At 49.9% G+C, this 142,235-nt stretch overlaps 1 protein-coding gene across 3 annotated transcripts; it reads left to right on the forward strand.

Moving 5' to 3' along the window:
- The first annotated feature begins 21,375 nt into the window (after positions 1-21,375).
- Positions 21,376-101,822, forward strand: AACS (acetoacetyl-CoA synthetase). 3 transcript variants are annotated; one of them, XM_025402126.1, is made up of 18 exons: positions 21,376-21,698; positions 30,785-30,888; positions 33,681-33,801; positions 45,779-45,892; positions 49,711-49,808; positions 61,582-61,696; positions 61,905-61,986; positions 65,703-65,850; positions 72,965-73,045; positions 77,053-77,177; positions 83,078-83,142; positions 83,275-83,397; positions 86,686-86,799; positions 87,862-87,987; positions 92,613-92,682; positions 93,384-93,442; positions 95,257-95,459; positions 100,588-101,822. In XM_025402126.1, the coding sequence occupies exons 1-18, from the start codon at positions 21,566-21,568 to the stop codon at positions 100,723-100,725; spliced, it is 2,019 nt and encodes a 672-aa protein (XP_025257911.1). In that variant the 5' UTR covers positions 21,376-21,565; the 3' UTR covers positions 100,726-101,822. The 3 variants fall into 3 exon arrangements, with proteins under 3 accessions (XP_025257911.1, XP_025257913.1, XP_025257912.1); XM_025402128.1 differs by lacking the exon at positions 95,257-95,459; XM_025402127.1 differs by lacking the exon at positions 83,275-83,397.
- Positions 101,823-142,235: the final 40,413 nt, after the last annotated feature.

Raw genomic sequence — 142,235 nt, forward strand, 5'->3', positions numbered from 1 at the left:
TCCTCCTGCCTTAGTCTCCTAAGTGGGACTACAGGTGTGCACTGTCACACCTGGCTAATGTTCTAACTTTTTTGTAGAGACAGGGGTCTCACTATGTCGCCTAGGCTGGTCTTGAACTCCTGGGCTAAAGCAATCCTCCTGCCTCGACCTCGCAAAGAGATGGGATTGCAGGCGTGAGCATCCGGCCCTTGTGTGTATCGCTTTAAAAATGCAAATAGCTGACCTGGCGCGGTGGCTCCTGCCTGTAATCCCAGCACTTTGGGAGGCCAAGGCGGGTGGATCACGAGGTCAGGAGATTAAGACCATCCTGGCTAACATGGTGAAACCTTGTCTCTACTAAAAATACAAAAAATTAGCCAGGCGTGGTGGCAGAGCGAGACTCTGTCTAAAAAAAAAAAAAGAAAAGAAAGAGCAAGGTTCCATCTCAAAAAATAAAAAGATAAAAATTAGCCAGGCATGGTGGTGCACATCTGTGGTCCCAGCTACTTGGGAGGCTGAGGTGGGAGGAACCCTTGATCCCAGAAGGCAGAGGCTGCAGTGAGCTGTGATCACACCATTGCACTCCAGCCTGGGTGACACAGCAAGACACTGTCTCAAAAAAAAAAAAAAAAGGAAAAAAAGATTATTTTCTCACAACAGGCAAGTTTACAAGTCTTGAACACATATTGACGATTCTGGGATTAGAACTCTTTTGAGACAGGGTCTTTTTTGTTTTTATTTTTATTTTTATTTATTTATTTTTTTTTGAGATGGAGTCTCGCTTTATTGCCCAGGCTGGAGTGCAGTGGCGCAGTCTTGGCTCACTGCAACCCCTGCCTCCCGGGTTCAAGTGATTCTCCTGCCTCAGCCTCCTGAGTAGCTGGGATTACAGGCGCACACCACCATGCCAGCTAAGTTTTGCATTTTTAGTAGAGATGGTGTTTCACCATGTTGGTCAGGCTGGTCTCGAACTCCTGACTTCATGATCCGCCCCCACTTCAGCCTCCCAAAGTGCTGAGATTACAGGCGTGAGCCACTGTGCCCGGCCAATTTTTTTTTTTTTTTTTGAGGCAGGGTCTTGTTCCGCTGCCCGGACTGGAGTGCAGTGCTGTGATCTTGGTGCACGTAAACTCTGCCTCCTGGGTTCAAGCTATTCTTCCACCTCAGCCTCCCAAGTAGCTGGGATACAGGCGTGTGCCACCACGCCCAGTTAATTTTTTGTATTTTTAGTAGAGACGGGGTTTCACCATGTTGGCCAGGCTGGTCTTGAACTCCTGGCCTCAAGTGATCTGTCTGCCTCGGTCTCCCAAAGTGGTGGGATTACAGGTATGAGCCACCACACCTGGCCCAGGAAGATAATTTTAAAATATACTTTAAAATTTATTGCAGAGACAGAGTCTTGCTATGTCACTCAGGCTGATCTTGAACTCCTGGGATCAAGTGATCCTCCGACCTCAGCCTCCCAAAGCTCTGGGGATTACAGGTGTGAGCCACACTGCACCTGGCCAGACAAGATATTTTATAATAAAGTTTCAACTTATTGTATTTAATATTCAAAACAGTCATCCTTAGCCATTCATCCTTATAATTACTAAAGACATAATGCCAGTTACTTCCAATCACTGGTGAATTAAAAAATTTTCTCATTCTTATATCTGTACCTGACTTTAATATCAGAGGGTGGCTATGGATTGGATATTGATTAAATCATAAAACATAAGGTTTGGGAAAATGCAAAGTGCAGCCTGTGAAAATGAAAATTAGCAGAACTAGCTTAAAAAACCACTGCAAAGAACTTATCACATAAGAGTGTAAAATTGGCATCTAAGGGTCAACCACTTTGAGTAAGAAATGGAACCTTTAGAAGGGATGAAGTGATCAAACCTGTTCACGTCCAGATAAAAGTCAGAAAGGCCCCAATCAATGCTGAGATGATGTTTTCTCCCTCACTGCCTCCCTACCCTTGTGACCTATCAGACTTATGTGGAAAAATGCATCTGTCAATAACTAAATATTGAGTGCCTACAATTTGCCCTACATTATGACAATAAATTATCTCCTTTCTTTTTTTTTTTTTTTTTTTTTTTGAGACGGAGTCTTGCTCTGTCCCCCAGGCTGGAGTGCAGTGGCGCGATCTTGGCTCACTGCAAGCTCCGCCTCCTGGGTTTACGCCATTCTCCTGCCTCAGCCTCCCGAGTAGCTGGGACTACAGGCGCCCGCCACCACGCCCGGCTAGTTTTTTGTATTTTTAGTAGAGACGGGGTTTCACCATGTTAGCCAGGATGGTCTTGATCTCCTGACCTTGTGATCCGCCCGCCTCGGCCTCCCAAAGTGCTGGGATTACAGGCTTGAGCCACCGCGCCCGGCATTATCTCCTTTCTTACATTTATTTTTCTGCATCAAAAATTTTTCTCAAAGGGTTTTAGTTCAGTGGTTGCAGGTCTCTGTTTAAGGGTCGGTTGAAAAATAATACCATCATTAAAAAGATCTGATTTGGCCGAACTCGGTGGCTCACACCTGTAATCCTGGAACTTTGGGAGGCCGAGTTGGGCGGATCATGAGGTCAGGAAATCGAGACCAGCCTGGCCAACATGGTGAAACCCCGTCTCTACTAAAAATACAAAAATTAGCTGGGTGTTGTGGCAGGTGCCTATAATCCCAGCTACTCGGGAGGCTGAGGCAGGAGAATCACTTGATCCCAGAAGGTGGAGGTTGCAGTGAGCCAAGATTGCGCCATTGCACTCCAGCCTGGGCGGTAAGAGCAAGACTCCATCTCAAAAAAAAAAAAAAAAAAAACACAAAAAACTGATTTTAGAAAGCTGAGAATCTATATATAACTGACACATAAATATGCTATATATATCTGTATGTTTAGAAAAATGTTTAAAAGAGGCCGGATGCAGTGGCTCACGCCTGTAATCCTAGCACTTTGGGAGGCCTAGGTGGGCGGATCACGAGGTCAGGAGTTTGAGACCAGACTGGCCAACATAGTGAAACCCTGTCTGTATTCAAAATACAAAAATTAGCTGGGTCTCGTGCATGCCTGTAGTCCCATCTACTTGGGAAGCTGAGGCAAGAGAACAGCTTGAACTTGGGAAGCAGAGGTTGCAGTGAGCTGAGATCACACCACTGCTCTCCAGCCTGGGCAACAGTGTGAGACTCCATCTTGAAAAAAAAAAAAGAGAAAAGAAAATGTTTAAAAGAACAGAACTGGGGAAAATAATAGAAAAGGAAATGGATCTGTATGAAGCCCTACCAGAACTGGAAGCTGTGAGCTCAGGCTAAATTATCTTTTCATTTCTAGAGTTATATGATTATAGTATCCTTTTCCTCCGTCATTCGACTTTAGCATTATCAGTCACACATACGTGTTTTTACATTTATTTAATTTATTATTATTATTTTTTGAGACGAAGTCTCGCCCTGTTGCCCAGGCTGGAGTGCAGTGGCGCTATCTCGGCTCACTGCAAGCTCTGCCTCCCAGGTTCACACCAGTCTCCTGTCTCAGCCTCCCAAGTAGCTAGGACTACAGGCACCCACCACCATGCCCGGCTAATTTTTGTATTTTTGGTAGAGACGGGGTTTCACCGTGTCAGCCAGGATGGTCTCGATCTCCTGACTTCATGATCCGCCTGCCTCAGCCTCCCAAAGTGCTGGGATTACAGGCGAGAGCCACCGCACCCAGTCCTTTTTATACAACCTTGATATTTACTTTTTTTTTTTTTTTTTTGAGATGGAGTCTTGCTTTGTTGCCCAGGCTGCAGTGCAGTGGTGCACTCTTGACTCACTGCAACCTCCGCCTTCTGGGTTCAAGTGATTCTCCTGCTTCAGCCTCCCGAGTAGCTGGGATTATAGGCGCATGCCACCACATCCGGCTAATTTTTGTATTTTTAGCAAAGACGGCGTTTCACCATGTTGGCCAGGCTGATGTTGAACTCCTGACCTCAGGTGACCTGCACACCTCGGCCTCCCAAAGTGCTGGGATTATAGGCGTGATTATAGGCCTGGCCTACTTTTTTCTTATAGTTAAAAAACAACAACAAAAAAGAATTTTAGAGGCCCGGCCCTCTTTTTAATCTTCTGAGTTTGGGTGGATAGTTGAGTTGGGTTGGGTGCTTAGAGAAGAAGTGCTCTGGACAGATTGAAAGACTAAACTTCTACAAGGAAAAGTGGTCATTTTTCTGTGGTTTTATCCCAGGGGAGTTGGGGCACACTGTAGTGAAGGGATGTAAACGCTCCAAGATGCAATGCCGCCTCGAAATGCCTGCCTGGCTCATGGGTGTCATGAGATCTGACTAGTCACCATGTCTGTTCCTAAGGTTCCTCAGCTCATCAGATCTCACCCCAAGGTGGCCCAACCTAAATAACAGGCAAATCACAACGGATATATCCAGGCCCTGCCCTAAAGAGGCAAGCTGATAGTTACCCATATCCATTTTGTGTTTTGGAGGGGTAATAAGAAATTTGGTTTGGACCCATTGGAAAAGGGAGAGGGAGGAAGACATGGCATTTAGTCTTTGCCCTACAAAAATATCTCCCTTCTGGGTTTGTGGGATTCAGCCTGGCGTTCCCTGCCTCTGCTCACCCCATAGCCAAGTAGAGGGGACGGTGGGGAAATGCCACCTGCCACCGACCACAAGGTATATGCAAGAGAGCCCAATTTTATATTTATTTATTTATTTTTCGAGATGGAGTTTTGACTTTTGTTGCCTAGGCTGGAGTGCAATGGCACGATCTCAGCTCCTCCCGGGTTCAAGCGATTCTCCTCCTGCCTCAGCCTCTCGAGTAGCTGGGATTACAGGTGCCCCACACCACGCCCAGCTAATTTTTTGTATTTTCAGTAAAGACGGGTTTCACCATGTTGGCCAGGCTGGTCTCGAACTCCTGACCTCAGATGAGCCACCGCACCGGGCCAAGACAGCCCAAATTTAACTCAGACCATCCTATCTATCAAAAGCAGCCCCAGCCACTATTCTGTGGCCCTTTTATTATCTCAGGGCATTAATTACTAACTCAGCTTTCAACGTGCTCACTTTCTCCCACTGGGCTTAGTGCGGTTCCCTCCCATTCCCCAACGCACTCATCCTAGGAGCTCATCTGCGTATTTGAATACACACACGGAAGAATAAACATCCCCCGGGCACTTTAGGCACAACCCCCCTTCGGCAGCGCAGATGTCAAGCTAGAGGTCGTGACGTCCTGGAGTCTCTGTGGTTTCGGGTTGGGGAACAGAGCCAGTGAGGCAGGACCGACTTGCCAGGGCCGGTCAGGTTGTCAAGGTGACAGCGCCCGGCCTCTGCCTTGGTCGGAGGGTGACTCCGCCCCATTGCTCAGCTCCGATTGGGCACGCCCTTTTCCGGCTCTCCCTCAGGATTGGCTGAGAGGTGCGGCCTGTGAACCGGAACGCGTCGCGATTGGTTGGCGCTCAGGCCGATCTTGCGCGACGCGGTGGTCTGGGCCGATGTGGGCCCAGTCCTCTGCCAGCCAATCAGCGCGCGGGCTACGTGTGGCGCGTGAGTGTGTCCAGGATCCCTCCGCCGCCGGGGCGTTGGGTCGCCGGAAGGGAGGGTCCTGGGAGGGGATGGGGCGGGGACGCGCAGGAGGCCCGCGAGGTTGACTTGGGCAAGGCGTAGAGGACGCGTGTGCTGGTAGATGGAGGAGAACCGAGCGAGGCCGGGCAGCTTTGCCAGGAGTCTTCACCTACTACTAAGGACCCCTCCTGCAAATTCAGACTGTTGCGTGACACCCTAAAGAATAAATCAATAAATTTAAAAATTAAAAAGGAACACCACTAAACGAATCATGAAAACAAATAAAATAAAGGAAGGCTAATAAAATAAAGGCTTAAAGTGCCCAAAATGTCCAAAAGAAATGCGCAACATCGACTTACAGTATAGACAAAAGAGACCTGCAAATTCTGCAGCCTTAACACCTTCAGTCTTTTTGGAAATGTTTCTGGAGCTGGTGCTCTAGAGTGCCCCGCCTCGTGCTAGGCGCTGGGTAACCCCCAAGGGAACCACGGGGACCCGAGCCCGGCTGTTAGGGCGTTTGCTCTTGGAGGCACGTAAAGGGCTTCATTTCAGATGATGAAAGTGCAGTGGGGTGATGGAGTGGAGAATCTGGGCCCTCCTCTGAATTGTAACCACGTGCTATGACATGGGGACGGGGGAAAGACAGCTAATCTAGGAGCAGCCTTCTCGAGGCCTTTATCTGCATAAGAGGTGGTACAAAAAAGGAAAGGGACGTTTGTGTGTGCGCGCAAGTAAGATTTCTTTGCATCTTATTACAACATCTATCCCCCCTCCCTTCACCGTATGTGCCAGCTGAATACACTAGGGACTTTGTATTTTTCAGGATCCTTTTCCCCGGAAGCCTGGCTACTGAAGAGAGAACTTCACACTTACATAAGAGGAGAAAGAAGCCAGAGGATGGAGTGTCACCTCATCTGGTCACCTTTTCTTGCCCTATTAGAAGCAAGAGAGCAGAGCGTAGCAAGCTTCAGATGACTTGTTTGACTGGTCTGAGTCTCTTTGGGATTAAATGAGGTTTCTGTTTAGGGAGATCCTTTGTTTCACTATTAGCTTTAGGCTAATAAGTTTTAGTACTGCCTAAACCCCCTCTTAGGGTATATCGCCTGGTTGTTGGTGATGTTGAATTACAGGGTGTCATACAGAGAGTAACAGAAATATAGCTGTGTCTTCCTAGTATTTCCTATGAGCCCTCAGTGGCAGATATCTGTGAGCTGTAGCATAAGATGCATTCATGTAACAAGTATCTATTGCGTGCCTGCCACATGTGAATACAAGGAGAAAGGTCCCAGCTTTCATGGAATTTCATTGTATTAATTTCATTGAAATGAATAATCAGGATGATTTGGCCTTGCACTTGAAAGAAGCAAAACAAGATCATGTTTACAGTGCCTGGGGTTGGAGGGGGAGGAACATTTAATTATTGTTGACTGGCTGAGTCAGGGTCAGGTGATCCCAGCAGAAGTGGGCCGATTCATCGAAAATCAATTCATTGAAAGTCAATTTGCCAAATAATCAATTCAGTGATTTAGCAGAATTTTCAAGATTTACCGACTTACAGAAAATGGCATTTTATGACTTAATCTTCTTGATTTAGATGCAATGAATAAGAATACAATCATCTGAATTTTTTCTGACATAAAAGATAATATACTTTTTTTTTTTTTTTGAGATGGAGTCTCACTCTGTCGCCCAGGCTGCAATGCAGTGGTGTGATCTCAGCTCACTGCAACCTCCACCTCACAGGTAAAAGTGATTCTTCTGCCTCAGCCTCCTGAGTAGCTGGGAATACAGGTGTGTACTACCACATCCAGCTAATTTTTGTGTTTTTAGTAGAGACGGGGTTTTGCCATGTTGACCAGGCTGGTCTTGAACTCCTGACCTCCCACCTTGGCCTCCCAAAGTGCTGGGATTACAGACCTCAGCCACCATGCCCAGCCCTTTCCAGTTCTTTTTCTACACATATACATTAATGTATAGAAAAAAAATATATATGTTAGCCTGGGCGCGGTGGCTCACGCCTGTAATCCCAGCACTTTGGGAGGCTGAGGCTGTCGAATCACGAGGTCAGGAGATCGAGACCATCCTGGCTAACACAGTGAACCCCCGTCTCTACTAAAAATACAAAAATTAGCCAGACGTGGTGGTGGGCACCTGTAGTCCCAGCTACTCGGGAGACTGAAGCAGGAGAATGGCATGAACCTGGGAGATAGAGCTTGCAGTGAGCCGAGATCATGCCATTGCACTCCAGCCTGGGCGACAGAGCAAGACTGCATCTCTTAAAAAAAAGAAGAAAAAAAAAAAATATATATATATATATATGTCAACAGAGAAATTGTCAAACACAAATGTTTTCTTGTATGTATTTTTCTACAGCTGTACATGTCATTCTGCAATTTATTCTATCTTCTTCAACAGTCTTTTTGAGGCTGGGCACGGTGGCTCATACCTGTAATCCCAGCACTTTGGGAGGTTGAGGCAGGAGGATCACTTGAGCCCAGGAGTTTGAGACCATTCTGGACAACATAGGGAGACCCTGTCTCTATTTATGTATTTATATATTTTTCGAGACAAGGTCTTGCTGTGTCACCCAGGCTGGAGTGCATTGGCATAATCATAGCTCACTGCAGCCTCCACCTCCTGGGCTCAAGTGATCCTCCCACCTCAGCCTCCTGAGTAGCTAGGACCACAGGCACATGTCACTACACCTGGCTAATTTTTTATTTTTTTATTTTTTTATTGTTTGTTTTTTTTTTTTTTTTTTTTTGAGACGGAGTCTCGCTCTGTCGCCCAGGCTGGATTGCAGTGGCCGGATCTCGGCTCACTGCAAGCTCCGCCTCCCGGGTTCACGCCATTCTCCTGCCTCAGCCTCCGGAGTAGCTGGGACTACAGGTGCCCGCCACCATGCCCGGCTAGTTTTTTGTATCTTTTGGTAGAGACGGGGTTTCATCGTGTTAGCCAGGATGGTCTCGATCTCCTGACCTCGTGATCCGCCCGTCTCAGCCTCCCAAAGTGCTGGGATTACAGGCTTGAGCCACCGCACCCGGCCTAATTTTTTATTTTTTATTGAGACAAAGTCCCACTATGTTGCCCAGGCTTGTCTTGAACTCCTGGGCTCAAGCAATCCTCCTGCCTCAGCCTCCCAAAGTGCTGGGATTACAGGGGTGAGCCACTGCACCCAGCCCCCATCTCTATTAAAAAAAAAAAAATCTCAGGCCGGGCGCGGTGGCTCAAGCCTGTAATCCCAGCACTTTGGGAGGCCGAGACGGGCGGATCACGAGGTCAGGAGATCGAGACCATCCTGGCTAACACGGTGAAACCCCGTCTCTATTAAGAAATACAAAAAAAAAAAAACTAGCCGGGCGAGGTGGCGGGCGCCTGTAGTCCCAGCTACTCGGGAGGCTGAGGCCGGAGAATGGCGTGAACCCGGGAGGCGGAGCTTGCAGTGAGCTGAGATCCGGCCACTGCAGTCCAGCCTGGGTGACAGAGCGAGACTCCGTCTCAAAAAAAAAAAAAAAAAAATCTCTTTGAGAACTGTGATGTTTGTAAGTGAATGTTATTGTTTTTAGTGGATGTGCATAGTATTGTACAGTATGGATTATACTATACTTTGCCATTCCCATGTTGGAGGACTTTAGTTTACAATTTTTCACCCTAGGTTTAGTGAAGTAAGACTCACCCAGAGTCTTGGGTCCCTGCTTTTATTAATTGTTTTATTTTTATTTTTACTCTTTTTTTTTGAGATAGAGTCTCGCTTTGTTGCCCAGGATGGAGTGCAGTGGCATGCGATCTCGGCTCACTGCAGCCTCTGTGTCTTGGGTTCAAGCAATTCTCCTGCCTTAGCCTCCTGAGTAGCTGGGATTACAGGCATCTGCCACCACACTCCACTAATTTTTGCATTTTTAGTAGAGATGAGGTTTCACCATATTGGCCAGGCTGGTCTCGAACTCCTGACCTCAAGTGATCTGCCTGCCTCGGCCTTCCAAAGTGTTGGGATTACAGGCATGAGCCACTGCGCCTGGCCTATTGTTTTAAATTGTGAGATGAACAAAGCATACAAAAAGACTGAATATAACATACATGTGCAGTTTACAGAATAATAAATGTGGACCACGTACTCACCATACCGCTTAATAGGGCATGACCTATTAAGTATCTTGGAAATCCCTCCCTAAATTCAGCTCTTTTATTTGCCCTAGAAGAAACCATTTCCCTGAATATGGTTAAGCATTTATTTGTTTGTCTTTATGTTTTTCTAATACATATGGATCTTTTTTTTTTTTTTTTTTTTTGAGACAGAGTTTCAGTTTTGTTGCCCAGGCTAAGTGCAAGTGCACGATCTTGGCTCACTGCAACTGCTTCCTGGGTTCAAGCGATTATCCTGCCTCTGCTTCTTGAGTAGCTGGGATTACAGGCGCCCGCCACCACACCTGGCTGATTTTTGTATTTTTTAGTAGAGATGAGGTTTTGCCATGTTGCCCAGTCTGGTCTTGAACTCCTGGGCTCAAGTGATCTGCCAGGCTCGCCTCCCAAAGCACTGGGATTACAGGCGTGAGCCACCGCACGCAGCCGGTTCCATCATTTTCTTATCTTTATTCCTGTTGAGGATTTCAAGTTGTGTGGTCGTATTTTCTCCTCTGCGGGGCTGGAGAGGAGGTGGGGAAGCTCAACCTTGAGACATCAACTCTGGCACATCTTGTACTTAGTAACTGGCACCCACTCAATATCCACAGCCCCATGGGCATGTGGGGAGTGTTGATGCAACCACACTATGGAGGCCAGAAAAAAACCCTCAAGTAACCCTTTGGGCCTGATGGACTCAGGGGACCTGGCTGAGTCTGCAGTTGGAATCACCACTTTCCCTTTCTTCTGGCCTGACCTCAGGGGGCCACTGTGTCAGCAGCTGCTGTCCGTGCAGATGCTGTGGCTTCCTGTCCCTCTGTGCCTCCAGTCTTTCCCTCCGTCTCATTGCACCGTTGCTTTGGTTATGACTTGGGTAAAATCAGAGGCTTGAACTTGTTCTTATCTAGTCTGACTCCAAGTACTCATCGAATCCAGCAGCATATCCTGATGGTTCTCCCTTCCAAAATAGTTGTATGTATGTAGAGGTATTCACAGATTTATATTTATATAAAAATACATGTATATATTTACATTGTGGGATATAGAGCTATCTGAATATAACATGTATGTACAGTTTATGAAATAATAAATGCACACCAAGTAGTCACCGCCCAGCTTAATGGGGGATGACTAGTATCTTGGAAATCCCTCCCTAAATTCAGTCCCTTTATTTGCCCTATGAGAAACCAGTGCTATATCTATGGCTCTATATACCACTATGTAAATATATACATTCATTTATTAATGTTTTGAGATAGAGTTTCACTCTTGTTGCCCAGTGTGGAGTGCAATGGTGGGGTCTCGGCTCACTGATTTCAGGCATGTGCCACTGCACCTGGCCATACATTTTTTTTTTTTTTTTTGAGATGGAGTCTTGCTCTTATCGCCCAGGCTGGAGTGCAATGGCACGATCTCAGCTCACTGCAACCTCCGCCTCCCGGGTTCAAGTGATTCTCTTGCCTCAGCCTCCCAGTAGCTGGGATTACAGGCAACTGTCACCACGCCCGGCTAATTTTTGTATTTTTAGTAGAGACTGGGTTTTGCCATGTTGGCTAGGCTGGTCTTGAGCTCCAGACCTTGTGATCCGCCCGCCTCGGCCTCCCAACGTGCTGGGATTATAGGCATGAGCCACCATGCCCGGCCCATAAATTTATTTTTTATACTGTTCCATCCACCCCTCAAACCTAACCACACTCTATGGCCACACAACAGACGAATAATCCTTTCAAAATGTATGTCATGTCACTTCCCCACTCAAAAGCTTCCAAGTGGCTTCTAATCACACTTTGAATAAAACCCAAAGTATTTATCCCATGGCCTCCCAAGGCCCCATATGGCCACTGCCGTTAAGACTATGCCAAGCAGGCCTCAGGAACTTTACATTTGCTATGCCCTCTGGAAGGCTTTTCCTGAAGATCAGCACTGGGCTGGATGTGTCCCTTCATTTAGGTGTCAGTTTATGTTACTTCATTAGGGAGGTCCTTCCTTGACCACTTTTTTTTCCCTTTTTTTTTCTTTTTTTGGTGACACTGAGTTTTGCTCTTGTTGCGCAGACTGGAGTGCAAAGCTGCAATCTTGGCTCACTGCACCCTCTGCCTCCCGGGTCAAGAGATTCTCCTGCCTCAGCCTCCTGAATAGCTGGGATTACAGGTGCCCCCCACCAGGCCCAGCTAATTTTCCTATTTTTAGTAGAGACAGGGTTTCACTGTGTTGGCCAGGCTGATCTTTTTTTTTTTTTTTTTTCCATGTTTGGGGCTTGTTTTTGTCTCTCAAGTGTGAAATATAAATCATGTTTTTACTATTTTTGTGAATCTTGACTTTTCACACCTTGTTTTTGTAGGCAAAAGTTTCTTATTAAAATAATAAAATGACTGTCTTTGTGTGCAATATTTATCTCAAGTGTTTGTTAAAACAGCATTGTTATTTCTCAGGACAAGAGCAAGGATCAACCCCTGCAGAAGCTTAGGAACTATGTACAGAACTTTACAGAACAGAGGCAATACTTTAGCTTAAGCCTCTCTGCTGACCAGAGAATGGAATTCTGCGTGGACTCAAGGGACAAAAGGAAACTAGGCAGGGAAAGGGAAAAGGAAAGTGGCCATGTGAATCAAATTTCGGCTGCCATCAGGGCACATCTTGTGGTGGCCACAGATTGTAGGCCGCTTTTGGAAGATTCGGGCTCAGCACAGGATTCCATTTGTCTACCTGGCTACACCCCTGGCTGAGGTGCCAAGTGGTCAGTGTCACTCAAGTCCCTGGCCAGCCAAACTCCCGCAGCAAAGGGTCCCAAATCGAGGATCAAGTTCCTCCGGAAGTCATTTCTATCAGTGGCAAAGTGGTAGATGCCCCGAGACCAATCTCCCACGTTGTCTGGTATTTCCAGAGTTTCACTGGCCAAGCTGGCAGCGCTCACCCGGGTCTCCCTGGAAGCCATAGTAGGAAGCTTCGCACAGGCCTTTTTTTTTGAGATGGAATTTCGCTCTCGTTGCCCAGGCTGGAGAGCAATGGCATGATCTCGGCTCACCGCAACCTTCACCTCCCAGGTGCAAGCGATTCTCCTGTCTCTGCCTCCTGAGTAGCTGGAACTACAGACACGAGGCAACACACTTGGCTAATTTTTGTATTTTTAGTAGAGATGGGGTTTCATTATGTTTGTCAGGCCAGTCTCGAACTCCTGACCTCAAGTGATCTGCCCATCTCAAAAAAAAATATATATATGGCTTCTTTCTGATGTGGTGTGCATTCTTCAATACAGTACATACAAATTTTATTTTATTCAATCACATCACGACATATTTATTCCAATTACAGCCAATCCACCTCTTATTTTGATATAAAGTGTTCATTTTTCATGACCATTTAAGCCTGTGATGAAAATGTGTAGAATTCAACTTAAGTCAGGATACAGACCCTGAGGTTGCACACAGTCCTGTCAGGAGAGACTCCAAAGTTGGGATTCTTTGGCAAGGAAGACAGGGGGGGATGCTCACTGAGCAGGCAGCCATCAGTGTCTGCCATGTTGATTTTCTTTACTGACTCTCTCCCTAAGACAGAAATTTTGTATTTTTCCAGCTTCTTCTTAGCACTTTGGCTTTTGTTTTTATGTGTGCAAAGAGTTATCAAGCTTTGCGAAGGGAGGAGAAAAGTGAAATTACAATTTCCCAGAGCACATGGACTATCCTCGGGTACCTCTGGTTTCTGTCTCAACTGTGGGTGCCATTCCTCTTCCAGACCATCCATTTGGGCCTTTTTGGGAAATATCTTTGCTGTTTCCAAATACTCATGCCTTTTACATGAATCCCCTTTCAATATATTCCAGTATGCGGAGCTTGCAGTGAGCCGAGATTGCACCACTGTACGCCAGCCTGGGAGACAAAGCCAGACTCTGTCTCAAAAAAAAAAAAAAAAAAAAAAGGGACATGGGAGAGGAAGCAAGGTAGGGCTTGAAAAGACACCTCCAAAGGCCCGTGTGTGTCAGGAAGTGTGTCACAGGGGGTGAGGGCTAAGTCTGCAGTCATTCTGGCTGTGGCTTACCTCTGCCTTGTGCTGCCTCACAGGTGCTGTGTCTGGCTGGGTGGGCCAACCTGGAGGAATTAGGAGTGAATCAAGTGGCTGTCAGATATATAAATCCAGGCTTCTCCCTGCCCCATGAAAACTGGTCAACCCACTGGTCAAAGTGGATTTCCACGTGCATGAGGGCTGGGTCTGTGCTTCACACAGTTGGGTCCCCATTGCCCAACTCACAGCAGGCAACCGCTAGGCACGTGCTGAGGGAATGAATGTTTCTTGAAATCCTACTGTGGATCAGGCATTGGGGACTTCGTGGTGTGCTAGCGAGACAAGGATCCTGCCCCTGTGGAATTTGCATTCTGGTGTTACAGGAATGAACACAAATACGTAGATCTCTCAAAGATGAATCTCCCTCTGGGTGGAAATGGACTCATATCTGGCAAATGCAATAACATGGTGACAAACAGCCAGAGGTGGCCCCAAATTTGGAGGCCAGGGTGGGGCCTGGAAGTCATGTTTATATAGCAAGCACCCTGTTTTAAGTTCGAATCTCTGTTTATATGTGGTGATCAGGAGATGGAAGCGGTTTAAAATTAGGTGGTGGAAGTGGGAGGTTACTTCATAATATTCCAATACTGGTCAGGCATGGTGGCGCGATCCTGTAATCCCAGCCACTCCAAAGGCTGAGGCAGGAAGATGGCTTCAGCCCAGGAGTTCGAGGTTGTAGTGAGCTATGATTGCGCCACTGCACTCCAGCCTGGGCAATACGGCGAAACCTCGTCTGTCTCTAAAACATAAAAACAAATTAAGCTCCAACACTGCAAAAAACTATTTTTGGGGAAGTTGATTGGGTGGCTGAGATAAAAGAAGACAAACAATTTGGGATGGTCTCTAACACGGAGCCCACAGTAGGGGTATGATAAATAAACCTCCAAAATATACCTGAAGTCCATTTCTTCTCTCCATCTCCACCCTGGTCCAGCCACCATCATCTTTTACATAACTTCTCCTGCCTTTGCCCCTGAAGACTATTCTCAACTCAGCATCAGGGGGATTCCTATCACAGCCACAGTCACAGCAGGTCCCTCTCCGCTCAAAACCTGCCAGTGGTCTCACCTTAACCCAGGGTAAAAGCCAAAGTCTCCACTGGGCTCCAGGACCTAACTGAGCTGCCACCCCTTCCTCTGCTGACTTAATCTTCTACCCCAGGTCTCTCACATCAAAAACTGTGTCCTCCTTACAAAGTTCTCTAAGCACCCCCAGCACTCTCTGCCTCAAAGTCTGAGCCCTGGCTGTTCCCCCTGCCTGGAGACTGAATTGCTCACTCCTGTCACCTTCTTCAGGTCACTGGTAGAAGTCTTCTTTTCAAGGGGGCCTTCCCTGACAACCCTATTTAAAGAGAAACACCCCTCCTCCCACATTCTGTACGTCTCCCTTGCTTTCTCTCCATAGCACTTAATACCTTTCTGATTTTTTCTTTCTGTTTTTTTTTTTTTTTTTTTTTTTTTTGAGACAGAGTCTCGCTCTATTGCCCAGGCTGGAGTGCAGTGGCACGATCTTGGCTCACTGCAACCTCTGCCTCCTGGGTTCAGGCAATTCTCCTGCCTTAGCCTCCCAAGTAGCTGGGATTACAGGCATGTGCCACCACACCCAGCTAATTTTTTTGTATTTTTAATAGAGATGAAGTTTCACCATGTTGGCCAGGCTGGTTTTGAATTCCTGATCTCAAGTGATCTGCCTGCCTTGGCCTTCCAAAGGGCTAGGATTACAGGTGTGAGTCACTGTGCCCAGCGTAATATCTTTTATTATACACATATTATATACAGTATGTATTCCTCTATAATGTGCGAACCCAGAAAATCTTAGGTCTCAATTGATTTAGAAAGTTAATTTTGCGAAGGTTAAGTATGTGTGCCCATGACACAGACTCAGGAGGCCCTGACAACATGTGCCCAAGGTGGTCAGAGCACAGTTTGTTTTTTTTTTTTTTTTTTTTTTGAGACGCAGTCTCGCTCTGTCGCCCAGGCTGGAGTGCAGGGGCCGGATCTCAGCTCACTGCAACCTCCGCTTCCCGGGTTTACGCCATTCTCCTGCCTCAGCCTCCCGAGTAGCTGGGACCACAGGCACCCGCCACCTCGCCTGGCTAGTTTTTTGTATTTTTTAGTAGAGACGGGGTTTCACCGTGTTAGCCAGGATGGTCTCGATCTCCTGACCTCGTGATCCGCCCGTCTCGGCCTCCCAAAGTGCTGGGATTACAGGCTTGAGCCACCGCGCCCGGCCCACAGTTTGGTTTTATACATTCTAGGGAGACATGAGACATCAGTCAGCATATGCAAAAACACCAGTTCTGTCTGGAAAGGTGGGACAACTGGAAGCAAAGCTGGGAAGACTTGAAGCCCAGAGGGGGCCTTCCAGGTCACAGGTAGATAAGAGACAAATGCTTGCATTCTTTTGAGTTTCTGACTAGCCTCTCCAAAGGAGGCAATCAGATATGTATCTATCTCAGTGAACAGTGGGGTGACTTTGAATAGAATGAAAGGCAGGTTGGCCCTAAGCAGTTCCCAGCTTGACTTTTCCCTTTAGCTTAGTGATTTGGGGACCCCAAGATTTATTTTTCTATCACATTTTCCCTTTTCTTTTTAAAAATCTTTTGGAGAAAGCATTTTTAGAAGAAAAGGAGTCTCTGCTCTCAGGTTTCATCTGATCGTTCATGACTAGAATGGTTTATTCCTAGACAGGTAGGACCCAAGTTATTAAGAAGGCTCATTTTTAGCAGGTTGTGAATCTCATGTCCTTTGAAGAGAAAATAGGGGAAGGAAGGGAGAAAAGCAATAACAAACCAAAGAATAATCCTGGAAAATCGATATAGGCCACATTACCCTAAAGTCCGTATATCAGTAGGCAGGTATGAAAATGTCTTATGTATGTAAATAGGTTGCTGTTATTTTCTTCTGATGTTTAAGTTGTCTAGCTTCAGTTTGCAGGGCTTTATGAAAGCATAACTTAGTTTTTGGTGACTCCAAATTAGGAAAAGTGGGAAAAAAGAAGAAAAAAAGATTGAAAACGTTATTTTATAGGCTTGTAGTCAAGAAAAACTAGAATTTGGTCCAAACTGTAGACAATAATAAAAATTGAAAAACATTAGGCAAGACTAGAATCTAACAACAGATGTATTATAAGTTTTTGAAACATAATTTTTCTTTCTCCAGTTTCCCATTTTTACTAAGAACAAATAATGGTAGGACTGATTTGCTTTATTATACTTGGCCTGATTATTTGTATACAATGCTGCAAGAATAATTTTTTTTTAACATAGGCTTTTAAATTGGCTTTGATGGAACTTTGTTCCACAGAAGGAATCTCAGATAAGACCTTTTAAAGCTGAGTCCAGGAAGGGATTTGTACCACCAAATACCTATGAGTTGGTTGGATCCCTCTCCCCTTGAGGTTCCAAGATAAACTTGGGGCTCCTGGACCTGTCAGAAAGTGACATTCTTTACTTACCACAGGTCAGGAATCCTGTACAGGGACTGTGTAGGCAAAGGTATGAGGCTAGCTTTTCCCAAGGGGCTTTTATTGGCTCCATAAGTCAAGTTGATCCCTTAAAGGAAAGCACACCATTTCAGTCAAAGCCTTGTTTCTCCAATTGTGTCCCGTTACAAATGAAAACAGGTTCTTATTGCGCTTATGCGATTAACTGTGTTGTTGTAAGTTAAGAATACTCACAAATAGTTTCCAAAATTTTGTAGAAATCAGGTAGAAGAGAGAAACAAATTTGCTCCAAATTTTGTTCATAGGAGTATACTATACTCAATTGTTAAAAGCTGTAAATAGCTTAAAAGTTTTCTTCACTCAGAAAAACAAAAAGATCAGCAATGTTTTAAGAAAAAAGTTAAAAAGATTACAGATTACTTCAGACTTCTTCTTCTTTTTTTTTTTTTTTAGACAGAATTTCCCTCTTGTTGCCCAGGCTGGAGTGCAATGGTGCGATCTCGGCTCAACACAACCTCCGCCTCCTGTGTTCAAGTGATTCTTCTGCCTCAGCCTCCTGAGTAACTGGGATTACAGGCATGTGCTGCCACGCCCAGCTAATTTTGTATTTTTGGTAGAGATGGGGTTTCTCATTGTTGGTCAGGCTGGTCTCAAACTCCCGACCTCAGGTGATCTGCCCGCCTCGGCCTCCCAAAGTACTGGGATCACAGGCATGAGCCACTGCGCCTGACCAGGACTACCTACCTCTTAACTGGATCTCTGAGCTCTGGGCAGAGCCCACACTGAATCCTGGGTCTCCAAAAAGGGAGAATTATTTTGAAGTTAGACAATGTGATGCTTTTACAGTGCACTTAAATTTTTTTTTTTTTGAGATGGAGTCTCATTCTGTCACCCAGGCTGGAGTGCAGTAGTGCAATCTCGGCTCACTGCAAGCTCTGCCTCCTGGGTTCATGCCATTCTCCTGCCTCAGCCTCCTGAGTAGCTGGGACTGCAGGCGCCCACCACCATGCCTGGCTAATTTTTTGTATTTTTAGTAGAGATGGGGTTTCACTGTGTTAGCCAGGATAGTCTCAATCTCCTGACCTCGTGATCCAGCCGCCTCAGCCTCCCAAAGTGCTGGGATTACAGGTGTAAGCCACTGTGCCTGGATAACAAAGACATTTCTAAGTGTCTAAACTACACTCTTTCTTAAAAACCCCAGAGTAGCATCTATTGCAATAGCTGTTAATGAAGAAAACAGAATTCAGTCAACTGAGGAAAACAAAACAAAACAAGACAAAAACCTTTGCTCAAAAAAAAAAGCATCGGGTCCTAGGAGAGAAAAACAAAAACAAAAACATGACAGCCTTTTAAATACAAACACGTGCACATGTACACATACATCTTGGATGTTAACTTTTAATTAAGCTGACTTTTAACCATTGAGCTCCTTTAAAAAAATCTTTTAAAATCTCATTACTATATTTCTGTTAGGACAAGTTGCTGCTATTTCAGAAGTACCAAGAATCAAACCAGAAAGGGCTTGATTTAGGAACCAAATCTAGGCTGTCATGGTTGGAAAAAGCAGGCAGAGCCTTAGCTATGGAACTGCAGCTTGGGGCAACACTCATTGCTTTCACTTTGCCTGGCTAGCAAAAAGGTGGCCTTATTATGTAAATAAAGCCCCTTTAGTAGTTAAAATCAAACATCTTTCCTCTTTTAATTTTTTTCTTTTGCTAGTTGTTTTCCTCCCCTACAAGGCTGTGTGTGTGTGTGTGTGTGTGTGTGTGTGTGTGAATTTAGCCACTTTAGAGTCCTTGTTCCCCACAATTTGGAACTTTCCTTTTGATTTGATCAAGTCAGATAGTTGATCAAACCCAATGGGAAAAAGACCAAAACAACAACAAAAACAGACAAACAAACAACAAAAAAAGCATTTAAGGCAAACAAAAAATGGCACAACGTATATGATCACTGAGCGCACTCTAATGGTAAGGATAAATTAATGTTAGAGGAAAGGGGTCCCGATCCAGACCCCAAGAGAGGGTTTTTGGATCTCGTGCAAGAAAGAATTCAAGACGAGTCTGTAGACTAAAGCAAAAGCAAGTTTATTAGGAAAGTAGAGGAATAAAAGAATGCTCTGTCCATAGACAGAGCAGCCCTGAGGGCTGCTGGTTGCCCATTTTCATGGTGATTTATTGATGATATGCTAAACAAGGGGTGGGCTATTCATGCCTCCCCTTTTTAGACCATATAGAGTAACTTCCGGATGTTGCCATGGCATTTGTAAACTGTCAGGGCACTGATGGGAGTGTAGCAGCGAGGTCAGGCAGAGGTCACTTTCATCACCATCTTGGTTTTGGCGGGTTTTGGCTGGCTTTTCTACTGCAACCTGTTTTATCAGCAAGGTGTTTATGACTTGTATTTTGTGCCCACCTCCCATCTCATCATGTGGCTTAGAACACTTTAACTGTCTGGGAATGGAGTCCAGTAGATCTCAGTCTCGTTTTACCCAGTCCCTACTTAAGATGGAGCTGCTCTGGTTCAAATGCCTCTGACATTAAGACCAGCTGGTTGTTAACCATAACTTCAGCCAAGACAAACCGCAATTCAGTTACTTACCTGGGGATGGGTCTTAGGCTGTAGACTGCTCTCTACCATCCTAGAAGCAGGAAAAAAGGCCTCATCTTCCCTGTTGGAAGCGAGCTCAAACTCCATAAAGGAGTTACCTGCCTTCCACTGTCATGGAAACAGGAAATCTTGCCTTCCTTGTTGGAAGCAAGTAAAACTGCAAAGAAAAGAGAAGTTGTACAGCAAAATAAACTTTAGATCTCCACCAAATTTTGGGAGATCAGGGAGTCTCTGGAGGGGGTGCTCTCAGACCTAGGCTCACTTCTGTAATCCCAGCGCTTTGGGAGGCCAAGGCAGGCGGATCACCTGAGGTCAGGACTTCAAGACCAGCCTGGTCAACACGGTGAAATCCCATCTCTACAAAAATGCAAAAATTAGCCGGGTTCGGTAGCTCACGCCTGTAATTCCAGCACTTTGGGAGGCTAAGGCCGGGGGATCACCCGGGGGCCGGGAGTTGGAGATCTGCCTGACCAACATGGAGAAACCCCGTTTCTACTATAAATACAAAATTAGCCAGGCGTGGTGGCGCATGCCGGTAATCCCAGCTACTCGAGAGGCTGAGGCAGGAGAATTGCTTTAACCTGGGAGGCCGAGGTTGCGGTGTGCCGAGATCTCGCAATTGCACTCCAGCCTGGGTAACAAGAGCGAAACTCCGTCTCAAAAAAAACACAAAAAACCAAAAACCAAAAACCAAAAAACAAAAAGTAGCTGGGCATGATGGCGGGTGCCTGTAATCCCAGCTACTCAAGAGGCTGAGACAGGAGAATCGCTTGAACCCGGGAAGCAGAGGTTACAGTGAGCTGAGACTGGGCCATTGCACTCCAGCCTGGGCGACTGAGTGAGACTAAAAAAAAAAAAAAAAAAGTAAAAAACAAACAAAAAAAAAAACAAAGGCGGGAGGGGACCTTCCAGGTCCTAGGTAGGTAAGAGACAAAGGTTGCATTCTTTTGAGTTTTTAATTAGCCTCTCAAAGAAGGCAATCAGGTATGCATTTATCTCAGCCCGGGGGTGACTGATAGAATGGGAGGCGGGTTGGTCCTAGGCAGTTCCCAGGTAGACCTTTCCCTGTAGATTAGTGGGGCCCCAAGATTTATTTTCCTTTCACAAATGTATATTTTGATACCCACTGGCATACTATATTATTGTATTATACTATGACATTATCTGGTGTAAATACACGATGTATTTATTTGTTAATCGTCTCCCGTCCTCCTCACATCTGTACCCCTCCTCTCCTGTTGACAGAGGGCAAGAATTTTGCTTTGTTCGCTGCTGTATCCGCAAAGCTCCCAAAGTGCCCGGAATGCCGCAGGCGCTCAGTAAGGACCTGCAGGAAGAAATAGCGAATGAATGATGTACACGTGTAGGAACCAGCGGACTCGGACGCCTGGCTCCTGCGCTGCCCTAATGTCCTCCAGCTCCAGATGAGGTCGGGGAGCTGGGGCCATGGCAGCTCCCTTGGCCCCAGGTGAAGGCGGGGCTGCTAGCCCCTCACTCGCACGACCGTCTGCCGCGGACGCTGGAGTCGGCGGCTGCGAGCACTCCTTTGCGTGGCGCTGCACTCAGCGGAGGGTTACAGGCGGGGGGGCGGGGCCTGGAAGGGGGCGGGGATTCGGGGCGGGGCCTGCGAGGCGGGGCCTGCGAGGCGGGGCCTGGGCCAAGTGGCCCCCCGGAGGCGGCGGCTGCCGTTCAGTCCATTGCTTTCCGCCGCTGCCGTCTCCGTCTCAGCCCGCCAGGCGCTCCAGACCGTCGCCTCCCCCGGACCCAGGTCCCTGGACCCTGGTCCCCAGCCCTCATCGCAGCCCCGGCGGCCCGCCGCCGCCATGTCCAAGGAGGAGCGCGCCGGGCGGGAAGAGATTCTGGAGTGCCAGGTGATGTGGGAGCCTGACAGTAAGAAGAACACGCAGATGGACCGCTTCCGGGCGGCTGTGGGCGCCGCGTGCGGCCTGGCGCTGGGTGAGAGCCGGGCGGGCGGCCGGGCCTGCGGGGGATGGGCGGGGGCCGTGCAGGGTGGTTGGGTGGTCTCCCCATTGCTAGTTTCATGCTTCTGGGGCTGGAGGAGCCACTTGATGGCGGGGAGGCCTTCTGGCTGCGGGGTTCCCCCCTCTCTTGGGGAACATCACCCCTCCACAGCACCTCCTGGCACTTCCTGACTCTGCAGCGTCTCCTCTGCATGTGGGCGTCACCCTCTCCCCAGGAGTGTCACCCCTCGCGAGGGCCAGCTGCCTGTTGGCTGGGTGGTCCCCTGCTAGGCTTTCCTACCTATGAGGTGCTCGCTGGAGTCTTGACCTCCAGCCTGTGGGGGCTTCCCCCGGACATAGGGCCTTTTTGACTTGCAGCTCTTCCTCTGTTTGTGGGGGTCCCTTGCCAGTCCTCAGTGCCGTGCACTCTGCCCCCCTGACCTCCCCCATCTCCAGCTGCCCCTCCTAGAGGCCAGCACCTAGAAGGATGGCCAGGTAGGAGGCCCTGTCCACATGTCTACACTCCCAGCCCCCAAACAGAACCTAGTAAAAGACTCTCTTTCCACCCATCACCTTGAACTTCAGAAACCGCCTCTCTGGGTGTGGGTGGGGCAGAGGCCCCTTCTCCGTGGGGTGACCGTTCAGGGTGCTCTTCCTGAGCTCTAGCTGGCTTGCCCAACTACCAGCTCCACCCCTCCACACCTGTCTCAGCCGGGTGTTCCTAGGGGATTTTTTTTTTTTTTTTTTTTTTTTGAGGAGGAGTTTTGCTCTTATTGCCCAGGCTGGAATGCAGTGGCGTGATCTCGGCTCACTGCAACCTCCACCTCCCGGGTTCAAGCGATTCTCCTGCCTCAGCCTCCCGAGTAGCTGGGATTACAGGCATGCGCCACCACGCCTGGCTAATTTTGTATTTTTAGTAGAGATGGGGTTTCTCCGTGTTGGTCAGGCTGGTCTCGAACTCCTGACCTCAGGTGATCTGACCGCCTGGGCCTCCCAAAGTGCTGGGATTACAGGCATGAGCAACGGCCACCAGCCTCCCTAGGGGATTTTAAACTCATGGTCTCTCCTCACCCCCTCCGCCAGCGCAGGGCCTCCCTTGTTTCTGTCGGTGGCGTCCTGTTCTTGCTCAGGCTCACAGGAATGGACACCCAGTCACCTGGCCCACACCAGAAGTCCTCTGCCACGGCCCCATGTCTTTCTCACATCTCCTCCTTTGCAGCCCCGTGCCAGGGGTTCTGGGGCCTCCTTTCGTCCTCTCAGAACAGTGGTTGGTTTTCTTGCTTCTTGCTTTTCCACCCATTTGCATCCTGCTTGCTTTACCAGAGTAATCTTGAAGCACACAGGTCTTACTTTGTCACTCCTTGGCTCAGAAGTTCTCAGTGGTTCCTTGTTGACCACAGAATTGCAGACTGCTGCCTGGCAGCTTCCAGGCCCTCCATAGCAGGGGGGAGCTTCCACGGAGTCGTTTCTTAGGCTAACCCGGGCTGAGCCGTTCCTCTCCTTCCCTTGCTCTCCGTTGGAGACAGGTGTAGTCTGTTGCCCTGGGGGCTTCCCCCACCCACCGCCCAGCAGTTGGTAAATGACTGTGCGTTGGATTAGGGCAGCCTGGAGACCCCTGGAAGAAGCAGGAGGCTGCCATGTGGGATGACGTTCTTCCTCTGTGTCACCTTGCCTTGATTCCATCTGTTTCCTCTGCCAGCAATAACAGAATGCTGGTCTGGTGCCTGTCCAGCCCTGATGTTATGGAATAATTTCAGATATGGGCAGCCCTGTTAGATGGGTGAAACCACCTTCCTCCATGGGAGGTGTTGAAGAGAAGGGATTTGTAATCTACCTGGATTTCTTTTTTTTTTTTGAGAAAAAAGATTTCTTCTCCCCCAGGCTGAAGTGCGATGGTGCGATCTCGGCTCACTGAAACCTCTGCCTCCTGGGTTCAAGCAATTCTCCTGCCTCAGCCTCCTGAGTAGCTGGGATTACAGATGCCTGCCACTACGCCTGGCTAATTTTTGCATTTTTAGTAGAGATGGGGTTTCACCATGTTGGCCAGGCTGGTCTAGAACTCCTGACCTCAGGCGATCCACCTGCCTCAGCCTCCCAAAGTGCTGGGATTACAGGTGTCAGCCACCGTGCCTGGCCGACTACCTGGATTTTGAACCAGCTCTGCCGCTTACCAGCTTTGTGATCAGGAGGAAGTCATTGGATCTCCCCATGCCTCGTTTCCTCATCTGTAAAATGGGCATAACGGGACCTGAGTCATTGAGTGGGTGTGCGGGTGACAGGAGATGGTCACATCCAGTGCTCAGCTCTGCCCTGGGCCCCTGGGGTGGTGGACTAAACATGAGCAAGTGCTGGGAGGGCCCAAGCACGGCTGCGGAGCTCCTTTCCGTCCTTCAGGGCTCTCAGACTGGTGGCCCATGGGCCAGGTCTCATCTGCAGACACACTATTGAGTTGCCTGCATTTAAAAGTTAGGAGAGGGGACTGGGCGTGGTGGCTCACACCTGTAGTCCTAGCACTTGGGGAGGCTGAGGTGGGTGGATCTTTTTTTTCCTTTTTTTTTTTTGAGACGGAGTCTCGCTCTGTCACCCAGCTGGAGTGCAGTGGTGCCATCTCGGCTCACTGCAAGCTCCACCTCCTGGGTTCATGCCATCCTTCCAACATTCTCCTGCCTCAGCTTCCTGAGTAGCTGGGACTATAGGTGCCCACCATCACGCCGGCTAATTTTTTGTATTTTTAGTAGAGACGGAGTTTCACCGTGTTAGCCAGGATAGTCTCAATCTCCTGACCTCGTGATCCGCCCACCTCAGCCTCCCAAAGTGCTGGGATTACAGGTGTGAGCCGCCGCGCCCGGCCTGGGTGGATCTTTTGAGCCTAGGAGTTCGAGACCAGCCTGGGCAACATGGTGAAACCCCCATCTCTACAAAAAATACAAAAAATTATCTGGGCATTGTGGCATGCGCCTGTAATCCCAGCTACTCTGGACACTAAGGCAGGGTCGCTGGAGCCCAGGAGGTGGAGGTTGCAGTGAGCCCGAGATCTCGCCACTGCACTGCAGCCTGGGTGACAGAGTAAGAGTCTGTCTCAAATAAATAAAAGTTGGGAGACCACATATGAAAAGCAAGCTTTCCAACCTCTGAGAATTCCAAGGCCTGTCATGCTGGGTCTGCATTCCCAACGTGGCAGCATTGTCCGGAGCATTGTCTGAGCTGAGCGAGGCCCCTCCCTTTAGTCTGGAGGAGGGCATTTAGAGCTCAGGTTTTGTCCTTTTCTCCTCTTACACTCTTGACGGTGATTTCCACCTCTCTCCCCTTTCTTATTCCTGGCCCCGGACGCTTTGGGCTTCGCTTGAAGATCCAGCTCAAATTCAATCTTCTTTTTGATTATTCTCTTTGAAGATTTCTGCCTTCCCTCTTCTCTCCAAGCGCATGTAATTTGGGCTTTCATTCTGCCCTGCTGTTTTGTGTATTTGTGAGCATTCTTACTGCTTAAAGACAGTGCCCGTGAACTTGTATCCTCTCCTCTGTGTCCCAGCAGGGGCTCACTTGTAGCCTGTATACAGTATGGGGCCATGCTTTGGACTGGATGTTAGTAGAGAGCAAGGCACACATCCTCAGCGGCATTGCTCCAGCCTTGCAGCCTTCATGGAGGAAGGGAGGGGCGTTCCCCACTCCGGCCGGTCCGTGAGCTGGTCTTCCCAGACCAAGGTTGGCAGGAAGTTTCTATCCCTGCATTTTGGGAGGCTCTGGTAGGGTTACCTACCCTGTTTTCCACTACCAGAGCCACAGGTTGGTTGGTTCCTGTCACTGCTTCCAGCTGAACCCACCTATGCACTCCCTGCACACCCCCATGGGGCTCTGGGGTCCTCTGACGCAGGCTTCCTTGGGGTCGGGTGCAGCTCCAGCCTGGCATATGTGCCTGTGATTCCAGGCCTCTAGCAAGCTCTGGCAGACATGCTGCATGTACTAGCCCTCTGTAATTAGGGGGCAGAGAGGTGGCACCAGTTTCAAAGGCATGCTCTTTTGGAGGACTATGCCAAGTGTCCTTCTGTGTACCACAAGCTGCACGTCGGCTCTCTGTGCAAGCAGCTGGGATGGAGTTTGCCAACAAATAGAAGGCTTGGGCCCTGTTCTCAAATAGCTCCGGGTGCTAGGGGAGAGAGCTCATGTGAAGATAGTGCCACAAGTTAGTGGACGCTGGGCATTCCACGAATGGGGCACTGGTGTTGACGTTCTGAGTATTGCACTGTTGTATGGCAGATGTACCTGACGGCTGTAACTTCAGAAGAATGTATGTTCAGAGTTCCAAGCTAAGGAATCTGGGAGTGGCCAACCCGGATTTATTCCTTGTCTATGAGGAACATCTGAAGCCCTGGCCCACCCCATAGAACGCAAGCTCTACAGGGGGATTGAGGCCCTTTCTTTTGAAATAAGTGAAGGTTACCAGGTGGAAGTTGCTAGGAGAGCGTGCTAAGTGAATGTGCTGTATAAACTGCTTGCATTTTACAAGCAGTTGCGGTTCTCCGTCCAGCCTGCTGCCCCCGGACCATCCCTGTAGGTAAGTTTCCAATAAACCCCGTGTCTGGCTCACTGCTTCCAGATCTCTGGAATCTGGTGCCATCTGTTGGAGTTAATGGGGGTCCAGCACAACAGCAGTGTGCTGGGTGTAGCAGAGAATGTGGTTTAGAAGGACAGATAGCCTGTCATCTCAGTGACTTGGGCAGCAGGGGCAGGAGTATTGCTTGAGTCCAGGACTTAGAGGATGCAGTGAGCTATGATCATGCCACTGCACTCCAGCCTGGGCAGAAGAGTAAGACCCTGTCTCTAAAAAAATGAATAATTAAAAAAAGGGCAGATAAAATCTTCAGCTAAGATTTGAAGGTGTAGACTGGCTAATATTCTCCTAGGTGGAGAGGAAGAAGGGCTGAAAATTCAGAAGCCTGTGGGGACCAGACAGGTGCCCAATATAATAATAGTTACTATTTAGTGAGCTCTCTCTATATGCCAGGCTCCATCTGGCACCTGATATGTATCAACTAATGTCATCCTCTTGGTAATCCTACCAAGTGGGTAGTAGTAGTAGCCCCATTTCACAGCTGAACAAACCAAGGCACGAAGTCTCAGTTAAGACTTTGTAGCTGTAGGCGGTGGAGCTATAGTCTGCCATCTGGTTAGTTGTTGCCTCTGGCATTTGCTTGAGGGCCTGATGAGGCAGCAGTTCCCAGTTCTAGCTAATCGGTCACTGTTTGGTGTGGACAATGCATTTGTTACCCATTGCTGGTGACAAATCAGCCCAAAAGTTGGTGACTTAAAACAAGAATAAACCTTTATTACCTCTCAGTTTCTGTGGGTCAGGATTGGGGAGTGGCTATTTGGGCGGTTCTGGCTCAGGATCCCCGAGGAGCTGCAGTGGGAATGCAGCCATCCCCGAGAGCTGAGAGCTCACTCACACGGCGGTAAGTTAGTGCTGGTGGTGGCAGCAAGGTAGTGCAGGAGGCGTCTGCCATATGCCACCTAGGACTGAATGAGCATCCTCACTGGCTTCTCCCGGAGCAGGTGACCCAAGAGAGCCACCTGGCTGCAGTGACCCTTACAACCTGGCTTTGGAAGTCACATTTGACCACTTCCACAGTACCCTGTTGGTGACACAGATCAGCCCTCTCAGGTTGGGAAGGGGACGACCATGGAGGGCCATGAATGCCTGGAGGTGACAATTATTGGCTGACGACCACAGTCAGGTACTCACTCTTCTCAGAGAAGCCAGAATTTCATTTAAAAATGGATTTATGTGCTTGCTTTGGCAGCACATATACTAGGTAAAAAAATTAGCATGATCCGGGCCGGGCGCGGTGGCTCAAGCCTGTAATCCCAGCACTTTGGGAGGCCGAGACGGGCGGATCACGAGGTCAGGAGATCGAGACCATCCTGGCTAACACGGTGAAACCCCGTCTCTACTAAAAAAATACGAAAAAACTAGCCAGGTGAGGTGGCGGGCGCCTGTAGTCCCAGCTACTCGGGAGGCTGAGGCAGGAGAATGGCGTAAACCCGGGAGGCGGAGCTTGCAGTGAGCCGAGATTGCGCCACTGCACTCCAGCCCGGGCGACAGAGCGAGACTCCGTCTCAAAAAAAAAAAAAAAAAAAGAAAAATTAGCATGATCCTTGCACAAGGTGGAGATGCAAATTCACGAAGTAGTCCATCAAAAAGCAAGAACAGGCTTTTAAGTGTGAACAGCTCGCACAGGCTAACTCAGACCTGGGCTTGTGGTTGCAGCGTCCTCCCCGGTAGAGGCGGGGAGCGTGGGAGCGGAAGAGTGTGTCTCAAGAGTCACATTTGATGAGAGGGCTGAGTTGCTGACTGGGAAAGTTTCCACATGAAGTCGGCCACTTTCACTGTCGTCTCCCAGGGTCCTTGTGGTGTCAAGATGCCATTGTGGCTGCATCCTTCCAGATTCACGGGGCTGGTCGTGTCTGACTTCCTTAGTGATGTTGTTGGTGAATGAACTTTTGTGATAGGCTTTGTTGTTGTTGTTGTTGTTGTTGCTGTTGACTGAGTTTCGCTCTTGTTGCCCAGGCTGGAGTGCAGTGGCATGATCTCGGCTCACTGCAACCTCCACCCGAGTTCAAGAGATTCTCCTGCCTCAGCCTCCCGGGTAGCTGGGATTACAGGCATGTGCCACCACACCCAGCTAATTTTTTGTATTTAGTAGAGATGGGGTTTCGACATGTTGGTCCGGCTGGTCTCAAACTCCTGACCTCAAGCGATCCACCCACCTGGGCCTCCTAAAGGACTGGGATTACAGGCATGAGCCACCGCTCCTAGCCTTTTTTTTTTTTTTTTTTTTTTAATGGTGTCTCACTCTGTCACCCACCCAGGCTGGAGTGCAGTGGCAGGATCATAGCTCACTGCACTTTCAAGCTTCTGGGCTAAAGCGATCCTCAGCTGTCTCTGTCCCAGTTCTTGTCATCCCTCGGAGTCCAGCATAACTGAGGACCATTCCTGGATACCACAGTCAGAGGGCACACTGCTGAAGGAAGCATCGTGTCTCTTCTCTCTGCCCCGCCGGGGCTGGGAACAGTGAGGATGGGCACGGTTGAATTGACTGATGGCAGTGAGGTAGTTCAGCTCAGCGGTTGTAGTATGCCTTTTCCCCCATTCGTGATACCTCATTGGCCATCTTCCTGATATGTTATTATATCCCTGCCAGTCTCTGCCTTCCTGGAGCCCCAGCAAGGCTGTGCTTTGAAACAGAAGCACTGTATGACTTCCCTTGGTCCCTGATAGGATAAATTTCTGCTATCCCTGAGGACTGATTGGCTCACTGTGGCCAGTCCACTTGGATCCTATGCAGTTGAGAGGGTAAAAAGTCCTTAGCTAGGCTGGGGTCAGTTTTGCAGTGAAGTCACATTTCCTTTAGGAGTTGAATACATCTCTTTGTATCAAGTTTCCAACTCATGTCTTGATGGTGGGGAAAAGCTGTTTTGAGTATAACTGAGTGGAATCTGCAAGGGGGAACTCGCCTGGGCATAAGAAGTTAGATTGAGCCGGGCGCGGTGGCTCACGCCTGTAATCCCAGCACTTTGGGAGGCCGAGGCGGGTGGATCACAAGGTCAGGAGATCGAGACCATGGTGAAACCCCGTCTCTACTAAAAATAGAAAAAATTAGCCGGGCGCAGCGGCGGGCGCCTGTAGTCCCAGCTACTCAGGAGGCTGAGGCAGGAGAATGGCGTGAACCCGGGAGGCGGAGCTTGCAGTGAGCCGAGATTGCGCCACTGCACTCCAGCCTGGGCAACAGAGCAAGACTCCGTCTCAAAAAAAAAAAAAAAAAAAGAAGTTAGATTGTTGTGGAATAAAAGGAGGGAGACCTTTTACCATATAACTTTTTTTTTTTTGAGACAGAGTTTTGCTCTTGTTGCCCAGGCTGGAGTGCAATGACACGATCTCGGCTCACCACAACCTCCACCTCCCAGGTTCAAGTGAATCTCCTGCCTCAGCCTCCTTAGTGCTGGGATTACAGGCATGTGCCACCACGCCCAGCCAATTTTGTATTTTTAGTAGAGACAGGGTTTCTCCATGTTGGTCAGGTTGGTCTTGAACTCCTGACCTCAGGTGATCCGCCCGCCTCGGCCTCCCAAAGTGCTGGGATTACAGGCATGAGCCACCATGCCCGACAATTTTTTTTTTTGAGACGGAGTTTCGCTGTGTCGCTCAGACTGGAGTGCAGTGGTGCGATCTTGGCTCACTTCATCCTCCCACCTCCCAGGTTTAAGCTCTGCCTCTGCCTCCCAAGTAGCTGGGATTACAGGCGCCCGCCACCATGCTCGGCTAGTTTTTTTTGTATTTTCAGTAGAGACAGGGTGTTACTATCTTGGCCCGGCTGATCTTGAGCTCCTGACCTCGTGATCCACCTGCCTCAGCCTCCCAAAGTGCTGGGATTACAGGCATGAGCCACCGTGCCCGGCCTCCATGTAACTTTTTACACTTTTGTAATTTTGAGTCTTGTGAACATATTGCATATTCAAAAATCAAAATAAGTAATAACACCCCCCAATATTATACTGGCCTTGAGAAGTCATCAACAGACTACCAGTTTTGAACTTCTAGGTTTTCCATTGTATTGACTATAAGTTTCCTAAGGTTGTGTGGTATAATAATGGCGAACTCCTAATGCCACTGTGGTAATTTCCAAGGCCCCATTCTAAGGACTTTCTACATGTGCTCGTTTAAATCCTCACAACAGCCCTGTGGCTGGAGGGGGGCTATTAATTATCCCCTGAGGTCACAAAGCTAAATAAGTGGCCGAATCAGGATTTGAACCCGGGCATTCGGGCTGTAGAATCTGTGTTCTTAGGCATGGTGGTTAAGATATAAAATCACTGAAGATGACTCAAAACATCACCGCCTCAGCTTTTGTTCTTTTTGGGGATCTAGAGGTATTGGGTTTGCATCAATAAAAATTAAGCTCCTTCCTCCCACAGACCGTTTCTCCTCAGATGAATTTGGCTCGCTTGGACACGCCCCAGGCTCCTGAGGTGTGTCCATCGCCAAGATTTCCCTTTTAAGGTTAATCTGAGCTATTTCATTTTTAGAGAATTATGATGACTTGTACCATTGGTCCGTTGAGTCGTATTCAGACTTCTGGGCAGAGTTCTGGAAGTTCAGTGGAATTGTCTTCTCACGCGAGTACGATGAGGTAAGTAGAGATTTTCCATGGACGTGGTCTCTTTTTTGTGGTCGTGCTTCAAAGTGAAATGCTAATTTTGGGGAATACTGAATCGTATCTTCTTTTTACAACCTCATGCGGATAGGAAAAAGTCATTGCCCTAGAGAACTGGCATTAAATTATCACAGACCTCGTTGAGAACTTTTCAGCCTGTTAATCCTCTGTTGTGTGGGGACCCCAGGCCCTGTCCTGGGAACTTGAGTGATCCTAAATAGTAGTTTTTTTGTTTGTTTTTAATTTTTGAATATTTGGGACTGGGTGCAGTGGTTCACACCTGTAATCCCAGCAGTTGACAGACTAGGATGGGAGGATCCCTTGAGCCCAGGAGTTTGAGTGCAGGCTAGGCAATATAGCGAGATCCTGTCTCCAAAAAAATAAATTAACTGGGCAAGGTGGTGCATGCCTGTGGTCCCACCTACTCAGGAGGCTGAGGTGGGAGAGTCAGGAGGTCGAGGCTGCAGTGAGCTGTGATTGCGCCACACTCCAGCCTGGGTAACAGAGACAGACCCTGTCTCAAAAAACAATATTTAGGCCGGGCGCGGTGGCTCAAGCCTGTAATCCCAGCACTTTGGGAGGCCGAGATGGGCGGATCATGAGGTCAGGAGATCGAGACCATCCTGGCTAACACGGTGAAACCCCGTCTCTACTAAAAAATACAAAAACTAGCCAGGCGAGGTGGCGGGCGCCTGTAGTCACAGCTACTCGGGAGGCTGAGGCAGGAGAATGGCGTGAACCCGGGAGGCGGAGCTTGCAGTGAGCTGAGATCTGGCCACTGTACTCCAGCCTAGACGACAGAGCCAGACTCCGTCTCAAAAAAAAACAAAACAAAACAAAAAATATTTAATTATGTTAAAGTACATATATCATAAATTTTTATGTAACCATCTTAACTATTTTAAACTGTACACTTCAGTGATGTTAAGTACATTTACATTGTTGTAGGCTTTTTTTTTTTTTTTGAGATGGAGTCTTGCTCTATTGCCCAGGCTGGAGTGCAGTGGGGCCATCTTAGCTTAGTGCAACCTCTGCCTCCCGGGTTCTAGCAATTCTCCTGCCTCAGCCTGCCGAGTAGCTGGGATTACAGTCATGCGCCACCACACCCGGCTAATTTTTGTATTTTTAGTAGAGACAGGGTTTTGTCATGTTGCCCAGGCTGGCCTCAAACTTCCAACCTCGGGTGATCCACCCACCTCAGCCTCTCAAAGTGCTGGGATTACAGGCATGAGCCACCATGCCTGGCCACATTGTCATAGTTTTTTTTGTTTGTTTTGTTTTTTTGAGACGGAGTCTTGCTCTGTCGCCAGGCTGGAGTGCAGTGGCGTGATCTCAGCTCACTGCAACCTTCAACTTGCTGGTTCAAGTGATTCTCCTGCCTCACCCTTCCAAGTAGCTGGGATTACAGGCACGCACCACCACGCCCAGCTAATTTTTGTATTTTTAGTAGAGATGGGGTTTTACCATGTTGGCCAGGATGGTCTCAATCTCCTGACCTTGTGATCCGCCCACCTCAGCCTCCCAAAGTGCTGGGATTACAGGCATGAGCCACTGCACCTGGCCATAGGTTTTTTTTTTTTTTTTTGAGACGGAGTCTCGCTCTGTCACCCAGGCTGGAGTGCAGTGGCCAGATCTCAGCTCACTGCAAGCTCCGCCTCCCGGGTTCACGCCATTCTCCTGCCTCAGCTTCCCGAGTAGCTGTGACTACAGGCGCCCGCCACCTCGCCTGGCTAGTTTTTGTATTTTTTAGTAGAGACGGGGTTTCACCATGTTAGCCAGGATGGTCTCGATCTCCTGACCTCGTGATCCGCCCATCTCGGCCTCCCAAAGTGCTGGGATTACAGGCTTGAGCCACTGTGCCCGGCCGTTTTTTTAAACTATTAGGAGTTTTGTTCTTTCTTTCTTTCTTTTTTTTTTTTTTTTTGAGACCGCGTCTTGCATTGTCACCCAGGCTGCAGTGTATCTTGGCTCACTGCAACCTCCACCTCCCGGGTTCAGGTGATTCTCTTGCCTCAGCCTCCAAGTAGCTGGAATTAGAGGCGCCTGCCATCATGCCTGGCTAATTTTTGTATTTTTAGTAGAGGCGGGGTTTCACCATGTTGGCCAGGCTGGTCTTAAACTCCTGACTTCAGGTGATCTGCCTGCCTCAGCCTCCCAAAGTGCTGGGATTACAGGCATGAGCCACTGCGCCCAGCTGGAGTTTTATTATTTTTTTAACCTGCAGTTTAGAGAAAACTTTTCGACTCTTTACATTGTAAATCAATAAATATCTGAGGAAAGGGAGTCCTGCCGTTCAAAGTTGAATTTATTGTCTCTTTGGGTCAAACCATTTTGAAATGTTGATCTTTTGGGACTTTGACAATAAAAATCAAGGTTCCAGCACCCCAAGGAAGGAAGCAAAGGCTGAAACTCCCAAAAGTTGTGGGCAAGGGGCAGCTGGTCCCGGAGCTTGCTCTCCTGGTTTCCGTGTGTCTGGGCAGAGCCTGACGTGTTGGGCGTCCTCTTTGTCTTCAGGATCTCTCGTTGTGTAGGTGCTTAATGAATATTTGTGTAACACATACATTACTGGGGATGGTTGTTTTCCCTTGGCATTAATCCCTACTTTCAGTGTCTAGCCTTTAGGCTGGTTCAGAGTTCAGTCCATAAAATGATTTAAGAATGCTCTGGGCCATGAGTGAGCTGGCTCCCCGGGAAGCAGAATCGCTTTTGCTGATTTGTGGCGGAGGACTCATGTTGTGTGCGTCTTGGTGTGTTGTCGTTCTCTACAGGTTGTGGACACATCGAAAGGAATCGCAGATGTCCCCGAGTGGTTCAAAGGCAGTCGGCTTAACTATGCGGAAAACCTCCTGCGGCACAAAGAGAATGACAGAGTTGCCCTTTACGTTGCGAGTGAGTCCCGATGGCGAGACCCGGGGTTTCCTCCGTGGAAGTTCTAGATGGTGCCTGCATGCGGTGCCACGTAGTTGGAGAAACAGGATTTCCAAACCATATGTTGGCACCTTTCTGACCTAATGAAGATTTCTGTTGACTTTATTTTTGCTGCGGAGGGGAGAGGGCCAGTGTGTGGTCATGCTTTATGGGCAAAATGGAGATACTCAAGTAGCTAGCTTGTGTCACAGAGAAAGTTAGTGATGAAACTGTAACTAGAATCTCTTCCCATTGGCTTTTCCTTTTAAAATAAAGTTGAGGCTGGGCACAGAGGGCCGGTGTGGTGGCCCAAGCTGGAGTGCATTGGCATGGTCATGGATGGCTCCCTGCAACCTCAGTCTCCCAGGCTCAAGCAATCCTCCCACCTCAGCTTCCTGAGTAGCTGGGACCATAGACACACACCACTATGCCTGGCTGATTTTCTGTTTTTTTGTTTTTTTGTTTTTTTTTGAGATGGAGTCTCGCTCTGTCGCCCAGGCTGGAGTGCAGTGACCGGATCTCAGCTCACTGCAAGCTCCGCCTCCTGAGTTTACGCCATTCTCCTGCCTCAGCCTCCCAAGTAGCTGGGACTACAGGTGCCCGCTACCTCGCCCGGCTAGTTTTTTGTATTTTTTAGTAGAGACGGGGTTTCACCGTGTTAGCCAGGATGGTCTCGATCTCCTGACCTCGTAATCTGCCCGTCTCGGCCTCCCAAAGTGCTGGCATTACAGGCTTGAGCCACCGCGCCCGGCCTGTTTTTTTTTTTTTTAGTAGAGACAGGGTCTTGCTATGGTGCCCAGGCAGGTCTTGAAATCTTGGGCTCAAGCAGTGCTCTCATCTTGGTTTCCCAGACTGTTGGCATTTCAGACATGAGCCACTGTACTCGGCCCCTGTGTGGCTTTTAACAATTTATTATTATTTTTATTTATTTATTTATTTATTTATTTTTTTTGAGACGGAGTCTCGCTCTGTAGCCCAGGCTGGAGTGCAGTGGCCGGATCTCAGCTCACTGCAAGCTCCGCCTCCCGGGTTCACGCCATTCTCCGGCCTCAGCCTCCCGAGTAGCTGGGACTACAGGCGCCCGCCACCTCGCCCGGCTATTTTTTGTATTTCTTAGTAGAGACGGGGTTTCACCGTGTTAGCCAGGATGGTCTCGATCTCCTGACCTCGTGATCCGCCCATCTCGGCCTCCCAAAGTGCTGGGATTACAGGCTTGAGCCACCGCGCCCGGCCAATTTATTATTATTTTTAAATTGTATGTTCAGCAAGAGCTTATTGGACCCTCGTTGTGTCTAAGACATCTTGCGATGTAAGACTCAAAAATAAACTGAAGTCGTCTTCTGCCTCCAGAATATTACATTCTAATCATGGAAATAAGGCCAACGTACACAGAAACAATTGACAGTCTATATTAAATGCCAAAATGAGTCTCCGAGTTGGCAATTTTTTTTTTTTTTTTTGAGATGGAGTCTTCCTCTGTTGCCCAGGCTGGAGTGCAGTGATCTAGGTTTGCTGCAACCTCTGCTTCCTGGGTTCAGGTGATTCTTCTGCCTCAGCCTCCCGAGTAGCTGGGATTACAGGTGCCTACCACCAGACCCGGCTAATTTTTGTATTTTTAGTAGAGATGGGGTTTCACCATGTTGGCCAGGCTGGTCTCAAACTTCTGACCTCAGGTGATCTGGCCGCCTCGGCCTCCCAAAGTGCTGGGATTACAGGTATCAGCCACTATGCCCGGCCTGAGTTGGCAATTTTTATTAGAAGCCAGAGAAAGATTAATGCACCATGGTGTAAAATACTCATCAGAAAATGAATTTCCATTTTCTTATATTTCCAAGAAACTTCACTCACTCCCTAGATCAGCATAAAAAACCAAACCACTGGAAACAGGCAGTGAGTGGCCCTGCCCAGGCTACAGAGCAGGGCCTCCCTTCTGCCATTGTGGGAAGGACCAAAAGACCCTGTGCAGTTGTTAAAGTTCATGGCAGTCCAGTTCCCACCGAGACTTGCTGGAACACATCTTCCAGGGTTGGGGCCCAGGCTTCCATGTATTTTCAAAGCCCGTGGGCACTTCTGATGCGCATTCCTGGGGAAGAGCCATGGAGCAAAGTCTTGACATACCATTTGGGCTGGTCAGTGTTCCACTGCTGTTTTCCTTGATTCTCAGCCTTGACACAGTCAGGGAAGAGTAGATGGGTGGTCTGGGGTCAGGGCTCCGACTGGCTCTCCCTTGCCCTTTGTGTGCCCACCTGTCTGTTCATCCATTCGTTCCTCAAACCTGTATTAAATGCCTCCTGAGGGCTGGGTGCAGTGGCTCACGTCTGTAATCTCAGGACTTTGGGAGGCCGAGGCGGGCAGATCACCTGAAGTCAGGAGTTCAAGACCAGCCTGGCCAACATAGTGAAACCCCGTTTCTACTAAAAATACAAAAAATTAGCCAGGTGTGGTGGTGGGCGCCCATAATCCCAGCTACTCGGGAGGCTGTGGCAGGAGAATCATTTGAATCCGGGAGGCGGAGGTTGCAGTGAGCTGAGATTGTGACATTGCACTCCAGCCTGGGCGACAGAGCGAGACTCCGTCTCAAAAAAAAAAAGCCTCTGTGAAAGGTGCTGGGAAGACAGCACCTTGAATGAGATAGACAAGCTCCCTGCCCTGGGAGGGGCCCATGTTCTGAGGGGAAAGCATGGTGGTTTAACCATAAATAAGAAAACATATGCTTGGAAGAATAAGCATCGTGATGGAAAAGGTATGGTGGGGTGGGGTGCAGGGCTGTTTTAGACAGGACTACCAGGGAAGGCCTGTTTGGAGGAGTTGACGGAACTTGAAGAAGCAGCAGCCTTCCTCTGGCTGACCCCTGTACCTGGAATCTCCTCCTCCTCCCTCTGCAGAAGTCATGTTCCCAGGCACAGGGAACAGCCAGAAGAAGGCCCTGGGCTGGAGGAGGCTCTATGGCTGTGGGGAACAGCCAGGAAGGCTGAGCTGGGGGGCCTCGGTTGTGGGTCCAGGAGCATGGGGAGGTGTGAGAGGAAGTGGGCCATCCTCAGGGTTCTGAGCAAGGGCTGGGTGATCCTGTGGTGACCTGGCTGCTGGGTGGAGAACGGGAAGGGGTTGCATCATGGGAAACGAGACTTTGGAGCCTGCTCCGTGCTCCATCTCTGTGTCCCCAGGGTCACCTCTGACAGTGGTAGAGGTGGGTTAGAGGCAAGATTCTGGGGCTTGTGGATGTGTCCACCAGTGGTGCCAGGCTTTTAGGAAAACCATGATATTAAGTCCCAGCTTCATAAAGATGGATGAGTGAGAACATTGCCTCCAGGATTTCTTTAAATTATTTAAGTCGAATGAGTTCCCTCACTGTTTCGGAAGACTTGGTTTACACCAGTGTTTCAGAAGCGTGCTGGCTGTGTAACTAGGCAGGCCCTCAGTGTGTCCATGTGAATCTTCAAACATTAGTCTGGGGCAGACCCGGGTGGGAGAGTCAGTGGACCCAGGCTCTGGGAAGGGGAATGGTAGGAGTTAGAGATTTTTTTTTCCCTTTTTTCTTTTTTCTTTTGAGACAGGGTCTTACCCTCTTGCCTAGGCTGGAGTGCAGTGGCATGATCGTGGCTCACTGCAGCCTCAACTTCCCAGGCTCAAGTGATCCACCTTAGCCTTCTGAGTAGATGGGATCACAGGCATGCACCACTGTGTCTGGCTAAATTTTTTTTTTTTTAAATTTTTTTGTAGAAATGAAGCTTTGCCATGTTGCTCAGGCTGGTCTCGAACTCCTGGGCTCAAGCAATCCACCCGCTTTGGTCTCCCAAAGTGCTGGGATTACAGGCATTAGCCACCGCGCCCAGCCAGCTCTTTTCTTCCAATTGGCATATAATTCATATACCACGGAAATACCCTTTTAAAGCACACAGCTCAGTGGTGTTTAGCATTTTCAAGAGGTTGTGCAGCCACCACCCCTAGTTCCAGAGCATTTCCATTTTCCGAAAGGAAACCCCATAGCAATTAGCAGTCACTCCCTGTTCCTGCCTCTGCCAGCTCCTGGCACCCACCTCTCTGCTTTCTTTCATGGGTTTCCCTGTTCTGGACATTTTGTATAATTGGATCATACCATATGTGGCCTTTTGTGATTGGCTGCTTTCGCTCAGCACAGTGTTACCAAGGTTCATCCACATCGTAGCGTGCATCCGTACTTCATTCCTTTTATGTCCTAATAATCTTCCACAGTATGGACAGACCACATTTCATTGATCCCTAAGAGGCTCCCATGAGCCTGGCCTGCCCCAGGCACTGCAGTGCACGTGGGAACCTCCCTAGGGTGCCAACCCACTCACCTCTTTCGTAATCCTGAGGAGAATGAGGACGCTGCGTCTCTTTTCTTTTCCTGGTCCTTTTAAATGCGTGTGCTTTAACCCAATGTCTCAGACGCTTCATGAGGTCCTGGTTTCTCCTGGAAAGTGGGAACAGTCAAATGTGAATCTTCTTAAGAAAAAGCCCCAAAACCCAAAACTAAAAATGTAAACCCCACACTAAAAAACTAAAACTATACTTGATTCCCAGTGACGAAATAAGCCAGTCTTCCCAGAACTGGTAATACGGGTGTCTGGGTGGAGACTGAGCTGGGTGGGGTGTCTCTCTCCCTCTCAGTTATATACAGTATTGGCTGAACCCAGCCAGTTGCCTTTTATTTTTTTAAACCCAGTCCTGTCTTGAGGGTGGGTTAAGGAGGCAGGGTTAAAATTCTGTGTCCATTTCACACCCCCTACCCCTTTACCGTAGCCTCTCTCCTCTTCCCTTCCACCATCTCTTCCCTTTTAAATATTTGAGCCCCCCTCCTTTTAAAATTATTTTTAATTTATTATTTATTTATTTATTTATTTTGAGATGGAGTCTTGCTCTGTAGCCCAGGCTGGAGTGCAGTGGCGCGATCTCGGCTCACTGCAGGCTCCGCCTCCTGGGTTCACACCGTTCTCCTGCCTCAGCCTCCTGAGTAGCTGGGACTACAGGTGCCTGCCACCACGCCTGGCTAATTTTTTGTATTTTTAGTAGAGACGGGGTTTCGCCGTGTTAGCCAGGATGGTTTTGATCTCCTGACCTCGTGATCTGCCCACCTCGGCCTCCCGAAGTACTGGGATTACAGGTGTAAGCCACCGTGCACGGCCTTTTTATTTTATTTTATTTTTTTTAAGATGGTGTCTTGGCCGGGCGCGGTGGCTCAAGCCTGTAATCCCAGCACTTTGGGAGGCCGAGACGGGCGGATCACAAGGTCAGGAGATCGAGACCATCCTGGCTGACACGGTGAAACCCCGTCTCCGTCTCTACTAAAAAAATACAAAAAACTAGCCGGGCGAGGTGGCGGGCGCCTGTAGTCCCAGCTACTCGGGAGGCTGAGGCAGGAGAATGGCGTGAACCCGGGAGGCGGAGCTTGCAGTGAGCTGAGATCCGGCCACTGCACTCCAGCCTGGGCGACAGAGCCAGACTCTGTCTGGAAAAAAAAAAAAAAAAAAAAAAAAAAAAAGATGGTGTCTTGCTCTGTCACCCAGGCTGGAGTGCAGTGTCGTGATCACGGTTCACTGCAATCTCCACCTCCCTAGTTCAAGTGATCCTTCCACCTTAGCCTCCCGAGTAGCTAGGGTTGCACGCGTGTGCCACCACATCGGCTAATTTTTGTATTTTTAGTAGAGATGGGGTTTCTCCCCATGTTGGCCAGGCTGGTCTTTAACTCCTGACCTCAAGTCATCCGCCCGCCTCAGCCTCCAAAAGTGTTGGGATTACAGGCGCGAGCCACCACGCCTGGCAGAGCCCCTTCTTTTAATGAACTCTTCCCTTCCTTATAGTTGCAGTGGGAATAAGGACCCTCAAGCCAGTGATCACAGTTAGTTTACAAATCGCATCCCTTACTTAAGCAGGGGCCTGAGCAGCCGATTATTGGCTCGGGGGCTTTAAGATCATTGTGTTTTGTTTTCTGCATGTTTTCCTGACTTGTTCCTTACTCACCCAGCTGGGTACAGGTGCTCACGGCGCTCTGCTCCGCGCTCAGCCGTTCTCAGCAGAACTCATCTCTCCTATGGGTAATCCCCGTCGAGGCCATGCAATGCCCTACTTAAAAAGATACATATATGTGCACAATTGCCTTCATGCTCCAGTGAGTGGAGCAAATGACATGCATTAGCCCATCCGTGTTGAGATTGTTAGAACAGCTGCCTGCGCAGCACATTTCGCTTTTGAAGAGTAGCTATCAGCTTACCAAGTATTTTCACATGATAGAAAGTTTTCTGGGCTGGGAATGTGGGAGAGGTAATGAAAAGGCTACCCCAGGGCAGCAAAGAAAGGATAAAGGGCAAATGCCTACAACTCTATTCTGTTAGGCAAATAAAAAAAAAAATAGGCAAAAAAAAAAAAAAAAGACTCTTTTTTTTTTTTGAGATGGAGTTTCACTCTTGTTGCCCTGGCTGAAGTGCAGTGGTGTCATCTTGGCTCACTGCAGCCTCCGCCTCCTGGGTTCAAGATAATCTTCTGCGTCAGCCTCCCAGGTAGCAGGAATTATAGGCACATGCCACCATGCCCAGCTAATTTTTGTATTTTTAGTAGAGAAGGGTTCCACCATATTGGCCAGGCTTGTCTTGAACTCCTGACCTCAAGTGATCTTCCCGCCTCCCAAAGTGCTGAGATTACAGGCATGAGCCATTGCGCCCAGCCTGATTTTTTTTGTTTTGTTTTGTTTTGTTTTTGAGGCAGGATCTTGATCTGTTGCCCAGACTGAAGTGCAGTGGTGCAGTCACGACTCACTGCAGCCTTGACCTCCTGGGCTCAAGCAGTTCCTCCCCATGTTGTCTAGGCTAGTCTCAAACTCCTGGGCTCAAGTGATCCTCCCATCTCAGCCTCCCAAAGTGCTGGGATTACAGGTGTGAGCTATAATACCTGGCTGGAAAAAGCCAGATTTATGCCAAAGGGAAATTAGGATGTTTATTCACTTTCTAAAAGAGATAATTCGCCAGCGCAGTGGCTCATGCCTGTAATCCCAGCACTTTGGGAGCCCGAGGTGGGCGGATCACAAGGTCAGGAGTTCGAGACCAGCCTGGCCAACATGGTAAAAGCCCGTCTGTACTAAAAATACAGAAATTAGCTTGGTGTGGTGGTGCATGCCTGTAATCCCAGCTACTTAGGAGGCTGAGGCAGGAGAATCACTTGAACCTGAGAGGTGGAGGTTGCAGTGAGCTGAGAGAGTGCCACTGCATTCCAGCCTGGGCGACAGAGTGAGACTCTGTCAAAAAAAAAAAAAAAAAAAAAGGCCGGGCGCGGTGGCTCAAGCCTGTAATCCCAGCACTTTGGGAGGCCGAGACGGGCGGATCACGAGGTCAGGAGATCGAGACCATCCTGGCTAACACGGTGAAACCCCGTCTCTACTAAGAAATACAAAAAACTAGCCGGGCGAGGTGGCCGGCGCCTGTAGTCCCAGCTACTCGGGAGGCTGAGGCGGGAGAATGGCGTGAACCCGGGAGGCGGAGCTTGCAGTGAGCTGAGATCCGGCCACTGCACTCCAGCCTGGGCTACAGAGCGAGACTCCGTCTCAAAAAAAAAAAAAAAAAAAACCACACACACACACACAAAGAGATAATTCATGTTATAGAATTGAAAAGTGATGATCAGTCAGGAGCAAAATATTTGCATTAAGGGGGATGGTCAAAAGATTTAACTTCTATACTGTAGAAATTGTCTTCAGATCATTTTCCTGTACCTTCACAACACTGAGTCTTGTATTAGTTATCTTCCCGTGTCGAAGATTACCTGAAAGCCATAGCTTAGAACAGACATTCCTTACCTCCTGGTTTCTGTGGGTTACAAATCCTGCAGTGGCTTAGCTGGGTGATCACTCATCAAGTTGCAGTGAGGATGTTGGCAGGCACTCCAGCCATCTGAAGGCTCGACTGAGGCTAGAGGAACCACGTCCGAGATGATGTGCTCACATGGCTATTGGTGGGAGGCCTCGTTCCTCCTCGTGTGGGCCTCTCCAGAGGCTGCCTCAGTGACCTCACAGCATGGCAGCTGGCATCTCCCAGAGTGAGCCAGATGGGAACTGCAGTCTCTTATGACCACAGCTCAGAGGTCACTGTCATTTCCACAGTAACGCATCGATTCCCCAGGTCAGGTGTGAATACCAGCGGGCAGGGGTCACTGGGGGGCCATCGTGGAGGCTGGCTACACACTGTCCCTTCCTATTTGTACAGTCTGTTCGGCGATAATTGGTATCTTCCTGTTTTAACATATTTCTTTGATAACTAGGGTCGTCGATCATTTTATTTATTTTTTTCTGCACTATCAAAGTTTTTGACAGTGAGCTTGTGTCACTTTTAATCTTCTAAAAAATTATTCTACTGAGCAATAAAGTGATTTTTTTTTTTTTTTTGAGACAGAGTCTTACTCTGTTGCTGAGGCTGGAGTGCAGTGGCACTGTGTTGGCTCACTGCAACCTCCGTCTCCTGGGTTCAAGCAATTCTCCTGCTTCAGCCTCCTAAGTAGCTGGGATTACAGGCACCCACTACCACGCCCAGCTAATTTTTATATTTTTAGTAGAGACGGGGTTTTATCATGTTGGCCAGGCTGGTCTTGAACTCCTGACCTCAGGTGATTCCCCCGCCTCAGCCTCCCAAAGTGCTGGGATTACAGGCGTGAGCTACTGTGCCCGGCCTAGAAGTAAATTATTGATGCATGCAATAACTTAAGTGAATTTTAGTGACATTGCACCAAATGAAAAATGCCAGTCTTAGAAGGTCACCTTGTGGCTGGGTGTGGTGGCTCACACCTATAATCCCAGCACATTGGGAGTTCAGGTGGGTGGATCATCTGAGGTCAGGAGTTTAAGATAAGCCTGACCAACATGGTGAAAGCCCATCTCTATTAAAAATACAAAAATTAGGTGCAGGTGCCTGTAATCCCAGCTACCTGGGAAGCTGAGGCAGGAGAATTACTTGAACCTGGGAGGCAGAGGTTGCAGTGAGCCGAGATCACACCATTGCATGCCAGCCTGGGCAACAGAGCGAGACTCTGTCTCAAAAAAAAAAAAAAAAAAAAAGGGAAAACCTTTCTTTTTTTTTTTTTTTTTTTTTTGAGATGGAGTCTCGCTCTGTTGCCCAGGCTGGAGTGCAGTGGCACCATCTCGGCTCACTGCAAGCTCCGCCTCCTGGGTTCACGCCATTCTCCTGCCTCAGCATCCCGGTTACCTGGGACTACAGGTGCCCACCACCAAGCCCGGCTAATTTTTTGTATTTTTTAGTAGAGACGGGGTTTCACTGTGTTAGCCAGGATGGTCTCGATCTCCTGACCTCGTGATCCACCCACCTCGGCCTTCCAGAGTGCTGGGATTACAGGCGTGAGCCACCGCGCCCGGCCCACGGAAATGTTACATGTATTTCATGTAACATTTCTCTCTCCCTTCCTTCCCTCCTTTCCTTCCTTCCTTTCCTTTCTTTCTTTTTGATAGGGTCTCACTCTGTTTCTCAGGCTGGAGTGCAGTGGTATGAACATAGATCACTGCAGCCTTAAAACTTCTGGGCTCAAGTGATCCTCCCATCTCAACCTCCCAAGTAGCTAGGGCTTCAGGTGTACACCACCACGCCTGGCTAGTTTTAATTTTTTTGTTTTTTCCAAGACAGGGTCTTACTCTGTCACCCAGGCTGGAGTGCAGTGGTATGATCTCAGCACATGGCAGCCTCAACCTCCTGAGCTCAGGTGGTCCTCCCACTTCAGTACCCCGAGTAGCTAGGACTACAGGTGCGCAGCACCATGCTCGGCTAATATTTTAAAAATTTTTTTGTAGAGACGAGGTTTTACTATGTTGCCCAGGCTGGTCTCGAACTCCTGAACTCAAGCAACCTGCCCACCTTGGCTTCCCAAAGTGCTGGTATTACAGGCATTCGCCACCCTGCCTAGCCTTAGTTTTAACATTTTTTGTAGAGTCTGTCTTACCCAGGCTGGTCTTGAACTCCTAACCTCACGTGATCTTCCTGCCTTAACCTTTCAGAGAGCAGGGATGATAGACATGAGCCCCTTCTGTCAGCCTATATAACATTCTTGAAATGGTAGAATTATAGAGCTAGAGAATATGTAAGTGATTGCCCGGGGTGAGGGTGGTGTAGGGGTCAGGGATGACTATACAGAGGCAACAGGAGGGAAGGGCTTGGGGTGGTGGAAATGTCCTATGTCTCAATTGTGGTGGTTGCAGGAAATTCTGTAAGGTGACAAAGAACCTCGCACATGCATTTTGCATCCATGTCTATTTCCTGGAACCACACACATGCACATTGCATCCACATCTGTTTTGTGAAACCACACACATGCACATTGTATCAACATCTATTTCGTGAAACCACACACATGCACATTGCATCCACATCTATTTCGTGGAACCACGCACGTGTACGCTGCATCCACATCTATTTTGTGGAACCATGCACATGTATATTGCATCCACGTCTGTTTCCTGGAAACACACATGCACATTGCATCCACATGTGTTTTGTGAAACCACACACATGCATGTTACATCCATGTCTGTTTCCTGGAACCACACACATGCACGTTACATCCACGTCTATTTTGTGGAACCACACACATGCACGTTGCATCCACATCTGTTTTGTGGAACCACACACATACACATTGTATCCACGTCTGTTTTGTGGAACCACATACATGCACATTGTATCCACATCTGTTTCGTGGAACCACACACATACACATTGTATCCACGTCTGTTTTGTGGAACCACACAGATGCACATTGTATCCACATCTGTTTCGTGGAACCACACACATACACATTGTATCCACGTCTGTTTTGTGGAACCACACAGATGCACATTGTATCCACGTCTGTTTTGTGGAACCACACACATACACATTGTATGCACATCTGTTTCGTGGAACCACATGCATGCACGTTACATCCATGTCTATTTTGTGGAACCACATACATGCACGTTGCATCCACGTCTGTTTCGTGGAACCACATGCATACACATTGTATCCACATCTGTTTCGTGGAACCACACGCATGCACGTTACATCCACGTCTATTTTGTGGAACCACATACATGCACGTTGCATCCACGTCTGTTTTGTGGAACCACACACATACACATTGTATCCACGTCTGTTTCGTGGAACCACACACATGCACGTTACATCCACGTCTATTTTGTGGAACCACATACATGCACGTTGCATCCACGTCTGTTTCGTGGAACCACACGCATGTTGCATTCATTTCTGTTTCCTGTCTTTGCTGTTGTACTCTAACTGTGGAGGATATAACCACTGGGGAAGCTGGGTGAGGGTTCATGGGACCTCTCTGTACTTTCTTTGAAACTTCGTGTGAATCTGTAATTATTTTAAAAAAAACCCTACAATTATAATCAAAAGATTCTTCAGTTAATAAAAGCATTCCCAGTAGAAAATCTTATTTATTTATTTATTTAGAGACAGGTTCTTGCACTGTCACCCAGGCTGGAGGTCAGTGGTGTGATCATGGCTCACGTGATCCTTCACTTCAGCCTCCTGAGTAGCTGGGACTACAGACGCGTGCCACCATGCCTGGCTCATTTTTACATTTTCGGTAGAGATGGAGTTCTCACTCTGTTGTCAGGGCTGGTCTTGAACTCCCCGGCTCAGGCAATCCTCCCACCTCAGCCTCCCAAAGTGCTGGGATCATAGGCATGAGCCCCTGCACCCAGCCCAATAGAGAATCTTTGTGCAGCGCATGGTGTTAGTGTATTTACTCGGCTGGCTCTCACACAGCCTTTCTTCTGCATGAAGTTAAGTTGACCTGTATCTTGCTTGTGTTCCCTGCGTCTGTTTTCCCTGGGTGTGGATTAATAACCTGCATTGAAACAGGTGGGATTTTTCATTCAGTGTCTGGCTTGCAACTTTTCTTTTTGCAGTGGTCTGTATACAGTTTACTCTTTTTCTCTTCCCAGGGGAAGGCAAAGACGAAATTGTGAAGGTGACTTTTGAAGAACTGAGGCAAGAAGTGGCTTTGTTTGCAGCAGCAATGAGGAAAATGGGTGTGAAGAAAGGAGATCGGGTCGTTGGTAAGTATTTTGGGTGCTGGTGATGGTTTGAGGGAGGAGACCAAGCTAGAATGGGTGGTGTGAAGGTCAAGACAACTTTTGAGTGAGGTGGAGTCATGTCATATTACATGGAACCTCGTGGGACTTGGACTCTAAATGCAAGGCAAAAAAAGAGATGAAGGAAAATTGCTGAAAGAATATGCTGCTCTGCGAAGTCAGGAATTTGCTTTGCTTTGTTCCCTGCTTTGTCCCAGAGCCTGAAACAATTCCAGGAACATCAAGGGAGTGCGTTCAATATGGGTTTGCTGGAGGAATGAAGGTGCATTTAGGAGTTAGCCCTGCAGTGGGGCAGGGCAGGAAAGGGCAGTCTGGGCAGCAGAAATGGCCTGTGAAAGGCCTGGAGGCAGTGAGCAGGAGGCGTCTACACGAGCTCTGTGGGGTGGAACATGGAGGGCAGGAGGTGGGGCAGGTGCCCAGGTCTGATCCCAAAGGCCTCGTCCACCTTCTTCTGCTCTGCCTAGAGTTTCCTGAGGTGCTGGTCCGTTCTGACTGCCCTTCCTGCCTTGAGCCATAAAGCAGGGGAAGTAGGACTGAAAAGCAGGCCCCATTTGGGGATTGTTCTAGAAGGAGCAGGGGCTGGAATCTGTAGACCTTGAGGTGTGGCTTGTCCTCCTGCTCTGGGCCGGGGCCCTCCTTTTTTCCCTGGGATAGCAACTGAGGATTTCCCACTAAGAACTAATTAGGTATTTTTCTTTTCTTTTTTTTTTTTTTTCTGAGATGGAGTCTCGCTCTGTCGCCCAGGCTGGAGTGCAGTGGCGTGATCTTGGCTCACTGCAACCTCCGCCTCCTGGGTTCATGCCATTCTCCTGCCTCAGCCTCCCGAGTAGCTGGGAGCCACCGCGCCCGGCCATCTGTACACTTTTAAGGTCTTGCAAAGGAATGCAAAATGTTCTAACTCCAGTTTTTTTTTTTTTTTCCTTCCAATTCTCATTTTAAAAAATCTTCTTTTGGGCCGGGCGCGGTGGCTCAAGCCTGTAATCCCAGCACTTTGGGAGGCCGAGACGGGCGGATCACAAGGTCAGGAGATCGAGACCATCCTGCCTAACACGGTGAAACCCCATCTCTACTAAAAAAAATACAAAAAAACTAGCCAGGCGAGGTGGCGGGCGCCTGTGGTCCCAGCTACTCGGGAGGCTGAGGCAGGAGAATGGCGTAAACCTGGGAGGCGGGGCTTGCAGTGAGCTGAGATCTGGCCACTGCACTCCAGCCTGGGCAACAGAGCAAGACTCCGTCTCAAAAAAAAAAAAAAAAATCTTTTGAAGCAAACATTTCTGAGTGAAGGAGAGACAGAACAGGTTATATTGGGGACAGTCAGGGTTCCTCTGGGCTGTGCTTTCTTTGAGGAGACACCTGGCCCCGACGCCCTGGACTCTTCAGAGTTGAGCTGATCCCTTGTGCCCCAGCCGTTTCGTGGGTCTCAGTTGGATACTAGTTTGACCTGATCACAGTTACTAGGATTTGGGACTTTGAGTTTCCCAGAAAACACTAGAAAATGATTCTGTGGATTAAATGGGGTTGGATGCTTTAGAGTCTTGGAAAGATGGAGTTAAAGCTGTGCCTAGCTCCGTTTTCCTTTGTCTGTGAAGTGGTCCCCAGGGTTGGTGTCTGATGTGCCATGGGAGAAGGGCCAGCTCCTCCTCAGTTGTCAGTCACACGGAGTCAGCTGGTTAAGCAGCCTCCCCTGGGCACCGAGTCCTGCCCTGCCCCTGGGGGTGACAGTGTTGAGATGCTTCAGTTTACACTCACAGCCAAGTCTCATCTTTGTGGCAAACTCAGTAAACGCCATCCATCTGCCGGATGTGCGTGGAACCCCATGGTGGTGTGACCCCTGCCCCTTGGATGCTTATGGCCCAGCAGGGGATACCAGTGGGTATTTCTGTTTGTGTGAATCTGGACAAACAGAAATACCCACTGTAGAGGGGAGAAGGGGGGACAAAGGGAGCCAGCCGACCAGGGACCCCTGGGGGCGCACCTGGGCAGCTGCACTTCGCTCTGATGAGGCCTTGGCCATGGCCCTTTGTCTCGCGACTGCCTTCTGCCTGACTATACAGGTCCTTTCCTCTGGATTGTGTAGGGTGATCTGGTTAATTGATCATCGTTTCTGTGGCCATGAGGATTCCCTGCCTCTGTTGTCATGAAAGCCGACCAGCTAGGAGGTGGAGGGCCTGAGGACCTCTGCTCTCTATGGGCTTGAATATGGCTCTTGCTTGTGTTCTTCATTCCCTCTCCTCTCTATCCATCCAACCAACGATCCACCAGTCCACCTGTCTGTGCAGCCATCCATCAACCCATCCATCTGCCCATGCATCTGTCCATCCTTCTCTCCACCTACCCATCCATCCATCATCCATCCATCTATCCATCCATTCATCTATCCTCCACCTATCATCTACCCATTCATCCATCTGTCTCCCATTTGTCATCCCTCCTCCATCATTTATCTAACCATCCATCTATCCATCCATCTATCCGTCTATACATTCTTCTCTCCGTCTACCCATTTACCCATTATCCATCTATCCATCCATATATCTATCCTCCACTCATCGTCTATCCATTCATCTACCCATCCTCCATTCATCATCCCTCATACATCATCCAACTATCCATCCATCCGTCTATACGTTCTTCTCTCCACCTACCCATCCATCCATCATCCATCCACTCATCTCTCCACCCATTATCTACCCATTCATCCATCCATCTTCCATTTATCATCCATCACTTATCCATCCATCCAACTATCCATCCGTCCATCCATCCAACTGTCCATACATTCTTCTCTCTACCTACCCATTCACCTATCATCCATCTCTCCATCCACTCATCTATCCTCCACCCATTATCTACCCATTCATCCATTCATCTTCCATTCATCATCCCTCATACATCATCCATCCAACTATCCATCTATCCAACTGTCTATACATTCTTCTCTCTACCTACCCATTCACCCATCATCCATCTGTCCATCCATTTATCTGTTCTCCATCTGTCATCCGTCCATTCATTCATCCATCCATCCTCCATTCATCATCCATCATCCATCCATCCATCCATCCTTTCTTCTTTCCATCCATCCATTCATCTGTCCATCCATCTATCTGCCAGCCAGCAAATATCTGAGGACCCTTGATGTGCAGGGCATGGTAAAAGGCATTTGGTAAAGCAAAGAACAAGACACGCAAAGTCCCAGCCCTCATGTGAGAACCAGATACTAAACAGCCAGTTACACAGGTGATTATTCATTTGCAGTTATGCTAAGTTTGGTGAAGGAGAAATACAGTGTGCTTCGAAGTTTACTAGTTGGGGGACCTGAGTTCACCAGGTTGAGGGCAAGACGGCCTTGGAGAAGGCTGGTCTGAGGAAGTTTCATTTGAGTGAAGAGCTGCAGGGTGAGCGCACACTGAGTGGAGACTGCTGGTGTTCAGCAGATCAGACAGCTGTGCAAAGGCCCTGAGGCAGGAGGCGATTAGGACAACTGAGGAGTCGGAAGAAGGCTGCTGTGACCAGATCCCAGGGAGAGAGGGGGAGCAGAGGGAGGAGAGGCTGCAGGGTCACTGTCATCAGAGCATGGAGAATGGATTGCAGGGGGATAGTGGGGAGTGGACAGGCTGGCAGCAGGCGATTTAGCTGGGTGGGGGATGGTGGTCAGGATCCTCAGGCAGTTCAAGGCCAGCCCCCTGTCCACTCTGACCCTGGCTCTCAGAGGAACCTTTTGGATGTCTGCTGCCTCCCATACCCTGAACCCAAGGCTTCTTCCTGTGTTTTCTCCACAGGTTATTTACCCAACAGTGAGCACGCTGTTGAGGCGATGCTGGCTGCTGCAAGCATTGGCGCCATCTGGAGCTCCACGTCCCCAGACTTCGGTGTGAATGTGAGTCAGGGTCTGTGGCAGAGGGGGCACCCCTTGCCCTGTGAGCTTCCTGGGTAGCGGCTGTAGGGGCTGAATTCCCAGGGGAGCCAGATAGCAGTGTGAGCCTGGCAGGAGGAGGAGGCGTTGCAGCGGCCTCTGTGGGGAAAGAAGCCAGAAAGACTTGTGTCTCGGTCTTCCTTTCAAGCAGTCCTGACGTGCCCTGCCCTGGCCCCCGCCCCCCGCCGTGCTCATGGAAGACCTGGGCAGGTGGCATATGCAGCAGCCAGTGTTGTTAAGGTCTAGTGAGGTCTAGCCCTGTCTTCCTCACCTGGGACTTACTGACCACGTGAGGTTTGCTAAGTCTGTGTCCTCTGAGGACAGTTTTTAAGATTTTTGTTCTCAAAGTCTTACTTGCAGAAGTTCCCCGGGACCTCCTTGTGTTGGTTTCTGCTGTTTCCAGCCCATTCCTCTGGACCTGTGCTTGTGCTGTGTGGGTGTGCACTCTGGGAGAGCGGCCTCTCTGTCCCCAAACCGCCCCAGCGTGTGTCCAGCTGCCCAGAGTGGCCCAGGCAGGGCCGGAAGCATGTGCTGATCCCCTGTGGCCCCCCGGCCTCTAAATCCCTCCACGGGGCAAATGAAGTAGCCGCAGAGTGGGTCTTCCTGGGGCCCCCACTCCCCAGCCAGGGCCCTCTCCTGGCTGCAGAGCCTTGGACGTCAGGGACCTTCAGGAGCCATGAGACCCCGTTACAGGACATGCAGCGTCCGGGTCCCTGATCGCTCCTCCTGGTGCCAGCTGCTCCTGTTCTGGGCCAGGCCCTGTGCTGTGCATCAGTCAGCAGCACCAGCCGCAAGTGTGGCTGCTGGCCCTTTAGAGCCCAGTGCGTGGAGTTGGTGTCTGTGCTTGTCCACAGGGGAGGCTTTTGGGTGTGAGCTTAGAAATCATGTCCACTTACAGGCTTGCTTTTTCGGTAAGATTTTGGAGGAGGAGTCTCCTTTCTCCCCACCATGGAAGGAGAGATCAGACACAGGCCTGGAAGAGTGAGACTGGCCGGCCATGCGTCAGGCTGCAGCACCAGCCGGGCTGAGAATGGAGCCCTGCTGGGTTCAGGGAGGGCGTGGCCACCTTGTAGATCCAGACTTTGGCTGGATGGCGTGCCCTGCCTTCTGGAACTTTCTGTGTTCTTTCCCAGGCCATCCCCAGGTCAGCAGGGACTGACCTGAGACAGAAACTCAACCTGTGGCCTTTCTTGTCCCCAGGGCCCTCTGTGGGGGCTGCCTGGGCTGCTGGGGCCAGTGGTGTCCTTGTGGGAGGGTCTGGAGCGGTGGGGTTCCTGGACACTCAGACCCCTCAGCCGACCTTGAGCCAGGCTGTCCAGGGCAGAGGGAAGGGCCCCAGGGCAAGATGACAGATGGCCGGGTGTGCTCAAGGCCGGGCAGGCTGGCTGCCCCTGCTCCACGTAGCTTCCTTGATCAGTGTCCTTGGGCAAGCGCCCTGGTGTCCCCAGAGGGCGAACGGCAGCAATGTTAATGCAAGTGCGGGAAGCCCGTGCAGATGGTAGGGGCCACGTTTGTGTGGAGCTGGGGACAGGGTGTGACCCTCCAGGCCAGCCCAGTAAGTGTTAGCTACTGTTAGCTAGTTGGGAGATGGGTGTGTTTTTAGTTCAATTATGACTGACGTTTTGTAAATGGGTTGTAAGAGGCTAGGAGAGCCGTATGTGGCAGGGGAGTGATCATGGCCTCCCAGGGCTGGAGTGTAGCCCCCTCTGCCTGGAGAGGTGATATCAGAGCTCCTGGAATGGTGCCTTTGGTGGTGTGTCTGAGGCCAGGGCGCGGAGGGAGGGAGAGCCTCTGACTCTGCATGGCTGCAGTGGCAGGGCTGGACCCCAGCCTGTCTCATGGCCTCATCCAGCCTTGCTGGGTCATTGTCCTGTGCATGTCACTCCCTGCAGACTCCAGTCCAGCAGGATCTGCCCATCCTGGCAGGACCCAGGAGAGATGCATGGCTCTGTAGCAAACGTGGTCTCTGGGACACTGCTTCCTGGCTGGGGTTGGTCCAGGGTTTTCTGGAATCACAGCCTCCCCGAGCCGCCTCTGGAGTGGGAAGTGCTGGCCGAGCTGCTGGGCGCACTAGATGGCAGCATGGCTCTGCTCGCCCCATGGCTCCCGCAGCTTCTGGGAAGAGAATAGTCCCAGGCGTCGTGGCTATGTCTCAGGTTAGAAAACAGGGCCACCCGCCCTCCTGCTGAGATGCTTCTCTCTGTCCCTCATTTTGCTAGTGTCCAAGGTATAGACTCCATCCTGCCGGAGATGGGGGTGTGTGTGACTCGCGTTACTCGCACTCGAACCGAGATCCAGCCGGTTGGCAGGGAGTCTGCGGCATTTGGCGACTTCATGGCAGGCATTATTGGGCAGCACTCCTGGCCGCATGCACCCAGCGTGGGAGGCCCTTTGTGGATGCCATGTGGCACAGCGCTTGGTCCCACAGACACCTGGACACCCGCTGTCGGAGCTGAGTAAGGACCTGGCACAGGTCGATCGTGCCAAAGCCTCTGCTCACTCTCTGTTTACTATCCTTGTTCAGGGGCTAAAACTAACAGGAACGAATTCCTGGAGTTGCTGACGAGGTGGGGCTGGAACTGAGCCGAGGCTGGTGGGTTCTGGGCTCGTGGACAGTTCCCTGCATCGGTTTACTTAAAAAGGAGGTCCCATTTTTAATTTCCAGCATCACCATGTTAAACTTCAGACGGTGCCCCATTTTCAGTAAGGGGCGCTCTTCGAAAACTACAATGAAACGTGAATGTCTTCCCTTTGGAATCATGTTTTCTCTTGCTTTGAAATTATGTTTCTTTGAATCTCAGAGAATATTGTAAAGGGAAATTGCCACTCTCCTACAAATCCTGCGTTGACTTCTGGTCTCTGTTGCTGGAGTCGCACCGTTGGACTCGTGGGTTCATGCGCCTGTCCGCTGAGAGCTCCTCGGCTGGCTGTGGTCTGCTGCAGAGCCACAGACCGCAGTGGGCTGTCCAGGGAGTGCTGGGGCATCATCTTTCCTCGATGACATTGGGGGAACGCATTTCTGGCCTCCGTCACTCCCTGTGCTTTATTTCCACCCATTCCGGGCTCTCTCCCACCACTGCCCACCTCCCTCTGCCCGCTCTCTGCTGGCTGCCTGGGCATCTCAGTTTGCCTTACTAATGCTTTTGGGCTCAGAGGGCATCGCCAGGTTGGAGAAGTGCTCTGCTCTCAGCATTCCCAACCTTTCCCGCCCCAGCAAGATCTCTAGGTCCTGAGTCTTCTGATGGCTTTGGGTTTTTTGTTTCACTGTTTACCTTTGAGCCTTTGCCATTTTCAGAGATGTCAGGGAAGGCCACCCTCTGATCCCCGCACACCAGAGAGCCCAGCCTGTAGCCTGCAGGCCTTGTCCTCCTGAAGTGCCATCAGGTGGCCGTGTGTGTGTGTGTGTGTGTGTGTGTGTGTGTAAATAGGACAGCCATTCTCGCTCGCTCTGGGTGGCTGTCAGCGTGATTCAACACCGGCTGTTGGTTTCAATGCTTGATTGGTTGCTAAGCACCGTATTCGGGTCAGACACATGTTCATAGGTGTGTTTATTTTGTTGCAACATGAAAGCCATCCTCCAGCAGCTCTCCTGGGCCAGGACAGGCTGACAGCTGGTTTTGGATGCTCAAGATCTTGACCCCTGCTGGTCCAGCCAGGAAAACTTCAGCTGTGTCAGAGGACACAGCCTCAGGGAGGCTGTGATTCCTGAGTCATTTCACGGGGCTGGGGGCCAGACCTCTGATTCGGAAACACTTGTCTTTGTAGCCTGATCACTGTCACTGTGCCTGGGGTCCTGTGGCATTTGAGCCCCAGATCACTGGCAGGCTCAGTCCTTTCACCCTGAGATCCTGGTTGCCCTGTACTGGGCTAGTTCTCTGAGATCCCAGCTTCCTTGTGGAAATTTTCTGCTGCCCTCTGGGGCTCTCCCAGGCTGGCTCCCTCTGTTTCTTTCCTGGCCTCGGGCTTCCTGGCTGGTCTTCCTCTGGGCCCCACTCCACCTGCTCCTGGGTGTTGATCTCTGTGTCCTCTCTTCAGAACAGCCTCTTCTCCCTCCCGCCTACCCTGTGCGACCTGCTTATTCTTTTTTTTTTTTTTTGAGACGGAGTCTTGCTCTTTCGCCCGGGCTGGAGTGCAGTGGCGCGATCTCGGCTCACTGCAAGCTCTGCCTCCCGGATCCACGCCATTCTCCTGCCTCAGCTTCCGGAGCAGCTGGGACTACAGGCGCCCGCCACCAGGCCCGGCTAATTTTTTGTATTTTTAGTAGAGATGGGGTTTCACTGTGTTAGCTAGGATGGTCTAGATCTCCTGACCTCGTGATCCACCTGCCCGTCCTCCCCAAGTGCTGGGATTACCGGCGTGAGCCACCGCGCCCGGCCTTATTGCCCCTCTCCTAAGGCTGTGAAGGGCAGTGAGTGCCTCTAATGAGCTCAAACTGGGGCCTGGCACATAGTAAGCATTCAGTAAATGCTCAATATGTTTTACTGGCAATCATTTATTCCCCATGAAACCAAGGGTTCTCAGTCTATCTTAGAATCTTGGGCACAGAGAGGGCACCAGTGTAGACATGCCATTCGTGGATTGTGTGCTCGCTACAGCAAAGGTCTGGACAGGCCCCGTGCCTGTGGGTGAGGGAGCTTGGGTGTCAGGGGTGTTGGGACTCACTTTGCATAAGGGGTGACGGGCTGGAGGGAGCCAGGTGCAGGGATGCCTTGTCCAGGGCCATGTGGCCAGGAAAGGGAGGAGTAAGGACCATGGACTTAGAGTAGGTTGCATGTGTTACCTTGATATTTGCATAGAGCTAGCCTCAGAAGTAAACAGAGGGACACCCAAGTCCCAGCAGGACATGAAAGTCTGAGAAATCGCTGTGCATGCACTTAGGTAAGAGGGTGTGGTATCTTTCCAGGAAGGGCAGGCACTTGCTCTCAGGGGATGCATCTGGGTACTGAGAATGGGGAAGAGGGGCTCACCTGGCTGGGGGTGAGCTTCTGTTTGGATGCCTTGTTCCAGTGCCAGTGCCCAGGTGCTGGTCTAGGGAGTGGAGGCTTCTCTCCCAGATGCTTCTGTCCCGGTCTCCTGCCCATCAGAGGTGGCTGGGGAGGAGGAAGGGGTAGCATTCTCAGTCCAGGAGGGCTGAGTGTCAGGAAGGGCCATTTCTGGACATTATCACTTGCCTTCTGGTGGTTTTGGGCAGGGTGTATGTTAGCATCAGGCCCAAGGAGGGCCAGCCCTGTGGCCTGTGGAGTAAATGCTGGTGGGACCGGGGTGCCACCTGCCTGCAGACTCGCCCGGATGCTGCTGGGCTGCTGGTGGGCACCATTTTGGGGCTTTCTGCACCACCTCTGTGTAGCAGTTTAGAGTAGAAGAAGAAGAAGTAGGAAATAGCCTTTGTCCACCAAGAGTGTCACCGAGGATGGGGTACTGGGGGTACCCTTGAAATGAAGGAGGGAGGAGGTGGATGATGACCGAAGGCCTGATGTCCTGAGGCCAGGGGCCAAGTCCCTGTTAATTGCATGTCCTATGAACTTTTTTTTTTTTTTTTTTTTTTTTTTTTGAGACGGAGTCTCACTGTGTCTCCCAGGCTGGAGTGCAGTGGCGTGATCTCGGCTCACTGCAAGCTCCGCCTCCCGGGTTCACGCCATTCTCCCGCCTCAGCCTCCCAAGTAGCTGAGACTACAGGCGCCCGCCACCACGCCCGGCTAGTTTTTTGTATTTTTAGTAGAGACGGGGTTTCACCATGTTAGCCAGGATAGTCTCGATCTCCTGACCTCGTGATCCACCCGCCTCGGCCTCCCAAAGTGCTGGGATTACAGGCTTGAGCCACCGCGCCCGGCCCCTATGAACTTTTTTTAAACTGACGCTGAAGTTGGCCAATGTTTCACTTAAAAACAAAACAAAACAGGCTGGGCGCAGTGGCTCACGCCTGTAAACCCAGCACTTTGGGAGGCCGAGGCGGGCAGATCACAAGGTCAGGAGATAGAGACCACGGTGAAACCCCGTCTCTATTAAAAATACAAAAAAATTAGCCGGGCGCGGTGGCAGGCGCCTGTAGTCCCAGCTACTCAGGAGGCTGAGGCAGGAGAATGGCGTGAACCCGGGAGGCGGAGCTTGCAGTGAGCCGAGATTGCGCTACTGCACTCCAGCCTGGGGCACAGAGCGAGACTCTGTCTCAAAAAAACAAAACAAAACAAAACAAAACTAAAAAAGGTACATTGGGGCGGCTCCAAGGGCGTCTCTGTAATAATGTCACATTCATTCCCTTGCCACCCACCTGCCTGCCTTGAACTTTGCTGAGGGGCAGAGGAAGTGGCGAGAGTAGAGAGAGAGGCTTGACTCGGTCTGTGCCTCCTCCTGTGCCTTCTGCAGTGGCCAACGTGTTCGGCTGGAGGAAGACCCCTCGTTCTTGTCATGACCGTGCATCCTGAGAGCACTTGCAGCCTTCCTTCCTCCTGTCCAGTTGGTACTGGCGGGGGCTGCCAGAAGTTCTCAAGACTCAGGGAGCCCCAGATGAGCTCACAAGTCCCCAGGGGGAGCCCCATCTCAGTAATTCCCGCCAAGCCAGGAGCCCGAGCTGTGCCCCACATCCTTTCACTCCCTTCCCTACCATTGGCTGTTCTTGCCGCCTCTCCACTGTCCTCCTTCATACGTTTGATTGAGCGGTTCCTCGGTTCCTCCGTGACCCCGGCTAGGCACTGCCGTCGCTCACGCCTGCCGTCGCAGTAGCTTCAGACCAGTCTCGTTTCTGCTTCTCTCCACTATACACCTTTTTTATCTTCCTTTTCTTTCTTTTTTAACTTTATTTTTTTTATTTTTTTTATTTTATTTTATTTTTTTTTTGAGACGGAGTCTCGCTCTGCCGCCCAGGCTGGAGTGCAGTGGCCGGATCTCAGCTCACTGCAAGCTCCGCCTCCCGGGTTCGCGCCATTCTCCTGCCTCAGCCTCCCGAGTAGCTGGGACTACAGGCGCCCGCCACTGCGCCCAGCTAGTTTTTTGTATTTTTTAGTAGAGACGGGGTTTCACCGTGTTAGCCAGGATGGTCTCGATCTCCTGACCTCGTGATCCGCCCGTCTCGGCCTCCCAAAGTGCTGGGATTACAGGCTTGAGCCACCGCGCCCGGCCTCTTTTTTAACTTTAATCACCTTTCTACTATCCAGTATACACCCTTCAACAGGTGGCTCTGAACCAGTGTTTGCTTCTGTCTCTCTCCCAGATTAAATATTCTTTAGAGGGCCGGGCCCGGTAGCTCACACCTGTAATCCCAGCACTTTGGGAGGCTGAGCCTGATAGGATCACTTGAGTTCAGGAGTTTGAGACCAGCCTGGGCAACATGGCGAGACTCCATCTCTACAAAAAACAAATAAATTAGCTGGGTGTGGTGACGCACAGCCTGATCCTGAGCCTGGGAGGTGGAGTCTGAGTGAGCTGTGATCTGTCTACTGTACTCTAGCCAGGGTGACAGTCTCCAAAAAAAAAAAAAAAATCCTTCAGTGACTTTCTCATGTTCTTTTGTTCTGTTTTTCTCATTACCTTTTTTTTTTTTTTTTTTCCCTGAGACAGAGTCTCACTCTGTCACCGAGGCTGGAGTGCAGTGGCACGCTCTCAGCTCACTGCAACCTCTGCCTCCCAGGTTCAAGTCATTCTCCTGCCTCTGCCTTCCAAGTAGCTGAGACTACAGGCATGCGCCACCACACCTGGCCAATTTTTGTATTTTTAGTAGAGATGGGGTTTCACTATGTTGGCCAGGCTGGTTTTGAACTCCTGATCCTCAAGTGGATTCACCCGCCTTGGCTTTCCACGGCGCCTGGCCCTCATTACCTTTTCAAACTGTATTGCTGGGGTTTAACATAACTATTTATTTTGCTGGATTGAGTTAAATGTGGCCATCTTGCCTAACTTTGATTTGTTCTAGTGATTCTTCTGGAGATTTTCACAGATTTTGTGTGCAACTGTTCCCGTTGTGTGCAGGGGGCAAACTATTTCTAGTTCTCACCCCGGGACGTAGGTGGGGTTGTTTGGCACAGGTACAGGTGGGCTAGGGGTGGGTGTCTTGCGTGTTCTTTTCTCACTGGACATCTCATCTTTTACCAAGTGCGATATGTGCCATCAGGTGTCTGCCAGATACCTATTGTCAGTGAGGAAGTTTCCTTCAGTTTCCAGCTGATTAAAGCATGGGTGGAAAGCACGTTGCCTTTTATCGGAAGCTTCCAAGATAATTCTGCAATTTCCCCCTGCGTTAGCCTCTTGCTGTAGTCGATACCATTGGTCTGTAATCTCTCCCTCTTTTGTGTGTTTCCTGTCTTTCTCTGCCTTCTGTAATGGCTTACACAGAAGGGATGCTGTAGCTTACAGAGCGGTGGTGCTCGCCTGCAGAGCTGCCCACCCTGGTGTCCCTGGAGGAGGTAGATCTTTGTCACTTCAGCTGTCGTGCTGCTTTTTGAATAAATTTTGGTAATTTATATTTTCTTGAGAAGTCATCCATTCTATCTGGGTTTCAAAATCTATTAAACATTGTTTTCTGGCTCATGAATCTTTTCTGTAGTCAAGTGTGACTTCTAATTTTGAGAGGCCACATGCTTCAGTTTATTCATCTGCAATATGAGGGTGATAAGGGCACCCGTGTCCAAGGTTAGTCGGAGCAGTAAATGAGCAAGTATCGGTCCAGCGCTTAGGGCAGCACCTGACACACAGTAAGTGTTCTGCAAGCGGTAACTGGAAATGTTAGGTTTCCTTCTTTTTTTTTTTTGTTTGAGATGGAGTCCTGCTCTGTCACCTAAGCCAGAGTGCAGTTAGTGGTGTGATCTCAGTTCACTGCAACCTCTGCCTCCCAGGCTCAAGCAATTCTCCTGCCTCAGCCTCCCGAGTAGCTGGGATTATAGGCATGGGCCACCGTGTCCGGCTAATTTTTGTATTTTTAGTAGAGACAGAGTTTCTCAGTTTTGGTTAGGCTGGTCTCAAACTCCTGACCTCAAGTGATCTGCCTGCCTTGGCCTCCCAAAGTGCTGGGATTACAGGCAGGAGCCACTGTGCCCCGCCAAAATACTAGGTTTTTTCTTGATCATGTATTTCAAGAAGCTTACTTTTATTTTGTTTTGAGACAGGGTCTTTCTCTGTTGCCCAGGCTGGAGTACAGTGGTGTGAACATAGTTCACTGCAGCCTCGAACTCCTGGGCTCAAGCAGTCCTCCCACCTCAGCCTCCCACGTAGCTGGGATTACAGGTGCCCTGCTAATTTAATAAAAAAAAATTTTTGTGGCTGTCTAAGCTCGTCTCCCAAAGTGTTGGGATTACAGGCGCGAGCCACCGTGCCTACTAAGAGGCTTATGTTATTGGTTGTTTTGGAAAAATGATTTTTGATTTTGCTGATCGAGTCCATCATTAGTTTTTCCTATGGTTTTAATTTCTTCTCTCCTTTTCTTTCCCTGGCTACCTAATTTTGAGTGTAGTTTACTGAAAACATTGGAAATGGAAAACAATAACATTTGCAATTGTTTTCCTGTTGTGTTTCTGATAGATCGTATGTTCTGGGGAGTGGGAACCATGTCTGTCTGGTTCCCTGGCGCGGTGCCTGGCACCTAGCACATGGAATAAATAAATGCTTTCTACTCCCTACTCTTCTCTGTTAATTCAGCTTCTAGTTTGGGAAACTGGACAGTGTTGAATAAACTCTCAATCCTAGAACTCTTTGCCCAGAGATTCTCAAATCTTATCCCACCTCAGGATCATCTGGACGGCTGGTGAGAAGAGATTGCTGGGCCCCCTGCAGAGTTTCCAGTTCATTAGGTCTGGGGCTCCAGGTGAGGCTGACGCTGGCTGCCCTGGGGACCACACTTTCAGCTGTCCAGCCTCCCTCCCTCAACACTCTGCCCCTTAGACTCCCGCAGAGTCAGCGCTTCTGCTTCCCTGCTTCCCTGCTAAGAGTCATGGGGCAGCTCTGAAAACAAATGCCCGCCGCTCCTGACCCGTTAATTAGTTATCCTAATGAGCATAATTAACTTAATAGTCCCACCGTAGGTGGTGCTACCAGGCAGCCAGGGTGGATAGCCCTGGCCTGTGAAGTCCTTACTCAGAGGTTCTGGGGCCACTGTGTGTGCCCTGGGGGGCAGCCCCAGGTGTTGGTCTTGAACCGCTTGTATCAGGCTCATGTGTGAGGGAATAGCAGCCATCTGGGCGATGCCTACCCATGTTTGTGGATGGCAGTCTGTTAACACAGTGTAACCTGGAGGATGGCTAGGAGGGAAGTGAATAGAAGCCTTGTCTGAGAGTGCTTTAATCTGTTACTAACTAATAATCTGGACTAACACTCAGGGAGTATCAGTGAATGTTATGAGTTCCAGGAACAAGCCCATGCCTGCATGGGAGGAATCCCGTCTTTCAGGAAAGCAGTGCCGTTGGCTGGACTGCAGACTCCACGTGCAGTACAGACCGGAGACATGGGTGTGGCGATCCTGCCTTTGAAGATGGGGCTCGTTAACTAGCGTGTGCACATGTAGGCTTATGCCATTGGTTGGCATAAATGCACTGCTTGGAGGATTCAGGTTCCTCTTTAATTGAAGATTCCGAGAACAAAAATATGGGACCACTTTGCTTTGCTGTTGTTGCCTGTTTGGAAGATGAATCTTCTTTTGTATACACTAGTGGAGCTGTGCTAACAGGCTCTTTCTGTGAAGTGGGGAATCTTTTTGGTAGTGCAATACACACTCTATACTCTTCCTATTTCAGTATATGTCTGTAAATACTTCTGGTATTTCTTGATATTGATACCTTCCTTGGCATGGTGGTTGTTCTCAGATATAAGATGTGCTTTGATCAACTTTTTTTTTGAGATGGAGTCTCGCTTTGTTGCCCAGGGTGGAGTGCAGTGGCACTATCTCAGTTCACTGCAAACTCTGCCTCCCCGGGTTCAAGCGATTCTCCTGCCTTAGCCTCCTGAGTAGCTGGGACTACAGGCGTGCACCACCATGCCTGGGTAATTTTTGTATTTTTAGTAGAGATGGGGTTTCACCATGTTGGTCAGGCTGGTCTCAAACTCCTGACCTCATGATCCGCCCGCCTTGGCCTCCCAAAGTGCTGGGATTACAGGCGTGAGCCACCGTGCCTGCCTTTTTTTTTTTTTTTTTTTTTTTTTGAAGACCAGAGTCTCACTCTGTTCCCAGGCTGGAGTGCAATGGCACAATCTCGGCTCACTGCAACCTCTGTCTCCTAGGTTCAAGCGATTCTCCTGCCTTAGCCTCCCAAGTGGCTGGGGCCACAGGCGTGTGCCACCATGCCTGGCTAAGTTTTGTATTTTTAGTAGAGATGGGGTTTCACCACAGTGGCCAGGCTGGTCTTGAACTCCTGACCTCAAGTGATCCACCTGCCTCGGCCTCTCAAAGTGCTTGGATTACAGGTGTGAGCCAGCGCGCCCGGCCACATCTACTTTCTTTATTGGCTGCGGGTGCTGCGGACACAGGGACCTGGCCATGCAACCTGATGATGTTGCCCTTTCTGTCCTGTGAAATGCAGCGGTCCTATTGGCTACTGAAGGTTTTTGCCATTTTGTTGTTTTAGAGACAGGATCTCACTCTGTGCCCAGGCTGGAATGCAGTGGTGCAAGCGTAGCTCACTCCAACCTTGAACTCCTGGGCTCAAGCAATCCTCCCACCTCAGCCTCCAGAGTAGCTGGGACTACAGGCACCCACCACCATGCCTGCTGGGTTTTGCCTTTTGGATGATCAATGATGACTTTCTCCTCCTGCTTTCAGGGTGTGCTGGACCGGTTTTCTCAAATTCAGCCGAAGCTCATCTTCTCTGTGGAGGCCGTTGTCTATAACGGCAAAGAGCACAACCACATGGAAAAGCTGCAGCAGGTGGTTAAAGGTGTGTGGCCCTTCCAGCTCCCAGCCGCCATGGCCGGGTGTGTGTGCCGGTACATCAGAGTCTGCCAGGAGTCAGCCTGGGTAGTCTCTGCCCCAGATGGTGTTATATTCTCTGCCCCAGATGGTGTTATATTTTGTGGGGGGGAAAAAAGCAGCAGCCAAGCATCTTTGTCCTGTAACCTTGTGTTTTCTCCTCCCGCTCCTTCCAGGCCTACCAGACTTGAAGAAAGTGGTAGTGATTCCTTACGTGTCCTCCAGAGAGAAGATAGACCTTTCAAAGATTCCCAACAGGTAATGTACCGCATTCTGACCCACAGGTCCGTGTGGAACCCACTGGAGCTCCCGCGGGGAAGTAGGCCCCTGGATCTCCCACTGGGGGTCACTCAGGATTTTAGAAGTGGAGGAAGTTTTAGTTAAAAGCGTCATTTTGTAGATGAGGCACCTGAGGCCGGCCCCAGAGGAAATCCCCCAAGGCCACACAGTAAATGAGTGGCGGAAGAGAGAGGTCCCAGGAACCCTCACTCTTCCGATCTGGTGTCCCTTGTGTAGGGGGCTCTGATGGGGCCAAGCCCACCTTCCCAGATTGGCCACAGAAGTTCTGCATTGGAAATCATGTGTACATGTATGTGCACATGTGGGTGCATGCAATGCACACGACACAGACACATGCATATCTACATGTGTACACATGTATATGCATTTACACATGTACATATGCGTACAGGTGCACAGGCATGTGTACATGTGTATGTATGGCTATGCATACATGAACACTGATATAGGTATTTTTCACCCTTTAGGACACACATGTGTTCCCCATTGCTGATCACATCTTTCTTCCTTGGCTTTCTGACATTTATAAAAGAATAAACCACATGTTTTGTGTACCAAATAGAATTGTAAGAATCTTAATTTTGAATAGAGATTAAGGAAATGGATTATGGTTTAGTCAAAGTTGAATTTGTCCCAAAGTTCTTAGAGTTACCTCCCTTTATTTTTTCTTGAAACAGTTGAGGGGAGAGGGTTCTGAGCTCAGGCATTTACCCCCACGGGGTAAGCTTTCCCTTGAACCTCGGGTCTGGGCCACTGGAGGGCACCTCGTACGTGGCTCCTCGAGGCCTGGTGAGGAGGGGCTGCGTAGACATGGCAGGGTGGCTTCATGCCCGCCACGGGGACCAGAGGTGGAAGAGAGGAGGAGATGGCGGAGGCCTTTTTGTTCCAGCAAGTGGTAGTTGGTGCGTGGCTTATTACCATCTGTCAGGGTGTTCCCAGGGGCACCAGGAGGTACAAAGCATGTGTCCTGTCCTCCAGGAGTTGCAGTCTAGGTGGAGAGGTGAGACCCACCTGCAGGAAGGATGAGCTGTGACCACTGGGAGTGGGAGGGACAAGATGTGCCCAGGAGTTGACAGCAGGGCCTGGTTGTTTTCTCTGTAGGATCTGGGGAGGTGGCATCTGGGGGTGGCTTTGAGGTATGAGCAGGGTCTAGGGACAGCTGTGTGTGCAGGGCACATTCCGGAGCCTGAAGGCTGCTGCAGGCAAAGTGGTGGTTGGTGAGGGCCATGGTCTTCAGATCCGACTTGTCAGGCTCAGCTCTCAGCTGTGTGACCCTGTGCAAGGAATCTCTCTGAGACTTGTGTCTCCATCTGTAAAATGGAGATGAGATGGTACCTGTTTTAAGTCGTTCTTGCCTTGCTATAAAGAAATACCTGAGACTGGGTAATTTATAACAAAAGAGGTTTAATTGGCTCACGGTTCTGCAGGCTGTGCGAGAGGCATAGTGCCGGCATCTGCTTCTGGGGAGGCCATATGGAGCTTGTGATCATGGCGGAAGGGAAGTGGAGCGGGCACTTTACATGGGAAAGCAGGAGTGGAGGGGGGCGGGGGGCGGGGTGCCACACACTTTTCAATGACCAGGTCTCGTGTGAACTCACAGTGAGAACCCACTCATCACCAAGTAGATAGTCCATGCCATTCACGAGGAATCCACCCTCATGATGCAGACGCCTCCCACCAGGCCTCACCTGCAGATTGGGGATTACATGTCAACATGAGATGAGGGTGGGGACAAACATCCACACTCTGTCAGCACCATCCTCTCAGGCTGGCTGGGAGGATTAAATAAGCCGCTGCTCTGCAAAGCGTGCACAGTCAGCTCTGAGTGATCCTGCCTGTCATTGTGCGGCTGCGGTGGGCTCTGTCCCCTGAAGCACCTGAGTCAGGATGGGCGGATCCTTCACAGGCAGGCCCAGGTGCCTATCCCTGTGGACTGTGGGACCCTGCCGACCTTAATAAATTACAGTCAGGTGCCAGAGCCCAGCTTTATTTCATGCAACCTCGGATTTAGCGCCCCAGCTGTATGGATGGAGGCCATGATGCACGGAGGCTAGGAGGAAAACCAGACAGGGTTTACCAGCCCCCTGGTTGGCCCGGCTTTTATTTTTTTCTGAATAATATTCATCAGCAGTTGATATAAAATGAGGGCATCCGGCAGAATCGTGTTAGCCACTTCATTTAGTCCGATACAATGCACAAGCCCCCTATTGACACCCCAAGGGCTGGACTCCCACTGCAGTCTGTCCTTTGATTGTGGATGCCACAGATAAAGCAGAATAGGGTACGTGTCCGTCTGTGGAGAACTGACGGGGGTCGGGGGAGCCACCCTGTGGGCTTTTCATTCTTAGAAGAGCTTTAACAAAGGTAATCGTTGTGTGCTGTGATTTATGGGCCATTTGAAAGAAAAGGCTTTTCTCCATGGGAAGTGTCTGATTAGTTTGGGCGCTTTATAATGGGATTCTTACAGGAGGTAGAGGTGGGATGGAGTTTTCATTGGCCGTAAAGTTCCTCAGTGAATAGTTTTCCTGACACGCTGGAGCAGACGGCTTTGTTTGTTTCTTGCTTAGAGCTGAATTACTTTGGATGCCCTTTTTAAACCACCGTGTCTTCCCCAGGAGAAACCTTTATCTTTTAAGGGTGCACAGCAAAATTCTTCATTTTAGGATGTATGGCATTTGTATTTCAGAGTAACTATCCCTAGCAAATGGTTGCGGGCTGCGTTTAACTGATTCCCACCTCCTTCCCTGAAAGACAGTTCCATTTGTCATTTGAGTATAGGGCCAGTGTGTTCAGATGGGTGGTGCTGCTCATCTCAAAATAGAAAACCACCTTTTCCCAAGATGGCTTGTGGCTTCTGCAGCTGTTTCTAGTGCAGAAAACAAATCTCCTGTTTGTGTTGCCCCTTTGATGGTTCTTGGCCACCTACAGCAATGCTGCATGTCAGCTTTGGGGGTAAGCCCAGGCACACTTCCTGGGTGACAGTCAATAGCTAGGATGAATTTTATTTGTTCTTGGACAGATATTTGTATCTTGCTATTGTAAACCTCAGGATCTAGTAAGTTAGTGATAACACATGGTATTTGCTGAGCGGTTCTCTGTCATAGAGCTGTGGTTTAGGAAATTGGCGCCACATCTGTAGGAAGGGCTCATTAATCTAGCATCTCCTCCTCTCCCGTCTCCCCACGGGGGAAGCATCTTAATTCAGACCCACTTGGTAAGTGCTTCCTTTTGGTCGATCATTGGAAACAAAGCATTTGCCAATCAGGTGATGAACAGCAAACAAAGGACATGAGCTCAGAAGACTTCAAGGCCATTTCCAAAGCCTCCTTCAGCAGTGTTGGTACACACATGGCTTGTTCATTGTAAGTGATCCTTCTCCATGGTGGTTATGAAAACAAAAGATTCTCTAAAAGACAGCCCTTGGCCCTGTCAGCAGTGCTGATTAAGCAACTTGAAACCTTTACTCGATCAATGAGTTTTCCTTCAATTAGCTTGAATCTCTGAGATCTGACTTCCTCTGCTGGTCCCAGAAAGTTTCCAAATCAGGCCACCATCCCCCTGGAATCCTGGCTTTTCTGGGGTAGAAACAGAGGGCAGTGCATGGGTGGAATCAGCGGGTCCGGTCCAGCATTCTGGGACGTTCATGGTGTGTTTCCCTGCTTTTCGGCCCACAGTGTGTTTCTGGACGACTTTCTTGCCACCGGCACCAGCGAGCAGGCCCCGCAGCTGGAGTTCGAGCAGCTGCCCTTCAGCCACCCACTGTTCATCATGTTTTCATCGGGCACCACGGGCGCACCCAAATGCATGGTGCATTCCGCTGGGGTAGGTCTCTGGGGAAAGCTCTGCAGGGGCCTCCTGTTGTCTGTTTGCTCCAACAGGGCCTCCCAGCTGATGATGGCAGCGTTGGGGTTGTCAGACTGCACCCCATTCCCGGAGAGTCCAACATGCAGCTTCTCTCCAAGTGGGGTGCTGCGCGGAGATCCGGCACTGGGCCCAGGGCAGTGGAGAGCTGCCACTTCAGGGACTGGGATGGCACCTACCACCATGGTGACAGGCTTGGAGGTCACTGTACAGTGCAGTGTGCCTTGGGGGCGGGGGGTGCGCTGGCTGAACCAGCTACATTCACCCTGCAGGTCCAGACCAGCTGGAGGATTGTGAACTCAGTAGGTGGGCCCTGCCACCTATTTTAAAAAGAACGAATCAGAATAGACAAGAATAGATAATATTAGCACAGTGCCAGGTGCAGTGGCTCACGCCCATAACCCCAGCACTTTGGGAACCTGAGGCGGGCAGATTGCTTTGAGCCCAGGAGTTTGAGACCATCCTGGCCAATATGGCAAAACCCCATTTCTACTAAAAAATACAAAAATTGGCTGGACATGGTGACACATGCCTGTAGTCTGAGCTACTCGAGAGGCCGAAGTGGGACAATTGCCTGAACCCAGGAGGCAGAGGTTGCAATGAGCTGAGATCGTGCCACTGCACTCCAGCTGGCAACAGAGCCAGACCCTGTCTCAAAAAATAAAAGTAAAATAAAATGTTAGCACAGAATAGGCTCATAAGAGGTATGGGTGTTGTTTTGTGAAGCTGTCATTATGTGGAGTGGATGTGTGCACGTGCCGGGGGCCTTGTAAAACTTACATCTGACCGTGGGTTGTGGTAAAATATTTGAAAGCCACTGGTTAGGTTATTAGAAGGCTAGGTTACTAGGTTATTAGGTTATTATTAGAGTCTAATTAACTGAGAAAGAGCCTACCTGTGCTGTGAGTCTGTTAGGGCTGCCATAACAAAATACCACAGGCTGTGTGGCTTCAACACCAAGGTGCCACCCGGTTGTTCTTGTCTGAGGCCTCGCGCCTTGGCTTGTGTCCTCATGTGGTCTTTCACATGACACCCTTGGTATCTCCCTGTATGTGTCCAAGCTTCTTCTCCTGAGGACCCCAGTCAGATTGGATCTGGGCCTGCTCTGACAGCCTCATTTAAATTCCGTCACCTTTTAAAGGCCCATTTAGTCACATTCTGAGATACTGGGGATTAGAGCTTCAATATATGAATTTTGGGGGTACATAGTTCAGCCCATGACACATGCTTTTAATATTTCTTATTTCGCCAAAAGTCTAACTTTATTAAAGCACCTGAAATAATATGTTAATACTATGCAGTAGAATTTATATGTATAGGTTAGTGACTTTTAACCTTTTATTTATTTGTTTATTTACTTTTTTGAGATGGAGTCTTGATCTGTCACCCAGCTGGAGTGCAGTGGTGCGACCTTGGCTCACTGCAACCTTTGCCTCCTGGGCTTAAGCAACCCTCCCCACCCAGCCTCCCACGCATCTGGGACCATAGGCATGTACCACTATGCCCTACTTGTTTTTTTTTTTTTTTTGTAGAGATCGGGTTTTGCCATGTTACCCGGGCTGGTCTCAAACCCCTGGGCTCATGTAATCCACTTGCTTTGGCCTCCGAAAGTGCTGGGATTACAGATGTGAGCCACCAGGCTCAAACAAACCTTTTATTTTTGAAAAAAATAAAATACCTAGAGAACCTATAGAAAAGTGGCAAGAATAGTAAGCTCCATGGCACCCTTCAGCTGGATTCTTCCATTGTTAACATTCTGTTTTTAACATTTTCAATGTCATTTTTTTTTTTTGAGACAGTTTCTCACTTTGTTGCCCAGACTGGAATGCAGTGGTGTGATCATGGCTCACTGCAACCTCTACCTCCTGGGCCCAAGCAATCTCTCACCTCAGTCTTCCAAGTACGTAGGACTACAGGCACATGCTACTTTTTCATTTTTGTGGAGATAGGGTCTTGCTATGTTCCCCAGGCTGGTCATGAACTCTTGGGCTCAAGTGATCCTCTTGCCTTGTCCTCTTGAGTGCTGGAATTATAGGCATGAGCCACTGTGCCTGATGTCAACATCAATTTTTAACATGTCCTAACAGCTTCTTTTGCCTTCTTTCTCTCTCTCAGCATATATACACATGTTGTTAGTTTGCTTTTTGCTGAACTCGTTGGAGTACGTCGGAGCCGTAATGATCTTTCACTCTTTAATATTTCAGCACGTATCTCCCAAGAACAAAAACGTTCTCTTACAGAAGTGTAACATGCTCATCAAATTCAGGAAGGTTGACGTTGGTGCAGTGCTGTCCCCTAATCTACGGTCCACACTCAGGTCGCCAGTTTCCCAGTAGTGTGCTAGCAGCTCAGGTGGTGGCATGTCAGTCGTCAGGTCTCCTGCACGTCCTTGGGTCTGGAACAGTTCCTCGGGCTTCTTCGTCTTTCGTGACACTGACATTTTCGAAGAACCCAGGCTCCTGGTTTGGCAGAATGGCTCTCTTTGGGTCTGACTGGTGTCTCCTCGTGGTTAGGTCCAGGTTATGCAGCTTTGGTGGGAACACCCTGGAAATGGGTATTGTTTTCTTCTCCGTGCATCTATGGGGGGTGGGGGGACACAACGTCAGTGTATTTCATTTTTGTGATTTCACTAGGCCAGTCTTCAGAAATGAAATGCCTGGGTCAATGTGGTGCTTTGCTTTTTTTTTTTTTTTTTTTTTGAGATGGAGTCCCAGCATTGTCACCTGGGCTGGAGTGAAGTGGCACAATCTTGGCTCACTGCAACCTCTGCCCCCGGGTTCAAGTGATTCTCCTACCTCAGTGTCCTGAGTAGCTAGGATTACAGGTGCCCACCACCATGGCTGGCTAAGTTTTTTTTTTTTTGTATTTTTAGTAGAGATAGGGTTTCACTATGTTGGCCAGGCTGGTCTCCAACTCCTGACATTGTGATCCGCCCTCCTCGGCCTCCCAAAGTGCTGGGTTTACAGGTGTGGGCCACCGTGCCCGGTTGAATGTAGTTCTTTTCTAGTAACTGCTATCATGTCTTACTTTCTCTGATCCTCCTCTGCCCCTGGGCTTGATAAGAGAGCTTCTTGTTGAATCCTTACCTTGCACTCAGACTTCTCCTGGGGCAGTCTGTGAGAGTCAGGATGCTCGCTCCATGCTGTGGCTCTCACCCTCAAGCTGCTCTAGCTCTCCTCTGGGCCAGCTCTTCAGCTCTCCCCATAGCTCATTTCCCCATTTCCCTTTCAGTTGGCTCAGCCCACAGGGAGAAGAAAAATCCACCATATCTTGGTCAAACCTTCTGATCACCACTTTTCCCCCCAAACTCAGAAGAAGAGAATTCTCCTAGTGGAGAAACCTTTGCTTGATAAGACAGTGGCATTTGAAAAGGAGATATACAGGTTCCTTTATTCTAGCTCATTTAGCTTTTACAGATGTTCCCTCTACCTAGAAGCAGTTCGAATCCCTTCTGTAAAAAGGAAACATTTATACTGGAATCATTTGAAAGCCCTATTAGGCTTTTTACAGAGTCTTTTCATCAGAATGTGGAAAGGAGTCAATGTGGCTTCATCATCACCTAGATCTGGATTCACTGAAGGTCTTGTTGTAGGCTGTGAAATAGATCCGAAGGTCCAAGAGCCTGTCCACACAGGTTAATTCTCAAGAAACCCGGGAGTGGGAGCAAGGGGCTGATGTTAGTGGTGGGGGGCAAAGGCCTTATTTCTGGCAGTTACACTGGCTCAACCGAGTTGCCTCTTTGTAGGCCGAGAGCTGTCCTGTCACTCAAATAATCTGATTTTATGAAAGCCAGCTGGGGTGTGTTCACAGTATGAGGTGTAGTTGGAATTGCATTTTCCCTCTGAAAGGGCAGCCCTCGTGCACCTGGGCGCAGGTCTGTTAATAAGCCACCGAGATGAGCATTTTTAGAAATCTTGCAGACAAGGGCGGGAGCGGGTGTATGTGGCCAAACGAGACATTTTAGGATAAATGGAAATGTGTAACTGTACTTTTATTTTTAGTGCTCTTTGCATAGTGCATGTCATTTTTTTTAAGAGGGGCATAAAATGTATTAGATATAATATAGCTTGCTCATAAAATGATCATGCCTGATATATTTAGAGTGTGGAAAAATCAGGAAAAACTATATGTACCCCATCTTCACTGGGCTCTTGCATCTCTGGAGAAGTGACTAAGCATCTTGCTCGTTTTCTAGTGTTATCTTGACCAGAAACTTGAAAACAGTGAGGCAACATAGGCCAGAGTCCCAGGGGCTCATAAGTTTCCCGATTTAGTGGGGTGGGGATTATTTTACTGGTTTGTTGGTAAGTCCATGAAGGGTGTCAGAAAGTGGTTCCCCGTTCTCTTCCTTTACATGAAATTACTCTCTGGCGCTGAGACCCAGGAAACCATGCCGTTTATGCTGCCTTACCCTCAGGGAAAGCATTCAGACTTGACCATAAATATTTAAGAATTAAGGGAAAAACGATGGATGTAACTTGTTAAGATTCACACAGAGAAATCATTGGGAGAGGAGGAGGGCCCATTGTTCGTTTTGTGCCGTCTGAGAGAATGAGGCTAATGAACCACTGAACGAATGCGGGCTTGTAGCTCCGCTGTGCTCTCAGCAGACCACGTGGGTGAAGCTGCAGAGTTAAATGCTAATTTCAAGTGAAAAAGAAAATGGGAGAGGGATTTGCCACAGGCTCGTAGAATCAGAGTTCCCTGTCCTTTAAGTGGATTCGTGGAAAGATTTAGTTCGTGGAGACAGTTCCTGAAAAGTTTGTCACCCCCAAATTATTGCCTACCCACTGCCCATGAGAACAGAGTGTCATGGAACTTTCTAAGAAGCTTTTGAGTGCCTGGGGAAGGGAAGGGGAGGCTGTCTCTTGACCCTCACTGGGGATTCTTGTTAAACTCCACCCTGCAGCTCAGCTTCCAGAGCCTGGAGGCAGTCTCGGGGGACTGCAGAAAAGGGCAGTGCATTAGTCTGTTTTCATGCTGCTGATGAAGACATACTGAGGGCCGGGCGCGGTGGCTCACGCTTGTAATCCCAGCGCTTTGGGAGGCCAAGGTGGGCAGATCACGAGGTCAAGAGATCAAGACCAGCCTGGCCAACATGGTGAAACCCCGTCTCTACTGGAAATAAAAAATTAGCTGGGCGTGGTGGTGTGCACCTGTAGTCCCAGCTACTCGGGAGGCTGAGGCTGGAGAATCGCTTGAACCTGGGAGGTGGAGGTTGCAGTGAGCCGAGATTGCACTGCCGCACTCTAGCGTGGTGACAGAGCAAGACTCTCTGAAAAAAAAAAAAGACATACCGAGACTGGGCAATTTACAAAAGAAAGGTTTAATGGACTTAACAGTTCCACGTGGCTGGGGAGCCCTCACAATCATGGCAGAAGGCGAGGAGGAGCAAGTCACGTTTTACATGGATGGCAGCAGGCAAAGAGAGAGAATGAGAACCAAATGAAATGGGTTTCCCTTTATCAGACCATCAGATCTCATGAGACTGATTCACTACCGTGAGAATAGTATGGGAGAAACTGCCCCCATGATTCAATTATCTCCCACCTTGTCCCTCCCACAACATGTGGGAATTATGGGAATACAATTCAAGATGAGATTTGGATGGGGACGTGGAGCCAAACCGTATCAGGCAGCATCTACCCGTCTGCCTGGCAGTCTCTGGAGGCTTCAGTTGTAGCTGTTTGTGGGCCAGGTGGCGGTTGCCTGTTTGGGATGGACTCTGGAATAAGAATTTTGGCTCCTGAATGGGAGCCTGTGTTGGATAGAATTGTTCCTGTTGAGCTCTTAAAGGGATCGTCTCCTGCAACTGGCTTTTGGAAGCTTTTCCCTTGGGTATGACGAGGGCCTTCATGACTGGGTTTTAATACACAAGTCCTTGCTTCAGCCCTCTAGCCCCTCCATGACCAGAAGCACCTTTGTCATGAGCCAGAGGCTCACATCTGTGGACCAGACTGAAGGGCAGTGGTCACTGAAGGGGCAGCATGCCGTCTGTCCTCAGGATCTTGTACAAGATCTGTTGGAAAGATAGGACAACCGAGGCTGGGAGTGTGGAGTGACGGGTGCAGGGGCTGCTGGCTCTGCTGTCTTTGTTGTGCCTGGCGATGGATGGGAAGCTTCCTCTCCTCCCTGCCCCTGCCGGACACACAGAGTTGCTTGGAACAAGTGTGTTCTGGGCAGTGGAAGATTATATAGTTGTAAACAGACATGAGGGAGCTCCTGGCATGCCAAGGAAGATGTCCCAGGTATGCTGTTGGGTGGAAAAGGCAAAGTGTGGGACACTGGCTCACAATGAACAAAATGGCCCTAATAAATATGTGCTGGCATCAGCAAGAAAGACATTCACAGGAAACTGCTAGGACTGGCTGCCTCTGGGGAGAGCTGGGTATAGGACAGGGAGAGAGGATGGCTTTTCATAGTATATGCTTCAGAGTTCTGGACCGTGCAAATACAGTGCCGATTAAGCACCAAAACTGAAGGTAATAGTGTATAGTGGGTGGGAGGGAGCGGGTCTGCTTGGGTGTTTTAGCCAGAAGCAGGGTCTTGTGCTGTCCACTCAGCTGAGGCATTCCTGAACCCCGATCTTGAACGTGAGTCCCAGCTACAGTCTTGCTCTGTTGCCGGCGCCCCACCCCCACCACATCCCCCTCACCCCCGTGTTCCCTGTTCCCCATGAGGCTGGGCTAGCACCTGTCCTGCAAGGGTTAGGCCCTGGTCTTTTGCTCGTTGACTCTCTTCTCAGTAAGGGTCACTTCTGTTCTGCCTGAAACTGGTGGGCCTCCGTGGTACCCTTGATGTCCTGGGCACTGAGAGCTTGAGGGCAGACAGGATTGTCAGGGTTTTCCTCTCCAGACTACAAGCCACGCTCAGCTCTCGGGGCAGAGGGATATGGGGGCATGGCTCATCACAGGGGAGAGCGGGGAGCCTCCGAAGTCTGCTTCTCCCAGGAAGGAAAATGGGAATCTGCTGGGGCTTCTTCCTGGCAGCGTCTGAGCGGCGCGTGGGTCAGGTACCAGGTTCCTGGTACTGTATGCCTAACAGAGAGGACCCACTCCTCGTGTCTCCCCTGCAGGGCACCCTCATCCAGCATCTGAAGGAGCATCTGCTGCACGGCAACATGACCAGCAGTGACATCCTCCTGTGCTACACCACGGTAAGGGCTTCCCCAAGGTGCTGGCCTGTGCTATACCACAGTAGGGGCTTCCCCGGACACCAGCCCATGACACATGGTAAAGGCTTCCCTGGGCGCTGGCCTGTGCTGAACTGTGGTGAGAGCTCCCCCAGCGCATGGTGTCGAGTTGGCCTGCTCTTCCACAGCTTGCAATCAGCAGCTTGGAATCCACGTGGAATACACAGCTGGTCACAGAGAGCCGGGAGGGGCGTCTCAACAGTCACACATCAAAAACACACCCAAGGTCACCACTCCTGAGTCTGTGTGAGATCCCAGGGGTCCGTCCCCTGCACTGGTGTATGTGTGAGGTCCCAGGAGTCTGTCCCCCCTCCTCCATCTGTGTGCAGTCCCAGGGGTCTATCCCCACTCCTGCATCTATGTGAGGTCCCGGGACCACTGAGACCTCACATGGCTGTGGAATCCAGGCCATGAAACCAGAACTCAACTCAAGGTGTTGGAGGGCTTCCTGCCCGTGCTGAGCACTGAAAGACAGAAGGTTAGGACAAGTTAAAGCAAGTGTATTTTACCCCAGAGGAGAACTGAAAACATCAAGAGCTTCCAGAATGATCTAGCTACAGGTCCTGAGTGGTGCTTCTGTGCCGAGTTTGTTTGTTTGTTTTCGTTTGTTTTGAGATGAAGTCTAGCTCTGTCGCCCAGGCTGGAGTGCAGTGGCTCGATCTCAGCTCACTGCAATCTCTGCCTCCTGGGTTCAAGGGATTCTTCTGCCTCAGCCTTGAGTAGCTGGGACTACAGGCACGCGCCACCACGCCCAGCTAATTTTTTGTATTTTTAGTGGAGATGGGGTTTCACCATGTTGACCAGGCTGGTCTCGAACTCCTGACCTCATGATTCACCTGCCCCAGCCTCCCAAAGTGCTGGGATTACAGGTGTGAGCCACCACCCCTGGCATGCTGAGTTTTTATGCCGAGTGGAATGCAGCAGGCACATGCCTGACCTGTGAGGTCGATGCCCAGGGCCCTTCTGTACCCCTTGTGAGAGACTTCCCGGGACTGCCCACAGATGCAGGAGCAGGGACGGACACCTGGGACCTCACACAGGTGCAGGAGAGTGTCAGACCCCCGGGACTGCACACAGATGCAGGAGTGGGGACAGACCCCCAGGACCTCACATAGATGCAGAAGTGGGGACAGACCCCTGGGACTGCACACAGATGGAGGAGGGGGCACAGACTCCTGGGACCTCACACATACACCGGTGCAGGGGACGGACCCCTGGGATCTCACACAGACTGAGGAGTGGTGACCTTGGGTGTGTTTTTGATGTGTGACTATTGAGAGGCCCCTCCCGGCTCTCTGTGACCAGCTGTGGATTAATAAGGGGCTTGGGACAAAGATTCAGGTTTCTTTCAGCTGCAGGGATTTGCTCTACAACCCACCCCTGTCCCCAGTCCCTAATGTAGAATACTGGTGCTAGCCCCACCCCCACCAATGGTCCCTTGTGTGCCGCATCCTTTCTCAAATATTTCTGAGCAGGAATCTCGGCCAGCAGCATCAGTGCAGTGTCCTTAAGGAGTTGCAGAAAGCTCCCAGCAGCTACGATGATGTAGGATTCAGCTGCTTCCCTGGGACACGGCAATTTAAAACGGGAGGGTCTTGTATTGAGAGTAAAGATACAATGGAAAGAACTAAAAAATTTAGAGCAGTTTTCTCAGAGGCATTTCATTTTTACTGGAAGGATCCTGCCCACTAAGAATCAGGTAGTTAGATTTTTCTTGGAGCAGCTTGACCCCACCTGGGTTCTTTTTTTTTGGAGATGGAGTCTTGCTCTGTTGCCCAGGCTCGAGTACAGTGGCGCGATCTCAGCTCACTGGAAGCTCCGCCTCCCGGGTTCATGCCATTCTCCTGCCTCAGCCTCCTGAGTAGCTGGGGCTACAGGCGCCCACCACCACGCCCAGCTAATTTTTTGTGTTTTTAGTAGAGACAGGGTTTCACCGTGTTAGCCAGGATGGTCTCGATCTCCTGACCTCGTGATCCGCCCGCCTCGGCCTCCCAGAGTGCTGGGTTTACAGGCATGAGCCACCGTGCCTGGCCTCCCCCCCGCACCTGGCCTCCCCCCCGCACCTGGCCTCCCCACCTGGGTTCTAACAGCAGCCTCCGTGGCAGTTGTTTCATGTCCTGCAGCCCTGGGCCCAGCCTGTACTGTGACCCACTCTCCCTCCCTCCCTTCCTTCTCCTCCCTTCCTTACCCTTCCTTCCCTTTCTTTCCCCTCCCTTCCCCTCCCTACCCCTCCCTTTCCCATTTTCCCTTTGCCTTTTGTCACCCTTTTTCCCTTTGCCTTTCTTCTTTTCTTTTGACAGAGTCTCACTCTGTTGCTCAGCCTAGCGTGCAGTGGTGATCATGGCTCACTGCAGCCTCAAACTCCTGGGCTCAAGTAATCCTCCCACCTCAGCCTCCAAGTAGCTGAGACCACAGGTGTACTCCACCATGCCTGGCTAATTAAAAAAATTTTTTTTTTCTAGAGGCCAGGCATGGTGGCTCATGCCTGTAATCCCAACACTTTGGGAGGATGAGGTAGGTGGATCACTTGAGGTCAGAGTTCAGGACCAGCCTGGCCAACATGGTAAAACCCTGTCTCTACTAAAAATACAAAAAAGTTAGCCAGGTGTGGTGGTGGACACCTGTAATCCCAGCTACTTGGGAGGCTGGGGTGGGAGGATCGCTTGAACCCAGGAGGCAGAGATGGTAGTGAGCTGAGATTGTGCCACTGCACTCCAGCCTCGGTGACAGAGTGAGACTCCGTCTCAAAAAAAAAAAAAAAAAGTTGTTTTTCCATAGAGACCAGGTCTCACTGAGTTACGCAGGCTGGTCTCAACCTCCTGAGCTCAAGTGATCTTCCCACCTTGCCCTGCAAAATGCTGGGATTACAGGTGTGAGCCAGCAGGCCTGGACTCAACTTTTAGCAGCTTTGTTGGACAATGAGGTGGCCAGGAATGCTATGCTGCTTGGGGCTTCCAGGCACTCTTTGGGGAACGGTTCCTCAATAAAAGAAACTGAATAAGTACATTAAGACCTGTTCAGAAAGCAGCTCAATGGCCAGGTGCAGTGGCTCATGCCTGTAATCCCAGCATTTTGTGAGGCTGAGGCAGGAGGATCCCTTGAGGTCAGGAGTTCAAGACTAGCCTGGACAACAAAGTGAGACCTCATCTACAAAAAATAAAAAAATTAGCTGGGTGTGGTGGCTCACATCTGTGGTCCCAGCTACATGGGAGGCTGAGGCAGGAGGATCACTTGAGGTTAGGAGGTCGAGGCTGTAGTGAGCTCTGATTGTGCCACTGCACTCCAGCCTAGGTGACAGAGTGAGACCTTGTCTCGGGGAAAAAAAAAAAAGGAAGAAAGCAACTCAACTAAATGGAGACCTTTGGCTGTGTCCTCGTGCCCTCTGCCTTTGTGCATGGGAAGTAGGTGTGGGTGGGCCTTCCGGGGGACGTTGGTTTTGGGTCACTATAGCCCACGTGATTTGGGGACAGCCCTGGGCTGTGGCAGGCAGGAGGCAGGTTCCTGACACCATTCATCATGGATGAACAATGTCTTGGGGATGGTTCCGTGTCAGTCCGGACCTCATTCTGTTTCATGGCTGCGCAATGGCTGCCGTCGTACTGCTGGGGGCCAGGTGCTGTTCAGAACGCCTCATGTGGGTTCAGTGACTGTGTAGGAGTGTCAGTAGCAAGTGTGCACCTCCTGTGACCTTTCTTGTGTCGATAACACCTACATTGCTTTCTCTCTGTCACCAGTAAGGCTGCAGCAGACATTCTGTGATGCGTCTTCATGCACATGTGTGACTATGTCTGTGCGGTCCATTGTTAGATGGGGAGTTGCTGGGCCAGAATGTCCTGCGTTTGAAATGGGCAGTTAGCGCCAACCTGTGGCTCCATCTTAGGCGTTTTCCCAGGGACATGGGAAGCTGAGCGGGCAGCGCTTGGGGGAGCTGCCTAGCGCCCACTGAAGCCGCACCCCTCCTGTCTTTGCAGGCCGGCTGGATGATGTGGAACTGGATGGTGTCCATTCTGGCCACAGGAGCGGCCATGGTCTTGTATGATGGCTCCCCACTGGTGCCCACGCCCAACGTGCTCTGGGACCTGGTTGACAGGATAGGGTAGGTACCAAGATGCCGTGCTCAAAGCAAGGGACAGGCAGCACCGGGAAGGCTCCTTGGGATCAAATGCAGAGTCCTGCCTGCCTTCGGGGCAGTCTCCAGAATGCTCTGCCTTTGTGGACGCCCCGTCTCCAAGAGGAGGGTGTGGGAGGTGTCAGAAGCAGAAGGTGAAACTGTTCAGAAGGGAGGGACGCCAAGGGCCAGGGCTCTTCCCTTCAGAGTGAGGACTGAGAAAAATCCTATGGGCAGCGTGCGATCTCATTTCTTTTAAGAATCTATTTCTATTTTTAGGATTACTTTTTAGTAGAAATTGTATGTATCGTAAGGCACGCAGGATGGTATTTTGCTGTGTATACACGTAGTGAAATGAGTACTGCAGTCAGGCAAATTCGCATTTGCATCTCCTCACACAGTTACCTTTTTGTTTTTAGCAAGGAGAGCACCTGAAATGGACTCTCTTATCAAAGTTCCAGCACTTACACAGTACGGTGTTGTCAGCTGCAGTCATCGGGCTGTGCATTGATCTTATTTCTCTAGTTGTGGCATTTCCCAGCAAAAGGAGGAAAACTGAGGGTCGCTTAGAGTCCTGTTTCACACAGGTTCTGCAGACTCAGGAGTGAGATTGTATTCATCCATTTTCATACTGCTATGAAGAAATACCCGACAGTGGGTAATTTATAAAGAAAAAGAGGTTGAATGGACTCAGAGTTTCACGTGGCTGGGGAGGCCTCACAATCATGATGGAAAGTGAATGAGGAGCAAAGGCATGTCTTACATGGCAACAGGCAAGAGAGAGTGTGCAGGAGAACTGTCTTTTATAAAACCATCAGATCTCGTGAGACTTACTGACTATCGAGAGAGCAGCTCGGGAAAAACCTGCCCCCATGATTCAATTACCTCCCACTAGGTCCCTCCTACGACACGCAGGGATTATAGGAGCTACAGTTCAAGATGAGATTTGGGTGGGGACAGCTAAAACATATCAGAGATGAAGTGAGGTGAAGGCCGAATGCACAGGGGAGGTGTGTGGATAAGTTCGTGAGGGGTGGGTGCAGAACCTGTGACTGGGGGGGCTGCGTTTGGATTTCCTGCCACCTTTCTCCTGAACCCATTGGCACAAGGAGAGCTCTGTTTGTCCCTAGTCATCCCTGGGGGCTGGCAGCCACCTGTCTTCTAGGGTCGCCTCATCATAACTGCAGTGAGTGCTTCCTGGGGCCCCTGGAGGTGGTCACTTCTTTCCTGTGGTCCTGGCTGGACAGTAGACAGGAATCCCATGAGCAGTGGCAGGAGCCAGTTAGGAGAGACACACTGGGTACCCTCCTGGTGCCTGAGAATTATGCAAATGGGGATAGGTGCAGGGGTCCCTGCTGCCGCCCCCCGCCCCCATCATCATCATCATTAGAAGGCATCAGGAGATCCAGTCTCTTCAGTACTTTGCTGATGAATTAATCACAACTGGCTAGCGTGTTCTGGCCACGGTGGTCTTGATCACCCTTGGCCTAATGACAGTGTTTCTAGAGATAAGAATATAGAAGTCGCCAGAGCTCCAGGGGCCCAGAAACAACCATGCTCTGAAGTGTCCTAATTACTCCATGTCTGAATCTGTTCATGGGGCGAACAGGAGCCACTCATGTTTTTAAATCCTTGGCCATTAACATTTTAATTATAACTTGGCCTGGGTAATATTTAAATCCTGACATTTGGCTCACAATCTTAGTGAGGAAGGCTATTTCCTAATGAGATTGTTTCCAGCAAAAGGTTAATCAAATCCCTGGGAACTTCAGATGGCTTTAGAATCTTCACCCTTTTACCCTCAAGCCAGGCTCCAGGTGGAGGAACTTTTATTGGTGTGTTGGAGAGGCATGCACTGGGTCGGGGGTTACTGGAGAGGGAAATGTACATCATTGGGGCCCGGTGCTAATGAGATCCAGGGATGAAGCGTCCCAGGGAGACCCTGCTCTGTGTATGCATGGGTGTGAGTCTGCGTGTGTGCACAAGTGTATGTGAAAGTGTGTGTGCGTGCATGGAGCGTGATCATGTGAAAGTGTGGGAGTGCATATGTGCATGAGTGTGTGCACATACATGTGAGAGTGCAAGTGAGCACATGGATGTGTGTGCATGTATAGGTGGGTGTGTGTGTGTGCATGCAGCTGTGAATGTTTGCTGTACGTGTGGATGCACGTGTGCTTTGTGTATGTGTGCATGTGCCTGTGCGCACGCGTACATGTGCGAGTGTTCACAGCATGGTGGTTGGTTCCGTGCCATAATCACGGGCCCTAGGTTGGCCAGAGCACTGAGGCTGACTGAGGTGTGGTCATGCTGTCACGGGGCTTCCTCTGGAAGTGGTCTTCGCCCTGCCTGGGAGAGCCTCCTGTGCAGTTTGGCGAGGCAGGTGTGACTCGGCACCTGGGCAGGGGCTGCCGGTGAGGGGCTCTTGGAAGGATGCGGGCCTTAAACCACTGCACTGGTCGCCACCAGCAGTGAGAGGGAGCGGGTGCTGGGAGGGAAGGACACTTCAGCTCGGTTCTGTCCACCTCCTGGAAACTGAATGCTGTGCAGCAGTTGAAAGCAGTCACGGGAAACCCTGTTTTGTGGCAAGAGGTGCGTGGGGCAGGCACAGTCCTCGTGGTGCTGTCTCAGTGCCTCTGCTTAAAACCCACGTCTGTTAGTAAATGTGGGGTGAGATCTCTATTGATTACCGGCATGTCAGCTCCCAGCCTTATTGACACCTTTGATCAAAGAGCATTTATTTTGTAGCGACAGACAAGATAATTTTAAAAGGTGAATTTTCTTCTTCACAGGGGTGTGTGTCTGGGTTCTAGTGAGGGGACTATTCTGGATGGAATTAGGGTCAGAACCCTGGGGACTATGTCCAGTTTGCTAGTAGCGGGGCAGACGTGGACGTTGTCTGGGTTGCCCGGTTTTGCCTGTCTCTGAATGGTGGTTCTAGAGGGCAGGGGCCTCGCGGGTGAGCAGGCTTGTCCTTCTAAGGAAGTGCATGGGTTGGACGGCACTTTGCCAAGATCTACACCCAGTGTGTGCTGGACTGCATGCTGTGAGCCAAGCTCCCTGCTGGGTCCTGGGGGCTACACAGCAGCGACCAGGGGCCAGCACGCTCTGTCCTCATGGGGCTGGTACTGGGAGGGGGAAGGTAAGGAAAAGAGAGGCCAACCTTGGGCTCTGAGGAGTGCCGTCAGAGACCTGGGGTCAGGGAGTCCTCAAGAGGTCTTGACATTTGGGCTGAGGCTGGAAGGTTCAGGAACTACTTTTGCACAACTGGGGACGTGTGCTTCCGGCAGAGGGAACCACCAGGAGGTGGGCCTAAGATCCACGTGTTGTAGAAGCTGGAAGGGGCCTGCTGTGGCCCGAATGTGAAGGGTTGATGCGGGGCTGGGGGCGGGGGGCGGGGGTAGCGTCGGAGGGGTGGGGACTTTTGGGGCTGCTTGAAGGGTGAGTTTTTCCCCGAGTGGAATGGAAGAGCAGTGGACACTGAATCATGAGAACACGGATCTGGTTCATGTTATTAAAAGGGCAGTGTAGGCTGGGCGCGGTGGCTCACGCCTGTAATCCCAGCACTTTGGAAGGCTGAGGTGGGCAGATCATGATGTCAGGAGTTCGAGACCAGCCTGGCCAACATGGTGAAACCCCATCTCTACTAAAAATACAAAAAATACAAAAATTAGCCAGGTGTGGTGGTGCAGGCCTGTAATCCCAGCTACTTGGGAGGCTGAGGCAGGAGGATCACTTGAACCCTGGCGGCAGATGTTGCAGTGAGCTGAGATCGCCCCGCTGTACTCCAGCCTGAGTGACACAGAGAGACTCCATCTCAGAAACAAAACAAACAAACCAACAGAAAAGGGCGGTGTAGCGCCTGAGCGAAGAGAGCATTGCCAGGGCAGGGGCAGGGGTAGAAGCTGAGAGACTGAGATTGCTGAGCCCACAGGCGCAGTGGCATCCCTGGAGGGGCTGCCTGTGGGCTGATCCACACTTGGCTCCGCACAGGGCTCCGGGCAGTCCTGGGCACTGGGTCCCAACGGTTTAGGGCCCTGACGCTGTCTCATGCTTTTGTGCAGCGACCCTTACAGTACTTGCTAGAAATAAGACGTGGCATGAGTGCCTGCAGGTGGGCTCCCGTGCTTCCAAGAGCTGAATGGTATTGAATTTCCTAACCCTCTTACGTGCACCCTGGAGACAGATGGAGGACTTTGTTGTTTCTTCAGACAAGCAGGGCTGTGACTCACAGGCCGGAGAGCACCACCTCCGAGTGCTGGCGGAGCCTCACCAAGATCAGGGTTTACAGAGTCTTGCCTGCACTTAGATGCACTTTAAAATCGCAGAAAGCCTTCGAGTTTTCTGGGGGTGGGCAGTAGGGGGATTGCACAAAACTCCTGTGTTGTTTGGGCGTGCCTGTTGATTAGAGAGCTTTGTACCTGTAGCTGGAGGCGGTCACTGCTGCTCAGGGCCGGGTGATCACCATTAGAGTCATGAGGTCTCCATCCTCTGTTAGTGATACTTGCAAAGGGAGTGACACCTTAATCCTTGGCTATGATGTTGAAGTAGTTAATCAAACTCTGAGTTTATGAAAGAAGCATGGGGGACAGTGGGAGGAGCTAGTCTCCCTCCCCCAAAACTTCAGCCATCTCTAGGGTACAGTGCTGGCTTTGTTGGTGGCAGGATGGGTCTGGGGAAGTAAGAGAATGAAGGTGTGGGAGGTGGAAGGACCATGGTAACCTGCCTCCTTGAGTGGAGGGAGACCCACCCTGCCATTGCCTTAGCCACGCCCAGCCCAGCCAGCCCTGAATTCCGGGGTGTTCTGTGCCATGTTGCCTCATGGCTTCAGACAGCAAGTGCCATGACAGTCTTCCTTGGGATGAGTCTCTCCACCGGATGTGCAGGAGTGAGGTTCTACTGCCCAGAGTGACGCGGAAGAGTCTGAATCTCACAGCCTCCTCTAGGCCCCGAAGAGAACAGTGTTCTTTAGTTGGGCCGACTGAGTTTACATGTGAAGGGCCACCTGGCTGGAAGAAAAGCTGAGGAAGGAAATAGCATGTTAGACAGGGCTGCCCTTGAACACGCAGTGATGGATATTCAGCAGCATGTGTCGTTCTGTGAGCACAAATGCATAGAACTGCGGATTCTGAACATTCAAGAAGAGCGGCACTTTTCTGAGTTTCATAAAAACGTGAACTTGTTTAAAAAAAGGGGATGGGTGGAGAGTTTCAAGTATGGCACATGTTTTAACAAGTAAAAAATTGTCCCAGCACTTTGGGAGGCCAAAGCAGGAGGATCACTTGAGCCCAGGAGTTCAAGACCAGCCTGGCAACATAGCAAGACCCTGTCTCTTAGCTGGGCGTGGTGGCATACACTGGTAGCTCTAGCTACTTGGGAGGCTGAGGTGGGAGAATCACTTGAGCCTGGGAGTTGGACGCTGCAGTGAGCTGTGATTGCACCACTGCACTCCAGGCTGGGCAACAGAAGGAGGTTCTGTCTAAAAAAAATAATTATAATAATTCTGTAACCCTCTCTTCATTGGTGAATGAATGTGTGAGGATAGAATTTGAGGGGACTTGATTTTATGGCTTCCTTTGGTCCCCCAAGATAAAATACTCTGCAGTTGGGAAGGTCATGGGTTCAGGTGAGCTGCTGTTGTATGTGAAGCCTCGTGGTAAAGGGAACCGGCCCCGTGTGCTGGAATCAGCATAAAGAGCAGTCAGGTGCGCTTGTGAGCAAGGCAGGTGCCGTGACTCAGACTTGAGTAAACACGAAGTATGAGTTCAACCCAGAAAACTGCTCTCTCTTGGGTTTTGCAAACTTTTCAGAAATAAATCCCTAACTTTAGAAAGCTTTGGTACAAGAGCCTTGAAGGGTTTCTGGTGTTTTCTTTCCCGTCTGCACCCTAGCATCACTGTCCTGGTAACCGGGGCCAAGTGGCTGTCGGTGCTGGAAGAGAAGGCCATGAAGCCGGGTGAGTGTGCCTCTTTAATATTCATTCCCCATACTGCCAATCAAGGAAATTAAATCCATCCTATTTCCTGCTTGCGCGTGAGGCTTCAGGCACTGGGTTTAGTTTTAATCTTTTGGTGATTGTTCGCCCCAGTGGAAACCCACAGTCTTCAGATGCTCCACACGATCCTGTCCACTGGCTCCCCACTGAAAGCCCAGAGCTACGAGTATGTCTACAGGTGCATCAAGAGCAGCATCCTCCTGGGCTCCATCTCAGGTATGGCCCCAGGGGGGACGGTTCTTCCAGCCATCCCCGCCGGCCCCATAAGTATGCACACCTCTGCCCAGTGCTTGGATTCATCCCAAGGACACAGTCTGCTGGGCAGCCAGTACACACAATGCCTTCTCATTATCTGAGGCAGTGATGCTCCACGAAGTCACTGTGAACTCCGAGTCAGCCCATACAGAACCCTTGCTCCTGGGGGAAATACATTTATATACACACACCTCTCACATCGATTATAGTCTTAAAATCCAAAACAATACATCTTGGTAGGTTCTATATATTTTTTTTTTTGAGACGGAGTCTCACTCTGTCACCCAGGCTGGAGTGCAGTGGCCGGATCTCAGCTCACTGGAAGCTCTGCCTCCCGGGTTCATGCCATTCTCCTGCCTCAGCCTCCCGAGTAGCTGGGATTACAGGCGCCCGCCACCTCGCCCGGCTAATTTTTTTTTTTTTTTTGTATTTTTAGTAGAGACGGGATTTCACTGTGTTAGCCAGGGTGGTCTCGATCTCCTGACCTTGTGATCTGCCCGTCTCGGCCTCCCAAAGTGCTGGGATTACAGGCTTGAGCCACCGCACCCGGCCAGGTTCTGTATTTTTTGTCTTGCGAAAGGGAAAATGCAGTTCAGAAGCATTCAGTGACTTGCCCAAGGCCACCCCACTGTCAGATGCCAGAGCTGTGATGCCAAGCCCAGGAACAGAGCACCCTAACCCACCCTGCCCCGGTCTCCTGCGTGTAAGAGCGAGGCAGGGAGGCCATGTTGCCTCGTGTGACCTCGGTGGGAATGTGCCTGGGTGACTTCGGGTTTTCACTGCTCTGCAGTGTCTGAGAGTGACCGCAGAAGCTCCAGATTATAGGAGGTTACATATACATTTTAGTGAGTAGGCAAATTCCCAAAAACAGAATCCGCAAATAGTGAGAATCCACTGTATGGAAGGACAAATATTGCAACATTGTTTATATAAGTAAAAAATAGACGCTACCTGTATGCCCAGCAAAAGGAAATTGATTGAATAATTTTGGGCACATTCTTAATTTATGAAGCCATTAGAAGTGAAGAAATACACTGATGGACATTGAAACATGGTCACGATGAGTGAAAAAATCAGATGGCAGAATTACAAGGTGCGGTCATTTTTGCAGGTGAAAAACAGGAATATATGGATGTGTACATGCACACTCATGTGTGTATAATATGGGTGTATTATATGTGGATTCCAAGTGAAAAAAAATTTTTTTTTTTGAGACAGAGTCTTGCGCTGTCAGCCAGGTTGGAGTGCAGTGGGTGCGATCTCAGCTCACTGCAACCTCCACCTCCTGGGTTCAAGCAGTTCTCGTGCCCCAACCTCCCGAGTAGCTGGGATTACAGGCATGTGCCACCATGCTCAGCTAATTTTTCTATATTTTTAATAGAAATGGGGTTTCACCATGTTGGTCAGGCTGATCTCGAACTCCTGACCTCAGGTGATCCACCCACCTTGGCCTCCCAAAGTGCTGGGATTACAGGCGTGAGCCACTGTGTCTGGCCCCCAAGTGCATTTTTTCTCATAACTTTTTTCTTAACATAAAGTCGTGCTTTAGAACATGGTTCATGCACGTGGTAAAAAAAATTCAGAGTACACAAAGGTATCCTCATTGCTGCCGTCCTCCTTCCCCAAGGAAGCCGATGTCGTTTCCTTCAGAGATGTTCTGTGCGTAGGTGAGCGTGTGTGCTTGAGTGTGTGTTTGTGAGTGTGTGTAAATGGGGTGAGAGCACCCCCTTTTTACACAGATGTAGTTTAGGGTACACACCTCAATTCCCCTTCATGTGACTTAAGAGTTGATTCCTTTGCTGCCCATAGAAATCTTTGGGTCACTTTTTTTTTTTTTTTTTTTTAAAAGACAGGGTTTTGCTCTGTTGCCCAGGCTGGAGTGCACAGTGACATGATCATGGCTCACTGTAGCCTCCACCTCCCGGGCTCAAGTGATCCTCTCACCTCAGCCTCCTGAATAGCTAGGACCACAGGTGTATGCCACCATGCTCAGCTGTGTTTTTTTATTTTTTGTAGAGATGGGGTTCCACCATGTTGCCCAGGCTGTTGAACTCCTAAGCTCAAGTGATCCTCCCACCTTGGCCGCCCAAAGTGATGGGATTACAGGCATGAGCCACCGTGCCTGGCCTGGGTCACTTTTATTTTATTTTTTTTACACATTTGTAGTTCTGATTTTTCTCCTTGTGATTTAAAAACATACTCTCAAAGCACCTCTTTAAGAGGTGCCATTTGCCCGAAGCCTGAGGCCGACCCCCCAACCTTCCTCCCCACCGTTGGTTCCTCAGCCTGAGATGGGGGGTCTGAGACATTCCCACCAGCAGGGAGAGCAGCAGGAAGGAGGTCAGGAGCCCTGCTCAGATCTCGATGGTGGCAGAAACGAACGTGACTCACTCATTGTCGTGGGACACGTCAGTCAGTGACATGAAATGCCAGAGAAGACATCACATTTTATTCACTGCTTGAAGAAAGAAAGAAAATCACACTCCACGGTCTTGCAGCTGGGAACTTTTTTTTTCTTTTTTTCTTTCTTTCTTTCTTTTTTTTTTTTGAGACAGAATCTTGCTCTGTCGCCCAGGCTGGAGTGCAGTGGTACACACAGTCTTGGCTCACTGCAACCTCTGCCTCCTGGGTTCAAGTGATTCTTGCGCCTCAGCCTCCTGAGTAGCTGGATTTACAGGCACGTGCCACCACACCCGGCTAATTTTTTGTATATTTAGTAGAGATGGGGTCTTGCCATGTCGCCCAGGCTTGCCTCGAACTCCTGAGCTCAGGCAATCCGCCCACCTTGGCCTCCCAATGTGCTAGGATTATAGGCGTGAGCCACTGCGCCCGGCCACATTTCTGTTTTTCCAACCATTAAGTCCACGTAAACCACGGCACTCGAGCCTTCCCATGTCACGGGTCTGCCTAGGCAGTGCCTGCCAGGTGGATGTCACAGGCAAAGCTTCCATTTTCTACGATCCTGAGTCTTGAATTTCAGCGTGACCACAGGAGGTCATTTACTTAGCGGATCCTCTAGCAGGAAGGCTCGGCCAAAACGTCCATTACCAGATGGTGGTTCATTCCAAATTCCGTATCACCTCTCCCACTGCTCCCTGAAGAGAAGCCCCACCTGTCTGGGATGTTGTAGTGTGTGTCTGGGAGACTAGCTCTTTGTCCTCTTGGCACTTTCTCCTTTGTTGCTCACTAATTTAATGCAATTTGTCTGGGGCTTCTGAATTTTGAATCTCCCTTTGCCATTGCTTACAGGAGGCACCGACATCATCTCCTGCTTCATGGGCCACAATTTTTCTCTTCCTGTGTATAAAGGGGAGATTCAGGCCCGGAACCTGGGCATGGCTGTGGAGGCGTGGAACGAGGAAGGTGATGGCTCCGCCAACTGTTTCTTTCTGTGATTAGGCGTGAGTTGGGAGCTTGGGAGCGCTCGGATGTGTAACTTTGCTTGGTGATAGTTCTCCAAAACAGCCCTCGGAGGGGAGGCCCCTGTCACTTGCAATGTGATGTCCTTTCCCCGCAGCTTGGCTTAACACCCACCGGGCTCCTGATCCCCAGCCCCTGAGAGGTCAGGGTCGAGCTGGAGGACAGGTGGAGACCTGTGTGCTCAGGCACGGCGGGCAGCTGGGTGGTCGCTGTGCTGCATCCGAACCCCGGTGCTGGATACACAGGCAGCCGCCAGCTCTGAGCTTCTGAGAACCTGGTCATGAAAGGGATAGTCTCCCGGTGTGCTGGGCCTGGCAGCTAGAAATCCAGCTGTGCTAGGAGGGGTGAGCAGGGCTCAGTGCAGCTGCTCTGCAGAGCAATGTGGGAGTAGTCAGTGAAGCTGAAGATGGATACGTGCCCTGTGATCTGGGAATTCCACTCCTAGAAGACTTACTTGTGATACACGCAAGAATGTTTGTAGCCCCATGATTTGTAACGGAAAACAAAATTGGGAACAATAGAAATGTCCATCCTTGGGAAGAAGAAACTCTGTGATCACAGGTGGAGAATGACTAAGTGGTGAATATGAATGAACCACAGCGAGTCCTAGTAGCCCGAACGAGCCACCCAGATGTCATGCTGAGTGAGCACAGGAAGACGCGGGACACGTAGAAGGACAGTATGTGTGTGTTCAAAGGCATGCAGAGTGACGACATATGCTATTCAGGGATGCGTATGGATGGAGCAGAAATGTTAACACACATGGGAATAACAAATCACTACATCCCAGACAGCGATTTTGGGGAGCGCACAGGGAGGGGACTTCATCTGGGAGGAACGCATTATTAGGCTGCCATGACAGGTGTGTGGGTGTGGACCATCTCTGTACCTTTGTATATGTCTGAAATATTGCATAATAAGTAATAGCTTAAGAAAGAGAGAGAGACAAGCCAGGGTGCGTGGCTGTGGTGTGCGTTGGGCTTATTTTTAATTCTCCCATACCAGGAAAGGCGGTCTGGGGAGAGAGCGGCGAGCTGGTGTGTACTAAGCCGATCCCTTGCCAGCCCACACACTTCTGGAATGATGAGAATGGCAACAAGTACAGGAAGGCGTATTTCTCCAAATTCCCAGGTTGGTTGGAGAGATGCAGAAAGAGCTGCCCAGCCTCTGCCTTGGCTGGGCCTTCTATGTCTAATTCTGTACCCTTGTCCCTCCCCTCCCATCCTGCCCCTCCCGTCTTCCTTCCCCCACCACCAGGGCTTGGAGAAGCTGCCTATAGCTCATTCTGCCAGTGGGGCGATAATGAATTTTTGGTCAATATCGTGTTGTCTTCAGCTTGAAGCTATCGTGTGCAACTGTAATCTGGTTTAGTTGAATCTCAGCTACCTCTGCCCAGAGTATCTTGGCTCCAGCCCCTGCTGCTGGGAGCTGGCAGGAGCCTCTGGTTTGCATGTGGGAGGGTGGAGGGTGCAGGGCCCACTCGCTGAAACAGGGTGATGCTTGCCTGTTCAAGAGGAATGGCATGTGGAAGTGGTGTCTGGCTCGGGTCTCTTCCTTCATGTCTCTCACCATCATCCAGTCCTCATGGAGATGCTAGAGGAAGAGCGCTCTTGTGGTGGAAGGATTTACAACCCGACATGTCACTCTCACATAGACTGACACCCTTGGGTGTCATCTTTTGAGTGGTGCCTTGCCCCAAAGCAGGGAAGTCTTTTATTTAAAGCTCTGATTCCTGCCTCCCTCTAATCTTATTTCATAAGCAGTCTCGAGTTATTGCTGCTGTATAATTCATCGTTTAGCAAGCCTTCTGTTCCAGAGTTATTTATACTCAGTACTTGCTTTCTGCAGTCTCTCAAAAGGTAATCTGGTTTAGCACAGACCACGTATGGAGAATCAGAAAGCGGCAAGTGGTAGGATTTGCCAGGGATCCTTCCTGCCTTGCGTGTTTGCGTGTCACCGTAAAAGCCATTGTGCCTGGAATAGCGCCTTTCTGCAGCAGCGTGGGGCATCCCCCCAGGGGTGGCTCAGCCTCCACTGCATACCTGCTGCACCTATGCCCCACCTTGGCTCCTGCTGTGAGCAGCTGTGTAGACAGACGAATGCAGAAAAGCAAGAGTGGACATAGAGAAACACTCTTCAGATGACCCTAAAGAGGAGGGCAGGAACCCCTGCCTTGGGAGGAGAGGCCAAAAGGATTAGAATCTCAGCTTGAGGATCCATCCAAGAAATGACTGCCCTTCATCTTCTGTAACATTGCTCTTTGAAAACTCTTTTCTGTCACTTTTTTTTTGTCACATGTGCAAGGGTTCATGTGATAGATGTCTCTCAGGATTAATTTCAGGATAATCTCTTTGAAACTGATATTACTTCTTGGAGAAGACAAGTACTTTGTGATGTGTTGTATTTCCATTTTTGCCTTGGCTGCCAGGAAACTCAGAGCTGAAATCATTGCTTTGTTTTTGTAGTCCTCTTACCTTTAGAGTAAGATTTTGCTTCTCTTTAAATAATCCTATCATGAAGTCAGTTTTATAGGTAGCTTCGTCTGATACTTCCTAGGCGTAGGTGAGAGAGATGAATAAATATGGAAAGACAAAGGCAGATCAGATGATGAGATCTGAAGCTGTTTATCATGGACAGGGTGAACATAGGCTGCACTTAGACCATTCCTCAATCTCTCAGTGCTGAGAGATTCCTGGGCTGTATAGGAAATGGCGTGATGGCAAAACCAAGCAACAAGAGCAAGCCTTCCTTTCCACAACTGGGAGTGGGTTTATGAACATTGTTACCTTAAAAAATGATGCCAGGTGAAAATGTAAACAGGCCATGTGCTGGTATGGAAAGATACCCAAGAAGTTAGTAAGTGAAAATGAAAGTTTAAGAACAGAGGACATAGCATCCCTTTGATGTAAATTTTATTTTATTTTATTTTATTTTTTTTAGTGACAGGGTCTCTGTCTGGCCCCAGGCTGAAGCGCAGTGGTGTGATCTCGGCTCACTGCAGCCTTGATCTCCAGGGCTCAAAGGATCCTTCTGCCTCAGCCTCCTAAATAGCTGGGACTACAGGTGTGTGCTACCATGCCTGGTTAATTTTTGTATTTTTTGTAGAGATGAGGTCTCTCTATGTTGCCCAGGCTGGTCTCGAACTCTTGAGCTCAAGCAATCGTCCCGCCTCGGCCTCCTCAAGTGCTGGGATTACTAGCATGAGCCACCACACCCAGCCTTGTGTAAATTTTAAAAGGGAAGTATATATGTGTGATTGTGTGAATAAATGAATAATAGGTGTGAATAGGGCTTATATGAGTGGTGAGACGATGAGCCCATTTTGGTTTTCTTCAGGGCTTTTTATTTTTTTGAGATGGTGTCTTGTTGCCCAGGGCTGGGATGCAGTGGCACGATCTCGGCTTCTTCTTCAGCCTCCTGAGTAGCTGGGATTACAGGTGTGCGCCACCACACCTGGCTAATTTTTGTATTTTTAGTAGAGACGGGGTTTCACTATGTTAGCCAGGCTGGTCTCGAACTCTTGATCTTGTGATCCATCCACCTCGGCTTCCCACAGTGCTGGGATTAATAGGCATGAGCCACCATGCCCGGCCACTTTTTGTTATTTTTAAAAACTTAATATTTTAAAAGAAAGTAAAAGGAGACTTAAGATTTAGGTCATTGCAGATGCCACATTCCATACAGGCCTGGTCTGTTATCGGCAGTCACCTGTTCCCACTGTATTTCCACTTTTGCCTCAGCTCCCAGGAGACTCAGAGCTGAAGTCAGTGCCTTGAAGAATGAGAATGATCTAAATCTGTTCAGTCTGCTGTAGAAAGGAAGACATTGCTTCTGTAGCTTTGTTTTGCCATCACGCCACTTCCTTTTTGGTGCCCTGGAGCCAGCCCCTAGTGGATTCCTCCTCTCAGCTCGGCTTTGCAAGGGATCAAAGTGTGTCAGGGCGAAGTTTCCACAAAAGAACATTTCTTCAGGGTGGAGTTACATCTTCCTTTTTCTCTGCATTTCCGGGGTCTCAGTAATTAGGGCATAGTACTACAAATGGCCCTAAACCCCAGAAATTTCCCATCCAGTTCAAGGGAGATCTGAGTCCAGGCAAACAAGACTGTATGTTGCTGCTGGCACCAAGTTCCAGGATGAGGCCGGATTCCCAGGTGAGCGGCACAGGCTTGCAGCTCTCGTCTTCCGGGGCTGCCGTTCATAAACTCAGTTTGCTGAGTAGCCATGCGGATGTGTTCCTGCAGAAACCGGGCACATCAATTGCAAGCCTAGCAGTGGGTTTTTTTTTTTCCTTACTTGTGTATGTGAATCTTTTAAAAGTCCAATGAGAAGAATTGGTTTTGTTCTCTAGCTTTGGGAGGTGGGAAGAAAGACCTGAAGGCCTGCAATTCTCTTTGTTTGCATCGGAATAACTAGCGTAGGGCTCATTTCATTCTCTTCAGCTGCCTCCCAGGGACCGTGCACTCCCTATACACAGTCCCCTTGGCCTTTGTTCCCGTAGAAGGCTCGGTTGTGGCTTGTGGCAGTGTCTCCTTCACGATGTCACATGAACGCGTGAATAGACGAGGTGGCTGTTGAGTCACAAGCTGTTTGGGTTAGCGCTTGCCTCAGAGTGGAGAAGTGCTGGGGAAGTGTCTCGAGATTTGGAGGGGAGGAGATGCCTTCTGAGGCTGCTGCTCGCCAGTGAAGACACGTCGAGATTTGGGAGTGAGAGATGCCTTTTGAGACTGCCACCCATCAGTGAAGACACGGAAGTTGGCCGCTTTACTGTTTTCCCTTCCCGGATCGCAGGGAATCTTCAGGGCGTTATTGCAGGAGGCCAGCCTGCTGCTGAGGCAGATGACTTCCGGCATTGCAAAGCGGCAGAGATGCACTTTTGATTACGGCCAGCCAGTTCCCCTCAGTGTGGCTGATCAAGGGCTGGGCGTGGGTGTCAGCAGCAGGAGGCCCCCAGCTGGTTAACTGCTCCCTTGGTGACTCTCTCAGATGCGTGGCTTCTCTTCACTGTTTGGCGCCTGGGTAGAGGATGTGGCAAAGGAACCTCTCTCCTCAGATGCTGCATCCAAAGCTGGGGTTTGATCCCTTTGGTCGATCAGCTTCACGGTGCCACCCCAGCGCGCAAGCCTTCTCTGAACAGCTGCACACATGGCCACTCATGTGGCCTGCTGACACTGTGTTGCTGTCACCTCTGGCTCTTTCCTCTTCCCCCGCCCTTCATCCCCTGGGTTTTACCTGCTAATCAGCTCTCTGCACATGTGGCTAATGCTTTGGTTCAAGCCTGTGTGACTGGGACTGGTGCAGTAGCCTCCTTCCTGGTCATGGGCTTGTGTATTCCATTCCAAGATCTGGCCCCAACCTCTCACACCCTGTGCCCTCCGCTGCCCTGGCCACTCTTGCTTCCCAAGACGTGGCTCATTCTTTCCTGTGCTACACTCAGGGTTGTCTCCAGACCCTCCTGTTGACCCCCAGTGGCCTGGCTGAGCTTGGTCCCGCCGTCTGTGAATTCCCAGGTCCTTGCTGGTGCCCAGGGAGCTGCGTTACTCCTCGCCAGCTGTGTCAGAGCTGCCTGGGCAGCAGCCCCCCTAGAGGGCGTGTTCCTTGGGGGCAGGAACAGTCTGGCTCCCTTCTGCCCCCAGCCCCACACCAGACCTGCCTCTGGGCCCCAGTTATGTCTGTGGACCCGCACCCAGCGTCTGTCCAGGCAGCCCGTCACGGCCCCTTCTCCTCGGGGTGACCGGGCACCTCTGCTGTCCTTGCAGGTATCTGGGCTCATGGCGACTACTGCAGAATCAACCCCAAGACTGGGGGCATCATCATGCTTGGCCGGAGGTAAAGGCTGCGGAGTCGGCTTCTCTTCCCTGCAGCCTCACCTTCCGGAGGCATGGGGGTGGAGGAGGAGGCGCTTTCTGTAAAAGTCAGTGCCTTCCTGGGCACCCCACTCCATTCCAGCATCAGGGTGTCCACACCTCTCACACCCACTGGCTGCTGCGCCATGTTTCCCCACCCCTGTGCCCATGCACACGCCGTCCTTGGGGCTGAAGACCACCTCCGAGGAAGCATTTTCTGCTCAGTCTGCGACATGGCTGACTGTCCCCCATCTTGGACCCTTCCTGTGTCATTCCTGGGGTGGGGCATCCCTGTGCCAGCTTTCTTCCCAAGGGCTGGGTCTGGGCATGATCTACGTTTCCCTGCCCTGTGATGCGGTTCTCGGGTAGGGGGTGTCAGGGTGGGGGCCCCACGGCAAAGGCACAGCAGCGTCCACACCCGCAATGGGGGACATGTGTGCAGGTGGGAAGGGAGCAAGGTGACAGATGTTCCTGCACAGAGGTGCATCCCTCGATGTCGAGCTTTAACCTGAGAGGGAGAAAGAGCTGGGTGGCAGGGCAAGGAGTTGGGGAGGGGAGTGTCCATGACTAGTCCTGGGGGATGCCATGTGGAATGGAGAGGGGGTGACCGCCCTCCCGTGGGACCCCTGGGACTTGCCTCACTCCAGAGCTGCAGTGTGGCCCTGACCTCTTCTCTCTTTCCAGTGACGGCACACTCAACCCCAACGGGGTGCGGTTCGGCAGCTCGGAAATCTATAACATCGGTACGTGCTTCCCCCCCTGAGTGTTCTCCAGTCTCCAGGAAGGAGGAGGGTCCTGGCGGGAGCCCCAGGGGCCCTTTCCAAAGGCCCCACCTTTGGCACAACTCCGGCCCCTTGGTCTCTGGTGTGACAGTGGACGTTTATGAGCCTGACCTCCTTTCCAGAACATACCTTGCCCACACTGCTGTCCTCATAAAACCTCGAATGGGGTCTTTAAGGTCCCTTTGCCCATCCTCTTCCTCATTATAGCTCATCCTCCTGGTGAGTTCTGCCGGGTCGGTTACTTGTGTCTATCTTTTTTGGAGACAGAGTCTTGCTCTGTCACACAGGCTGGAGTGCAGTGGTGTGATCTTGGCTCACTGCAACCTCTACCTCCTCAGTAGCTGGGATTACAGACATGCACCACCATGCCCAGCTAATTTTTGTATTTTTAGTAGAGACGGGGTTTCACATGTTGGCCAGGCTGGTCTCGAACTCTTGACCTCAAGTGATCCGCCTGCCTTAGCCTCCCAAAGTGGTGGGATTACAGGTGTGAGCCACCATGCCTGGCCAGCTTGCGTCTACTCTTTATGGTTGAAGAAACCAGAAGCACAGAGAGGGTTCAGGATTGCTGAAGGTCACACAGCACCATGCAGGACACCAAGCACAGAGAGTGTAGGCCTGTGGGTCTCACAGCTGCACAGTGGAGTCACCTGTGGGCCTTCAAACTCCCCAGCCCAGGGACCCAGGCCCAGCCCAGGCCGCAGAGTCGGTTAGATGGCCTCGTACGCTAGTGCTTAGGTCAGAGTCCTAAACTTATGTCAAGGTCATTTGTATGGCCAGGGCAAAGAAATCCTGATGTCTGATTCCAGCCTTGTTCCTCCCTCCAGTGGAGTCCCCACCCCAGGCACCTGCTTCCCTTTTCTCAATTTTTTTTTTTTTTGAGACAGAGTCTTACTGTCTTACACAGGCTGGAGTGCAGTGGCGTGATCTCAGCTCACTGCAGCCTCCGCCTCCTGGGCTCAAGCAATCCTCTTACCTCGGCCTCCTGAGTAGCTGGGTCTACAGGCATGCACCACTATGCCCAGCTAATTTTTGTATTTTTTGTAGAGATGAAGTTTTGCCCTGTTGGCCAGGCTGGTCTACTCCTGAGCTCAAGTAATCAACCCACTTTGGCTTCCCAAAGTGCTGGAATTACAGGTGTGAGCCAATGTGCCCGGCTACCTGCCTCCATTTTTGGGAGGCCAACAGGGTCTCACTCTGTTGTCCAGGCTGGGGGTCAGTGGCGCAACCCTAGCTCACTGCAGCCTCGACCTCCTGGGCTCAGGCGATCCTCCTGCCTCAGCTTCCCAAGTAGCTATGTCTACAGGCATGTGCCACCATGCCTAACTTAGTTTTTAATTTTTTGTAGAGACAAAGTCTCCCTATGTTGTCCAGTCTGGTCTCAATCTCCTGAACTTAAGTGATCGTCCCACCTTAGCCTCCCAGAGTGCTGGGATTACAGGTGTGAACCACCAAGCCAGGTCCTTTTTTTCATCTTGAATTAACTTCTCATTAAGTAAGGCCCACATCTGGCCTCCTGGTAGAACATCACCCATCCTGCCAAAGCTGAAGCTGTGTCTGCCTCCCCAGTGATGGGTTTTCTTCCACTCGTGAAATGGCTTCCTCAGCAAATGTCCCTCCAAGGCACTCCTCCTGGGTGGGCTGGGAGAACACAGGCATCCCTGGTAGGCCTGGGGCACCCAGCTTGCCCCACCTGCTCGGCCAGGTTGTTGTGAGGCCCGACCCCACACTGAGGGGCCTCCTGCATGAATGTGCGCCCTCCCCTGTCTCCACAGTGGAATCCTTCGAGGAGGTGGAGGACAGCCTGTGTGTCCCCCAGTATAACAAGTACAGGGAGGAGAGGGTGATCCTCTTCCTGAAGATGACCTCCGGGCACGCCTTCCAGCCTGACTTGGTTAAGAGGATCCGTGACGCCATCCGCGTGGGCTTGTCTGCGCGACACGTGCCCAGCCTCATCCTGGAAACCAAGGGCATCCCGGTATGGCCATCTCCCGCCAGCGAGGAGACCGCAGCCATCGCCCCACGAGCCCACACGTTGAGGGGCGCTTACATCTGAGCAGCTTGCTGGTGCTTTATATATCGTTTGTCCACGTTGCCTAGCAACGCCATCCTCTCCCTGCCATCCTTTTTCCTACCCTTCCTAAGACTGCATTTAAAGCAGCTTCTGCTAAATACCCATGTTCGGAGGGTTAGCGGGCCCAGCCCTGCAGGTCCAGCTGGCTTCTCCCTGCTAACCTGTGGTTTTAGTGTGTTCTCAAAATTTTTAATGAGAACATTAATTTTAACTTTTTATTTTTTATTTTATTTTTTTGAGACTGAGTCTCTGTCACCCAGGCTGGAATGCAGTGGCTCAATCTCAGCTCACTGCAACCTCCGCTTCCCAGGTTCAAGCAGTTCTCCTGCCTCAGCCTCCTGAGTAGCTGGTAGCTGGGACTACAGTCGCATGCCAGCATGCCTGGCTAGTTTTTGTATTCTTAGTAGAGACGGGGTTTTGCCATGTTGGCCAGGCTGGTTTCAAACTCCTGACCTCAGGTGATCCGCCCACCTCAGCCTCCCAAAGCGCTGGGATTACAGGCATGAGCCACTCTACCCAGCCAATTTTAATTTTTTAAAGTGCTGCTGGGAAGCGTTGCTCTTGCCTTTTAAGTTCTTCCGTTTCATACAAGACTTGACTCTTTTTAGAGGCAGGACTTCTGAAGGCTGTGTGGTCATTCCCCAGCCCCTGGCCCCAGTACCCTCTGCTTCGATTCTAAGTCGGGGAGGAGGAGGTTCACCCAGATTGGATCACAGCTTTCATTTGCATTGCTTACAAAATGGGTGCCCTGCAAGCTGACAGAAGCTGTTCTCTCTCTGTGTGTGTGTGTGTGTGTGTGTGTGTATGCACACAACAATTTAAACAGACAGTGGCAGGCTGTATGTGAAGCCCACGGAATGGCTGTTCATTAAGGAGAAGATGGGAGCAGACACTCACTGGGTTCCTGGGGGAAGCTGACTTTGTGGTTGCCGGAGCAGGGCTGAGTCTGTGACGTATCACCAGAGACAGGGTTTACCAGGAGAGGCTGCTTCCTGGGGAATGTTGAAATATGCGATGCCGTTGACTTTGAAACCCATAGATCATTCTCTTTGCCTTAAAAGTTATTTCAGCATCTTCAAAACAACCTGTCCAGGAGTGGGGGCTGGGAAGAGTGCTTGCAGCACGGCCACGGTGTGCAATCCCTCACCATCCCTGGAAGACTGACTCCCACTCGGGACCCTGTTCCTCCTCCTCCCGGCGCCTGTCCACACCTGCGCTGACTCCCACTCGGGACCCTGTTCCTCCTCCTCCCGGCGCCTGTCCACGTCTGCGCTGACTCCCACTCGGGACCCTGTTCCTCCTCCTCCCGGCTCCTGTCCACGTCTGCGCTGACTCCCACTCGGGACCCCTGTTCCTCCTCCTCCCGGCTCCTGTCCACGTCTGCGCTGACTCCCACTCAGGACCCTGTTCCTCCTCCTCCCGGCTCCTGTCCACATCTGCGGTGTTGGTTCCCTTTTGTGGTGTCCACACGTTTCCTTTGCGTTCTGGTTTTGCGTGGGAAGAGCCCTGCAGCTTGGGGCTTTTTCTTTCTCTCTTTTTTCATCTTTTTCTTTCTCTCTTTTTTTTTGGTTGGTGACTCTTGGCGGCTCTCTGTGGGGACATTGGTGCTCTCCAAGAAGGCACTTCTTGAATCAGTGACCCTTACTGTCTTTTCCTGATGAGGGTCTAAGGTTTTCCTTTGGTGAATCAGTGCTGTCTCATCTGGAACATTTTAGGGAACTGGCATTTGACTTTGTCTCCTTGGCTTTATATTATTGAAAAAGAACTTGGGTCTTTTGCCGCCAGAACAGTTATTACCAAACCGTATCTGATCACGAGGGTAGTGGGACGATTTATTATGAAGGGCGAAAACTCAGCACGTTTCTTTCCCTGGTCGTCCTGGCTTTTGTGGGCTTGCGGCCGGGGCTCCCAGCGGGGCTCTGGGCCCTTTTCTCCCCAGATAGGGGCTTCTCCTGGGTCCATTTGGGAAGTCTTTTGGAGGGTTCCTCCAGAGTTTGGAATGCCCTTTTATTTTCGGGCCCTCGTGGCAGGCTTAGGAGTGGATTTACCTCTTTGGTTGCCGAGCTAGGGAGGGGCCCAGCATCCACAGGGAGGTGACATGGCGTGGCCCCAGTCTGCCCATTCGGGAACTGGACCCACTTCAGGGTCAGAAGAGGACAACTGAGGTCTCATCTGCAAAGTCCCAGGGCCTTGCTGAGGCAGGAGAGCCTGTTGCGGGTCTGACCCTTCACATGGTGCTTGTGGGGAGTGGGCTACCCTCCCTCACCACCCCGAGAATAGCCTAAGCCCGGGGCGCATCCTAGCGGTGGGAATAAGCGGCGGCCCATCTCTGTCTCTGTGTGGAGAGACACTGCCGCTTCTGTTCCCTGGGAAGCCAGTGCCATTTTCAGCATTTAAGGGGTTCCTGGCGAGTGCTCAGGAGAGATCTGGGCCCAGAGCCAGCCCCACTCCTCGTGTTGAGTAAGACCGGTCCTGTCTCTGGCCTGTGACATGGGGAGAGGAGCCCTTCGACCGCCCGCCAGAGCTCAGGGTGGTGATGCGGCTCTAATGGAGTGAGCGGCCCCAGGGGACTCGGGAGGCTCTGGCCGGCGCAGTCCTTGCCGCCAGCCTTCACAGCGGGTCCTCTGAGGGTCTTTATGCACAGGGGCTCTGTCACTTAGCCCTGGCGCCCCCTCTACCCCTGAGGCATGACTTTGGGCAACTCAGCATCCAAGCCTCAGTTTCCCCATCTCTAAGATGGGTTGACAACAGAGCCTCTCTGGTGGGTGCCGTGGGCCACAGGGTGCCCAGAACGCAGTCCCCGTGCCTCGGTTTGTGTGCTGCCTCCGCTCACCGTCAGCCTTCATTCAGAATAGGTCTGCATGCCCTGCAAAGCCCTTCCACACACCTGATCTCAGCTGCTCTCTGCGCAAAAGTCAGAGAGGCTTTCCCTGCATTTCCTGTTTGAACGATGTCCTGGCCTCCATCTTTAGCTTTGACAGTGTTTGCCATGGGGGGACTGAAGGTGAGTTCTTGTGTATGTTCACATCTTTCTGTGTGGAGCGGAGGCCACTTGAGAACAGGAACCTTGTGGGTTTACCTCCTTTTCTTCGGAGCTCAGCTGACTGCCTGGCAAACAGCAGGTGCTTTTGGTGTCTGGTGAGTGAATGGGGCGTGGGGAGCTGGTCCTCTGAGCCTCGTGAGGTGGGACAAGCTTGTCTTCCTCACACCCATCTTACAGATGAGGAAACCCAGAGAGATGAGGGGTCCTGCCCAAGGAAGTGGTGTCCATAGTCAGCTCCGCCTTCTGCTCACCCAGAATAAAGACCTGGGGACCCTGGGAGGGTCATGGCCAAGTGGAATGGACTCCTGGCATTTGAGGGCTTCCCACCTGTAGCCCTCAGACAGCCATGGCTGTCCCAAGTTCAGCTGGCCTTTGCTTGGGTCATGGCTGGGATGTCTGGCCCTTCCTGACAGGAGGCTGCTGGGCTCCTGTCTACCTGGGGAGGCCTCGTGCAGGAGCTGGTTGGGGGGCTGGGGGGCAGGGGGGCAGGGGGACGGCGGCTTCTTCCTTTCTCTTTCCCTTTCCTCTACCTTTCCTCTCTCCCCAGAGGAAACGGTAGCAGGATTTCTTTTAAGAGGATGCTGCTGTATTTGGCCAGTGGGTGGAAGGTGGCGGTATTAGCTCCTGTGAGCTGCACGTGGACCCCTGCGTGAAGCGTAGTGGGGCACAGAGCAGGCGAGACATTTGCGTCTCACGGTGGGAGGGCCAGCGACACCACATGAAGTGACAGGCAGGCCCTCGGAAGGAAGTCGGCTCTTAGATCCTTAATTAGTTCACACGTCGACTGAATTTTTCAAGTGAATGAATTTTAATTATATCTCGGTTTAAAAAAAAAAAAAAGGCGCCAGTGATCGAGGGCTCGGGCAGAGGAGCGTTACTGGGCTCTGTTGCTCCTGAGGTTTCCTAGCCCACAACACACCAACACTGCCAAGGGCTCATTTGGATTCAAGGTGAAACACATGTGCCATGAATCTTAGAGGGAGCCCTGAGTGTTTGGAAAGGGCCCGACTGTGAGAAGAAGGAATGCACCGTCCCGTGCAGCTGGCTGGCTTCGAGGAGGAGTTCTTGGTACCTTGAGGACGCTCTTGCCTCTAGTTCTAGGAAGCTGGGCCACTTCTGAAGTAATGGCAATAACTGGTCTTTATCATAGAATAACATGTGATAAAATATATAGAGAAGTATAAAAAAGTATAAATAAAAGTAAAATCATAAAACGTAGTAGCTAGGCGCTTGTGAAGCTGTGTGTGCCCTGACTGATTCACCCTGACTCACAGCCCTACAGCCTCAGTGCTGGCACCAACCCCCCTTCATTCAAGGAAACGAACTCAGGTTCAGGAATTCACCCAGCATCCCCCAGATGGGGTGGCAGAAGCCACATCTTCCCTGAAAACTTTCTTGCCCAGGGTGCCTGCTGGGATTTAGGAATGATCTATGCCTGCATTTTTATCCTGGTCAGGCAGACCCTGAACCCTGAGAGACACTCTTTTTTTATACTGCCATCTGGAATATTCACTGCCGCGGTCAGTGGGGTGTCTGGAGGGCCCTCTCGAGGCCACCTTGGATGTGGCACGTGGCGGGTCCCAACGGGGCCCAGTGGAGTGTGCAGCGTTAGAAAAATGAACATGCTCATGGTGACCTCTGGGCATCTTTGAAATAGCCACACTTTCTCAACAGCCATGCCAGTGGCAGCGTGGGGGCGGGGGGCGGGGTTTGGAGGGGGTTAGCGTTGGGTTTCAGCACCGGGCCTCGAAATTGCCTTTCAGAGCAGGTTTTCTCCCCCACACACAGAGGGGACAGCAGTCAGTTCAGCGTACTTCGGTGCATGTTTGCAGACCTGGTGGGAAGAGGGGCATCTGGGAGCTGAGACCCATTTGCTCTTGGCGCTCCAGGTGGAGCCGGGCCTTTGGGGCCTGGATATACCCAGGGCTGTGGATTCTCCCCGCTTCAGGTTTAAATGCCGTTTCTTGTTTTTCTACCTTTCCCTCTCAGTATACGCTCAATGGCAAGAAAGTGGAAGTTGCCGTCAAACAGATCATCGCTGGAAAAGCTGTGGAGCAAGGAGGTGCTTTCTCGAACCCGGAGACCCTGGCTCTGTACCGGGACATCCCTGAGCTGCAGGGCTTCTGAGTCGGACTGGCTGGCGTGTCACTCAGCTGTACCTGTGTGTCCTGTTACTTTTGTGTGCTCAAGAAATTACAGAGAAACCTGCAGCTGTTGTAAAAGGATGTTTGCACCAAGTGTTCTGTGGGCCTGGGGAGGGATCGTTTCTCTGTTTTGTCGTTAAATCTGGTGGGTACGGGGATCTTCACACGCTGGAACGGGATTCTGGCCTTCAGACAGTGTCTGGGCCGCACGTGTGGCACCGTGGTGAGAGTGTCTTTGCACACACAGTGCAGTGGGAACGGTGGGGCTGGTTGGTGCTGAGGACAGACACACTCCTGAGCCAAGGTCTTGTCTTCAGCCTTCCCCTCCCGTCGTCCCGTTTTGCTCTGTGAAGGTGCAAATCCCTTTCTTCCCTTCCCGTCTCAGGCTCTCCTGTTTTCCCTCAGGGAACCAGCATGCCTTTGGGCTTTAGCTGTTACAAAGGAACCCCCGTGACTTGACACAACTTTTCACAGCTGCTGTTAGGACCGGTGGTCTGGGTGCTCGTGCGTCTGTGTCACGGATGGAATGTAGGCCCTGGAGGACCGTGCGTCACTCTTCAACCAGAGCGCGCTTCCGGGCCAGCTTCCCTCCGAGGAGCGAGTGGATTTCATACAGGATCTCTTTATTGCACAGACTTTGCATGGCTTTACATGTTTCTAATGTGACTTAGGCGTGTGAAGCAGCGGGTGTCCACCTGTGTCCCTCATGGGTGAGCCCTCCAGCCGTGAGCCCAGGCAGCGTGGTCACTGAGGTCCTCCTCACCAGGAACCGCATCCCTGCGCTGCCTCCGCCTGAGAGTCGCTAGGGGGTTCCTGTCGAGATCATGTCATCAGCACCCCACCCCTAAGTCAAGTCACGGGTTTCCATAGCCAGGCAGTTGGTAGGTACCATTCAGTTCAGCATATGAACTTGTATCTGTAATCTGATGTTCATTTTTATATTTTTTGAAACTGAGCACAATGAAATCCTTTCTTGAATCGTTTTCCTTTTGGATTATAAAAATACGGGGTAAAGTGCTATGATGAATTTTATGCAATAAATATATACAGGTGTGCGCGTGCACCCACAATGCGTGTGCAGTGTGCTTGTGTAAAGTTTCCTCTGATGGGGGAGACTGCATGTGCGTGTGTGAGGCTGGTGGTGCTTGTGCGCCCGCCAACAGCTATGCCCTGGCGTTGTGTGGTTCGAATTGTTGGGGGCACTTCCCAGGGCCCTGGTACTTACCCACATTCCCTTGTGACCAACTGGCCGAGCGCTGCTCCGTGTGAAGCCAGCACCCTGGGCCCCCTTCACCCTGAGACTCCCCAACACCCAGCGCCAGCCAGGTTTCTGGACGTCAGCTCCTTTCTTGTCATCGCAAGAGCTGCATGTCACTTGGTTGTGTCTGGCTGCATGCCATGGAATCCAGGCTCGGCCCAGCAGCGTTTATGGCTCTCACGTCACAGGAAGTTGGAGGCAGTCCATTCTCCTGGGGCCAGGCAGCGACTCCACAGTGCAGCAGTCCTGGCTCCTGTCTGTCGCACTCTGCTGTCCTCAGGATGTGGCAGTCATCATCTTGGCCCTGGGTGGCTGCCCCATCTCTAGTCTTTCATCCGTGCTCGAGGCAGGAAGAAGGTGGGAGTGAGAAGGGGGCTGGGTAAAGGCAAAAAGCTGCATCTCTGGAGTGTGTCCCTTTTTATCCACAAAATGAGGGCTTTTCTGGAAAGCCAGCAGTATCTGCTGGGGCTCACCAGCCGGCATGGGGACACGAGGCCACCTTTGCTGCAAGGGCATCTGGGGGTCTTGAGTATTTCAAACAGGACCTGTTCCCTTTTTGTGAGTTTCCGACAGCTGCTGTAACAAATTTTCACAAAGGCAGTGGCTTAACACAGCCCTAATTACAGTCCTGGAGGTCAGAAGTCGGCTGTGGGTGTCACTGGGCTGAAATCAGGGTGACAGCAGGGCTGTGTTCCTTCAGGAATCTGCAGGGGAGAATCCATTTCCTTGCCTTCTCCTGCTTCTAGAGGCCACTGTGTTTCTTGTCTGGTGGTGTCCTGTTGTCTTCAGCAGTGGCCGGTCACACCGTCCTTCCGCTGCAGCTCTCTGACGCTGACACTCCCACCTGCCATGTTCACATGTAAGAACCCCCTGTGGTTGCAGCAGGCCCACTTGAGTAAGTCAGGATAATCTCCTTATTTTAATATGTGCTGATTAACAACCGTAATTCCATCTGCAGCCCTCATTGCCCCTCACCACGTCTTAGTCCATTTTGTTTTGTTCAACAGAACACCTGAAGCTGGGTGATTTATAAGTTAATAATTTACTAAGGGGTTCATTTGGTTCATGATTCTGGTGGCTGAAAAGTCCAAGCGTAGGCAGCTGCATCTGGTGAGGGCCTCACTCTGCTTCCACTCAGGGAAGAACATGGAGGGGGAGCAGGTGCATGCAGAGATCACGTGGTGAGAGGAAACCAGACCCTTCAACAACCGCGCCCTTGGGAACTAATCTGTTCTCACGAGGCACAAGTGACCGCAAAAACTCAACCCCTACGGAGGGCATTAATGTATTCAGGAGGGATCTGACCCCTCCCAGCACTGCTACATTGGGTATCAATGTCAACATGAGTTTTGGCATGGACAAGCCACATCCAACTCACAGCACCACGTAACCCAACCCACAGCGCCACGTAACCTAACCCACAGCGCCCTGTAACCTAACCCATTCATAGGTCCCAGGGATTAGGATGTGGGTATCTTCGGGGGCTGCTATTCTGCTGACCTCACTTTGCAAACACAGTCTGGTCCTGTTGGCCAAGGAAGAAGTGGATGGTGGTTGTTGGGAGCAGCAGGGAACCCTGATTGATGACACTTGGGCTGGGATTGTCCTCTCCTGTGAGTGGCCCGTGGGCCTTAGGGTTCAGGTTGGGCCTGGGGCCTGCAAGGTCCTCTCCTCTCACCAGGTGCTTGGAGATTCCCTTCATGTTGACAGTGCCTGAGGAGTCATTACAGCTTAATCAGTATGCCCTTTAGTTCCAGCAAGACGGCCCAGGCTGAATAAGCCCACGCATCCTTATTAATAAGCCCTGCCGGACAACTTCATTAATGAGAAACAGATGGTCTGGAACAACAGCCAGTTGAGTGCACGTGGTGCTGAGGCTGCTTTTGACGTTCCTTGGCCTGAGCATTACTCTCAAAAACCCACCACCTGCCGGCCAGCTGCCTTTTCATCTTTGAGATGGCCGTGGGCTGCACCGTGCCTTCTCGTCTTCTTCCAGCTCCCCACCAGGCCTGTCCCATCAGGAGCTTCTAAAGGCATCAGGATCTGCCACGCAGCCTGGCTGGGGCTGCCAGGATTCTGCTGTCTCCCATGGCCAGCAGGTCTCTGAGCAGCTGGTCCTCCTCCAGGCCCTTCCTGCCCACCTCCAGGAACCTTCTCCAGGCTGGAGGCCTCCTTCTCACGCTCGGGCTGCCCAGCTCCACCTTCTCGCCTGGGAGGATTCTCAACTGGAGCTGAACTGATCAACTCCAGCTGCAGGCAGCCACTGACCTGTCCCCGCAGTGGCATCTGAGCCCTCTAGGATAGCGCCTCGGTTGGCTCACTCATCTGTTTCTCAAACAGACGGCCTGAAACCCACACTCCTTAGGAAAGGCATCTTCCTGATGTCGTAACACCCCTGGCACCATGGCTATAGGTGAGCAGAAGAGCCCTTCCCTCGAGTCTGCAAACGCCCAGGAGAAGGGCTCATGGGGAACAAAACTGCCTTTGAGGACCCAGCCACATCCTATCCTGCAATAGGCTCAAGCCTTCAGAGGGACTGTCATGTGTGGATTTATGGGGATAATCTGTCACTACGTTCAAGCTGGGCTGCTCTAACAGGTGCCCCCAAATCTGGCTCAATCAGGAACGTGTGTTCCCTCCTGTCGCCACTCTGAGGTGAATGGGTGGGCCGGGGTGGGCTGGTGGCTTTGTTTTGCAAGGTCACCCAAGGACCTGGGCTTCCAAATGGCTGTTTCCCCCACTGGTGTGCAGGTCTTGTCCACTTGGAAGATGTTGGGTCACCACAGTCATGGAAGAGGTGACCTAACCTTAACCCTCACCCCCTTGGCCACAACCTTGTCACCCACCCGACTGCAATCAGCTGTGTAGGAGGCGGGGAGATGTGCTGCCCAGCAGGGTGATGGGTGCCCTCCCAGAACTCTCGTGGTGGGTAGAGATGGCTCTGTGACAAGGAAGGGTGGGGAATGGTGATGGGGGACAGTTGCAGCCCCTCCCACAGGAATGAAGGAATCTGGCTGCTTCTGTGCCTGACTCCTGGGTGGCTGCTGCTTCGCTTGACCTGGGATGGGGGTTACCCCGCTGGGTCCTGCTGCCTGGGAGCTGGAAAATCGGCTGGGGTGGAGCATGCGTGTACACGTGTGCAGAGGCGATGCTGCTTGTGTTTGCATCTCTGTATTTTGAAGGGTGGACTGTGAGGTTTGTGAGGCAAACGTGTCGGTTTTTACAACTTTGGCCTTATGTGTGTATGTGAATGTATGTGTACATGTGTGTGAACATATGTGTGTGAATATGTGTGTGTGTGTGCCTTTAAAGCTGAGAATGCATGCCTATCAAAACCCGAAAGAGCCAGGCATGGTGGCTCACGCCTGTAATCCTAGCCCTTTGGGAGGACGCCAAGGCAGGAGGGTTGCTTGAGTCCAGGAGTTTGAGACCAGCTTGGGCAACACGGTGAGATCCTGACTACAAACAGTTTTTAAAAAATTAGCTGGGTGTGGTGGCGTGCACCTGTGGTTCTAGCTACTCAGGAGGCTAAGACAGGAGGATCCCTTGAGCCTGGGAGGTTGAGGCCACAGCGAGCTGCAATTGCACCACTGCACTCCAGCCTGGGTGACAGAGCAAGACTCTGTCTCAAAAAACAAACCCCAAATCCCCAAACCCCAAAGAACAGAGCTGTGAGGATGTCAGAATGTAGTTTCTATTCTAGTCCAAGTTGAATCCCGAAAGCCCAATGCCCATTCAGACAGGCAGGCAAGCAGGGCGATTTCCCTGTTCTCACAGAACACTGACCAAGTGCAGCTGCTCATGGCCACCGGACCTCAGCCTGTGCCCTCAGTGGTTTTCAGTTCAGTGACAGCTCCGTGTCCCAATCAAGTGGCTTTTCTTCAGTGTTCTGCAGAGCCCAGGGACCAGGTACTAACTCAGGTGTCCAACGGATATATCTGTGCTTACCCTTGGACCCAGTGATCACCAGGGTAGTTGAGCTCTTTGCACCACAGAGGGTATGCCTCGTGGAGGCAGACAGATGGCCAACAGGAAACAAGAGGAGGTCTGATGGGACAGGATGCTCTTTAGCCACAGTGGTCGGGGGCCTCCTTTAGGTGACACTGAAGTCGTAGCCTGGGAGGCCTGACACTGCCATGTGAAGATCGTCGGATGACCAGCCAGCCAGAGGTCCTGAGACGGGAATGAACTGAACTACAGGAACAAGAAAGGCTATTTGGAGAATATGGGGGTGTGATGGTTACTACTGAGTGTCAACTTGATTGGATTGAAGGAGGCAAAGTATTGATCCTGGGTGTGTTTGTGAGGGTGTCGCCAAAGGAGAGGAACATTTGAGTCAGTGGGCTGGGGAAGGCAGACCCACCCTTATTCTGGTGGGCACCATCTAATCAGCTGCCAGGCAGAAAAACGTGAAAAGGTGAGATCGGCCTAGCCTCCCAGCCTACATCTTTCTCCCGTGCTGGATGCTTCCTGCCCTCGAACATCACGCTCCAAGTTCTTCAGTTTTGAGACTCAGACTGGCTTCCTTGCTCCTTAAGCTTGCAGACAGCCTATTGTAGGACCTTGTGATTGTGTAAGTTAATACTTTAAGATGAACTCCCCTTATATCTACCTATCCTCTTAGTTCTGTCCCTCTAGGGAACCCTGACTAATACAGGTGGCAAGAGAGTGGGAGAGCAGGTGGGATCGCAGTGCTGGGCATGGACCACATTCTAAGGGTGCCCAGAGCAGTGACATCATTGGATGAGCATTTGGAAGATCGTGCAGAGGGCAGCTCCTTTTGCTGGGCTCAGTAGGGGCGGCAGGTGGGTCTGCATTGGGCGCTGGCTGGTGAAAGCCCAATGACTACAGGACGTTGGCTCACCAGCTTCCTCCTTCCCTTCTTGCTCTTCTCCTCTCACTGTGCCTGAGCACCATGTGTGCGCAAAACATGAGAAGGGTTCTGACCATCCAGCAGACAGGCAGTGAACACACAGCAAAGATGATCAGGAGCCTGTCTGATTAGGCCTCAGAAGCTTCAGCTGGCTTTGAGGAGCTGAGATTCTTTTACTCTGAGCCATGACTGCATTTTAGATTAGTGCAAATGATTTCTAAAAGCTTCCTGCCAATGTGTGTCCAAACTTTAAAGAGAATCATAAGTAAAGGCCTGTTAAAGAAGGTGTTTAATGGCCAGGCATGGCGGCTCACACCTGTAATCCCAGCACTTTGGGAGGCTGAGGCAGGCAAATCACCTGAGGTCAGGAGGTTGAGACCAGCCTGGTTAACATGGCAAAACCCCATCTCTACTAAAAATACCAAAAAAACAAAAAACAAAAAAACCCACAAAAATTAGTCGGGCATGGTGGTGCACACCTGTAATCCCAGCTACTCAGGAGTCTGAGGCAGGAGAATCGCTTGAACCCGGGAGGCGGAGGTTGCAGTGAAGAAAAAACAAAAAAACCAAAAAATAAAGGTGTGTAAGGCATATTACAAGTGGAATTCTGGCTTTGTTGTCACGGTTTATCCCGTTAAAGAGCACTCTTGGCCATCACGGTGGTAAATTGATGGTCTAATAATTTCATTAGATGACTTCCAGGGGAGAAACAGGTGTTAGTCAATTCATTATGCTCTGGGACTATTTCCAAACGATTTCATCTTGGGACTCCCTCCTACTTCTTTCTTTCTTTCCCTGGCTCAAACACTGAGATCACAAGTCATGTTGGGTTTTTGGGAGAGTAAAAGGGAGTGGTTGTCAAGTGGCACCACGAGGCTTGGACCCAGTTTCCATTTTGTAGGCTCTGTGCTTATCAGTCTCACCAACCCTGCTCACTATTTACCTGCGGGGCCTGGTCCCCTTGTTTTTGGCATCCACTTTTTTTTTTTTCAATCATGACTAAATATTTTGCTGGCTACTAGTAACAGAAACCCCAACACCAACTGGCTCAAGCAGAAAAGGGGTAATTGGCTCACCATTTTGAAAACTCCAATGCTAGGATTAGCTTCAGGTGTGGCTGGATCCAGACGCTCTGATGACATTATCAGTGTTCTCTCTCTCCATCTCATCTCTGCCTTCCTCTGTGTTGACATTCTCAGATGGACTCTCCTCTAATGATGGCAAGACGAATTCTTTCAGCTCCAGGCTTATGTCCTCACAGTGTTAAGACGGGAAGAAAGATTTCCCCCAAGTAGTTTCAACTTGAGTCCCCATCTTGAAGCTTATTGGCTATTTGGATCATATGACCAAACCTGAGCCAATCACTGGCCAGGAGGAGGGAATATGCTGATTGATTAGGCCTGGGTCACATAGCCCCTTCAGGTGTGGAACCCGCTGCACACAGTAACAAGACTGAGGGCTGGGGAGGTGGGCCCTGGATGGGCAGGTGGTTTCCTTTAAGAAGCAGGAGGCAGCAACCAGCCCTGTTTAGTTTCCTCTTTTCACAGGGGCTGGCTCCCTCTCTCCTTTCCTCCCTTGCCCCTTCTTTCTCTCTGCAGCCTCCCTGTGCCTGTCTCCTGCTCCCACCCCAGCACAACAGAGTCTCGGTCTGTTTTCCACTGCTAAGTGTGTGATAATTTACCATGCAGCACTAGAGCACTAACACACTCGGCCAGTGGCCCAGGCCTCCGTGTGCGGCACACTCTACTTAGCACCTCCAGACATGTGAGTTCTGTCTTCTCAGCCCCACTCCGGTCCTTGAGGATGGCAATCTTCCTCCTTCACCTCCTCTGTATCTCCCACCCCTTGGTCCTAATTACAGAGTAGGGCTCAATAAAGTGCTCATTTGACTTCGGCACAGCACTATGTCAGTCAGAACTCTTCAGATGCAAGTGACAGAAAGCCATCTCTCATCACTGGCTTCAGGCACAGCAGGATCCAGGGCTGGGTCAATGTAATCAGGATTCAACATCTCTCATGACATCTGTATGGGCAGTAGGGCATAGTGGTTAAGACCATGGGCTCTGGAATTGGGTTGCTGGATAAAATACAGGACACCCAGTTAAATGTAAGTTTCAGAAAAACAATGAATAGCTAGTTTTTCAGTGTAAGAACGTCCCAAATATTGCATAGGATGCGTTTATACCAAAAAGTATTTATTGCTAATCAGAAACTAAAACGTAACCAGGTATCCTGAAGGTTTCTTAAATCTGGAACACTATTCTGGAACCAAGTGCCTGGATGTGAGTGATGGCTCTGCCTCTTCCTGTGTGACCACACACCTCACTTAACCTCTTTGAACCTCCTTTCTCCCATTTAGAAATGTGGGGATTAATAATACTATGCATCTCAGCTGGGCGTGGTGGTTCATGCCTGTAATCCCAGCACTTTGGGAGGCCGAGGCGGGTGGATCACCTGAGGTCAGGAGTGCGAGACCAGCCTGGCCAACATGCTGAAACCCCATCTCTACTAAAAATACAAACATTAGCTGGGCGTGGTGGTGGGCACCTGTAATCCCAACTACTCGGAGGCTGGGGCAGGAGAATTGCTTGAACTCAGGAGGCAGAGGTTGCAGTGAGCCAAGATTGTGCCATTGCACTCCAGCCTGGGTGACACAGTGAGACTCCGTTTCCAAAAAAAAAAGAAAAAAAGAAAAGAGAAAAAAGAGAATACTATGTATTTCATGGGGCTGTGATGGTAGTGAAATAACCATGTTGCCAATAAAATAGTGCTGGGCACATAGCAGGTGCTCAATAAATGCTAGCTCCTATTCTTTTACAATCTCACCTTCCTTCTTTCTCCTGCGTAGGCTTCAGTCTGACTTTTTGCCGAAGTTCCAACAAAAGGCCTGAAGAGGAGTCCCATTGGCTTGGCCCAGGTCATGTGCCCATCTCTGAACCAATCATGGAGACCAGGGGAATGGGAGGTTCTGATTGGTGGCACCTGGATCATGTGACTGCCCTGCAGCAGGAGGCGGGGCCAGTTCAACTGGAAACACGTGACCTGAGCTTGGGGCATGGAGGCGCCTCAGGGAAAGATCAGGGCTTGGAGGCTGAACCGGGAGAGGATGGATCTCAGGCGTGACAAGCACCTCCACCTAATAGCAGTCATGGGGCTTTTGTGAAGAGGCAGAATTCCAGGTGAGGAAGAAGTGCCGCGGCTGAGTTGTGAGCTTAGGTCACTGCTTGATTCTCTGCCTGACTCTAGATGGCTTACCAGGGTTCCCCAAGCCCCGGGCCGTGGACCAGTACCAGCCCGTGGCCTGCTGGGAACTGCGCCGCACAGTGGGAGGTGAGCAGCAGGCGAGAGAGCGTTACCGCCTGACCTCTGCCTCCTGTCAGATCAGCCGTGGCATTCGAGTCTCTCAGGAGCTCAAACTCTGTTGTGAACTTCAGTCATGTCAGGGATCTAGGTTGTGCGCTCCTTAGGAGAAGCTAATGCCTGATGAGTGGAACTGTTTCATCCTGCAACAATCAATTCTCCCCATGGAAAAACTGTCTTCCACGAAACAGTTCCCTGGTGTCAAAAAGGTTGGGGACCTTTGCCTCAGGCAATGAGGTCCCCAGTGATGGTGGATGCATGCAAATCGGTAAGCCAGGCCTTGTTTTAAAGAACTGCCTGGGTCTGGCCTGGAAGAATTCCCAATCAGAATTCCAAAAAAAAAAAAAAGGTTTTTCTAGGTCTACATGCTGACGGGTCATGAAGACAAATGAGGCTTATTTGCACAGAATGCAGATGAAAGAATTGGGTTTTGAGGATCCGTGGGATTTAAGTGGGAGGCCACCTTTTGAGAAGAAGCAGCCCCTTCCGGGATAAATCCATCTTATAAAATTGTTGTGCTCTTGAAGTTTACAGTTACCTCAGGGGTTGTGGCAGTTAAAGAAAAACGGCCACACAATTTTTGACACTTCTTTTGGTGAGGGGCATGTCTATATCCCCTCCCCACCAATCTAGGTGGGCTGGTGACTGGTTTGTTCTATAAAGTATAGCAGAGGTGACGCTCAGTGACTTATAGCCTGGACCAGGAAAACCAGGTAGCTCTGCCTGGTTCTTTTGGGGATGCTTATTGGCAGGAGCCTGCTACCATTTAAGAGGTCTCATACCCTGAGGTACCATGCTGGAAGAGCCACGTGGAGGCGCTGTGGTCAGAAGTCCCAGCAGAGCCCCATCTTCCAGCCATCCCCACCAAGGCACCAGGCATATGAATGGAGCCATCTTTCAGCCTCTGGATCGGCCACCTGCCAGCTGCATATCATTGAGTAACCTCAGTTGACACCACGTGGAACAGAAGAATCACCCAGTCAAGCCTTGACTGGATTCCTGACCCATGGAATCTGTGAAATATAATAAGATCACTTTTGTTGTATGCTACTAAATTTCGGTATATTTATACAGCAGTCGTAATTGGAACAGGGATTTGGTGATGTAAATACAAGTAGAAGGTCGGGTACAGCCACAGGGAAGCTGAGGACAACAGGAGCCTGCTCTGTCTAAAGGCCATGGATGTTAATGGAAGGCACAAGTGTGAGAGGACTGACCCTGGATCCAACAGTCTGGGTTAAAGTCCTGGCTCAGCCAACTGCGTCATACTGCAAGTTTTTCGACCACTCAGGGCCTTACCTCTTCCATCTGTAAAATGGGACTAGCCATGAATGGCCAACTTAGCCACAAGGGACAGACATCTCAAACTAATGGCCAAGGGTTCAAATCTAGCCCTCAGCTGTATCTTGCTTGCTTCTCACAATCACTGTTTATTTGGATCCAATGCCAATTTAGAAATTGGGAGATTTCTCAGCTTCTCTTGGAATAAAAGGGAAGATGAGGCAAGGCTGGGCCCACATTCCTTGGGTCCCTGATGGCCAGGTCAAAGTGGCTAACGTGGAATGACCACCAGCATGGGCTGGGCCCTGTTCTAAGGGCTACATGTGCATTGATTCATTAGTCCTCAGACAGCCCTGCGGGGTCTGCATCATCGTCATCCCCAGGCTCTGCCAGAAGGGCCTCCCTGGGTCAGTGATTAGATCCAGAGAGCAATAAGGCCACCTCAGTGGGCACTGCGGTGGGGAGGCGATAGTGAGAACATGTCCCCTCCATCTCCTGCTATGGCGAGACACACTCCTGCCCAAATATAGGTACAACGCTGGGGAAAGAAGGGAAGTCTCACCTATGGCGGATTCAGCATCCCTACAAGAGTGGGAGTTCATAAAAAATTAACTTTGGTTACTGAAAAATAGTCATGTTTCTGCAAAGTCTACAGTGTGGGCCGAGCAGAGTGGAAACCACTCCTTGAGCAAACCCTCAGTGAGCTCTTAGGCTGTCCTGAGCACGTAAAGCATCAACTCGTTTAACCCTCACAAGTATCCCACAAAGAAGATGCTTTTATGATCTCTGTTTTTACAGGATGACAACTGAGGTGCAGAGAGTTTGGCCCACCCAGCCAACAGTAGCGGACTGGGAACTGGAGCCCGGGAATCCTGGCTGCCGACTCTGTGAGCAGTGTGCTGTGCCACCTGTCTTCGTCAATGGCCCATTTCCCCGAAAAATATCCTGGGAGAGCAGAGACGGTGCCCGTCTATGGTCCATCAGAGGCCCCAGGTAGGATGGAAACCTTGAGTGGCCTGGGGCAGGAGTCCCTGGCCTGCAGGCAAGCAGGGCTGAAGGACTGCTGGTGGGAACTGGCACTTGAAAGAAGGCATTTGAAGAGGGAGGTGGTGGGTGCTCATGTCTCACCCAGGCTGGGGCAGAGGGAACTGCAGTTTTGGTAATGACTACCGGGTCCCCTCTGTGCCTGTTACTAAAGATTTTTGTCAGCCTGGGCTGTCTGGTGGCTAAAGGATATGGCTCCTATTGTGTGGTCTGCTGAGCTGTCCTTTTGCAACAGGGCCTGAGACCACTGGCTTCAGGGGCTGGAGTCACAGTTGTGTGGGCTTTGGGCTGGGTTCTGTTGAGCCGTTAGGGCTTAGCCACTTGGTGCCAATAATAGCTAACATTGCTCTAGTACATACTGTATGCTGGGCGCTGTTCCAGGGCCACGATCCTGACTATAACCCTAGGAGGTAGGTGTCATCATTATCCCTATTTTGAAGATGGGGAATAAGGCTCAGGTTCAAGGAACTTGCCCAAGGTCCCATGGGCTAGGGCCAGCCCTTTTGGAAAGAGCTCCCAAGAAGGATAGAGAGACTCCCTCTTTTGATAACCCTGTTTCTCGTGGTCCTTTCTTTGGGTACTTCCTGAATCTCTAGATTGATTAAAAGAAATCATACCCCAGTGAAGAAGATCAATTACATGTACGTTTTCCGAGCGCTTTGACGTTGTCACAAGCTCTCATATGCCTGAGCCTCTAATTAGATTTGGAGTGAGAATCATTTCATGTGTCATGAAATTTTGAAAGACAACGTTCCATGAATGGTACTTCCCATTATTCCAGCTTGATTGAAATTGTGTGTTTCTAAAAAGATGCTATTTATACTCTTAAGACAATGGAGCTTTCAAAAGGATTCCGACTCTTAAGTCTTCTTATGTGATTTCTAGGGAAGTGGAAATTTTCAAATTTTCATAATGAATGTGTCTTTGTAGCTTTCCTTCTTTTCGTTCTTTCTTTCTTTAAATAACCTGACTTGACAGTGTTTCTCTCCCTCTTGATGGGAACCTCAGGTTCTTGCCAAAGTATGTATCACATAATTGCTTTCATGTTCAGACGCGGCAAGAGTGCGTTGTAAATGACCGTGACACAGATGTGACAATTCTATTAGGCCTGGGTTCTTACATGATTGACCTTGCAAATTGAATTCAGGGAAGGCAGTGCTTCTGTCTGGCTGCTAGATTTCTTGTTCCCAGTTTGGGGAGAGGCCTGGGGAGGTATGGGCTGGGATTTCCGTGCCCAGGCACCCACCCTGGCTTGTCCTGTGCTGCATCCCTCTTTTCCATCTTGGCATCTTCCTCAGCTCTCCAAACAGAAGGCAGAGGCCCATGATTGATGGACTCCTGCCCGCTGGAGCATTATTAGCCACTCTGTCAAGGTGACAATGTCATTTTTAATGTTCCATTTTCAGACTCGAGGTTTATTTTTAGGTTGAGTGTTAGCCAGCCTTGCCAGAGATAGAACCACTAAAAGTTTAGGGCATGGTTCCTGACCCTGGCTGCCGGGGAGCTTGCAACAATACCGATTCTCATGAGGGTACCTTCTGGGGTGCAGGAAATGTTAGATGTCTTTATCTACATGGTGGTTACTTGAGTTCATGTATGTGTACCAAACCACTGGGCTTTGATGAGGATGTGGAAAAACTGGAACCCTGGTACCTTGCTGGTGGGAATGTAAATTGTGCATCTGTTGTGGAAACATGCTGGTGGTTCCTCAGGAAGTTAAACTTATAATTACCCTGTGAGCCAGGAGTTGCACTACTAGGTATATACCTAAAAGAACTGAAAGCCAGGACACAAACAGATGCTTGTATGCTAATGTTTGTAGCAGCGTTATTCACAATCACCAAAAGGCAGAGGCAACCCAAGAGTTTGTCACTGATGAATGATAAACAAAATGTGTTCGATCCCTGCAATAGAATACTGTAGAACATAGAGGAACTTCATTTCTTTTTATGGCTGAATAATATTCTATTGTAGGGATAGAACACATTTTTTTTTTTTTTTTTTAAACGGAGTCTCGCTCTGTCGCCCAGGCTGGAGTGCAGTGGCCAGATCTCAGCTCACTGCAAGCTCTGCCTCCTGGGTTTATGCCATTCTCCTGCCTCAGCCTCCCGAGTAGCTGGGACTACAGGCGCCCGCCACCTCGCCCGGCTAGTTTTTTGTAATTTTTAGTAGAGACAGGGTTTCACCTTGTTAGCCAGGATGGTCTCGATCTCCTGACCTCGTGATCTGCCCGTCTCGGTCTCCCAAAGTGCTGGGATTACAGGCTAGAGCCACCGCGCCCGGCCAGAACACATTTTATTTCATGATATTACATGAAAAGGAATGAACACATGCATACATGTGCACACACACACGCAGGCATACACTGCAATGTGCATGAACCTTGAACACATTATCATAAGTGACAGACTCTGGTCACAAAATGAAGAATACTGTATGATTCCACTTACATGAAATACCTAGAATGGTCAAATTCATAGAGACAGAAAGTAGACCAGAGATTATTCAGGGATGGGGAGAGAGAAGGAATGGGGAGAGCATGTTTGATGGGTACATAGTTTTTGTTTGGGATGATAAAAAGGTTCTATAAATGGATGGTGGTGACTTTTGCATCACACCGTGAATGTACTTGATGCCACTGAACTGTACACTTAAAAATGGGTAAAGTGGCAAGTTTTATGTTATGTATATTTTACCATAATAAAAATATTTGAGATGTACAGTTAAAATTTTTGCTATGGACTATAAATGTATGTTATACCTGAATTGTAAAATACTGATTTCCAGGCCCTACTCACAGGGATTCTGATTTTTAAAAAATTTTTTAGACGGAGCCTCATTTTGTCACTCAGGCTGGAGTGCAGTGCCACGATATCGGCTCACTGCAACCCTCTGCCTCTCAGGTTCAAGTGATTCTCGTGCCTAAGTCTCCCGAGTAGCTGGGATTACAGGCACGCACCACCACGCCTGGCTAATTTTTGTGTTTTTAGTAGAGACGGGGTTTCACCATGTTGCCCAGGCTTGTCTCGGACTCCTGACCTCAGGTGATGATTTGAATAGTTTGGGGGAAAAGTCTGGGCATCATTATCTTTAAAAACTTACGATGAGGAATTTATAGTTGAGGAAAAGGGGCAAAACTTTGGCATGCAAACCCCTCAAGAATAAGAATTGTGGAATCAGTGCCAGGCCCTGTGTTCTATGAAGGCCAGTGAGTTGTGATTGGAAAGGATGTGTCGTTTCTAGGCCACAGCACTTCATTGCCGATGTAAGGTCTCCGGAGCTCTCTTTCCCCTTTGGTAATATTTGACATGGGGGCTGCCCTGTCCGCCTGGTCCTGAGTGATACAGGTTCTGACATTGGGCCTGGAATGATGAATGGGATTGAAGGAGTACAGGAATTGAATGATCTTATGTAACCTAATAAGTGGGGCAACAGTATCAGGGAAACTCATACATGGGGAAAGCTTTGTGAGTTTCTTGGCCTTTTCCTCATGGTCACAAGATGGCTGCTGCAGCTCTGGCACCATATCCTCACATTCTTAAAGCAGTGAGCCAGCCAGTGCGGTGAGAAGTCTCTTTGAAGCCCATTCTTATTTTACCAGAGGAAAATTTATCCCCAGAAAGATCCTCAGCAGCCTTCTCCCCCAATTCATTGGCTAGAACTGTGTCTCTTGGCCACCCCTAGCTCTAGAGGAAACTGGGAAGCAGTATTCCTTTCCTTTTTGTGTTTTGACATAATTTCAAATTAAAGTTTCAAGAATAACATAAACAGTTCTAGATATTCTTCACTCAAACTGCCCAAATGTTGGCATCATGTGACATTTGTTTAATCTTTTTCCCTCTCCCTACATACACACACATGCATACATACACACTTATGTGGTTTTTTTTTTTTTCTGAATGGTTTGAGTCAACTGCAGGCACAATGTCCCTTTGTCCCTAAATACTCCATTGTGAATTCCTAAAAACGAGGATATTCTCTTACATAGCCATAGCACAATCATCAGGAAATTAACATGGAAACTACTATTATCTAATCTACTAACCTTTTTCAGATCCTGCCTTTGTCTTAATAATGTCCTTTGGCTGGGCACGGTGACTCACGCCTGTAATCCCAGCACTTTGGGAGGCCGAGGCGGGCGGATCACGAGGTCAGGAGATTGAGACCATCCTGGCTAACACAGTGAAACCCCATCTCTACTAAAAATACAAAAAATTAGCCGGGCATGGTGGCAGGCACCTGTAGTCCCAGCTACTCGGGAGGCTGAGACAAGAGAATGGTGTGAACCCGGGAGGCGGAGCTTGCAGCGAGCCCAGATGACTCCGTCTCAAAAAAAAAAAAAAAAAAGTTCTTTATAGCAGAATAAAGGCCCAGATCACACAATGCACTCTATTGAAACTTCTCCTTATTCTCCGTGAATCAGAAGAACTTCCTGGGACTTTCTTTGCCTTCCATGGCTTTGATGTTTTCGAGAGGACAGGCCAGTGACTTTGCAGCATGCTCTTCACATTGGGTTGTCTGATGGCTCCTGATGTTTGGATTCAGTTAGGAACTTTTGGCAGGACTGTGTGGAGGTGGTGCTGAGGCCTTCTTGAGGTAGGTCATATCAGAGGCCACACATCAGAGCCCTAGTAATGGGACTAATGCTCATTATTAATGGGACTAATGCTCATTACTAATAAGGGGACTAATGCTCATTATTAATAATGGGACTAATGCTCATTACTAATAACGGGACTAATGCTCATTAGTCCCATTATTGGGGATGTTAACTTTGGCTGCTTGGGTAAGGTGGGGCTTCCAGTCTCCTCCACTGTGAAGTTACTATTTAGATATTGAATTTTTCACCTCAATTGTGGTAATGGCTGTTGGGTTGCCAACTACAGAGTCCACTATACTGTTGCTGATCTGAGTGTGTGACCTGTGGTTCCTCTGTTATTGTTCATCTTGAGTGGCGGGGAAGGACGTCTTCAGGAAGCAGCAGATTCAATATTCTCTTTTTAGCTCCACTTTCGAAGAACCTCTGGGTGTCAGGCTCCCAGACAAGGCCCCACAGAATATAGACAGTAATGGATAGCATTGTCTCCCCTCAGTGAACTTCCTGCCCAACAGGAGGGAAGGAACAAGTATTTCTTGTTCACCTACTACCTGCCAAAGCCTCGAGTTAGCCACTCACATCCACCATCTCCTTCAAATTAGTGTATCAGTTCTGGGAGGCCCATGCTGTTACCTGGGTAATGATTTGGGGGATTTTATTCCTTTCAAACCAGAGGAGCCATTCATAACTTTCTTCAGTTCCTGGGTCGGCCTCACCTCACCTCACTTGAGTACAGTTTTTTTGAAAAAGAATCTGAAATATTTTTTGTATCAAGTGTTTCAAGGACCTAATTATGAACTTCATTATAATTGTTCATTAGTTATATTTTGTTCAATTACTTTAACAAGTTGCCAAATGGAACACAAAGCTGGCAATTAGCATTATGTAATTGTAATGAGACACTCAAATTGGGTGATAGATCGTTGTCTTTGCTGGTGTATTTTTCCTTCAGAGGAAGACAAACCAAAGGCAGTGGCTGGGCCTAGTTCTGCTCACTGGCTCCATCCAAGCTGTGCAGGGTGGAAAGAAGCCTCCTTTGATGTATAAAGGTCAAGTTTGGAAAAACAAAAACGTTTAAGTGTGGTACTCAAAATATTTTAGACGATGAGTATTATATCTAATAATAATATACATATAAATATAAATTTACTGGACCTTGCTGTGATGGCTGCCGTGAGATTCCTGTCAGGGGCTGAAGGCTTTTCTTCCCAGTTCTGCTTCCTCCACCTTTTATCTTTCATAGGAATCACCCCCAATATCCCTTGTCCTCCTGGCCTCCCAGGGCCTGCTTCTCAGCAACCCAAGAACACTCCAGGGGCATTTTCCAAGAAGCTGGACTTCTCGGAACCAGGGATTCCAGCAAAACTCTCAGGCCTGACTCTCATCAGTGGAAGTTAGGGTACCCGGCTTGTCCCAAACCCTCCCTGTGAATCTGATTGGCTAGGCTTGGGTCATGTGACCACTCATGGTAGGGAGCATCCCTTGTCAACAACATCCCTTTGTAGTTCACCAAAGGAGAGCTGCCTCCTCCTCTCAGCAGGGAAGGGAACGGCTGCTGTGCAGGCAGACACCGTGGCTCCCCCTTGGCCCCCTTGGCAGACTGTGAGTGCGGAAGTCCTGGCCCTTGGCCAGCTTATCACATCACCTGTTTTGGGACTCAGTGTCCACGTCTAGAAAATGGGGCACATGGCAAATGGATTCTTGCCCGGGTTCTTCATGGGGCCTTTGTGAGCAGCCTGGGAACAGCCTGCTGAGGCATGGCTCTGGGAGGGGACTCTGTCACAGTGCTCTTCCTGCTCTGGGTCTGACCAGGCTGGGAGAAGGACTTGCTAACTGTCCCAGCCATGGCTATGTGTATGTGTGTGTGTGTTGGGGGGTGGGTAGAGATGAGGATAGGGGCAGGTGAGAGGGAAAGGGGTTCACCTCCTTACATTAGAACCTTTTGCCTTCCTCCAAAGGCCCCTGATTCAAGGCCAGCTTCAACTGAGGGAGATGGAAGGGTGTGCTTCACAAATGTTCTTCTGGAAACCATGGTGACAGCCCCAAATGTGATTTAGTGACACTCCTCTGTTGTCTTAGGTCACCTGCCAGCAGTGCCAAGCTGAGGACGGAGCTGGGGAAGCTGTTGAAACAAATGTGCATAATTAGGACTATTGTCTCCTGCTATGGTCTGAAGATTCTTATGTGGAAACCTAATCCCTACCTTGGGGGTAGTAAGAGGTGGGGCCTTTGGGAGGTGAGAGGTCATGAGGGCCCTACTGTCATGATTGGGATTAGTGCCCTCTTAAAGGAGGCCCAAGGGAGCTTGTTCACCCCTTCCACCAAGCGAAGATGCTGCAAGAAGGGGCCACCTGTGATGCAGAGGGTGGGCCCTCATGGAATCTGCTGGCACGTTGACCTTGGACTGTCCAGCCTCCAGAACTATGAGCAATACATTTCTGTTGCTTATAAACAACCCACTAAGGCATTTTGTTGTGGCATCCTGAATAGACTAACATATCTCCTAAGGAGAGTTCTTCCTTGAAACTTGTGTTTTTTTTGTGTTTTTAAAAACAATATTTTAAAATTCAGTTTCTCTATAGTATTCCATTGTATGAATCTTGTGTAATTTATGCCCCTCCCTTATTAATGGACGTTTGGGTTGTTCCTCATTCTTGTTCACCTTTGACCCCTTAATAGGAGGGCCCCACCTTCCTTTGCAAGGTTGGGCGTGGTGCCTGGGAGAGAGGGAAGCACAGCTGTGGCTTTATCTGTCCCAGGAACTTTGTCCCAGGGTGCCCTGACACATCCCATCTCTCCTTGTCACGGGGTCTCCTCGACATTGTCTGTCTCTCTTACAGTCCCTGTTTCTCAGTTTCTCTCCTTACAACTCTCTTGCTCACTCTCCATCTCTTTCTTTGTCTTTTTGTCTCTCTCTCCCCTTCTCCCCGTCTCTATGTTTCTCTTTCTCACTCTTCTCTGTCTCTCTCTGTGTATCTCTCTCTCCTTTTTGATTTCCCTTTTCTGTAAGTCTCTCTCTGTTTTTCTATCGCTGTCTCTATTTCTCACTATCTATCTTTTTCTCCCTTCCCCTCTTTCTATGTCTCTCCCTTTCTTTCCCTGTTTCTCTATTTCTCTCTCTCTGTCTCTCTACTTCTGTCTGTCTCTATTTCTCTCTGTGTCTGCTCTGTCTTTCTCTGTCTCTCCCTCCCTCCCTCTCTGCTGATCTCTGCTCACAGCTCTCCTAACAGCATCCATCTGGGCTCCATGCTGTTCGTGTGAGCCTCTTCCAGATGGTAGAACGGATTTGAGTTGATAGCTTGGTGTGCTAATGACACAGAGCTAATTCTTAATAATGATGAAATGTGATAAAAAAAAAAAAACCCTCATCTGGGTCAGCTCAATACCTGGCCATAATGGCACTATCTGCAGCAGTCCTGGCCACTGTCACCTGAACAGATGTGATTGTACTGGAGCTGGTAGCCCTGCAGCCTCGCTCCCCTCCTGGTGTGGCTTCAGAGTCTGGAAAGTCAGGGTTATTTGAATACAGGGCTGGAGAGCTGCAAAGGCCAGAATCCCTCCCACAGAAGCTTGAGTCACAAGAGAGCTTATTGTAAGTGCTGCAGCCACAGAGCTGGGATCACAGACACAGGTGTGCATCAAACGGGGCCCATCAGTTGGGATACCTGGGTGTGAGCAACAAAGGTGGACTCCAGCTGACTCAAGTGGAAAAGGAATTTATTGAAACAACACCTGGAGAGCTCACAGAGTTGTTGAGAAACTGCAAAAATAGACTCCAAAGAGGACGTGCAGACAAAGGGAAGCATGCCATGGAATTTGCCTGATGAGGCCATCGCTACCACTGCTGCCGGGCAATGGGCGACAGAGTCAGAGAACATCAGAGCCGATCGTCACCGCCGCCCTGCTGTCCCTGGATATTCGACATTGTTGCTGCCACTGGATTAGCTTCTCCCTGTCTCTGCTTCTTCAGATCAGTTGCTCCAAATTCCAAGTCTAGTTGGCCGAGCTCTGTCACAAGCTAATACCCTCATTGGAAGGGTGGCAAGGCATTAAGTGCGTGGATGCTGGAGCCAGACTGGATTTGAATCCAGGCTCTGCCACATGTCTGTGTGAGCTTGGACGCCATGCATGCCTCAGCTTGCTCATCTACAAAATGGGGCTAGTGTAGTCATGCCCGCCTCTGTGGGGGAGGGGGCTGCGTGAACTAAATAACAGAATATATGTGAAGCATGTAGAAGAGGTGACTGAGTAAGCATTTTAAGTTTTAGCTATTACCATTATTATTATTATTATTTTGAGATGGAGTCTCTTTCTGTCGCCAGGCTGGAGTGCAGTGGCACGATTTTGGCTCACTGACACCTCTGCCTCCTGGGTTCAAGCGATTCTCCTGCCTCAGCCTCTGGAATAGCTGAGACTATAAGCACGCCACCACGCCCAGCTAATTTTTGTATTTTTCGTAGAGACAGGATTTCACCACGTTGGCCAGGATGGTCTCGATCTCTTGACCTTGTGATCCACCGCCTTGGCCTCTCAAAGTGCTGGGATTACAGGGGTGAACCACCGTGCCCGGCCTACCATTATTATTTTAAAATTATTTGGCGTTTATTGTGCGAGGCAGCTGCCGTTTCTCGTGAAGACTCAGACAGTGGGGGATTCTCCAAATGTACGGAGGGGTACACACAAGACAGGTGTCTACCACAGCCATTCCCATTCCTTTTTCTACCACTCAGATTTATTTCTGTTTTGAGCCCTGATTCCTCTGTGATTTCAAAAAATCCCAGTCAATCTGGAGTCCAATACCTGTTCCCTAGCGTTGTTTTTAAAAAATTAAATTGGAACGTCTTGAAGCAGAGCGTTCACTCTCCAGTTTACCGCAGTCTAGTCCACTCCCTGTTGCCCTACACCGGCCCTGTTTCACTCACATACGGTACTTAGCCTGATTCCCATGGACATTTCACTTTATGATTCCAGAACTTAAGAGCTAGGGTCTTTGAAAAACAAAAGGAAGAAGTCCGGACATGGTGGCTCATGCCTGTAATCTCAGCACTTTGGGGGCCAAGGTGGGCAGATCACCAGGTTAGGAGATCGAGACCATCCTGGTTAACACAGTGAAACCCCGTCTCTACTAAAAATATTAAAAAAGTCGGGTGTAGTGGCGGGCGCCTATAGTCCCAGCTACTTGGGAGGCTGAGGCAGGAGAATGGTGTGAACCCGGGAGGCGGAGGTTGCAGTGAGCCGAGATCATGCCACTGCACTCCAGCCTGGCCAAGACAGCAAGACTCTGTCTCAAAAAAAAAAAAAAAAAAAAAAAGAAAGACAAAGAAAAACAAAAGGAAGCTGGGCGCGGTGACTCACACCTATAATCCCTGCACTTTGGGAGGCCGAGGCGGGTGGATCATTTGAGGTCAGGAGTTCGAGACCAGCCTGGCCAACATGGTGAAACCCTGTCTGTAGTAAAAATACAAAAATTAGCTGGGCGTGGTGGTATATGCCTGTAATCCCAGCTAGTCAGGAGGCTGAGGCAGGAGAATCGCTTGAACTAGGGAGGCAGAGGTTGCAGTGAGCTGAGATTGCGCCACTGCACTCCAGCCTAGGCAACAGAGCAAGCCTCCATCTCAAAAAAAACAAAAAACAAAACAAACAAAAAACCTTAAAGGCTTTTGTATCTGATTTGTGAAAGTCACATCCCTGCCCCGAGCCAATAATTACAGATCTATTATCTGCTAGACAGGGGAAAGAATACAAAGCCCACGCGATACTACAGAGCCTCAGGAGGATATTGGGGTCTCACACGGGGCCCCAGTGCAGGACACGCAGCTCAGCCTCCCGGGAACTAGACATCCAACAGCACCTGCTGTCTCTTTGCTGCTTTCTCTGGGACTGCTGGTTTCTTGCCTCTCCTGTCGTCTGTGCCTCTGATTCTTTTCCTTCTCCTTGAAGTTAATTCTATGGGCCTGAACCCATTGCTTCACTCCCTTTGTTGTGAAATGAGTCCCCAAGCAATACTTGAGCGGGCTTCTCCTCTATTTCAGTCCCAGGGACCTTGGGACAGTTAGCCTCTGCCAAACCTCCTACAGGCCAGGGCTTGCTGACGACAGGCATGTGGTGCCGTCCTTTATGGCGGGTATGCTTGCATTGCGCCTGAAGGTCGGGCACTGCCTGTTGGCTTCTGCTCTTGGAAGCTCATATCAGTGGTGGTCACACCCCCGATCCATCATACCTGGCCTACAATGGAGAAAGCCACAGACCTTCTAAGGATGCAGCTGTTTTCCCCATGAATGTGTTTCTCAGCTCTTTCACAGAGAAAGCATTTTCTGGGGTCTCCTGGGGTATGTAGTTGGTGGGTGGGTATGCAGGTTGCCATGGTAAATCCTTTCAACACTCCGATCTCCCTAAGCCTTTGCATGCCATAGCGTGCCAGGGTAGCTCTGGCATCTATGCTAACTAAACTTAGGCCACCATGGAGTCCTAGTTCCAGCCACCAACCAAATAAGCTTTGAGAGCCACCTCCAGCTACGGAAACTAACATATGATATCCAAAATCTTAGTGCACCTTGGTCAGTGAGTTCAGTCTACTCCTGTTCTTCTGCCTGCCTTGGTCTGACACCCTCACACACTCCTTAGGTCTCTGCCAATATATGTTGGCAAAATCTTGCAGTTCTCGTGGTGTAAAAGCTATCTCATTTGAGGCCATAGTGGGTACTAAAAATCTAAGATTCTACGTACGAGTCAGGTGCCAACAGGGAGTAGTTGTGGTGGGTCTGAAGGAGAATGGGCATCTCCTCATGTGACATTGTCATACAGTTTTCAAGAAAAGGACAGCTAGTCTCCTTAGACACAACAGAGCAAGCTCCTTCCTTTGGCAACAGAGGCTCAGAGTGACTTGTGGGTTCAAGATTCTCAGTTTCATCTGAGTCCCACCAGATGTCCCCATTCTAAGCTTCAGCATCCCTTTTAATGTCCTACCTTTTTTTTTTTTGAGATGGAGTCTTGCTCTATGGCCCAGGCTGGAGTGCAGTGGTGTGATCTCAGCTCATTGCAACCTCCGCCCCCCAGGTTCAAGTGATTCTCCTGCCTCAGCCTCCCAAGTAGCTGGGATTACAGGTGCCTGCCACCACGCCTGGCTAAATTTTGTATTTTTAGTAGAGATGGGGTTTCGCCATGTTGGCCAGGCTGGTCTCGAACTCCTGACCTCAGGTGATCCACCTGCCTCGGCCTCCCAAAGTGCTGGGATTACAGGCATGAGCCTGGCCTTAATGTCCTACCTTTCACATGAGAAATGGGGTGAGGCTGTGAATCCACCTGGTGGAATTCTATAACCCATACGATTCAACTGCGTTTTTTATTTTCAATAGCATTTGTCCTGGCTAATGTAAATAAGCCAGCTACAATAAATAAGAATTTTCATTGAGGGCATGATGGAAGCTTTTTGGCTCTAGGACTGTGCTTTGATATGAGTTAAGGGACCTGAGATTCCATTTTATTTTCCTGTAGGTGCTCCAGTACACACAGAAGCATCTGTCCCCACACTACAGCCCTTGAGGCCATCGTCATGGGCATCACGTCAAGTGCCTCAGCCACCTGCCTTCCCAAGGCATGTGCTTCAGTCAGCACTTTGTCAGAACCAACCACAGGTGATGGTGTGACTGATCCGCTGTGATAGGACTGCATTGCTGTGGGTCACTGGTGCCCCATTTCACATGGTCAAAATCCCAGCATGGCACTCAACTCCAAAGGCATGGCGAGTCTCCAAATCCCACTCCTGGAGATCTGTATGTATTTAGAACCACTTTCTTAACTAGTTCTGTATCAGCCAGGGTCCAATCAGGAGACCCTGACTGATTCGACGTCGGTAATTTGAACTGGGAAAGTCCAATATATAGAATTATTGCTGGGCGTGGTAGCTCACACATGTAATCCCAGCACTTTGGGAGGCTGAGGCAGATGAATCACCTGAGGTCAGGAGTTTGAGACTCGCCTGGCCAGCATGGTGAAACCTCATCTCTACTAAAAATAGAAAAATTAGCCGGGCTAGTGGCACCCATCTGTAGTCCTAGCTACTGGGGAGGCTGAGGCAGGAGAATCTCTTGAAGCCAGGAGGCAGAGATTGCAATGAGCCGAGATTGCACCATTACACTCCAGCCTGTGTGACAAAGAGAGACTGACACACACACATACATGCACACACACACGACAACAAAAAATTATTAACTAGTAAGACGTGCTTAACTTACTAATGGGGTCAAAGAGGACTCTAAGGGGTCTAGAAATATCAGGTATAAAAATGTTACTGTTGCCAGGAGTGGTGGCTCACAACTGTAATCCCAGCACTTTGGGAGGCTGAGGCAGGTGGATCACAAGGTCAGGAGTTTGAGACCAGCCTGGCTAATATAGTGAAACCCTGTCCCTACTAAAAATACAAAAACTAGCCGGGCATGGTGGTGTGTGCCTGTAGTCCCAGCTAGTAGGGAGGTTGAGGCAGGAGAATCGCTTGAACGTGGGAGGTGGAGGTTTTGGTGAGCTGAGATCACACCACTGCACTCCCGCCTGGGCAACAGAGTGAGACTGTCTAAAAAAAAAAAAAAACAAACAGGGTTATTACTCCCTCTAGACTGAGGGAAATGGAGAGTGAAGAATATGGAACTATTCTAGTCCCTGAGGCCAAGAACCAGTCCTCTCCGAAGAGAATGTAGCTACTATGAGAACATGCAGTTTGCTAGATGAGGACACTGTCAGATGACGAAGCCTGAAGCTGGTCCATATACACCATCTGCCATTGCCAGACCATGTGAGTGGCCACAGCTGTTCTCTAAGAAATGCCCACCCGGTGGGGAGAACATGGTTCAAGGGCAGAGTCAAAGATGGTTGGTTGAAGCTGCTTGCTGGGTGGGCGAGGATGGCCTGAGGGGATGGCTGGACCTCCTGCAGAAGTGGCCACTGTGTGGGGAGAGTGTAGCTGAGGGTCCCTCAAGGCTACTGTGGAAATGGCCACCAAGTGAGGAGAGTGTGGCCTGAGAGGGTCACTGAAGCTGACCTGAGAGCTGCTGGTAGAAGAGCTGCTTGCAGTAGGAGAGGAGGACAGGAACCCAGAGTGGACGGGCTCTCCTGCCGTACAGCTGCACAGTGTAACCCATGCCCTCTACGGACAAAGCCGAACATTCTACCAGCTGGCAAAGGAGAAATGTTTCCAGGGCCCAGCTCCAGGATCACCAAACATGGCAAAGAAGGGTGGGTTTGGAGCTGAGTGACAATAAATTGACAAGTGGAACGGGAAGAAGGATACAAGAGGCCGGGAGGAGAGGTTTGGGGAGAGTTTGGAGAAATGAGAGGAGGTATGGAGTGTGAAGGACATAGATCAGCAAGGGGAAGAGAATTTTAAGAAATATTTCTGTGGACCATGTGTTGCCTTTATGGCATTCAAGAAATGCAAATAAGGACCGTAAGTTTTATTGGAGTTCCCTTGTAGTTGATGGACAGTGTTATACTGACCACAACACTACTTCCAGACTGGAATACTTGGGTCCTGGGTTTCTAAGTGGGTTATGACAGTTTTCTCTTAGCCTAAAGCAGAAGTCTACGACGAAAGTTTTTGTTTTTAGGTTTATTAGAGCTGCCCCTTGTTTTATATTATGGGTTCTTGTCTCTCCATAAGTTGGACTCTGGAAATTTGGAAGTCCAGGTTTTAGTATTTATGTATGTATTGAGACGAAGTCTTGCTCTGTCACGCAGGCTGGGGTGCAGTGGCATGATATAGCTCACTGCAGCCTTCACCTCTCGGGCTCAAGTGATCCTTCTGCCTCAGCCTCATAGGTAGCTGGGACCACAGGCGTGCACCACCATGCCCAGCCAATTTTTATATATTTTTTTGTAAAGATGGGGTCTCACTATATTGTCCAGACTGGTCTTGAATTCCTGGACTCAAGTTATCCTCCCACCTTGGCCTCCCAAAATGCCAGAATAACAGGCATGAATGCCTGTGCCTGGCCCAGGTTTTAGTTCTGAGTTTCAAGTTTCATTGCATAGCAGTGTGATGCTGGGGCAGGTCCCTTAACCTCTCTGAATCTCGGATTTTTTGCCTAACATGTAGGGGACCTCAAGTCTGCCCATGCAGACTCTCAGGGGATGTTGCCATGATGAGGTTAGACAATGGGTATGCAATTGCTTTGGGCAAAAGACAAAGTTTCATTCACTTAAATGAAGCTGCTTGTACCCATACAGTCAGCATATTATCAAGAAATGTTTTTGCTTGCAAACACCAGGAAGCCCCACCATTGTGGCCTAGTTAGGATTTATTTTTCTCATATACCAAGAATTCTAGAGGTGGTTATTTATGGGTAATGATAAAGCTGCTTAGTGACATAAGGACCAAAAATCTCTGTGATTCTCTTGCCCTTTCTCCTCATGGTCACAAAATGATTGCTGTGACTCCAGCCATCCAGGTTACATTTAAGCAGGAAAAAGGGATAGGGCCTGGTCAGGCACCACTGTTCTTTTTTTTAGGTAGCCTTGCTGGCTGTCTGCCAGGGCTGCTTTTAGCTCCTAGAGGCCCCCCACATGTCTTCTCATTGGCCTCCTCCATCTTCAAAGCCAGGAGCGGAGAACCCCAGATCATCTCCAGACTGTTTTATTTCATCTCATGGGACAGAAGTAGGACTGCAAGAGAGTCCGGGGCAGGGGGTATTTAGCTTTCCCACCCCTTCTAGAGCGAGGAGGCAAGGGAGAAAGAAAGAAGTTGGGAACGGGTGTTGGATTAGACAGCTGACAGCGTGGGGAAGAGCTGGCAAGTTCTAGACGGCAGCAGCTGAGACTGTTGCGATGGAGGGGAAGCAGCCGCTGGAGGATTTTGACTCCCACCCTTGTAACTACCGCTCCTGTGTATCCGAGCCCTTTCATGGGGCCTGGCTGCATCTGAATAGCGAACATTTCACTTTGGAGGTGGAATTATATTAAAAATCAGATGCTTGTCATTATGCAAATGGATGTCTCACTATTGCTTAGGATTTTCATTTTTCTATGAATTATTCCTTTTTTCAGTGCTTTTCTTATTCCCCATGGAAGAAATAAAAACAACCACTGGCTGATCAAAGGAATTTTCCAGTCATTCAGTCAACAGATATTTCCTGAGTGTCTGTGCCGGGCCAGGAACTGTTCTAGTCCCAGGGAAATAGTGATGAAAAGACAGTTTCTGCAGCAGTGGAGCTTGCATTCCAGGGGAGGAAGTAAGCCATCAAGTGAATTAATAAATAACTTACGAGAATGACACATGCTATAAAGACAATAAAACATGGTAGATCAATAGCTTCATGGGTGGGAAGTCTTCTTTAAATGGGGTGGTCAGCCAAGGTCTCAGAGGAGGCGGTATTTCAGGAGAAGCCTTAAAGATGAGAGGAAGCTAGCCATGCAGCCATCTGGGGGAACGGTGTTCTGGGCAGAGGGAACAGCAGGTGCAAAGGCCCTGATGTGGAAACAGCATGGTATGTTTGGGGAAGAGAAGGATATCCAGGAGGCTCCAGCACAAGGAGAGAGGGCAGAAGAACAGGAGATGAGGTTGGAGATAGGTGGGGCAAATCACACAAGGCTTTGGAGAGGCGATTGGGCTAAAGATTCTGTCTGCTGGGGGCCAGTTTGTTGGCCTGGGCCATTGAAACTTAACCCATTGGCCAGGCTGGCGGCTCATACCTGTAATCCCAGCACTTTGGGAGGCTGAGGTGGGCAGATCACTTGAGCCCAGGAGTTCCAGATCAGCCCAGGCAAGATGGCAAAACCCTGTCTCCACAAAAAATAAAAAAAAATTAGTGGGGAGTGGTGACAAGTACCTGTAGTCCCAGCTACTTGGGAGGTTGAGTTGAGAGAATCACATGAGCCTGGAGTTCAAAGCTGCAGGGAGCTATGATCACGCCACTGCACTCCAGCCTGGGTGACAGAGCAAGACCCTAAAAAGAAAAAGAAACAGCCCGTTAGGCCATTGTCCCGGCATTACCTCCCTCTCACATTATCTTGTGAATTATTGTGTCCAGTATGTATTTCTTGCCCATTGTCCATTTTCCTAATTTGAATGTAAGCTCTGTATGGACAGGAGTCTTGTCTGTCTTGCTCATGGCTACGTCTCCAGCACCTAACAGGGCCTGGCATATAGTAGGTGCTCAAAGATATTTAATGAATATGTATTTGTTTTCTGTTGCTATGTAACAAGTTACTGCAAACTTAGCAGCTGAAAACAAAACCCGCTTATGAGTTCCCAGTTCTGTAGATGGGGAGTCCAGGCATGGCATTGGCAGGGTTCTCTGCTCAGGGTCTCACGAGGCTGTAATCAAGGGGTTGGCTGGGCTGTGTCCTTATCTGGAACTTGGGACCCTCTGCTAAGCTCATGTAGTTGTGTCATGTGGGGGTTGAGTTTCTGTGGTGGTCCTACTGGGGTCCCCGTTTCCTTGCTGGCTGTCCGCCAGGGCTACTTTTAGCTCCGAGAGGCCCCCACATGTCTTCTCATTGGCCTGCTCCATCTTCAAAGCCAGCAGTGGAGAACCTCCCTCAATTTGAATCTCTCACACTTCAAATCCTGACTTCAGAAAGAGTTCAGTCTCTTTTAAGGGGTCAGCCAGGCTAATCTCCCTTTCTCAGGGTCAACTATACCCTATAACAACCTAATGACAGGTGTAAGTGGGTCTTCAATTGTGCCTCTGTAACGGGTGCATGGTCCCACCTTAGGGCTTTTGCACGTTCTGCTCCCACTGCCCGAAAGCCTCTCCCTGTAGACCCCTGAGTGGCTCCTTCTCTCACTCTCTGTATTTGCTCAAATGTCATCTTTTCAGATTCCCTCCCCTGCTTAAAATCATCCTCTTCCTCTCTAAAAATACTTTCTTTGCCTGTTTGACTTTGCGGTGTTTTCACCCGCCCTGCTCCATAGTTTACTTATTTATTTGGTTATGGTCTGTCTCCCTGCACTAGGCTGGCGGCTTCACAAGTACAGGGAATTTTGTCTGTGAGATTCACTGTCACATCCCCAGTGCCTGTGATAGTGCCTGGCTCACAGTCAGGGCTTAGTAAATTTCAGTCCAGGGAATGAATGAATGAGGTTTAAGGATCACAGTTTTAACTTTCTTTATCTGATTTTTCTTTTTTCTTTTTGGAAAAACCTGAGCAGGCACAAGTCTCCCTTCCCGAGGCAGCCTCGTTATATAATCAGGGCCCTGTTCTGCAAGGAACTGTCAGCGCCGCTTCAAGCAGTTATATTTAGTGTTTACAGCCTCTCCTTTTAGCTGCATGAGATCTCCCGAAGAGCTCTGGAAATTAGGCCTTGCTTCAATAGGGAGAGAGGGCTTCTGGCCCAGTCCAAGGGGGCCCCGGGGGCTGGTGGGCACTCGTTGGTGGCAGTAGCCAAGCAGCCCTAACCTCAGGGTCAGCCCGTGACCAGTGTCCGGTTCAGAGCATCCACATCCAAGGATGGAAGGTGAATTTCTCCTGTAAATCACAGAGATAGGAGAAACCAAGGATGGGAGTAGAGAGACTGATTGGTGTTCAAATCTTGGTTCTGACACTCGTTAGCTGTGTGATCTTAGTCCAGTTACTTAACCTCTCTGGGCCTCACCTTCCTTATTTGCAGAATGGGGATAGATCCAGCATATCTTGATTCAGTGAAATCATTCATGGGCAGTGTCTTACACAGGATAGGGACTTCACCAATCAGTTATTTTTAGCTGTGTTCTAAGAGGCCCCTTGCTTGGTTCTGAAGAAGGAGCAGGTACATCTGAGATGCCCCTGGTGGTGACTGGATGGCAGACCCATAACCCTGGGGGTGACTCATGGCAGACCCATGTCCCTGGGGGTGACTCATGGCAGACCCATACCCCAGGAGGTGACTGATGGCAGACCCACAGCCCTGGGGGATGACTGATGGCAGACCCACGCCCCTGGGGGTAACTGATGGCAGACCCACAGCCCTGGGGGGTGACTGATGGCAGACCCATACCCCTGGGAGGTGACTGATGGCAGACCCACAGCCCTGGGGGGTGACTGATGGCAGACCCATACCCCAGGAGGTGACTGATGGCAGACCCACAGCCCTGGGGGGTGACTGATGGCAGACCCACGCCCCTGGGGGTAACTGATGGCAGACCCACGCCCCTGGGGGTAACTGATGGCAGACCCACGCCCCTGGGGGGGTGACTGATGGCAGACCCACAGCCCTGGGGGGTGACTGATGGCAGACCCACGCCCCTGGGGGTAACTGATGGCAGACCCATGCCCCTGGGGGGTTGACTGATGGCAGACCCACAGCCCTGGGGGGTGACTGATGGCAGACCCACGCCCCTGGGGGTAACTGATGGCAGACCCACGCCCCTGGGGGGGTGACTGATGGCAGACCCACAGCCCTGGGGGGTGACTGATGGCAGACCCACGCCCCTGGGGGTAACTGATGGCAGACCCACGCCCCTGGGGGGGTGACTGATGGCAGACCCACAGCCCTGGGGGGTGACTGATGGCAGACCCACGCCCCTGGGGGTAACTGATGGCAGACCCACGCCCCTGGGGGGGTGACTGATGGCAGACCCACAGCCCTGGGGGGTGACTGATGGCAGACCCACGCCCCTGGGGGTGACTGATGGCAGACCCATACCCCAGGGGGTGACTAATGACAAACCCCCAGGTGTTCTCTGTTCTTTGTGCTGCGCTTGCTGCTCCTTAATGTCCAGGGAGCTCTCATGGATTTGCTTGGAGGTGTTATTTTGGGATGAGCAGAGCCATTTCTTAGGCAGGGGCCAACAGACTCCAGTTCATGGGCCAAGTCCAGCCCATCCCGTTTCTGTAAAGGCCCTTGAGCTAAGAATGGTTTTCGCATTTTTAAATGGAAGAAAGAGAAGAATCTACAATAGAGATGTTGTATGGTTTGCAAAGCCTAAACTATTTCCTATTATGTGGCCTTTTACGGAAAACTTGGCTGACCGATGCCTTAGAGGATGGAGTGCAGTGGGAGTGGGGGGTGGGCTGGTGGGGGAAGGGTAAGGCCCAAAGTAAATTCCAGTGTGGGTATCCCTTGCCCCCCACTGTAAAACCCAGTAAGTTAATAATGGCTGCTCCTTTCCCAATACCTAGTATATGCCAAGCACTTTATCTACAGACATATTCCAAACCTCAGCCCAGCCCAACTCAAGGCGTAACAGTCGTCACCAATCCCATTATCTAAATGGTGAAACTGAGGCTCAGAGAGGTTGAACTGCCTGCCTGAGATCACACAGCCAGTGAGGGGCAGAGCTGAGATTTGAACTGTGATAGTTTCTGACATGGGAGCCTGTGCTGTTTCCCCTTTACCCCAAGGCCTCCCAAGAGGCAGTATCAAAGGACATGGAGAGGGACATCTGTGTGACATCCATTGACTTGTCTGGCCCCTCCTCCCCCATCCTTGTGGTCACCGCAGAAACTGTTGGAACAGTGACCCTGTCCCCAGCATACCTGACTCAGGGAGGGTGGCGTAATCTGTGCCAGACAGGATAATTTGGTTGCAAGGGACAGAAACCAAACTATGGATAATGGTGGCAAGCTATGGGGAAGCTCACGGAGTCAGCAGGAGACCTGCTGTAAAACTCATCTGTAAAACCGAGAGCCAGGCTAGAAGTGGGTGGTGCCAGGCAAGCTTGCTCCTCCTGCCCTATTCCTGCATCGCTGCTTACAATAGATGTGTTTGAAAGGGAGAGTCTCATGGGCCTGACCTGGCTACCTGCCCACCCCTGACTAGGAACGTGCAGGGAGTCCCGAGGGAGGTGATTCTCCACAGGGATTTAGCTCTGATACAGAGATGAGGAGGATGCCACTGGCTAGCCAGGAATGAATGTCCCTCCAGTGGCCTCCCCTGGACCAGGAGATGGCAGCCTCAGCCTTCTCTTGACCGGGGGGGTGGCTACCTCTGGCCTCTTGCTGGCCGTTTTCTTTGCCACATGGATGGAGACATAGAAAAAGGCCATCTGCATCCAGCCGGAAGACGAGCTGGTGTCGGAGGAGAAGCAGAGAGTGGGCTTTCTGTGCTTCTTACAAAGCCAGTCCTGGCTTCCAGCTTACTTCGGAGACCCAGCTGTGCCCATGCCCTTGGGTTTGGTGAAGCAGCCCTGGCTCATGGAATAAATTCCTGTCTTTCCCTTCACGAAGCTGCTTCTACTTGCAGACCAAAGTGTTTTAATTAACACAAACGGCCAAGACGCAGGTTCGGGAGTGGGCAGCCCTACTTACTGGCCTTTGTGACAAAGATTGTGTTTTCTCCCAATCTCCCTTCTCCTTTTTGCACACGAACAGAAACCTAATTCTAACTGGCCACCCAGAATAAAGAAAGGTACATCTCTCAGCCTTCCCAGCTGTTTAATGCGACCGTGTTCTAAGTTCTGATCAATGGGATGGAAATGAAAGTGTGTGTGTTACCCTCCCAGGAAGTGTTTTTAAATGGAGAAAGCATGCCCTTCTCTACTTGCTTTCCTGGTTCCTAGAATCTGAATGTGATGGCTGGAGCTCAGCAGCCACTTTGGACTATAAAGGCCAGTCATAGTGAGGCAATGAAATAGAAGGAATCTGGGTTCCTGACACCATGCAGCACCACATCCACTTATACTGGCCACCTCTGGACTTTAAGAATTTGCGAGAAACAAAGTTGCACCTTGTTTAAGCCGTTGTTGTTGTTTTTTTTTTTGTTTTTTTGTTTTGGTTACTGATAGCTAAACCAAATCCTAGCTGCTGCAGCCTTGGTGGTGATTTGCAAGGGATATTATGGATATGTTTCTGGTAGACTGTACTGTTGTTCCCAATTCTTCATCTCTCTCTGTATTCACACTCTTTGCCATGTGATGTTGCTGTTTTTCCTACTAAGGGCATAAGGTCCTTCCTCACCTTGGCTTTGCACTTGCCCATGTGACATGCTTTGGCCAATGGGATATTAGCAGACATGATGCAAGCACACCCTTGAAATCTGGTTGTGTGGTTGGGCTTGCCCTATTGTGTTTCCATCATTGCTTTGAGACGACCCTGCCATGGCTCATCTGCTGGCCCAAAGAGAAGGAGAAACACTTGGACACTGGAACCAACCCACAGCTCGTAGAAAAGTCCAGCTGAGCCTGGCCTGGATCAGTGGATCCTCAGCCAAACTGCAGCTGTGTGAGCAAGAATTAGTCATTGTGGAAGCCACTGAATTTCCTGGTGGTTTGTTACACAGCATCATTGTGGCCATCGCTGGCAGATAGTGTTCTCTCATCCTTTAGTAGAACTAGATGGTAGTGTCTCTCCATTTTCCCCTCCCACTGCTCCTGAGCCTCTGCCCAGCAACTCTCCCTGCTTATCACCCTTCCTGTTCACAAGCTCAAGGTTACATAGAACAACCCTGCCTACTTCCCAGACTCCAGGGCTCCTCGGCCTGGAGTTTCTGTCTGCTGCCTCAGTTATATCACTCTTGTCTGAATTCGCTCAGGACTTGTGACTAGAAAGGAAAGAAGTCACGTGTGATGTGACTCTGATGTTCTTCCTTTGCAATGGCCATGAAAGGAAGACAGAGGGTAGAGGAAAGCTCTAGGTGCGTTTCCATCCAGCCCAGGAACCTGCTGATGGTATATACTAGGGAGACCCTGAGATGATGCTGATGGTTAGCAGAGGTGGGAGCTGGCCTCTGGGAGACGTCACACACTGCTGAGTCCAGGGGTATGCATGTCCTTGAGTGTCCAGAGCATCTCAACGTGCCTTGGGAATTCAGGCAATGCAAGCAGGTCCAGCTCGGAGACTCACTTGTGTTTCTGCAATCTGCAGCAGACATCAGCAAAAGGTGTCACACCTCACAGCGTCCACAATCTTGGTGGGAGCTCTTGCACCTGCCTATGTGACCTCCTCCATGATGAGGAAGCCATTGGCCTCTCCAAGAGCCATCTCAGCCACCAGCCGAGTCCTCAGATCCCAAGGAGTCACGTGGACAAAGGCTCTTTTCATGGTCAGTTTATTAGAGGTCTACAGACTCAATCTTGCTTGTTTTATTTATTCATCTTTAATGTACACTCTCTGTTTTATGCAATTAATAAGAGAGTTCCATTTCAGGTTAGTTCATTATACCTTATGAATTTATAAACGTCAAGGAGATGATCACAATGAAATATAGATGGTGTGGTTTCTAGGATGCTGTACCCAGGGGGACTTCAACAGTTGTGTTTAATAAATGCAGTGGCGTCCCTTGTTCCAGAACAGATGTGAGGTCTGCCTGGGGGCTGATGCAGACCTGAGCACCTTGGCATCTTTAATGCACATGAATTTTCATGGCAGGGATCCCAGTGTTTTCAGCAGGTCCTGGCTTTCCCAGCCAATCTGATTCTGTTCCTGAGGTTCCATCATCAACTCTAATAGCCTGGTTGTTATTCCCTGTTTGCTTTCAACATGGATGGAGGGAGTTACATAATACTCAGTGCTGAACAACGGTGTGGGCCACACCATGGATACAGCTCCTGTGAGGGCAGCTCCTGAGGGGTGACTGCCACCCAGTGACAGTGCTCTGTCCCTCTGTAGTTGGCTCTGGGTCTTGGCATCTGGAATCCCCTTCTCAAGAGATGGAGGAAGAGCACTGTGGTGGCTCAGAGAGGGCCCTGGGGACAGCTGGGTCTCAGGTCAAATCCTGACTCTGCCATTTGGATGACCTGGGGCAAACTGATTAAACCCTAGAGCCTCAGTTTTCTCATCTATAAAATGGGGATAAAATACTTCCTTCAGTGTTCCTGGGATGGTTAATGGGTTTGTCACCTTGGAAGATCTTAATAAACAGTGATCATAGTCATTTTATTAGGTGTAAGAGAGTATTCATGGTGGGACGCCTGCACTGATAATGGTGAGGTTTCCTCCTCTAAGCCACAGAAGCATAACGACAAGATCTGGACATGCTGGAAGAAAAATCCACCAGCTGGGTGTGGTGGTGCATGCCCATCATCCCAGCTACTTGGGACGCTGGGGTGGGAGGATCGCTTGAATCCAGTAGGTTGAGGCTGCAGTGAACTATGATTGCATTGCTGCATTCCAGCCTGGACAACTGAGTGAGAGCTTGTTTTTTTCTTAAAAAAAAAAAAAAAGAAAAACCCCAGACCAGGCACCGTGGCTCATGCCTGTAATCCCAAGACTTTGGGAGGCCAAGGCAAGTGAATCACTTGAGGTCAGGAGTTCGAGGCCAGCCTGGCCAGCATGGCAAAACCCCGTCTCTACTAAAAATACAAAAATTAGCCGGGCATGGTGGTGGGTGCCTGTAGTCCCAGCTACTCAGGAGGCTGAAGCAGGAGAATTGCTTGAACCCAGGAGGTGGAGGTTGCAGTGAGCTGAGATTGCATCACTGCACTCCAGCCTGGGCAACAGAGCAAGACCCGGTCTCAAAACAAAACAAAAAAAGAAACCCAACAACAACAAAATTAGGGTTTACTGAGCTCTAGCACTTGCATTTTGGGAGGGCAACCCTTCCCCACTCTCAGGCTGTGTGGTTTAGACAGGGCTGATCCCCTCCCAGCCCCAAGGTTGCACATGTAACTCAGGCCTGGGCAATTACCATAGTCCATCCCCTTGGGCACAGTGATTGGTCCAGGGATAGGCATGTGACCTCACTGTGGCCAATATTTCTTTCCTGCCACTTTCCTGCTGAGATTAAATCGGGAGTTTGTTGAGCCCCTGGAACCAGCCAAGCCTGAAGCCATGGAGACTTTGAGTATGTGAGTCAATAAATCCCTTTTGACTTAGGTTTTTTTGTCATCATAAAAATAGAACACTATTCTGAGCCCTGTGGCTCCAGACAAGAAGAAAACTCTTGGCCCCTTGTAGGCTAAATGTAGTGACTTAGCAAGTCAGGCAACTCCAAGGCAAGTCCTCTGAGAGGATGTGCAGGACCACATCCATCAAGCAGCTGTCTCACCTCCCCACGACAATTCTGTAATTCCACTCCATCCTGTCCGTGCCGAAGGGATCACTTCCTGCACCTCCATGGAGCTGTAGTGCTTTGCGAACCCTAATTAACATTAATCCTGGTATGGTTCTAAATGTGCTCTAATTTTCCCACAGGAAAGCTCTCCTAAAGGACTAAAGAATGAATGTAATTTGCAAGAGAAATAAAAAATATTTATAAGCATACAAAGGCAAATGTGGTCAAGAGAAAGAGCTATGCAGATGTGACAAGCCACCGATTTTCTCAACGATGGCATAATTATGGCACTTCACACCTGGACAGATCTTCAGATTTTAACAAGGGGTAGTGGACTTAAAGGCCGGGTGCAGTGGCTCACGCGTGTAATCCCAGCACCTTGGGAGGCCGAGGCAGGTAGATCACCTGAGGTCAGGAGTTCGAGACCAGCCTGGCCAACATGACGAAACACCATCTCTACTAAAAATACAAAAATTAGCTGGGTGTGGTGGTGCATGCCTGTAGTCCCAGCTACTCAGGAGGCTGAGGCAAGAGAATTGCTTGAACTCAGGAGGTGGAGGTTGCAGTGAGCCAAGATCGCACCACTGCACTATAGGCTGGGTGACAGAGCGAGACTCTGTCTCAAAAAAAAAAAAAAAAAAAAAAAAGTGTAGTAAGTAATGATAAAATTACAACTAGTGATGATTTCACTGATTTTTCAGATTTTATTGAATTATCTTGATATTTGCCAATTCTTGATATAGAATGAATACCTGAAGTTTTAATCTTTTAATAGTTGCATAACGCAGACAGTGTAGATTTAAATGAATCAATTAACCAGGTGGAGTTTGTAAACCTTGAATAAAGATTTGAGCAAATGGCATTGCCTTACATTCACAGGAATTTGAATCAGCATAACTTTTTGGAGAGCCAGTTAATGTGAAATTTCTAAACTGCGTATCTTTTCATTTGACAATTCACTTTTTAGGAATACATCCCGAAGAACTAATCTTGCACATGTATAATGGTGCAGGGATAAGACTGTTGCTTTTTGACAATGAAAAATTGTAAATGACCTCAAATGTTTGGCAACACAAAAATTGGTTAAACAAATTACAGCATATCCAATGATATAACTGTACAACATCATAAAATTATCATATGGAAAAACATTTAAATGCCATGGAAAGATGTTCACAATATATAATTACATATGAAGAGCAATTTGAAACAGTACATATCGTGTGAACCCATTTTTAATTAAAAAACCATGTCAAGTATGCATAGGAAAGGGACTGGAGAAATACATTAAAATATTAGAAGTGTTTATCTTTTAAAGATGGCAGTTTTGCTTTTTTGAATATTTGTATCTTTGAGTTTCTGTGAGGATCAAAGAATTTGAAAAATATTGAATTATGCCACATCAGAGAACTAATAATAATAATAATAATTTAACTCTCACAAAATCAGTTTAAAAGAAATAGAATTTTCTACCTTTTTTTTTAACCATTTGACTTAAGGTCTCAGGCTGTCTTGTTGATGGGAGAAATGCATATAACAGTCCACTTGGGGCTTTTCCTGAACCCACCATGATGGTTGATTTGGCTGTCAACTTGCCTGGATGAAGGGGTGCCCACATAGCTGGGAAAGCTCTGTTTATCCTCAATGCTCCTGCAGGGACTGGGGCTGTCCCTCTTCTGCTGAAAGGGAAGCCCAGGTGGTTTGGTATTTGATTAGGATGATTGGGCTGTCCCAGGTGTGCTTGTGAGGATGTTTTTAGAGGGGACTGGCATGTGAGTCTGTGACCTGAGTATGGAAGCTCCTCCACTGGCGGGGGCCCAGATGCAGTAAAAAGGTAGGGGGAGGGTGAATGCTTGGTCTCTTCCGCATCTGGGTTGCCCTTCTTCTCCTGCCCTTGACATCGAACTCCAGGTTCTCCAGCTTTTGGACTCTGGAACTCACACCAGCCCCCAACCTTGCAGGCTCTCAGATGTTCAGCTTGGACTGAGAGTTACACCATCGGCTTCCTTGGTTCTGAGGCTTCCGGATTGGGACTGAGCCCCACCACGGGCTTCCCTGGGTCTCCCGCTTGCGGATGGCCTCTTATGGGACTTTTCCACCTCCACAATCAAGTGAGCTGATGCCCCTAATAAATCCCTTTGCATAGCTTTCATTCTGTGTATATGTTTTTTTTTTTTTTTAATTATTTTTTATTTTTGGTAGAGACAGGGTTTCACCGTGTTGGCCAGGGTGGTCTCGAACTCTTGACCTCAGGTGATCCGCCCACCTCAGCCTCCCAGAGTGCTGGGACTTACAGGTTTTCTGTCTTTCTGGAGACCCAGACTAAAACACCACCTTTCTTAATTAGGCTGCTTTTTGCTGCAAGTAACGGATGTCCAAACAGCAGTGTTTAAACAATGCAGTTCATCAGCTCAATGCAGAGTATCAGCTCAGTGAATGCCCCTGGCCTTGGGACCGCATTTCTGGGGTGACACGTTGGCTTGAGGATGTTGCCAGGATCTGTCTTTCCACTCTCCCACCAGTAGCTGTCAGTGGGCACTGTGGTGCCTCATGGGCACAAGAGGCTGCCAGGGCCCTTCCCATCACACTTGTACTCAACAAGTTGCCAAGAAGGAAGAGGGTAGAGGGCAAAAAGCAACTTTGTCTCTCTTGTTTGATCAAGGAAAGTGGGCCTCCTCCAGCTCCTCTTTACCTCTCATTGGTCACTTGGGCCCCCATGCTTCTTCCAGAACCGCCTTGGCTTGAGGAAATGTGGTAGGCTGAGATCTGTTAGGATTCTGACCCCGTCCCCAGGGCTGGGCATGTTGCCACTCAAATAGGGAGCCTCTTGGGAAGGGAGACAGGGCTGCATCTAGTTCCTGGGAGTCTTGGGTTGTGCTGAGGCATGGTGGGTGGAGAAGGGATGGTTGGCTTAACTCATCCATCTTGGTTAACAGACCCTGGGGTTGGACTGCTTGGGGTTAAACGCGATTCTGCCATATGCCAGCTGACGGTGCAGCCATGGAAAAATTGCTTCACCTCTCTGTGCTTCAGTTTTCTCAGCCAATAAAATGGTTATGGGATTAAATGAATCAAAACACGCAAGCCCAAAAGAATTGAAAACAGGTGTTCTAACAGAAAATTATACAGCACTGTTTACAGCAGCACTATTCATAATAGTGTTTCCAAGGTAGACAACAACCCAAATGTTCATCAGCAGATGAATGGATAAACAAATGTGTTCCATCCACGCAATGGAATATTAGTCAGCCATGAAAAGGAGTGAAGCTTTGACACGGTACAACGTGGATGAACCTTGAAGACACAATGCTAAGTGAAAGAAGCCAGACACAAAAGATCACATACTATATGATCCCACTGAAATTAGTTAGTGGAGCAGTCCAATTCATAGCGACAGAAAGTAGTCTGGTGGGTGCTAAGGGTAGAAGGGAGGGGAGAATGGGGAGTGACTGGGTACCAGGTTTCTGGTTGGGTGATGAAAAAGTTCTGGAACTGGAGAGTGGTGATGGTTGCATAGCACTGTGAATGTACTAAGTGCCACTGAATTGTACACTCTAAAGTGATTAAAACAGTAAATTTCATGTTACATGCATTTTACCACCATTAAAATCAACACACGTGCAAACTGCTTCGAGCAGTGTCTGGTACCTATTCAGTGCTGCATCATTACTATTATCATTATTATTTGTTATTAGTCTTGTTCTGCTCTAGCACACTTTACACTTGCTCCAAAATCCCATCCCAGTGGTGCCTTCACCCCTGGCTGCCCCCTCACACCCTTCCCAGCCCCTGCCGGTCCAGGAATCATTTTATACTGGGAAGCCAGGGGTCAGAGCTGTTCCAGGTGCTTTCTGCTCAAACACACCAGGAAGCCATTTTCCCCCTGTGGCCTCCTTCCAGTTGGGGGTGTGCCTGGAAGGGAACTCAAGTCCTTTCTGGTCTGAGTGTTCATGGGCTCAGTGGGGCTTCCCTCACCTCGCAGGGCTCAGCGCTTACCTTACTGTCCAGCCCTGAGCTCCTTTCATTCATACATTAATATAACCAGGACTGATTGGGCCGCTCTCTGTACGTATGATGCTGGGCGGTAACCACTGTTACGAAGAAGAATAAAGCAGGGAAAGGGACAGAGAGTGAGATGGATGACTGCAAGTTGCCATAAAGAGGCCCCTTCCTTCCATCATGGGTCCATATGTCCAGGTGTGCAAGTGACTGATTTCTTGAAATTCTTTATTCTTAGGAAATCCTTGATTACCTGTGTAAGTGAGCTTGGCTTCTATTTTGAGAGGCCCCTTTCCCCTACCACTCACCTGTGGTGCAAATGCAATCTAAGTCAATTCTGTGTTCCCTGAACATGCCAGAAACATCAATGTGTGCACTGGACAACAAACAGTCCCAGGCTTTGCAAAGAATTTCAATGGGTGGTCACCCCGGCAGCAGCTGCCTGCATGTTGGCGTTCAAGGGCAAAGGGGTCTGTTATTGCCGCTGCCGGTTGGCTGAGGTGGGGAAACCTCTCTGCCTATTCGCCTCCCTCTCACCCCGACCCGCACCCCAACCCTCACCTCTTGTCTTCTGCAGCGCCCTCCAGACCTGCAGTTCCAGTTTCAGCCACGAGATGGCAATGTTGCTCTTCGCCGGTAGCCAGGCCGGCGCGTGGGCTGAGCTGCAGCAGAGCTGGGGTGCAGGGACCGGAGCAATCCGTGCTGGGGGCAGTCTCTTGCCGTGCAGGGGATAGTGGGGCCTGAGGAAGCCTTGCACGGCTGTGCTGGGGCTCGAGGCTGGCTCTTAGTCGAGTCGGCCTCCCTACACTTACAGATCCAGGGGAAGGACAATTCCTGGACTCAGTATCCCATCGATACCTTGGAGGAGATTGTAGGCTGTGTGATTCTTACGGTCCTGCCCAGGCTATAAGGCCAGCAGGCTGGGGGCGAGAGTCTGGGTAGGAGTGAGAGGAGAATTCCGCTCAGCCCTGGGGTCTCCTCGTTGCTGCCGCCAGCCTCTCAGATTCCCCCGCAGCCCTTCAGAATCCAGGGAGGCTTGTTTTTTCCCTGCTGATTTCCTCCAGAAATACGCCCTTTAGAGATACAGGCTCAGGGGCCTGGTTAATATGCAGAAATCCTCATCCAACCACAAGACAGGCTGAGCCAGGCTGGAATTCTCATTCCTACCCCACAAATGAGCT

Source organism: Theropithecus gelada, chromosome 11, assembly GCF_003255815.1.
Source record: "Theropithecus gelada isolate Dixy chromosome 11, Tgel_1.0, whole genome shotgun sequence".
NCBI classification, from domain to species: Eukaryota; Metazoa; Chordata; class Mammalia; order Primates; family Cercopithecidae; genus Theropithecus; species Theropithecus gelada.

Excerpts from the sequence above, each read along its gene's own strand:
- AACS (XM_025402126.1), top strand. The coding sequence starts at position 21,566 with ATGTCCAAGGAGGAGCGCGCCGGGCGGGAAGAGATTCTGGAGTGCCAG. Across the intron at positions 49,809-61,581 it reads CCCCAGACTTCGGTGTGAAT|GGTGTGCTGGACCGGTTTTC; the intron begins GTGAGTCAGGGT and ends TCCTGCTTTCAG. Across the intron at positions 87,988-92,612 it reads GTATTTCTCCAAATTCCCAG|GTATCTGGGCTCATGGCGAC; the intron begins GTTGGTTGGAGA and ends CTGTCCTTGCAG.